This window comes from Anomaloglossus baeobatrachus, chromosome 2, assembly GCF_048569485.1.
Source record: "Anomaloglossus baeobatrachus isolate aAnoBae1 chromosome 2, aAnoBae1.hap1, whole genome shotgun sequence".
Classification (NCBI taxonomy): domain Eukaryota; kingdom Metazoa; phylum Chordata; class Amphibia; order Anura; family Aromobatidae; genus Anomaloglossus; species Anomaloglossus baeobatrachus.
Window position 1 is genome coordinate 462,353,768 of NC_134354.1, and position 139,366 is coordinate 462,493,133.

Here is a 139,366-nt window from a genome sequence, read left to right on the forward strand (position 1 = left end):
TCGACCAGGTAGCCGCCTGACACACCTGCTGAGCCGTAGCCTGGTGCAGCAACGCCCAGGACGCACCCACGGCTCTGGCAGAATGGGCCTTCAGCCCTGAAGGAACCGGAAGCCCAGCAGAACGGTAGGCTTCAAGAATTGAATCCTTGATCCACCGAGCCAAGGTTGACTTGGACGCCTGCGACCCTTTACGCTGGCCAGCGACAGGGCCAAGAGCGCATCCGAGCGGCGCAGGGGCGCCGTAGGAGAAATGTAGGGTGTGAGTGCTCTCACCAGATCTAACAAGTGCAAATCCTTTTCACGTTGGTGAACCGGATGAGGACAAAAGAAGGTAAGAAGATATCCTGATTGAGATGAAAAGGGGATACCACCTTCGGGAGAAATTCCGGAACCGGACGCAGAACCACCTTGTCCTGGCGAAACACCAGGAATGGGGGCTTAGCATGACAGCGCTGCTATGTCAGACACTCTGTGGAGTGACGTGACTGCCACTAGGAAGACCACCTTCTGCGAAAGGCGTGAAAGAGAAATATCCCTCATTGGCTCGAAGAGTGGTTTCTGAAGAGCCGGTATCACCCTGTTCAGATCCCAGGGTTCTAGCTGACGCTTGTAAGGAGGGACTATGTGGCAAACCCCCTGCAGGAACGTGCGTACCTGAGGAAGCCTGGCTAGACGCTTTTGAAGAAACACAGAAAGCGCCGAAACTTGTCCCTTAAGGGAACCGAGAGACAACCCCTTTTCCATTCCGGATTGAAGGAAGGAAAGAAAAGTGGGCAAGGTGAATGGCCAGAGAGTAAAACCCTGATCAGAGCACCAGGATAAGAAGATCTTCCACGCCCTGTGGTAGATCTTGGCGGACGTTGGTTTCCTGGCCTGTCTCATAGTGGCAATGACCTCTTGAGATAACCCTGAAGACGCTAGGATCCAGGACTCAATGGCCACGCAGTCAGGTTGAGGGCCGAATTCAGATGGAAAAATGGCCCTTGAGACAGCAAGTCTGGCCGGTCAGGTGGTGTCCACGGTTGGCCTACCGTGAGATGCCACAGATCCGGGTACCACGACCTCCTCGGCCAGTCTGGAGCGACGAGGATGGCGCGGCGGCAGTCGGATCTGATCTTGCGTAACACTCTGGGCAGCATCGCCAGAGGAGGAAATACATAAGGCAGTTGAAACTGCGACCAATCCTGAACTAATGCGTCTGCCGCCAGAGCTCTGTGATCTTGAGAACGTGCCATGAATGCCGGGACCTTGTTGTTGTGCCGGGACGCCATTAGGTCGACGTCCGGCTTCCCCCAGCGGCAACAAATCTCTTGAAACACGTCCGGGTGAAGAGACCATTCCCCTGCGTCCATGCCCTGGCGACTGAGAAAGACTGCTTCCCGGTTTTCTATGCCCGGGATGTGAACTGCGGAGATGGTGGAGGCTGTGGCTTACACCCACAGCAGAATCCGCCGGACTTCCTGGAAGGCTTGCCGACTGCGTGTGCCGCCTTGGTGGTTGATGTATGCCACCGCCGTGGCGTTGTCCGACTGAATTCGGATCTGCCTGCCTTCCAGCCATGGCTGGAACGCCTTTAGGGCTAGATACACTGCCCTTACCTCCAGAACATTGATCTGGAGGGAGGACTCAGGCTGAGTCCAGATATCGGTGTCAATTTTGACTTTGGGAAATTGATGATCCACCCGAATCTCTGGAGAGTCTCCAGAGTAATGTTCAGGCTGTGTTGGCATGCCACCCGAGAGGGGGCCTTGACCAGCAGATTGTCTAAGTAAGGGATCACCGAGTGTCCCTGAGAGTGTAGGACTGCTACCACCATTGGCATGACCTTGGTGAAGACCCGTGGGGCTGTCGCCAGGCCGAAAGTTAGTGCCACAAACTGAAGGTGTTCGTCCCCTATGGCGAATCGCAGGAAGCGCTGATGCTCTGGTGCAATAGGCACGTGGAGATAGCATCAATCGACATCAGGGATGCCTAGGAAGTCTCCTTGGGCCATCAAGGCGATGGCAAAGCGGAGAGATTCCTTCCGGAACCGTCAGGTTCTCTGTCCGTTGAGCAGAGTGAAGTCCAGAACGGGGCGGAGTGATCCGTCCTATCCGGTACCACGACCAAGCTGGAGTAAAAAGCCGCGACTACGTTCTTGAAGGGGAACGAGGATCGCAACTCCTCCTGCCTCGGGGGACGGAGATGCTCTGAAGAAACGAGTCGGAGGACGAGAACTGAGCTCTATCCTGTGACCGTAAGACAGAATGTCTCTTTCATCGGTCTTGGACATGTGGGGACCACTCCCCTGACCTGGACCGCCATGCAGAAGAGGTTCTCTGGCTCTTCTGTGGCCCGTTGGACGATGAGGAATTGGACCTAGCTGAGGGTGCTGAGGTCCCTTTGGTTTGGGCTGGGTAGGCACGAGTCCTTGCGGACTGCCACCAGAGAGGCGGATGCTACCGCTGTGCGGCTGGCCGAATCCAGGACAGCATGCACGGCGGAGGATGAAAATACCACCGCCTGAGGCGTCAAAGACGCTAATTGCGGAGCAGAGTATGACCGCATTACTCTCAGACAGAGCAGCTGAGATAGCCTGGAGTGCCCACCCCTGCAAAGGCTGGGGCAACGGACGCGCCTATGGCTACATAGATGAATCTCATTAGGAGTTCTATCTGTCTGTCCGTGGCATTCTTGAGCGTGGAACCGTCAGCCACTGCTACTACTGATCTAGCCGCCAGTCAAGGGACTGGAGGGCACCTTGTGACACTGAGGCCAACCCTTAACAACGTCAGAGGGGAAGGGACAACGTGTGTTATTAGGCGTTCAGTAAAACGCTTGTCCGGGAAGGTGTGCTTCTGGACAGCATCTGTGAAGCCTTGAGAGTCACTTCCGGACAGAGTCCTGGGTTGCGACCTCCGCCCCATCCTCTAGAGAGTCCTCAAGCTGAGACCCTTGATGAAGTCGGGGGCAGATTTTAAGCAAGGCTGCTTAGCCGGACTGGGACTGCGGTTCGTGCTGGAGTCCACCTGTAATAACTAGAGGCCACCCCAGGAGCACGCTTCGTCGCAGACCGATAGAGGCCTGGGGTGATCCCGCAGTGCCCGGGGCCTGTGTAAGGGGCCGGTCTGGACTGTAAACTCCTAGTCTCTTAGCAGACCATTTGTCCATAGCCTGAGCCATGGATAGTGAAAATGATTCAGAGAGTTTCCCAGCAAAAAGCTGCAACTCTGTCCCTGCCTGGACAGGGAACACCGGCGGAGCTCAACCAGTGCCCCCGGCTCCGGCTGAGCGAGTGCCACATGGCCCGAGCAATGCTCACAGTGTACAGTCGAACTGTGAAACTGCATACAAACATTATATATCCATATATACAGTTCAGCACTCTAGGGGGCCCAGCACCGAGAAGAAGCCCCCTGGCGTACCGACCCTGAAGCAGTATGTGCTGCTTAAAAACATGGCTGTCGGCGTATACAGTGGAGGGGGGAGCCGTGGGCGTAACCCCGAAAGTGCGGGAATCTGGTGCCCCGAGTGAAACGTGAGGGGGGCGGAGGACAGCCGAGTGTGCTCCAGCCCTCACTGTCAGCCTCCGACTGACCGTCCCGCCCTTCCCCCTGACTGGCAGGGCCGGGGCGGGAGTTTAAGGCGCTAGGCCGCAAAAGCCGGGAGCTAAAGTTAAAAACCGCGGCCGGCCAGCAGGCGCGGTCAGCGCGGTAGTCGCCAAGTCTGAGGCCAAGGTGCTCCCTGCACCGTCCCCAAGGGGACACTGAGTACCTTGCGGGGATCAGCTCCGTAGCGTGATTAGTGAGGGGGGCGGAGGACAGCGAAGTGTGCTCCGGCCCTCACTGTCGGCGTCAGCCCGACTGTCCCGCCCTTCCCCCTGACTGGCAGGTCCGGGGGCGGGAGTTTAAGGCACTAGGCCGCGAAAGCCGGGTGCTAAAGTTAAACACCGCGGCCGGCCGGCAGGCGCGGTAGTACCGTACCAACCCCGCAGTCGCTGCCAAATCTGCCAAGGTGCTCCATGCACCGTCCCCACGGGGACACTGAGTACCTCTGTGCCGTAGAGTGCTTAGTGAGGGGGACGGAGGACAGCAAGTGTGCTCCAGCTCTCACTGTCGGCGTTAGACCGACCGTCCCGCCCTTCCTCCTGACTGGCAGGGCCGGGGGCGGGAGTGAAAAGGCACTAGGCCGCAGAAGCCGGGAACTAAAGTTAAAAACCGTGGCCGGCCGGCAGGCACGGTCGGCGCAGTAGTCCCGGCGTCATACGAATCACCTCAGGCGCTGCAGCGTCTGAGGCCAAGGTGCTCTATGCACCGTCCCCAAGGGGACACAGAGTACCTGTAGATGCAGGGCCCTGTCCCTGATGGTACTCCGTCTCCTGTCCGGCAGAATCCCACAGGGGCTGCGGAGGGAGGCCGGTCCCAGTGGCTGGATGACCGGATAGGATCCCACTTCACCCAGAGCCCATAAAGGATGGGGAAGGAAAACAGCATGTGGCTCCTGCCTGTGTACCCGCAATGGGTACCTCAACCTTAACAGCACCGCCGACTCAGTGGGGTGAGAAGGGAGCATGCTGGGGGCCCTGTTATGGGCCCTCTTTTCTTCCATCCGATATAGTCAGCAGCTGCTGCTGACCAAATTGTGGAGCTTGCGTGGATGTGTGCCTCCTTCGCACAAAGCATAAAAACTGAGGAGCCCGTGATGCACGGGAGGGTGTATAGCAGAGGGGAGGGGTTTACACTTTTAAGTGTAATACTTTGTGTGGCCTCCGGAGGCAGTAGCTATACACCCAATTGTCTGGGTCTCCCAATGGAGCGACAAAGAAATATCTTTTACAAGATACCGTATTTTTTGGATTATAAGACGCACTTTTCCTCCCAAAAATTTGGGAGGAAAATGAGGGGTGCGTCTTAAAATCCGAATATAGCTTACCGGGGCGATGATGGAGAGGGGTCACTGGAGGCAGGACAATATTGTGCTGCTCAGTTCGGCGCGGCTTTGTGCAGCGGCCGACACGCCACTGTGCAGCGGCCAACGCAGATCTGTGGGGTAGCCGGCGCGGCTCTGTGCGGCGGCCAGTGTGGCGGCTCTGTGCCGCGGCCGGCACAGATCTGTGGGGTAGCCGGCACAGATCTGTGCGGCCGTCGGTGCGACTCTGTGCCGCGGCCGGCGCAGATCTGTGGGGTAGCCGGCGCAGCTCTGTGCCGCGGCCGGCGTGGCTCGGCGAGGTTCTGAACGGCCGCTCGGTGCTGCCTGGAAAGGCTCTGTGCCGCGGCCTGCGCTGCTGTGTGCTGGTGCTCAAGATATCAGTGGCAAGTTCTTCAAATAATGGCGCCCATAGTTGGCGCATGCGCAGATTGAGCTCTCGGCTCAAGCTCCCATCTGCGCAAGCGCCGACTGCGGCCGCCATTTCCTTGAAGCCCGCACCGCAGACCTCTTTAGAATGGCCAGTGCCCGCAGCGAGCACTAGCACACAGCAGCGCCAGCCGCCCCAGCACACAACAGCGCCGGACACCCCAGCACGGCTCCGCAGTGAGCATCTGGGCCCCCCTCTGCACTGCCCGTAGCATGGACCTGCTCCACCACTGCTGCTGCCCCCCCCACCGGTAAGACACCGGATTATAAAACAGACGCCAGATTTTTTAATTTTTTTAGCTCTAAATTTGGGGTGCGTCTTATAATCCGGTGCATCTTATAAAACGAAAAATACAATAAATCTATGGAGCCTCGTTCTCACTCTCCATAGATTTACATTCTAAGAGTCTCTTCCAGGTCACGTAGAACACAGCGTGATCCAGAGTCTGCAGAGCGGTGACGTCACTGAGCATGAGAGCACAACGGCGCAAGATACCAGAGAGCGGTGTTAGGGGAGTATATCAATACACACTACTGTACATTACATGCACATATACACAATAAATAAAACACCTTAATGGGAGGGCTTTCTTTTACAAACGTGGACACCAATCACGTAATATAGGCTGACTTTGCAATTTTACATGACATGTAACATTTGGGGTCCACTTCTCTAAAAAATGGAAAACTCCATTAAAAGTGTAAGATAAAAAGGAAATATATGAATTAGGCTATGTTCACACACTGCGTTTTTCACCTGCGTTTTTGGTCCGTTTTTGCTGCAGAAATTTCTTGAGAAATTCTTGTAACCTTTCTGCAGACATTCCCCAGCAAAACCTATGGCAAAAAAAATTAGCTGTGCGCACACTGCGTTTTTTTCTTAAGAAAATTCTTTCAGTAGATTTTCTTAAGAAAAAGAATGAGCATGTCACTTCTTTTCTGCAGCTAACTGCGTTTTTTGCCATATATAATTGGCACAATAACGCAGGGAGCAACCAGCGGAAAAAAACGCACCAAAAACGCACCGAAAACGCACCGAAAACGCGGCAAAAACGCAGGTGCGTTTTTGGTGCGTTTTTTAACACAGGTGCACTCTTAAGAAATTTCTTAAGAAATTTCTTAAGAAAAATCATTTTTCTAGTGTGAACATAGCCTTAATGTGACTAAATAGAATAAAGGTCAGTGCTCTCCACGGTCATACATTCATGTAGGAGGCACAGTCATGGTTGGGCTATGTTCACACACTGCATTTTTTTTGAGTGCATCTTTTTCCTGTGGTCTCAGAAAATGCAGCTTGTGGCCCAAAAACCGCATGACGTTTTGCCGGGTTTTTGTTAATGCGTTTTCTAGAGGAGAAAAAAAAAAAATTTATAGGACAGGATAATTAGCTAGCACATAGCTAATAAGAAAGAACAGATGGAAAGAAATAACAAAAAAGCAATAGCTAGCTTGGCCAGTTTTTTTTAATTTTTTTTTGTTAAAATTAAAGAAAAAAAAATTATGACATGGGGGTCCCCCCCCCACATTTTTCATATCTAGCACAAGAACACCAGCAGCTACAGGCTGCAACCCTCAGCTGTCTGCTGTACCTTGGCTAGTTATGAAAAATAGGAGGGGATCCAACCCTTTTTTTGCATAAAAAAAAATAAAATAATAAAATTATGTGGGGGCCCAGTCAGACAGCTGTCACTCAGCATGGGGGCACATCTGACTGCAACCAATCACAGCCACCGGTGGGCTGGGGAAACTGTGCATATTCAATGAAGGTAATGAGCAGTCCGGCAAGTGAATGACCGGCCACGGGAGCAGTGTGACAGCCGCTCTGGTGATTCGGTAAGTATGAAGTGCTCGCTCCTACCCCTTTGCGCCAGATTCTGGTCCCCATTGACTTTATGGGAACTGGCATCTAGCCAGATACTAGGGATCAATCCCTTACCAACCCCGAGTCAGCGGGGTATTGATCTTCCAGTCCTACGAAACGCAAAGACAAAACGCATAAAGAATTGACATGCTGCATCTTAGCTGAGTCTTCAAAAATGCAGCCAAGATGCAGCAAAAAAAAAAAAAAAAAAAAAAGATGCACTGTGTGGACAGCAAAATAGAAATCCCAGACTTTGCTGGGAGAAGGAAACACATGCATTTAGGTGCATCTTTGTGACGTCACAAATGTAGTAAAAGATGCAGGGTGTGAACATAGCCTTAGTAAGTTAGGACTCTACAGCTGCAGAATCGACCTTGCCGTGCCCAGGTACCTCGGATATGTAGAGATCAGCCTGCTTGAGCAGTTCTCCAATGATCAACACGTTGGAGGTTGTCCCATCTCCTGTAATGTCGTCTTGAGCGGTGGCTACCTTTGCAATCAATGAGGCAGTTGGATGCTGGATTTGCTAAAAGACAAACAAAAACAAAGTTTAATGCTTAATATATATTAACAGTTAATCCAAACTCCCTGATACTGCCCAATGTGCCTTACACCTGACTACAATAAGCCCACCCACCTACGTACGTACCATTTCATGGAGCAGGACATTGCCGTCCTTGGTAAGCTTGATATCTCCAGCTCCAGAGACCAACCTGCCCAAGAGAAATCAGAGTCAAACAATAGTAGTCCTAACTGATCACCTACCCACAGAATGGGTGATAACGGTATAATCCCTGAGAACGGGGCGGTATTGAGTATGTGCTACCACTGTCCCATTCACTCTATAGGAGTGGTGACCACACATGCTCAGGATAATTGAGGTCCCAGCAGTTGTACCCCTTAGTGATTATACATTTATCATCTATGCTGGGTCCATGAGGATAACTGCTCCTTGCACATAACACATTGACCCTGCCACTCCATGCACTGTCTATGGGGCAGAAGCATCGGACATACACATGCTGGCACTCTGACGTGACACATCTGCAAGCAAAACGGTGACCGGTACCTATCTAATCATCCGTGGATTTCGGGAGGTATGAGGTGGCTCCCAGGGCTCGTGGCCAATGGACCAGTTTCTGTGGGGTGATTAGCACCATCTTTACCAAGCAGCCATCTATACTGGTCTATAGCAGGAGTGGGCAATTAATTCTCCTGAGGGGCCACAGACTGTGACCGGTGTAGAAGGCTGAAATTAGTTCTGCTCAATATTAATATGGTAATTGTTATAATAAATCTGCTCAATATTAACTGTTACAATTCTTAAAGGGAACCAGTCACCAGGATTTCCGTATGTAACCTAAAGCCAGTGCTATACTGGCACCATCAGGCTGATTCTATACATACTTTTAATGGTCAGCTAGGATGTGTAGGTTTTGAAATCCAAAAAAAGTTTATAAAATCAGCTTCTTGAGTGACAGCAGCTGAGGATCAGATAATATCTGGGGGGTATTCATAGTTATCCCCTCCCCCTGTTAGAATTAGCATAAGCATTACATGATTTACTTTGGCTTGCAGGACCTGTGGTGAGGTTACACCCATGTGACCAGAAGGGGCGGGGCCTCAGCCACCAAAAAATGTTGCTTCCTGATATCAGCTTTGTTGGCTGAGGCCCCGCCCCTTCTGGTCACATGGGTGTAACCTCACCAGAGATCCTACAAGCCAAATGTTAAATTGATGGTATTCATAGTTATCCCCTCCCCGTTAGAATTAGCAGATGTAGTATTACTTCTGCTACTTCTAACAGGGGGAGGGGTAACTATGAATACTCCCCCGCTATTATCTGATCCTCAGCTGCTGTCACTTGACTATAGCATGGCAGCGGGTAGAGAACGTCATCCTACAGGATTACAACGTGCACAGAATGCCATCCAACGGGACTATAACGTGCCATTGGGTACAGAACGGCATCCTACAGGATTACAGCATGCCAGTGGGTACAGAATGCCATCCAACGGGCCTATAGCGTGCCAGTGGATACAGAACGTCATCCTACAGCATTACAGTGTGGCAATGTGTACAGAATGGCATCCAACGGGCCTATAGCGTGCCAGTGGGTATAGAACGTCATCCTACAGCATTACAGTGTGCCTGTGGGTACAAAATGGCATCCAACGGGACTATAGCGTGCCAGTGGGTATAGAACGTCATCCTACAGCATTACAGTGTGGCAATGTGTACAGAATGGCATCCAACGGGACTATAGCGTGCCAGTGGGTATAGAACGTCATCCTACAGCATTACAGTGTGGCAATGTGTACAGAATGGCATCCAACGGGACTATAGCGTGCCAGTGGGTATAGAACGTCATCCTACAGCATTACAGTGTGGCAATGTGTACAGAATGGCATCCAACGGGACTATAGCGTGCCAGTGGGTATAGAACGTCATCCTACAGGGTTATAGCATGCCATTGTGTACAGAATGGCATCATACAAGCCTGGGTAATGTTATGAGGACATGCCCCTCCCTGCCCACCAGTGACCCTATAATAATGTGGGCTCAGGGAGCAGTGAAAGTAATAATGCTCACAGTAAGGAGGGAAGTGATAGATCCAGGGCAGGATGACTGCAATTACCATATAAGGCAGAGCCGCTCCATTCAGTGCACAGCGGCCCGGATCTCACACGTTATCGCACACGGAGCCGCCCGGCACTAGCACACGCGTATCGCACACGGAGCCGCCCGGCACTAGCACACGCGTATCGCACACGGAGCCGCCCGGCACTAGCGCACACGGAGCCGCCCGGCACTAGCACACGCGTATCGCACACGGAGCCGCCCGGCACTAGCACACGCGTATCGCACACGGAGCCGCCCGGCACTAGCACACGCGTATCGCACACGGAGCCGCCCGGCACTAGCACACGCGTATCGCACACGGAGCCGCCCGGCACTAGCACACGCGTATCGCACACGGAGCCGCCCGGCACTAGCACACGCGTATCACACACGGAGCCGCCCGGCACTAGCACACGCGTATCACACACGGAGCCGCCCGGCACTAGCACACGCGTATCGCACACGGAGCCGCCCGGCACTAGCACACGCGTATCGCACACGGAGCCGCCCGGCACTAGCACACGCGTATCGCACACGGAGCCGCCCGGCACTAGCACACGCGTATCGCACACGGAGCCGCCCGGCACTAGCACACGCGTATCGCACAGTCCGCCCTTACATCTTCATGGTGCCCTTAGGCCCGAGGTTGGTCCGCAGCACATCCTGGAGCCCGCGGGCCGCGCTGATGTTGACGGAGAGAGCCGCATGTGCCCGGGCTACCTCGGCTTTCGGGTTCAGGGCTTTGACGGCCGCCATTGTGGAGGAGCAGGGGCTGAGGAGAGGAGTCCGCGCGGCACACAATGACCAAGCCCCGGCCTCCTGCACGCCGCGATCGCAAGAGAATGGGGCCGGCGCTTCCAGAACAATCTAGCATGCTCGGCCAGCAATCCCCGCCCACAGGCCTAGGTAATTGGCAGAGGGATAGTTCCTGCTCCATGATTGGCTACTGCGCAGCCTAATCTCGCGAGAGTCGTAGTAAACGTTATAACCGTCTGGAAGCAGCGGCCCTCCCAGTGTTCTTACCGGCCGCTCACATTGGGTCCGCTGTACTAAGTTGCTTCTAATGGCGGCTACACCCGCCTGTGTCCATAGTGGCGGGGACACGGCGGGCTCTGGTATCACTTCCTGCACGGCCGCTTCCAGGCTTATAGCGGGTTGGGGCAGTTGCTGCACATGCGGCCTAGCACGTGTCGTGTCAGCCAGACCTGGAATGCTGAAAGTTTCCCATAGCAACTGATCACATACAGCCCAGTGCACAGGGGGTTTAGGTTTCGTACCCGAAACCTGAACAGTCCTGGTAAATGCGGGACTGGACGCCTGTGGGATCACCGCTCCGCTGTGCACATCCGGCTATTGACGTCTATTGCTCTATGCTATGTCCTGCTGTGCATAATATATGAATAGGCTACGTGTGCACTAGAAAAGTGATTTTCTTTGTCGCTCCATTGGGAGACCCAGACAATTGGGGTGTATAGCTTCTGCCTCCGGAGGCCACACAAAGTATTACACTTTAAAAAGTGTAACCCCTCCCCTCTGCTATACACCCTCCCGTGCATCACGGGCCCATCAGTGTTATGCTTTGTGTTGAAGGAGGCACACATTCACGCAAGCTCCACATTTTAGTCAGCAGCAGCTGCTGACTAGGTCGGATGGAAGAAAAGAGGGCCCATACAGGGCCCCCAGCATGCTCCCTTCTCACCCCACTTTGGTCGGCGGTGCTGTTAAGGTTGAGGTACCCATTGCGGGTACAAAGGCTGGAGCCACATACCGTTTTCCTTCCCCATCCCGTAGGGGCTCTGGGAGAAGTGGGATCCTAGCCGGTCACCAGGCACTGGGACCGGGCTCCCTCCGCAGCCCCTGTGGGAACCTGACGGACAGGAGACTGGATGTCATCAGGGACAGGCCCTGCTTCTCTGAGGTACTCTGTGTCCCCTTGGGGACGGCGCATAGAGCGCCTGTGGATCGGACACTGCAGCAGCTGCGCTGTGTTTGGGGCCGCCGGGACTACCGCGCCGACCGTGCCTGTTTGCCGGCCGCGCTTATAACTCGAGTCCCCGGCTTTTGCGGCCTAGTATTATTATTATTATTATTATTATTTATTATTATAGCGCCATTTATTCCATGGCGCTTTACAAGTGAAAGGGTATACGTACAACAATCATTAACAGTACATAACAGACTGGTACAGGAGGAGAGAGGACCCTGCCCGCGAGGGCTAACAGTCTACAGGGAATGGGTGATGGTACGATAGGTGAGGACAGAGCTGGTTGCGCAGTGGTCTACTGGACTGAGGGCTATTGCAGGTTGTAGGCTTGTTGGAAGAGATGGGTCTTGAGGTTCCTCTTGAAGCTTTCCACGGTAGGGGAGAGTCTGATGTGCTGAGGTAATACCGCATATTCCCGCCCCTGGGCCTGCCAGTCAGGGGCAAGGGCGGGACGCTAGACTGAACGTCAGCGGTGAGGGCTGGAGCATACTTTGTATCCTCCTCCCCCCTCACTGAGCACCGTGGGGCACCAGATTCCCGCACTTTCTAAGGCACGCCCACGGCTCCCTCCTCCTCACAGAACGCTGGCAGCCATTATTATCATCGCTGCTGCCGGAGGAGAACTTCAGATAGAGCTCCATAACTCTGGGAGGCCCAGGCAGGGAATCTGGTGGACACACAACCGCTGAGCGCGGTCGGTAAGCCGCACCTGTTACAGGTGCTGGCCCCCCTGGGTGCCGCAGTGTATATATATATATCCATATTGGGTATACATTTGCTCTGCTCAGCTGCAGTATTTGCTTAGCTATATACCCTCACTGTTTGCTAAGAGGAGATAACAGCATGTCGTCTGCAAAAAGCAAGGGTGCCAAGGCACAGGCTTATTTTGCAACTTGTACCTCTTGTGCGGCTATGTTACCTGCAGGTTCCACCTACCCTCATTGTGTGCAATGCTCGGCCTCGGTGACACTCACTCAGCCGAAGCCTCAGGCACTGGTGGGACCCTCGGCTCAGGTAAAACCACCGGCTGTTACTGTCCAGGTGGCAGGGACAGAGTTTGCAGTGTTGGCTGAGAAACTTTCTGTGTCCCTTTCACAATCCATGGCTCAGTCTATGGACAAATGGTCTGCTAAGATACTTGAAGCTTTGCAGTCCAGACCGGTAACACAGGCCCCGGGCACTGTTGAATCATTGACCCCAGGCCCCCCTCGGTTAGAGCAGCAAACTGCTCCTGAGGTGACACATAGGTCCCATGGGGAGGACTCCGACTCGGACTGTAGTCACAGACCGTCTAAGCGGGCTCGCTGGGGACCTTCATCCACTTCATCACGCTGCTCAGGGTCTCAGCATGAGGACTCTCTGGAGGATGAGGCGGACGTTGCAGCTCAGGCCTCTGATCCGGACGGTGCTCTCAATCTTGATACACCTGAAGGAGACGCCATTGTAAATGACCTTATAGCGTCCATTAACCAGGTGCTAGAACTTCCTCCTCCAACTCCACCTGTTGAGGAGTCAGCTTCACAACAGGAGAAACACCAGTTTAGGTTTCCCAAACGTACAAGGAGTGCTTTTTTCGATCACTCTAACTTCAGGGATGCTGTCCGGAAGCACAGAGCATATCCGGACAAGCGCTTTACTAAGCGCCTTAATGACACACGTTACCCCTTCCCACCTGATGTAGTTAAGGGTTGGGCTCAGTGTCCCAAGGTGGATCCTCCAGTCTCTAGGCTGGCGGCTAGATCCGTAGTATCAGTGGCAGGTGGCTCATCGCTCAAAGATGCCACTGACAGGCAAATAGAGCTCCTGATGAAATCCATCTATGAAGCCATAGGTGCGTCTTTTGCTCCAGCATTTGCAGCCGTGTGGGCACTCCAAGCTATCTCAGCTTGTTTGTCTGAGATTAAGGCGGTCACACGCACCGCTACTCCGCAGGTCGTGTCTTTGACTTCTCAGGCGTCGGCTTTTTCGTCCTACGCCATGAACGCGGTCCTCGACTCGGTGAGCCGTACAGCGGTAGCATCCGCCAATTCGGTGGCAGTCCGCAGGGCCATGTGGCTACGCGAATGGAAGGCAGACTCTGCTTCCAAGAAGTTCTTAACCGGTTTGCCATTTTCCGGCGACCGCTTGTTTGGCGAGCAATTGGACGAAATTATCAAGCAATTCAAGGGAAAGGACTCGTCCTTACCCCAATCTAAACCGAACAGACCTCAGCAGCGAAAGATTCAATCGAGGTTTCGGTCCTTTCGGCCCTCAGCCAGGTCCCAATCCTCCACGTCCAACAGGTCACAGAAGGGCCAGAGCAACTCTTCGGCATGGCGGTCTAAGTCACGTCCTAAAAAGACCGCCGGAGGAGCCGCCCCCAAGGCGGCCTCCTCATGACTTTCGGTCTCCCCAAACCGCATCCTCGGTCGGTGGCAGGCTCTTCCGCTTTTGCGACGCCTGGTGGCCACATGTCCAAGACCGATGGGTGAGAGACATTCTGTCTCACGGTTACAGGATAGAGCTCAGTTCTCGTCCTCCGACTCGTTTCTTCAGAACATCTCCGCCCCCCGAGCGAGCCGATGCACTTTTTCAGGCGGTAAACACTCTGAAGGCAGAAGGAGTGGTGATTCCCGTTCCACCTCAGGAACATGGTCACGGATTCTACTCCAACTTGTTCGTGGTGCCAAAAAAGGACGGATCATTCCGTCCCGTTCTAGACCTCAAGCTGCTCAACAAGCATGTGAGCACCAGAAGGTTTCGGATGGAATCTCTCCGCTCAGTCATCGCCTCGATGTCACAAGGAGACTTCCTAGCATCAGTCGACATCAAAGATGCTTATCTCCATGTGCCAATCGCTCCCGAGCATCACCGCTTCCTGCGTTTCGCCATCGGGGACGAACACCTTCAGTTCGTGGCACTGCCTTTCGGCCTGGCGACAGCCCCACGGGTCTTCACCAAGGTCATGGCAGCAGTGGTGGCGGTCCTACACTCTCAGGGCCACTCGGTGATCCCTTACTTAGACGATCTTCTAGTCAAGGCACCCTCCAGGGTGGCATGCCAACACAGCCTGACCGTCACTCTGGAGACTCTCCAGAGGTTCGGGTGGATCATCAATTTCCCAAAGTCAAATTTGACACCGACCCAATCGCTGACTTACCTCGGGATGGAGTTTCATACCCTTTCAGCGATAGTGAAGCTCCCGCTGGACAAACAGCGTTCACTACAGACAGGGGTACAATCTCTTCTTCGGGGTCAGTCACACCCCTTGAGGCGCCTCATGCACTTCCTAGGGAAGATGGTGGCAGCAATGGAGGCAGTTCCTTTTGCGCAGTTTCATCTGCGTCCACTTCAATGGGATATCCTCCGCAAATGGGACAAGAAGCCGACGTCCCTAGACAGGAACGTTTCGCTGTCACGGACAGCCAAGACCTCTCTTCAGTGGTGGCTTCTTCCCACTTCCTTGTCAAAAGGAAAATCCTTCTTGCCCCCATCCTGGGCTGTGGTCACGACGGACGCGAGTCTGTCAGGGTGGGGAGCGGTCTTCCTCCACCACAGGGCTCAGGGAACCTGGACTCCGACAGAGTCCTCCCTTCAGATCAACGTTCTGGAGATAAGGGCAGTGTATCTGGCCCTAAAGGCGTTCCAGCGGTGGCTGGAGGGACTGCAGATCCGAATACAGTCGGACAACGCCACGGCGGTTGCGTACATCAACCACCAGGGCGGCACTCGCAGTCTTCAAGCCTTCCGAGAAGTTCAGCGGATTCTGCTGTGGGCGGAAGCCACAGCCTCCACCATCTCCGCAGTTCACATTCCGGGCGTAGAAAACTGGGAAGCAGATTTTCTCAGTCGCCAGGGCATGGATGCAGGGGAATGGTCTCTTCACCCGGACGTGTTTCGGGAGATCTGTTGCCGCTGGGGAACGCCGGACGTCGATCTAATGGCGTCTCGGCACAACAACAAAGTCCCGGCATTCATGGCTCGGTCCAAGGATCACAGAGCTCTGGCGGCAGACGCGTTAGTTCAGGACTGGTCGCAGTTTCAACTGCCTTATGTATTTCCTCCTCTGGCACTGCTGCCCAGAGTATTACGCAAGATCAGGTCCGACTGCAGTCGCGCCATCCTCGTCGCTCCAGACTGGCCGAGGAGATCGTGGTACCCGGATCTGTGGCACCTCACGGTGAGTCAACCGTGGGCACTCCCAGACCGACCAGACTTGCTGTCTCAAGGGCCATTTTTCCATCTGACTTCCGCGGCCCTCAACCTGACTGTGTGGCCATTGAGTCCTGGCTCCTAGCGTCATCAGGGTTATCTCAAGATGTCATTGCCACCATGAGACAGGCCAGGAAACCAACGTCTGCCAAGATCTACCACAGGACTTGGAGGATCTTCTTATCCTGGTGCTCTGATCAGGGTTTCACTCCCTGGCCGTTTGCCTTGCCCACTTTTCTTTCTTTTCTTCAATCCGGATTGGACAAGGGCTTGTCTCTCGGCTCTCTCAAGGGACAAGTATCGGCGCTTTCCGTGTTTTTTCAAAAGCGTCTAGCCAGGCTTCCGCAGGTCCGTACGTTCCTGCAGGGAGTTTGCCACATAGTCCCACCTTACAAGCGTCCGCTAGAACCCTGGGATCTTAACAGAGTGCTGACGGCTCTCCAGAAGCCACCTTTCGAGCCGATGCGGGATGTCTCTCTATCTCGCCTTTCGCAGAAGGTGGTCTTCCTAGTGGCAGTCACATCACTTCGGAGAGTGTCTGAGCTAGCAGCGCTGTCATGCAAAGCCCCCTTCCTGGTGTTTCACCAGGATAAGGTGGTTCTGCGTCCGGTCCCGGAATTTCTCCCTAAGGTGGTATCCCCGTTTCATCTCAATCAGGATATCGCCTTACCTTCTTTTTGCCCTCATCCAGTTCACCATTGTGAAAAGGATTTGCACTTGTTAGATCTTGTGAGAGCACTCAGGCTCTACATTTCACGCACGGCGCCCTTGCGCCGTTCTGATGCACTCTTTGTCCTTGTCGCTGGACAGCGTAAGGGGTCGCAAGCTTCCAAGTCAACCTTGGCTAGGTGGATCAAGGAACCGATTCTTGAAGCCTACCGTTCGTCTGGGCTTCCGATTCCTTCAGGGCTGAAAGCCCATTCTACCAGAGCTGTAGGTGCGTCCTGGGCATTGCGGCACCAGGCTACGGCTCAGCAGGTGTGTCAGGCAGCTACCTGGTCGAGTCTGCACACTTTTACAAAACACTATCAGGTGCATGCCTATGCTTCGGCAGACGCCAGCCTAGGTAGGCAAGTCCTTCAGGCGGCAGTGGCCCACCTGTAAGAAGGGACCGTTGTTTCGGCTCTTTTTTATCGAGGTATTCTTTTACCCACCCAGGGATTGCTTTTGGACATCCCAATTGTCTGGGTCTCCCAATGGAGCGACAAAGAAGAAGGGAATTTTGTTTACTTACCGTAAATTCCTTTTCTTCTAGCTCCTATTGGGAAACCCAGCTCCCGCCCCTGTTCCCTTCGGGCTGTTGTTCTTTTGTGTACACATGTTGTTCATGTTCAATTGTTCTTTGGTTCATGGTTTCAGTTTTCCGAATATCCTTCGGATTGAATTTACCTTAGACCAATTTATAAGTTTCCTCCTTCCTGCTTTGGCACCAAAACTGATGGGCCCGTGATGCACGGGAGGGTGTATAGCAGAGGGGAGGGGTTACACTTTTTAAAGTGTAATAACTTTGTGTGGCCTCCGGAGGCAGAAGCTATACACCCGATTGTCTGGGTCTCCCAATAGGAGCTAGAAGAAAAGGAATTTACGGTAAGTAAACAAAATTCCCTTCTTTCTCAAGAAAATTTCTTGAGAAACTATTGGGAGTTGAAGATTACCACACCTGCGGTTAAAAAAACCGCGGGAAAAACGCATCCGTTTTTGCCGCGGTATTGCCGCAGGTTGGTCCCTGCGGTTTTATAGATAATCGATAGATGGCCAGACAGATAATGGATAGCGGGAAAGATGGATAGATGAATAGAGAGAGATAGATTAGATAATAGATTAGATGCATAGATAGATATATAGATGAGAAAGACCTATATAATGTCCCACCTCCCTGCATATTCTAAGCTGGCACCCTTTAGTGACTTTCATGTGGCACTAAAGGGTGCTTAGCCTTGTATTTAGCCAAAAAATAAATAATTAAAAAAAAAATAACGACGTGAGGTCCCTCCCCCCCCCCCCCCCTATCTTTTGTAGCCAGCTAGGGTAAAGCAGATGACTGCAGCCCACAGCTGGCAGTTCTACCTTGGCTGGTAATCCAAAACAGGGGACACCCCACACTGTTATTTTACATTAAATAAATAATTTAAAACAAAAAATGTGGGGTCCCCCCCCAAATTTGATCACCAGCCAAGGTAAAGCGGACAGCTGTGGTCTGGTATTCTCAGACTAGGGAGGTCCACTGTTATTGGACACTCCCCAGCCTAAAAATAGCAGGCTACAGCCGCCCCAGAAGTGGTACATCCATTAGATGCGCCAATCCTGGCGCTTCGCCCCAACTCATCCCGTGCCCTGGTGCGGTGGCAAACGGGGTAATATATGGGGTTGATGCCAGATGTGTATTGTCACCTAGCATCAGGCCCTGGGGTTAGTGATGTCACGCGTCTATCAGATACCAAACATCACCAACCCAGTCAGTAAGAAATAAAAAATAGACAGCAAAAAAAGTTTTATTTGAAAAAACACTCCCCAAAACATTCCCTCTTTCACCAATTTATTGACAAGAACAATCAATTCCAGGTCCGGCGTAATCCAATAAGGGGTCCCACAGTGATCCATACCATAGTCACTGTTCCAGTCAATGAAGAACAGAATGTTCCCCATTGGCTGGGAGAGTAATGCAGTGACCTGAGCTAACATCAATAGGTCAGCCCAGGTCACTGCAGGGGATGACGAGCGCTGCTGTCAGGAATTTACATGAGATCATTACAGCAGGTAATGATCTCATCTAACCTGACGGCAGCGCTCGGCATCCCCGCAGCTGCCTGCACTGCAGGGTGAGAAGCTACTGATACTGCGGGCAGACACTGACACACTGCAGTGCTGGCAGCGGCGGGGCTGGAGCAGGACACAGACTGCACGGGCACCTGGAGGTCACACGGAAGTGCTTCTGTGCGGCGTTCAGGGAGTGTGACATCTGTGTTTACTCTGCTCTGCTTCCTGTTCCTGTTATAATGACATCACTTCCCTGCAAACCGCAGGCAGTGATGAGCACTACCGCAGGTAAATCGCAGCTATACCGAGGGTATACCGCACATCATTTGCTACCTGCGGTATACCCGCGGTATTTCGCGATTACATTACAGTGAATGGAGTGAAATACCGCAGGTAAAGAAAAGAAGTGACGTGCACATTTTCTCAAGAAATTTTCTCAAGAAATTCTGCAGAAAGAATTTTTTTGAGAAAAAAATGCAGTGTGCGCACAGCTATTTTTTTATCCCATAGGTTTTGCTGGGAAATGTCTGCAGAAAGATTACAAACATTTCTCAAAAAAATTCCACAGCAAAACCGCGGGTAAAACTGCAGGTAAAAACGTAGTGTGCGCACAGGGCCTAAGGGTTATGTTATACCATAAAATAACAGCAGGGACTAAAACTTAACTTTTACTCTGTAACTTGATAAAATCAGTAATGATAATAATAAAGTGCTTGTGCATAAATAGTGCAAACGACAAAGTGCCACATGGCAGAGCATAGGCTTGATCTCACCCAAACTTCATCCATGGGCTGGACTGCACATCGGTCCCAAGGTGAGAGGTCACAGGCCGGAAGATTAAGGTGGACGGGTATAATACAAAAAACCCTGTCGTGCCCCGTGGATAGACTTCCGCCCTGACAAGGGCAGCACCCAAATAAGATGTCTGCCCCGCAACCACAAAAAACAAACAAATAATGCCTCCCGACTCCCGCCACCATTTGCCCAGCACACATAGGTTCACCTTTTTGGCCTGTGCTGATCCCTACCACTGCAGGTCGATCTCTCCCAATTTTTTCCTCCGTCTCCCCTGAGGAACTCTTATTACTGAGAGGGAAACGCGTCGGGAGGCATTATTTGTTTGTTTTTTGTGGTTGCGGGCCAGACATCTTATTTGGGTGCTGCCCTTGTCAGGGCGGAAGTCTATCCACGGGGCACGACAGGGTTTTTTGTATTATACCCGTCCACCTTAATCTTCCGGCCTGTGACCTCTCACCTTGGGACCGATGTGCAGTCCAGCCCATGGATGAAGTTTGGGTGAGATCAAGCCTATGCGCTGCCATGTGGCATTTTGTCGTTTGCACTATTTATGCACAAGCACTTTATTATTATCATTACTGATTTTATCTAGTTACAGAGTAAAAGTTAAGTTTTAGTCCCTGCTGTTATTTTGTTTATGCTTTTTGGACTATTGGGCATCATTATTCTGCTTGGCAGACCTGCTATTATACTTTTTGTTATACCATGCCTAAAGAGACCTGAGTAGTTTCATTATAAGATATCACCCACTACCATGCTGAAGGTGATTTCTTACTTGGCCGGTTTATTATTCACGGCTGACGTTGGTTTCTTAGGGCGCATTCAGATGCGTGAGAGAAGGAGCCCTCTCCCTCTCACAGCCTTTTAAATGCTGCAATTGATATAGATTACATCATCTAGAAGGTTAATCAGCCAGGCGTGACGTGTGTACCAGCCCTGGCTGTTGCTGCAGGTGATCGGCTGTGAACAAAGTTGAGCTCTTACGGTGAGCATGCTGACCAATCACAGCGATCAGAGAGCGGGGACTGCTGTAATACTTCCGAGCATCTTTGACTATGCCGGTGCACCTAAACGGTGTTTGTTTTGCCAGAAGATGCAGATTTGGTGCTGGAATTTATACACCAAATTCCTGCACCAAATCTGCATCTTCTTGCAAGCAAATGCATCGAAACAGTTTTTGGTGTAGACATTCCAGCGCCAAATCTGCATCTCCTGGCTGAAAGCCGCTCAAAAACGGGTTAGATGCTGTTTTGTTGCGGTTTTCTGCCAGGAGATGTAAATTTGGTGCTGAAATGTGTGCACCAGATTTCTGCAACAAATTTGCATCTCCGGGCAGAAAACCGCATCAAAAACCACATCACAACTGTTTTGTAAGAAGATGCAGATTTGGTGCAGGAATTTGGTGTATAAATTCCAGCACCAAATCTGCATCTCATGGCAGAAAACCACACAAAGATGGGTTTAACACAATATATGGGGACCCTACGTCAATTTTAATTCATTTTTACACACTTATAGGGATGCAGACAGCGTGTATGATTCCAAACAATCACATACGCTGTCACACAGGATGGGGACGTGGTCAGATTGCAACCAATCACAAATACTGGGACTGACAGCGGGTTCAGGAACCGGTGAATATGTGGGAGTTAATGAGCGGACTCAGAAGTAGTGTTACAGCCATGGGAAAGGTCGGTAAGTATAACGATCCTGCTTTATATGCCTTATTTTCTTATATATATATATATATATATAAATATATAATCGAATATATAAAGCTCAGTGTGTGTGTGTCCGTGTCTGCTAAAGGAATCCGCACCGTCGCATGTACAATCACGAAATTTTGCACAGACACTGCATGTGACTCAGGGAACGTCATAGACTATGTTTGGGTGGGTAAATGTAACCCCATGCTTTCCAGTTACTCTACAATAATCCTGCAGCCATTAAACTAAATGGAGCTGGGAGCTGCAGGCTATAAATAGCAACTGTCAGTGGTTGCTATATGAACAAAATAAACTGTTAGTATAGGAAGCTTATGTGTGAGGTAAAAAGATGTCGATGGTGAGACGGATAAAGAGAGATAGAAAAAGACAGACAGACCGCCCTGGAAAGAGACAGCCGGGCAAAGAAACAGACGCCCAAAGAGACAGAGCGGGAAAGAGACAGCCCGGGCAAAGAGACAGACAGATATAGAGATTGAGACAGATAGACTGATGCAAATACAGACAGAGAGATAGAAACAGACAGAGACACAGACACAGACAGACAAGGAAAGAGACAGACAGACAGCGACACACAGAAAGAGACTGGGAGAGACAGAGAAGCAGTTACTATCCCGGGAAACGCCCGGGTACTACAGCTAATATTATATATACTGTATACATGTATATATTTATTTTATTTATTTTTTTTAAATTATCCAGGGGGCTGAACCCAAATAGTAGTATGGACTTCCCTGAGAACTCCATGTTCGGGATCTGTGCACAGACACTAGGTATACGGTACGGACCCCGAACATTACAGTAAGGCTGGCGCCAAACAAGCATTACTGCAAGTGCATCGCATGACACTTGGCTCCCGCTCTGCTAGAATGCAAGCCAAGTGTCATGCCAATATGATGTGATCCTGAGATCGCAGCACAGCAGCAGAGGACAGGGCGGGCGCTGCAGAGGAGAGACTAATCCCCCTATCTCCTCCATTGTCAGCAGATGCGTATATCGCACTGCACTCCACTGTAATGCAAGTACAACGCAATGTTTCTCTCGCAGCCATACACGTGTAAGGGTGCGAGAGAAAACAAATCTGATTCCACCCGCAGCATGCTGCGATTGTTTTCTCGGTCCAATTAAGGTTGAGAGAAAAAAAAAAAAAAATCGCTCATGGGACCGGCCCCATAGAGTAACATTGGTCCAAGTGGAATGCGATTTTTTGTCGCATTCCACTCGCACCTTTTTACTTGCCGTGTGTTCTTTGCCTTAGGGTTCACCTGTCACTAGTCACAACTCCATGTGAGCCTCAGCACCACTGGAAGGGCGCAGGTTTGGGAGGAGAATATAGTCTTTATTATTTACCTGGGGCAAACGGTGAATCAGAAGGGGTTGTCTTACTAATGGACCTCCCTTTTAGTGTAATTGTACTTTTAAGTATTTTTTCAGAATTAGCTGTCCTGTATATGTACATGAGGAATAACACTTTCTGGCTATTTTATGACCCGCATCCTGCATTTTCAGTTTTCCCCTCTGCAGGCTCTAAGACCCCTTTCACTCTGCATTCTTCCCCAATTTCAGAGGTCCTGTTGGGGTTTACATCCAAAACGCTCACAAACTGGGATTTAAATGTATGTACAAATGGGGCCATTGACTATAATGGTGCAGATTGAGTCACGTGCTCTATTGTGTATAATTTTCCCAAATAGGGGCGGACAACAGAAGAAGTGGATCATGAATGGAGAAAGAATCAAATCTCTCCAATAACACATTAAACACTTTCGCTTGTGTAAGGCTAGATTAACACTTAAGGCTGCAGTTCCGATTTTCCTTATAGGAACAGAACTTCACAAAGCAGATTCATCCCAAGGAAAAAGTAAACACCGTCAAACAGATCGCTAACAATGATGAGGTCCTTTAATGTGTCTGTCACTTTAATGGAAAAAACAAAACTGCAGTACACAATAAAGGACGCTCTGACACAAGTATGAACCTGAAAAAAGTGAAAACAGGGAGCGCATGTGAAGAGTCTCAGGACAGGAGTAACGGTGAGACCGGTAATTAAAACTGCTCACCTGGAGTGGTTGTGCAGCCCTCGCACAACCACGGTAATAGATGGGAGTGTAATGTTCCGCTGTCAGGAGGATTATCCGTAAGATCCTTCCAGGGAGACGAATTCCTGTATGCCTGATCCAGCCGCGGGTTAGTGGAGGGAATAGGTGTCCAAAAGGTCCTGGTTTTGATGAAGCCTCCGTTTAAGCAGCTCTTGCCATGAACCCCCGAAGGGGGAAATAGGTATCAATAAAAGTGAATCATGGTCTAATAGAGCGCTATGGAGGCCACAAAATCGTTTAGTAAGTTTTATTTGTTTTATCAAAGCCACAACACGTTTCGATATACACAATATCTTTGTCAAGTGGATCCACCTGACGAAGATAGTGTATATCGAAACGCGTTGTGGCTTTGATAAAACAAATAAAACTTACTAAACGATTTTGTGGCCTCCATAGCGCTCTATTAGACCATGATTCACTTTTATTGACAAGTATGAACCTAGCCTAATCTGAGCTACTTAGTATTCCATTTAAGAACTCGTACTAGAAGTCTGATATTTGCCGCTCCTTTTATTCTGACTGGAAATATATGAATGAATTCACATCACCCTTGTCTATAGGGTGTGTGGGGGGTGTGTGTGTGTGGGTTTATATATAACAGATAGCACTGATTGGACAGCATCAGACAGTTTGGAGACATCATTCATTGATATGGGAAATGGTAACACTTAGAAAGAATAACAGGAGCATCAGCGTGCACTAGTCTCACAAAAAGGAACTCCAGAATTGTTACTTTATGTTCACTAAAAAAACTGTGATTGGAGTTCACAGGTCCAATTTGAAAGGGTTATCCTAAATGGTATAAAGGAACCATAACGGCAAAAAATACCCATCGAACATTTCACCTTATTGTCTCCAATATCCGTCAAAGGGCTCCTTGCTTTTGATGTCCCTTTTTCTGGTGGGGAAAATCAAGTGCCTGCTACAGCCAATTATTAACCACTGATTGAGCGCAGAGGTATTATTCTGACAGTTTTGGCTTGGACAGAATGTTCCTGCTGCTATAGTCATATCAGAAATATGCATACTGCAGCCAGGTTGTATGTTAAAGGGGTTCTTCGAGAATTAGATAAAATGGCGTCCCTGATATTCACACTGCGGTCTGTACTAGTTACGTGTCAGTATGGGCTGCAGACTGAAAATATATAGCTCCAAGACCTATGTTTCAACTGACCAGCTGTATCACATACCTCAGTCAGCTGACAGCTGGGATGTGTGAAGAAATATTTTAACCCATGTTGGGCTTGATGAGATCTCAAGCTGCATCCCCCTGCTCCATCAGTCTGACAGCTTTATAGCACAGCACAAACACTGACAGCTCCCAACTTGACTGACGTTATGTGACACGCAGACTATCACGTGCAGGGATTAGATGCATGGAGTGTATCGGGTTGGGATTAGATGCACGGAGTATATCGCACTGGGATTAGATGATTGGAATGTATAACACTGCTGGGTAAGATGCAGAGTATATCGCATGTTAAAATTAGATAGGCGTGTCTGCATTACATGATGGGATTAGATATGCATCTGTGCATCACAAACTGGGATTAGATACAAGCAGTGTATCACATGTTGAGATTAGAAACGAGTCTGCGGACTATCACCCATGATGGTATTAGATACACAGCTCTGGACTGTATCACATGATGGGGACTATATACACAGCTCTGCGGCTATTAACACATGATGGACATTAGATACATCACTGTGGGCTGTATCACAAGCTGGGATTAGATACAAGCAGTGTATCACATGTTAAGATTAGAAACGAGTCTGCGGACTATCACCCATGATGGTATTAGATACACAGCTCTGGACTGTATCACATGATGGGGACTATATACACAGTTCTACGGGCTATTCACACATGATGGATATTAGATACATCACTGTGGGCTGTATCACACAAGATTGGGATTAGATACAGGGCTCTGCTATGTCAGGTTAAGGCCTCCTTCAGATGTCTGTAATTCAAGAACATCTGAATGGGGCATACAGTGACATAGCAGTGCTGTCAGTGATCAGAGCACACCACCATGATAAGGACACAAACACATCAGCGGTATTCTGCCGCACTGCCGGATCCGGCATAAGGGCAATACAGTACAATACAGTTCACAGACAGTGCGCAAGCTCTGGTCACATGCTGTCACAAGCTCCGGTCACATGACCGCATGTGCACGGAGCTTGCCAGTGAACTTTAATGTACTGCACTGTCCTTGTGCCGGATCTGCGAATGCGGCAGGAAAACGCTGATGTGAAACCAGCGTTACTCTGCTATGCTCTAAACACTGCGGTAACAGCAACACTGTGCTGTTTTCACCACTGGAAGAAGTCTCCGCTATATGCAGCATTTCCACCGCTTAGAGCAGTGCTATGGCGGTGCATTCTCCAGCGGGGAGCGCAGCACGGTAGCCAGACAGTAGTACAATGTCAGGCTGCCGATCAGTCTTCCAGCATCTCATGTCACCATTGAACAATCTGAGCAGTGACAGGAGGAAATTGTATCTCACAGCTCAGCTGTGACCTACACCAAAATTGTGCCAGGATCCCTCCACAGCTATGACCTAGACAACCCTGATCACAGCTGGAGGCAGCCACAATGCAGGAGATGCGACCGGATACCGACCGCAAACTTCTATGCCCATGGTCTGATGTATTTGTGGTGGACAAGTATCTTCAATAAGATGGTGCCGGAGATAGCGCTGTGTGCAGGCGCTGACTCCAACACCATCTTAGTTAAGAGTTCCTGAAATACTTCTAGATGCTACTGCACATATGCCGGACATAAATGTAACAGCATCGAAGGGAAGAGAAAGGCCAGGCAAGCATGCGGAAAAAACGCAAAACCCGACCCACATAGTCCACCCAGATGCACACGCCACTTAAACAATCAGTGTATTTCTGGAACTTTGACTACACATTTTTCTGAAATCAAGCATTCAATCTCTCATCTAAAGGTGTGATTGCATTCAGCATCCTAGCTCCAGGATGGCTTTACTTTACATATGAAAATCCTGCTGGTTGGTTCACCTTAATGATATTATGCACTCAATAGTGCACACTTATTCACATTATACTTGGTCTGACACTTTTTTTTTGTTTATGGAAAAACATTTTGTTCATCTTTACCAAAATTATTAAAGCTTGTAAAAGCCAATTGTAAATTTGTCGTAGACACTAAAAATGGAGCATATTATGCCAAGGTGGGTGTACACTGAATGGTGGAGTCTCCCCCTGGTTGCCGATTGCAGTGAAAGAAAGCTATGAGGGATTTCAACTTGCCCGATTCTTTGGTTCCCAAGGCCACGTGCACACGATGCGTATTTGCTGAGTTATATGCACACGTTGAATATTTGGGGAGTTTTTTTTACCTCAGTACTTGTAAGGTCACGTGCACACGTTCAATATTTGGTGAGTTTTTACCTCAGTATTTGTAAGGCCACATGCACACGTTGAATATTGGTGAGTTTTTACCTCAGTATTTGTAAGGCCACATGCACACGTTGAATATTGGTGAGTTTTTACCTCAGTATTTGTAAGGCCACATGCACACGTTGAATATTGGTGAGTTTTTACCTCAGTATTTGTAATGCCACATGCACACGTTGAATATTGGTGAGTTTTTACCTCAGTATTTGTAATGCCACATGCACACGTTGAATATTGGTGAGTTTTTACCTCAGTATTTGTAAGGCCACATGCACACGTTGAATATTGGTGAGTTTTTACCTCAGTATTTGTAAGGCCACATGCACAGGGTATTTGGTAAGTTTTTTACCTCAGTATTTGTAGCCAAAACCAGTAGTGGAACAATTAGAGGAAAAGTATAATAGAAACACGGGCACAACTCCTGTATTTATCACTCACTCCCGGTTCTGGCTTACAAATATGGAGGTAAAAAAACCTCACCCAATACTGAGTATGCACTTGGCTTAAAAGTGATAAGATGCTTCCATTGGTGTTTAATCAGTCAGATATTCCCCTCTCCCCAATGAGAACACATGTATGCTTGGATTATGTATAGGACTGTTGTGTGAGCGAGCATTCGATAGACTGCCATCTTTCAGTGTATAGACCGCTCTGGATCCAAAACACAAAAATGTCAAATAAAATGATTTATTACCACTGCTTAGCAGAAAACCAGTAACAGATTTATTCACATGATGACCTATATTGTAACAATTTACAGACATTTTATAGAGAATTTCTTGCTCTTTCCATACTGGAGAGGAATCTTGTTTTATGTTTATGTTTTATTTCCACATGATGATAGTATCTAGTGGAATCCTATATTTTCCAAGAGTAATCACCAATATCTGCTTGGGAAACCAATATGTAGTTTAGAAATGAGGGCGATTTGACCGATATTCCTGGCGGCCATATTTATGGAATTCATCGGATGTGTTGTATTATTTCTGTAGCACACACAAAACTGAAAAAACAGCATTCATTGGGAAGAATACAAGACAATCCCCATAAACACAAGCATGACCTGTATACAAATTAAATAATAAAGATTAATTGTAATTTTTCAACAGCACACAAAATAAATTGTTTTTGTTGGTAACAGATGCGCTAGTTATACCAATGTAACAGGGTGTCCATAATAAGGGTTACTTAACCGTCTGGCTGTATTCTGTATGAGAAGAGGCGAAACTTGTGGAGCACCGGTACAGAAAAAGTGGTCAAAAATTATGAAGTGGAAAGTTGCAGGAGGCACCTGTGTTCTTCTTGCTGGGGCTGTCACAATGGGTTAATGGGCCTACATTCCCAGAATACAGGCTACTGCAAACAGCATTGTATTCCTCAAGGTAGAGAAGCCTCGGCTTACAAAGTTGTAGAGGGAAAACTGACAGAAGCAGAATAAATGGGAGGCTTCACATATTATTCCACAAGGGCACTACTTCTAAGGCTATGTGCGCATGTTGCATAGTGTCCATGCTGAAAATGCTGCAGCGATTTGGCAGTGCATGTGCGCTTGAAATCGCTGCAGAAACACTGCATAATGGATGCCGTGTGTCTGCAGAATAGATGCAGATTTCATGTGCTCTGGATGCTGCCTCTCCCATGCGGGAGCAGCATCCAAAGCGCACAAAATAAGTGACGTTACTTTGAGCGCAGCGATTTGGATCAGCATGCAAATTGCTGCGCTCTGAAATGCAATGTGCGGTTGGATTATGCACAATCTTCATAGACTGTGCTGGTGACGCAGGCGTTTACATTGCAGTGCAATATGCAGCGTAAATGCATGAAATTACGCAATGTGCGCACATAGCCCTACTCAAGGCTCAGCAGAATGTTTATTCCCCAATTCTTCCTAATTATGTACGTAATGTGGTTTAGGTGTAATAAAATACTTCCTGATCACCATCTTCCCCGATTTCCAGCACCGATCCGGTTCTCCGAATAGCCAGCTGTCACACAGGGGTTGATGTGTGGACTGGAAGTCGCTTCCCCTATGGATGTCTATGGAGCGGTGGTCTGACACTTGCAAAACCGCTACCGCTCCACACAGCAGACGTTGTGTGAGCCGGCAAAGTGGTGGTGCTGTAAATTGGGGAAAAATGACGACTTTATCAATTATAATGACTCTAAACTGGAAGTTCACTTCGGACTGATATGTTTTCTGCATGATGTTTAATGGGAAACAACGTAAAGAGAATTTTCACCTTTGAATAAGATGGTGTCTTATTTTTATGTATGGTTTGAATTCTGTGCTGAATACAGTTATACCCTCATAGTGGATGGATCTATAGTACAATATAAAGGCTGTTATCGATGATCCAGTCTGATGGGTAGTCCGATGGCAGAGCGGCTGTGGTCAGTGATTGGCTGCAGCTTGGATGTTAAGACATCATCGCTGCATACAATCAGCATTGGACCTGAGGAGGGCAAGTATCATTGTGTTTTTTATTTTTAATATACATTCCCAGCCAGCACCATTAAGCTGACCATGCACACTAGATTAATGCCTGCCAAATATTGTCTGACCATCTAATGTGGTCTACACCAACATCTGATGTCAGGTGAAAAAAAAATAATTGGCCAGTTAAGAGTTCAACATGACTGATTATCTTTTTTTCACTCAGAGATGAGCCAGTACCAGAGGTTTCTGACATCGGCTTACGTCCGTAGGGTCGAGCGTGCCTGTAGATGGCTGGGATTAGGAGGGATAGCTGTCAACCACACAAGCGTTCAGCAAACAGCTATGTAACGTGTATAGGAGAATTCAGAATAGCTACGAGCTAACTTTAATGGATGCAAAGCCAAAAATGAAGCACCATATTATAGTGCTAGTAACATGGCATAAGGTAGTAGGCCAATGTTGACCTAGCACATAAAGAGGGCCTCAGATACACACTATGGGCGCACCTATGTGGTCAACCATTACGCTGTTGTGGGATCAAGCTCTGTAGCCCTTTGTACTGCACACATAGGGACAGTACCCAAGGGCCACTAGTTGCCCACCGCTGTATGAAGTGCGTATAAGGTCATTATCACAGGAGTGGTCGTATTCCTAATTGATATTCTTAGGGGGATAGAACGATCAGTGTATTGCCAGAGTAACCATGTGAAGGGCTAAGTTCTACATAAACGTGAGTCATTTGTCTTAGGAGCCTGAATGTGATCAAGCAATGGATAGAAAGACCGTTTCAGATGAGAGACGAGACACCATAGGCATTACTGGAGAGGAGAACTCTTCAAGGGGATCATAATTCTGGATTCCATTTCCTGTATAAGAGGGACTGAAACAAGAAAGATGGTGTTACACTTTATTGTGTCACTAAGTTTGATAAAAAATACACTCTCAGGTTGTACCCAAACATTGTGACAAATAGAAATATAATCTAACGAGACTGAAAATATCCCAGTGATCTGGTAACTGTCACACCTTCGAGACGGTTCACAGATTCAGGCATCGGATATGTGATATTCTGCATCACAATCTTTGGTGCTGTGTGTTTGTTGTAAACTAAAAAGTCCATTCACACAAAATCCGTATATAATTACGGTCTTTATGTCCTCATCTCCACACAAAGTTAAAACTACTTCTTTTTGCTATGTCCTGGAACTGTCCTGTCACTATAGGTGCTGGAACTTCCTTTCACAGTCCCAGTTTGCCATTGTCCAATAGACTATCCTTCCTAAATGGCCTGCATGAAGTCTGATATACAGAAGAGTTAGGCTATGTGCCCACGCTGCGGAAAATTTGCCGCAATTTTTTTGCGGAAATTCCGCGGATTCTTTAAAAATCCGCAGTACAGCAAGTCCCCAGCCATTTCTATGGCATTTGGGTACTGCTGTGCCCATGCTGCGTTTTTTTCCGCAGCGGAAATAATGCGGCATTTCCCTGCAGAAAAATCTGCAGCATGTCAATTATTCCTGCGGATTTCTCTGCAGGGTCCTATACTTACCTACCTTGATAGAAGACACCAAAGTCACTTTCTCCGTCCGGTGCACAGGAGCGCGGTGGAGCCAGGTAGAGGAAAAAAGAGGTGGGCGGGCCTGCACGAGCTCCGGTCATGTGACAGCCAGAGCTAGTTCAGGCCCGCCCACCTTCTCCTGCAGTGTAGACACGGCCAGAGACGGAGAGTGACGTGCTGCGTGACGGAGGTTAAGTATGAACTCCTCGATCACTGCAGCACTTGTTCTGCATTGAGGATGCAGTGCTGAAGCCATGATACTATATCCTCAATGCAGAATGACCGCAGCATATCCGCAGGACATTCCGCTGTGCATCCGCAGCATGGAAACAGACAAAAGTTGTGCTGCGGATCTCTGGGAGCTCCTGCAGAATGTTCTGCTGATATAACCGCAGGACACTGTCCCCTTGGGCACATAGCCTTAAAGCCAAGAGGGAAGTAAAAAAAAAAAGAAAAAAAGTACAGCGACCAATGAATAATATCTTAGCTGAGTGGAGCTCCCTCATAGATTTCCAAATTCGGTACGAGCAGTCTAGCAGCAATCCAGCCATAAAATGGTCTAGATCCACAAAAAGAAATACAGACCTTTCTCTACACCCTCCACCCAAAAATAAAATTTTATACAGTCCTGATGAAGTACTACACGATGCAAAAATGCTGATGCCTTGCTGTAACTCCTGCCCTGCATGGTTTTGTATAAATAAAATAATGGAAGCTTGGTAAGTGCCATGCCTCCTTCTTGATAGAGAGATATATTACTGACATCTCGTGGTCCGTTACCTGTATAGTAGACACATTCATCCCAGCCATCTTTCTGCCAGGCTGAATTCCTGATGTCATCCCGGGTCTGGAGATCAGTGTAAGCTGGAATGAGATTAACAATGCCATACTGTAGTACCCAATTATGCATTAATAACTGTATAACTAGGCTCTACTCCCAGGAATACATGTGATTTCATGGATTCTGACAGAATATACGTCATTCATTCATATAACAGCCATCTAATGGAACTGAACCCCACTGATTATGAAAATAAAGAGGTTTGTATAGGGGACTGCTTTCTATTATGTCCAGAGATAAGTGATGCTCTAAAGGCCACGTCACACTAAGCAACATCGCTAGCAACATAGCTGCTAAGGAACAACTTTTGTGATGTTGCTAGCGATGTTGCTGTGTGTGACATCCAGCCACAACCTGGCTCCTGCTGTGAGGTCGTTGGTTGTTGTTGAATGTCCTGGGCCATTTTTTAGTTGTTGCTCTCCCGCTGTGAAGCACAGATCGCTGTGTGTGACAGCAACAACTAAATGTGCAGGCAGCAGGAGCCGGCTTCTGCGGACGCTGGTAACCACAGTAAACATCGGGTAACCAAGAAGCCCTTACCTTGGTTGCCCGATGTTTACCTTCGTTACCAGCGTCCGCCGCTCTCAGCTGTCAGTGCCGGCTCCTGCTCTGTGCACATGTAGCTGGAGTACACATCGGGCAATTAACCCGATGTATACTGTGGCTAGATGTGTACTGTGGCTAGGAGTGCAGAGAACAGGAGCCGGCACCGACAGCTGAGAGCGGCGGACGCTGGTAACGAAGGTAAACATCGGGTAACCAAGGTAAAGGCTTCTTGGTTACCCGATATTTACTGTGGTTACCAGCGTCTACAGAAGCCGGCTCCTGCTGCCTGCACACGTAGCAGAGTACACATCGGGTAATTACCCCGATGTGTACTGTGGCTAGGTGTGCAGGGAGCCAGCGCTAAGCAGTGTGCGCTGGTAACCAAGGTAAATATCGGGTTGGTTACCCGATATTTACCTTAGTTACCAAGCGCAGCATCGCTTCCACGCGGTGCTGGGGGCTGGTCACTGGTGAGATCTGCCTGTGTGACAGCTGCCCAGCAACCCGTGTAGCGACGCTCCAGCGATCCCTGCCAGGTCAGGTTGCTGGTGGGATCGCTGGAGCGTCGCTTAGTGTGACATCTCACCAGCGACCTCCTAGCAACTTACCAGCGATCCCTATCAGGTTGTATCGTTGTTGGGATCGCTGGTAAGTTGTTTAGTGTGACTGGGCCTTAAGCATTACCTCTAATTAAAATTGTTGACTTGTACTAAAGGGGATTAGAATTTTTACAAACACATGGGTGGGTGGCCATTTGTTCAGACGATCACCGTTCCAAGCTCAGAGACCACACACCAATGTTGTATTTGAACATGTCTAATTAACGTGTCATGTAATAAGGCAAGCCGATCATGCCATGGGAATTTCAATACCCAATCCTTCATTTTCCTCCCAACATCATCAATCTCCATACATATTGATTAGATGTATGGTAAGCCACATCTGAGTAAGCATATGTTCTTAATGGGGAGAGGGAAGTGAGTTGCTGCCAGACACTTCTGTCAGTAGTTTATCTTTGCAAGGAACAAAATGGTCAGATGTTAAAGGGAACCGGTCACATTGAAAAATGCTATTAACCCGCAGATATGGGGTTAATCTGCAGGTTAATAGCATTATGAACCTGCCCGGCACATGCACATTAAACCTCACTGCTGGGAGGAAATTAACTTTAATCCTCGCTGCGTTCAGTCTTGGAGGTGGTGCCAGTGCGAGTCTAGTTACAGCTTTGTGTATGGAGAGCGGCTGCTGTACCTACACCTCCCGAACCGACTGACAGCTAGATCTAATCTAGAGCGGCTGTCAGTCAGTGCGGGGGGCGAGGCTATGGCTTCCGCTCTCCATACAAAGAGTGGTGACTGAATTCACGCTGGTGCCACCTCTATGACTGAAATCGGAACGCTGCCGGGGAATTAACGTTTCTCTCCTCCTGGCAGCAGGGCTTAATGTGCAGGCACCAGGCAGGTTCAGAATGCTATTAACCTGTAGATTAATCCCATATCAGCAGGTTAATAGCAGTTTTCCACGTGACAGTTTCCCTTGAAAGTTCAATACTTTCTTCTGGCATCCGCCATGGGAGGGGGGGTGGGGGTTGGAGGGGGGGACAGGTGGTCTCCATACACATCAATGATCAGCATATTCAGACCATATTAAAGGAAGTCTGTTAGCACAAAATGACTCCAACCCACTTCTCATCTTTGACAGCTCTAGCTTTACTGGGGCCAGAGTAGATAGATAGGAAACATTTAGGTGGGAAAGTGCATTAAACTAGTCACCCAAGCCCAGGGTGCATCAAGTGCCTGTGCTTGCCTTCTACAGTAATTTATGCTGACAGATTCCCTTTTAAGGATTTGTTCCATGTTTTAGCGTTATCGCTCATCTACAGAATTTGTAATAACTTGCTGACCACTGTGGATCTCACTGCTGGGACCTCCAACCATCCTGAGATCAGAGCTCTATAGTGCCCATCTGAAAGGAGTCTCAGACCGCTCCATTACTTATATATGGGACTACTCAAGATGGCTCGGCTTTTTCCAGTGACTTAAAGGGGTTGGCCCACGAACAGTGTTGATTTTAATCAATAGATCTTGGAATAATAATAATTTCCACAATTGGATGTGTTTAAAAACAATGTTGCTGTGCTGAAATAATCTTATATGTGAGTCCATGCTATGTACTGTGTAATGGCCATGTCTGATCGTACAGGGACATGGTCTGAGCATACCGCATCTCCTGGGCGGGGGAGGAAGTAATAAAGTATACAGACATTACAGCATGAGATCGGAAATAATTCATCCTTTGAGGTAAAACATTTTTTAAAAAGAAGCACGGAAATGTTTTACCTCACAAAAAGAATCAGCTGTATTCCCATGCTGTATACTCTTTTGCGTCTTCCCTGCCTAGGAGATATGGTATGATCAGACCATGTCCCTGTATGGTCAGACACAGCCATACACAGTACACAACCGTTACACAGTACACAGCAGGGACACCTTTTTAAGATGATCTCAGCACAGGAACATTTTTTTCTTTAAACACATCTAATTGTGGAAATTATTATTATTCCAAGATCTACAGATTAAAATCAACTTTGAAATTAACTTTGTGGGAAAACCCCTTACACTGACAATTCAGATAGGGCTCCGTATGGTGGTGGAGGTCCCAGTGATCTGTAAGTTATCACCTATCCAAAAAAGAGAATTTTGTTTACTTACCGTAAATTCTTTTTCTTATAGTTCCGACATGGGAGACCCAAACCATGGGTGTATAGCTTCTGCCTCCGGAGGACACACAAAGTACTACACTAAAAGTGTAGCTCCTCCCTCCGAGCATATACACTCCCCGGATGACAAATCCAACCAGTTTAGTGCCAAAGCTGAAGGAGGACATCCACCCATAAGTAGAGATAGAGTAAAACCCGGAATAACCGGAACTTCTGTCTACAACAACAGCCGGTGAAAACACACGGAACAAGAAAGCTGCCAACAGGCAACAGGGAGGGTGCTGGGTCTCCCATGTCGGAACTATAAGAAAAAGAATTTACGGTAAGTAAACAAAATTCTCTTTTTCTTTATCGTTCCTTATGGGAGACCCAAACCATGGGACATCTCAAAGCAGTCCATGGGTGGGAAATAAACAGAAACTGAGAAGTAGGCGAAACCTAACTTCACAAATGGGCGACAGCCGTCCGAAGGATGCGTCTGCCCAAGCTCGCATCTGCCGAAGCATGAGCATGCACTTGGTAGTGCTTCGAAAGGGTGTGCAGACTAGACCAAGTGGCAGCCTGACAGACCTGCTGAGCCGTAGCCCAAGAGGCACCGACAGCTCTGGTCGAGTGCGCCTTAATCCCTGGCGGGGGAGGCATCTGAGAACATAGGTAGGCATCGGATATGGCCGACCTAATCCAATGAGCTAGGGTCGGTTTAGAAGCCGAGAGACCCTTGCGCTGACCTGTGGTCAGCACAAAAAGATAGGTGCACCGCCTAAAAAAAAACAGCGGTGCGTGACACATAGATCCGGAGCGTCCGCACCAAATCTAAAGCATGCAACGCTTTCTCAAAGCGATGCACAGGGGCCGAACAAAGGGAAGACAATGAAATGTCCTGGTTAAGGTGGAACGGAGACACCACCTTAGGGAGAAGGCCCGGAGTTGGATGGAGAACCACCTTGTCTTGGTGAAAAAAACCAAAAAGGGTGACTCCGAAGAGAGCACAGTCAAATAAGAGACTCTCCTAAGAGAAATTATGGCCACCAGAAAAACCACTTTCTGTGAAAGACTAAACAACGAAACCTCCCTAAGAGGCTCAAAGGGGGGTTTCTGTAAGGCCATGAGGACCAAGAAAGGTCTCAGGGATCCAGAGACCGCCGGTAAGGCGGAATGATGTAAGATGCGCCCTGCATGAAGGTGCGCACCTGGGCCAGTCGGGCGATACGCCGCTGACAGAGCCGAGACCTGTCCCTTGAGGGAATGAGGGACAGACCTAGCTGCAGGCCGGACTGTAGAAAGGACAGAATGGTCGTCAAGGAAAAAACGGCCAAGGAGCATGGCCGGAAGAACGACACCAGGACAGGAAAATTCTCCAAGTCCTGAGGTAAAACCTGGCCGAGGAAGACTTCCGAGCCTGAGTCATAGTGAAGATGACCTCGGAAGGAATGCCTGAAGCCGTAAGGATTCAGGGCTCAAGAGCCACGCCGTCAATCTGAGAGCCGCAGAATTGTTGTGGAAAACGGACCCTCTGAGAGAACGTCTGGCCGGTCCGGGAGATGCCACAGCACCTCTACGAACAGACGGAGCAGGTCTGAGAACCAAGCTCGCCTGGGCCTGGGGCGATGAGTACGACCCGACGGCCCTCCATTTTCATCTTGCGCAGGACTCTGGGCAAGAGAGCTAGAGGGGGAAACACGTAGGCCAGACGGAGCTGGGACCAGTCTGGAACCAGCGCGTCCGCTGCCAAGGCCTGAGGATCGTGGGAGCGAGCCACGTAAACCGGGACCTTGTTGTTGTGCCGGGATGCCATTAGATCCACTCCCGGAGTGCCCTGCCTGCTAAATTGACCGGAACACTGCCGGATGCAGGGCTCACTCGCCGCTGTCCACGGTTTGACGGCTGAGATAATCTGCCTCTCAGTTCTCTGCGCCTGGGATGTGGACTGCGGATATGGTGGACTTGGAGTCCTCCGTCCACTGAAGGATATGTTGAACTTCCAACATTGCTAGGCGGCTGCGAGTCCTAGGACTACAGCCCTGATTTCCAGCACATTGATCGAGAGGGCTGATTCGGACGGAGTCCAAGTGCCCTGTGCTCGGTGGTGGAGAAACACTGCTCCCCAGCCGGATAGACTGGCATCCGTGGTGAGAATCACCCATGACGGGGCCAGAAAGGAGCGTCCCTGGTACAGAGAGAGGGGCCGAAGCCACCACTTAAAGAGAGCTCCTGGTCTGTGGCGACAGAGTCACCAGCCTGTGCAAGGAAGAAGTCCCTTGTCCCAACAGCGGAAAATGTCCAGCTGCAGGGGACGCAGATGGAACTGGCAAGGGGAACCGCTTCTATTGACGCCACCATCTGACCCAGCACCTGCATGAGGTGCCTGATGGAATGACGGCGGAGCCTCAGCAGAGAGCGAACCGCCAGATGAAGAGACTGCTGTTTGACTAAGGGCAGCTTCACAAGTGCCAGCCGAGTCTCGAATTGCATCCCTAGGTACGTAAGTTCCTGGGTCGGGGTCAGAGTGGACTTGCAAGCGTGGCGAGAGTGAGCGAGACACTCCGCTGACAGTCTGCACTGGATGAAGCCCTGACTAGAAGGGCGTCCAGGTAAGGAATCACTACCAACCCCTGGAGGAGCAGAACCGCAACTGGTGAATACACGAGGGGCCGTGGCTAACCCAAAGGGGAGAGCCACGAATTGGAAATGTTCCTCTCCGATTACAAAACGTAGCCAACGCTGGTGTGAAACTGCAATTGGTACATGCAGATAGGCATCTCTGATGTCGATGGATGCCAGGAAATCTCCTTGGGTCATTGACTGATCGCAGAGATTCCATGCAAAATTGCCGCACCTGAACATGCTTGTTGAGAAGCTTGAGATCCAGGTCGGAAAGCACCGTCCTTTTCGGGGACTAGGAAGAGATTTGAGTAGAAATCTCAGAACCGTTCCCAGTCGGGAACTGGTACAATTACTCCATTGGCCTGCAAGAATGCCACGGCCTGTGAGAAGGCGGCGGCCTTGGAGCAGGGGGGAGTTGTCAGAAAAGAAGGGAATTTTGTTTACTTACCGTAAATTCCTTTTCTTCTAGCTCCAATTGGGAGACCCAGACAATTGGGTGTATAGCTTATGCCTCCGGAGGTCACACAAAGCATTACACTTAAAAGTGTAAACCCCTCCCCTCTGCCTATACACCCGCCCGTGCATCACGGGCTCCTCAGTTTTGGTGCAAAAGCAGGAAGGAGGAAACTTATAAATTGGTCTAAGGTAAATTCAATCCGAAGGATGTTCGGAGAACTTAAACCATGAACCAAGAACAATTCAACATGAACAACCTGTGTACACAAAAGAACAACAGCCCGAAGGGAACAGGGGCGGGTGCTGGGTCTCCCAATTGGAGCTAGAAGAAAAGGAATTTACGGTAAGTAAACAAAATTCCCTTCTTCTTTGTCGCTCCATTGGGAGACCCAGACAATTGGGACGTCCAAAAGCAGTCCCTGGGTGGGTAAAGAATACCCCGGTAATAGAGCCGAAAGACGGCCCCTTCCTACAGGTGGGCAACCGCTGCCTGGAGGACTCGCCTACCTAAGCTGGCATCTGCCGAAGCGTAGGTATGCACCTGATAGTGCTTCGTGAAAGTGTGCAGACTCGACCAGGTAGCCGCCTGACACCTGCTGAGCCGTAGCCTGGTGCCGCAATGCCCAGGACGCACCCACGGCTCTGGTAGAATGGGCTTTCAGTCCTGAAGGAACCGGAAGGCCAGAAGAACGGTAGGCTTCAAGAATTGGTTCCTTGATCCACCGAGCCAAGGTTGACTTGGAAGCCTGCGACCCTTTACGCTGGCCAGCGACAAGGACAAAGAGCGCATCCGAGCGGCGCAGGGGCGCCGTACGAGAAATGTAGAGCCGGAGTGCTCTCACAAGATCTAACAAGTGCAAATCCTTTTCACATTGATGAACTGGATGAGGACAAAAAGAAGGTAAGGAGATATCCTGATTGAGATGAAAAGGGGATACCACCTTCGGGAGAAATTCCGGAACCGGACGCAGAACCACCTTGTCCTGGTGAAACACCAGGAAGGGAGCTTTGTATGACAGTGCAGCTAGCTCAGACACTCTGCGAAGTGATGTGACTGCCACTAGGAAGACCACCTTCTGCGAGAGGCGAGAAAGAGAAATATCTCTCATTGGCTCGAAAGGTGGTTTCTGAAGAGCCATTAGCACCCTGTTCAGATCCCAGGGTTCTAGCGGGCGCTTGTAAGGGGGGACTATGTGGCAAACCCCCTGCAGGAACGTGCGTACTTGCGGAAGCCTTGCTAGACGCTTTTGAAAAAATACAGAGAGCGCCGAGACTTGTCCCTTAAGAGAGCCGAGAGACAGCCCCTTTTCCATTCCGGATTGAAGGAAAGACAGAAAAGTGGGCAAGGCAAATGGCCATGGAATAACACCCTGATCAGAGCACCAGGATAAGAAGATCCTCCACGTCCTGTGGTAGATCTTGGCTGACGTTGGTTTCCTGGCCTGTCTCATAGTGGCAATGACCTCTTGAGATAACCCTGAGGACGCTAGGATCCAGGACTCAATGGCCACACAGTCAGGTTGAGGGCCGCAGAATTCAGATGGAAAAATGGCCCTTGAGACAGCAAGTCTGGTCGGTCTGGTAGTGCCCACGGTTGACCTACCGTGAGATGCCACAGATCCGGGTACCACGACCTCCTTGGCCAGTCTGGGGCGACGAGGAGGGCGCGGCGGCAGTCGGACCTGATCTTGCGTAACACTCTGGGCAGCAGTGCCAGAGGAGGAAAGACATAAGGCAGTTGAAACTGCGACCAATCCTGAACTAAGGCGTCTGCCGCCAGAGCTCTGTGATCTTGAGACCGTGCCATGAATGCCGGGACCTTGTTGTTGTGCCGGGACGCCATTAGGTCGACGTCCGGCTTCCCCCAGCGGCAACAGATCTCTTGAAACACGTCCGGGTGAAGAGACCATTCCCCTGCGTCCATGCCCTGGCGACTGAGAAAGTCCGCTTCCCAGTTTTCCACGCCCGGGATGTGTACTGCGGAGATGGTGGAGGCTGTGGCTTCCACCCACAGCAGAATCCGCCGAACTTCCTGGAAGGCTTGCCGACTGCGCGTGCCGCCTTGGTGGTTGATGTATGCCACCGCCGTGGCGTTGTCCGACTGAATTCGGATCTGCCTGCCTTCCAGCCACGGCTGGAACGCCTTCAGGGCTAGATACACTGCCCTTATCTCCAGAACATTGATCTGAAGGGAGGACTCTGGCTGAGTCCAGGTACCCTGAGCCCTGTGGTGGAGGAAGACCGCTCCCCACCCTGACAGACTCGCGTCCGTCGTGACCACAGCCCAGGATGGGGGCAGGAAGGATTTCCCCTTCGACAAAGAAGTGGGAAGAAGCCACCACTGAAGGGATGCCTTGGCTGCCCGAGAAAGGGAGACGTTCCTGTCGAGGGACGTCGATTTCCTGTCCCATTTGCGGAGAATGTCCCATTGAAGAGGACGCAGATGAAACTGTGCAAATGGAACTGCCTCCATTGCTGCCACCATCTTCCCTAGGAAGTGCATGAGGCGTCTCAAGGGGTGCGACTGGGCTCGGAGGAGAGATCGCACCCCTGTCTGTAGTGATCGTTGTTTGTCCAGCGGAAGTTTCACTATCGCTGGGAGAGTGTGAAACTCCATCCCGAGATATGTCAGCGATTGTGTCGGTGTCAGTTTTGACTTTGGGAAATTGATGATCCACCCGAACTTCTGGAGTGTCTCCAGAGCAATGTTCAGGCTGTGTTGGCATGCCACCCGAGAGGGGGCCTTGACAAGAAGATCGTCCAAGTAAGGGATCACTGAGTGTCCCTGAGAGTATAGGACTGCAACCACTGTTGCCATGACCTTGGTGAAGACCCGTGGGGCTGTTGCCAGGCCGAAAGGCAATGCCACGAACTGAAGGTGTTCGTCCCCGATGGCGAAACGCAGGAAGCGCTGATGCTCTGGTGCAATCAGCACGTGGAGATAAGCATCCTTGATGTCGATTGAGGCTAGGAAGTCTCCTTGGGACATCGAGGCGATGACGGAGCGGAGAGATTCCATCCGGAATCGTCTGGTTTTCACGTGTTTGTTGAGCAGTTTGAGGTCCAGGACGGGACGGAAAGATCCGTCCTTTTTTGGTACGACAAACAAGTTGGAGGAAAAACCGTGACCCCATTGCTGAAGGGGAACGGGGATAACTACTCCTTCTGCCTTCAGAGAGTTCACCGCCTGCAGAAGAGCATCGGCTCGCTCGGGGGGCGGAGATGTTCTGAAGAAACGAATCGGAGGACGAGAATTGAACTCTATCCTGTAACCGTGAGACAGAATGTCTCTCACCCATCGGTCTTGGACATGTGGGAACCAGGCGTCGCAAAAGCGGGAGAGCCTGCCACCGACCGAGGATGCGGTTTGGGGAGTCCGCAAGTCATGAGGAGGCCGCTTTGGGAGCGGTTCCTCCGGCGGTCTTTTTAGGACGTGCCTTAGACCGCCATGAATCAGAGTTCCTCTGATCCTTTTGAGGCCTGTTGGGCGAGGAGAATTGAGACCTGCCTGAGGGCCGAAAGGACCGAAACCTCGATTGTACCTTCCGTTGTTGAGGTCTGTTAGGTTTGGACTGGGGTAAGGACGAGTCCTTACCCTTGGATTGTTTAATGATTTCATCCAATTGCTCGCCAAACAGGCGGTCGCCAGAAAACGGCAAACCGGTTAAAAACTTCTTGGAAGCAGAGTCTGCCTTCCATTCACGTAGCCACATGGCCCTGCGGACTGCCACTGAATTGGCGGATGCTACCGCTGTACGGCTCGCAGAGTCTAGTACCGCATTCATGGCGTAGGACGCAAACGCCGACGCCTGAGAGGTTAATGACACAACCTGCGGAGTCGCGGCTCGTGTGAGTGCATTAATCTCAGACTGACAAGCTGAGATAGCTTGTAGTGCCCATACGGCAGCAAATGCCGGAGCAAAGGACGCGCCGATAGCCTCATAGATGGATTTCATCAGGAGCTCTATCTGCCTGTCAGTGGCATCCTTTAGTGATGCACCATCTGCCACCGCAACTATGGATCTGGCCGCCAGTCTAGAGACTGGAGGATCCACCTTGGGACACTGGGCCCAACCCTTGACTACGTCAGGGGGGAAGGGATAACGTGTGTCATGAAGTCGCTTAGTAAAGCGCTTATCCGGAAAAGCTCGGTGCTTCTGGACTGCGTCTTTGAAGTCGGAGTGATCAAGAAACGCACTTCGTGTACGTTTGGGAAACCTAAAATGAAATTTCTCCTGCTGAGAAGCTGACTCCTCAATCGGAAGGGGTGGAGGAGAAAGATCTAACACCTGATTGATTGACGCTATAAGGTCGTTTACTATGGCGTCCCCTTCAGGCGTATCAAGGTTGAGCGCGGCGTCAGGATCAGAGTCCTGATCTGCCGCATCTGCTTCATCCTCCAGAGAGTCCTCATGCTGAGACCCTGAACAGTGTGATGAAGTCGAGGGACGCTCCCAGCGAGCCCGCTTCGTCGGTCTGGGACTGCGGTCCGTGTCGGAGTCCTCCCCTTGGGACCTATGAGTTGACCCAGGAGCTCTTTGCTGCTCCGACCGAGGGGGGCATGGGGGCAATGAATCAACAGTGCCCGGGGCCTGTGTTACAGGTCTGGACTGCAAAGCTTCCAGTATCTTAGCAGACCATCTATCCATAGACTCAGAAAGTTTGTCAGCAAATACTGCAAACTCTGTCCCTGTCACCTGGACAGTGGGGGCCGGAGGTTCCACCTGGGCCGGGGGTCCCACCAGTGGCTGAGACTCCGGCTGAGTGAGTGTCACAGGGGCTGAGCATTGCACACAATGAGGGTAGGTGGAACCTGCAGGAAGCATTGCCGCACATGAGGTACAGGTTGCAAAGTAAGCCTGTGCTTTGGTACCCTTGCTTTTTGCAGACGACATGCTGTTTCTCCTCTTAGAATAATCAGTGAGGGTATATAGCCAAACGCTAACAGTGAGGCCGTACAGAGTAAATGTATACACTATAAGCATATAAATATACAATTCGGCACCCAGGGGGACCAGCACCTAGTAACAGGTGCGGCTTACCGACCGCTCCCAGCGGTTGTGTGACCACCAGATCCCTGCCTGGGCCTCCCAGAGCTGTTGGAGCTCAGTTGTCTCCCCTCTGAAGTTCTCCAGCGTCTTGTAGCAATGGCTGCCGGCGTTCAGAGAGGAGGAGGGGGCCGTGGGCGTGCCTGTAAAAGTGCGGGAATCTGGTGCCCCACGGTGCTCAGTGAGGGGGGAGGAGGATACAAAGTATGCTCCTGCCCTCAGCGCTGACGTCCAGTGCAGCGTCCCGCCCTTACCCCTGACTGGCAGGCCCGGGGGCGGGAATATGCGGCACTAGGCCGCAAAAGCCGGGGACTAAAGTTATAAGCGCGGCCGGCAAACAAGCGCGGCCAGCGCGGTAGTCCCGGCGCACTAACACACCCAGCAGCTGCTGCAGTGTCCATTACCCAGGCGCACTATGCGCCGTCCCCAAGGGGACACAGAGTACCTCAGAGTCGCAGGGCCTTGTCCCTGATGATACCCAGCTCCTGTCCAGCAGATTCCCCCAGGGGCTGCGGAGGGAGCGCGGTCCCAGCGCCTGGTGACCGGTCAGGATCCCACTTCACCCAGAGCCCCTAAGGGATGGGGAAGGAAAACAGCATGTGGCTCCTGCCTATGTACCCACAATGGGTACCTCAACCTTAACAGCACCGCCGACCCGAGTGGGGTGAGAAGGGAGCATGCTGGGGGCCCTGTATGGGCCCACTTTTCTTCCATCCGATATAGTCAGCAGCTGCTGCTGACTAAAATGTGGAGCTTGCGTGGATGTGTGCCTCCTTCCACAAAGCAATAAAACTGAGGAGCCCGTGATGCACGGGCGGGTGTATAGGCAGAGGGGAGGGGTTTACACTTTTAAGTGTAATGCTTTGTGTGACCTCCGGAGGCATAAGCTATACACCCAATTGTCTGGGTCTCCCAATGGAGCGACAAAGAAAATCTGTTTGGCGGCTGAATAGAATTCTATTCTGTAGCCGTGGGAGATGGTAACCCACACCCACTGATCGAAGACGTGTTGAAACCACACGTCGCCCAAGAGGGAGAGCCTGCCACCGACCAAGGACGTTACTGGCGCGGCCCGATAATCAAGAGGAGGCTGCCTTGGTGGCAGCAGCTCCTGCCGACTTAGGACGCGGCTTCATGCGCCAGTTGGTTTACGGACCTTGGCTGAGTTAGTGGACGAGGCCGAGGGCTTAGAGGACGACCAGTTAGAGGAAACGAAAGGAACGAAACCTCGACTGGTTCCTGCCCTGGAAGGTTTCCTGGGTTGTGGCATGGAAGTACTCTTCCTGCCAAAAGCTTCCTTAATAATTTCATCCAGTTGTTCACCGAATAGACTGGTCCCAGCAAAAGGGAGTCCAGCAAGGAACTTCTTAAGAAGCATCTGCCTTCCACTCTCGAAGCCACAGGAACCTGCGGATAGCGAGGGAAGTAGCCGAGGCCACCGCAGTGCGGTGACAGTCTCCAGCTATAGGATGAAAAGACTGAAGCCTGGAAGTTAAGGCAACCAATTTCGGGCATAAAGGCCCTGGTGAGGGAATGCATCTCCTCCCGAGAAGCAGAGATGGCTTTGAGAGCCCGCACTGCTGCAAAAGATGGGGAGAACGAGGCCCCTGCCGCCTCATATATAGATTTGGCCAGAAGGACAACCTGGCGGACAGTGGGATCCTCAGAGAGGTGCCGTCAGCCACTGATACAACTGTCCGGGCTGAAAGTCTAGACACCGGAGGGTCCACCTTTGGTGAATGAGCCCACTCCTTGACCACCACTGGTGGAAGGGGGAAACAGTCATCAGAACCACGCTCTGGGAAGCGTCTGTCAGGACAGGCTCTGGGCTTGGTCACAGTGACCTGAATGCTGGAGTGGATAAGGAACACACTCCTTGTTCTCTTAGGCAAGGTATACTGATGCTTTTCTGCCAAAGAGGGGTGCTCCCCTGATACAGGCGGATTGAGGTCCAGTACAAATATAATGGACGCAATCAAATCATTAGCATCTGCATCACTTTCGGACAGATCAATGGGGTACATGGAGAGCGTCCGAGCCCCCAGTAAGGCATCCTCCTTGTCCTGCGAGTCAGCTCGTGAACCAGAGCCGCGGGGCGAGGAGGGAAAGGGGACCCTGCGTCTCCATTTTAGGAGGACGGCCTCCCAGATGAAGAATCCTCTGTGAGCTTTGCTGAGCGAGCCATAGCAGCAGAAGCGCCCTGAGAAGGGGGCTGATGCATGCTCAGCAGTGTCCGGGACAGCTGTCTCCTGGAGAGAGGGATTCTACCCCGGAGCCGGAGCAGCCGGAGGGACCACTGGGGATAAGCCTCCAGGCTGAGGCACCACTATGTCAGAGCAGGCATCACAATGTGGTTATGTGCTCGGTACAGACAGTACGAGTCAACATGCGGTGCATAATAAAAAACAGCCTTGCAGCCCTGCACTGATATGAGACATGCTGCAGAAGTGGGGGCTCTGTCCAGAAAGACCCCCAGCAGAGTATATAAACAGAGTATAGAAGCAGCAGCACAACCAGAGGTTGTGGCTTGCCAGACTGTTTAACATAGGGGCATCTCTGTGCCCTCCAGATCCCCCAGAACTGGGGGCTCTGTCCCAGGCCCCCATTTGTCACAATGTGTTTGCAGACATTGATCTCTGTGCCCTAGAACGCTGTGCAGCAAGGAGAGGGGGCGGGGCCTACTCTGAGAGCAGGACGGAGGGCAAATGAGGCATACAGGGGAGGGAATCTTTCCTCAGTGAGGAGTGTCCCTTCCCTGTGCTGAGCAGCCGGTGGGCGGAGCCACCCTGTCTCACTGCACTGACTGACACAGAATCGAAACTAGGCCTCAGGCGAAGCCGGGGCCTAGATTTAAACATGCGGCCAGCATGCAGGCACCATCGGCGCGGTTCTCCAGTGAAAACTGGAGAACCGGCCGGAAATGTTAAAACATACATATAACACATTCTCCCCCACAAATAAAGTACAAGGGACCCCTAGAAAGACCACTTTCTGTGGTAATAACGTCTCAGTACTTAGCTTGAGACGCAGGTGCCAGGTCCCTGGGGGGTCATCGCTCCGTCCGGCAGGATCCTGAACAGGGCTGCGGATGGAGACCGGTCTCCTGCAAAGCAGTGAGAACCGTGATGGCTCCCACTTCAAACCAGAGCCCCAAGGGATGGCGAAGGAGCGCGGCATGTGAAGGCTCCAGCCCTGAAATCAACCTTAACAGCACCGCCGACACAGTGGGGTGAGAAGGGACATGCCGGGAGTCCAGATTGGACCCGCTTTTCTTCCAAATCTTTGAAATCAAAAATCAGAGGATGCATGTATGTGTGTGACCTCCTGAACACAAAGCATTGAACTGGGTGGATTTGTCATCCGGGGAGTGTATATGCTCGGAGGGAGGAGCTACACTTTTAGTGTAGTACTTTGTGTGTCCTCCGGAGGCAGAAGCTATACACCCATGGTTTGGGTCTCCCATAAGGAACGATAAAGAAAAGGAGTCTCTATAGACCCCAGTTCTTGAACTGGTGGAGGTCGGAGTGATCTGTAAGTCATCTATCCCAGATTAAGCTCTCTAGACCCCAGTTCTTGAATTGGTGGGGTCCAAGTGATCTGTAAGTTATCACCTATCCCAGATGAGGCTCTGTAGAGCCCAGTTCTTGAATTGGTGGGGTCCAAGTGATCTGTAAGTTATCACCTATCCCAGATGAGGCTCTGTAGAGCCCAGTTCTTGAATTGGTGGGGTCCAAGTGATCTGTAAGTTATTACCTATCCCAGATGAGGTTCTGTAGAGCCCAGTTCTTGAATTGGTGGGGATCCAAGTGATCTGTAAGTTATCACCTATCCCAGATGAGGCTCTGGAGACCCCAATTCTTGAATTGGTGGGGTCCAAGTGATCTGTAAGTTATTACCTATCCCAGATGAGGCTCTGTAGAGCTCAGTTCTTGAATTGGTGGGGTCCAAGTGATCTGTAAGTTATCACCTATCTCAGAGGAGGCTCTGCAGACCCCAGCTCTTGAATTGGTGGGGGTCCAAGTGATCTGTAAGTGATCACCTATCCCAGATGAGGCTCTGTAGAGCCCAGTTCTTGAATTGGTGGGGTCTGAATGATAAGCAATTTACACCTATCCCATAGATTAGCAATGTCGATAAAACTTGGTACAACTTATGTATGGCCAGTTTAAATTACAAAGGTTACAAATACAACATAGGCCTAAATAAGAAATGAGTTAATGTTTTCCCATAGAGTCAAGGTAGGACCTCATTACTAGGTATGTAAGTAGCTCTGCCATGAACTTGGATATAGCTTAGTACAGAGTCACTGTGCTGCATTAGGTAAAATAATGGAGATTTTGGTACCAGTAAAAATATATATATACACATCATTACCCCATAAATGATGGACCATGTACAGCTGTCCAATCTGTGAGAAAAATCCAGCTACAGCTTCACTGCTGTCTTGCCGATACCGAATTGCACGAGCCCTGAGACACAGAAATAAACAGCAAAGGTCATACTAAAAGAAGTATGTAGAATACCACTTAACATATCGTATTTAAGAGTAAATTGCCAAAAAGTGAAAGCACAAAATCCTTTTACTCAGTATAATAAAGGCTAAAATAATTACAATTTAATGTCTCTATTTTATTGTTTTGGCTGGAATTATAAAGATGGCACTTAGGCTACAAGAAAATTAACTGCAGCTTTAAAGTGGTATTCTCGCCCCTTACATTTATAGCTTGTACATAGGATATGCCATTGTACAGTAAATATGGGGGTCCCACCCATGAGCTCTGCACCTATCTAGATACAAGGGTCCTGACAAATGCTGCTGTCTGTAGAGAGGTAGTCAGAACACCTAATAGTTTGTATGGTCATCGCAGCGACCTCTGTACTGACCGCAGCACATGTAAGGGCCCACCGTTCTTGAGATCGATGCAGGTCCCACTGGTTGACCTGCATCAACTATACATTTATCAAATATCTAAAGGATATGCCATGAGTGTAAGATCTGGGAATACCTTTCTAACATCAAATTTATTATTTAGTTTTTGTTGTAAATCCTTTCTACAGGGATTCTGTCAGCAGGTTTTTGCCACCAAATCTGAGAGCAGCATAACAGAGACAAAGGGAATTTTGTTTACTTACCGTAAATTCCTTTTCTTCTAGCTCCTATTGGGAGACCCAGACAATTGTGTGTATAGCTTCTGCCTCCGGAGGCCACACAAAGTATTACACTTTTAAAAAAGTGTAACCCCTCCCCTCTGCCTATACACCCTCCCGTGGATCACGGGCTCCTCAGTTTTGGTGCAAAAGCAGGAAGGAGAAAAGTTATAAATTGGTCTAGGGTAAATTCAATCCGAAGGATGTTCGGAGAACTGAAGACCATGAACCATAAGAACAAAACAACATCAACAACATGTGTACACAAAAGAACAACCAGCCCGAAGGGCACAGGGGCGGGTGCTGGGTCTCCCAATAGGAGCTAGAAGAAAAGGAATTTACGGTAAGTAAACAAAATTCCCTTTTTCTTTGTCGCTCCATTGGGAGACCCAGACAATTGGGACGTCCAAGAGCAGTCCCTGGATGGGTAAAAGAATACCTCAATAAAAGGAGCCGAAAACGACCCCCTCTTACAGGTGGGCAACCGCCGCCTGGAGGACTCGCCTACCTAGACTGGCGTCTGCCGAAGCATAGGCATGCACTTGATAGTGCTTCGTGAAAGTGTGCAGACTAGAAAACTGAGGAGCCCGTGATCCACGGGAGGGTGTATAGGCAGAGGGGAGGGGTTACACTTTTTTAAAAGTGTAATACTTTGTGTGGCCTCCGGAGGCAGAAGCTATACACCCAATTGTCTGGGTCTCCCAATGGAGCGACAAAGAAAGAGACCTTTATTAGAGTAATGTGTTACTTAATGGGCTGCTTGATGTAAGCGGGCTTTACACTCTACGATATCGTTAATGAATTATTGCCAGGGTCACATTGTTTGTGACGCACATCCGGATTAATTAACGATATCGCAGTGTGTGACACTTATGAGCGACCTTAAACAATCGAAAAAGCGGTCAAAATAGTTTGCCGTGGAGAGGTAGTCCTGAAATAAAAAATTGTTTTCTGCTTATTAGCGATGTTCCTCGTTCCTGCGGCAGCACACATCGCTGTGTTTGACACCGCAGGAGCGACGAACATCTCCTTACCTGCCTCCACCGGCAATGCGGAAGAAAGGAGGTGGGCGGGATGTTATGTCCCACTCATCTCCGCCCCTCCGCTTCTATTGGACGCCTGCCGTGTGACGTCGCTATGACGCCGAACGATTTGCCCCCCCTTAGAAAGGAGGCGGTTCGCCGGCCAGAGCGACGTTGCAGAGCAGGTATGTGCGTGTGACACTGCCATAGCGATAATGTTCGCTACGGCAGCGATTACCACATAATCGGCCGTACGACGGGGGCAGGTGCTATCGCGCTCAACATCGCCAGCAAATGCTAGCGATGTCGCAGCGTGTAAAGCCCGCCTGTAGTTTTGATAAAATCAGTGTTTTATCAGGAGATTATCACTAAAGGACTAGTAAAGCTGCTACATGATCCCACACCTAATTGGCAGCTTATTGTGTATAGGTAAAAAGTTGCCAATCAGTGCTGTGGGTGGGGTTATAAAGAGCTCAGCCCTCAAACAAATGGTAGATCTGCAGCACATAAAACTGTGATTTTATTAAAACTACAGCAAGCAGCTCAGTATGCGATACATCTCTAGAATCAGGGTTTCTTGCCCTACATCAGGCTGCTCTCAGATTTGGTAGCAAAAACCTGGTGCCAGATTCTCTTTATAGGGAATCTATCAGGTCCCTTATGCTCTCCAACCCAGCAACATTGATATCTGTATGCCCAAATTCCCTCCCTAGCCAGCCCTGTATAATGCTATTTACTAATATATAGAAAAACAAAAAGGAACCGCTCACCATTCAGAAGGCTAGCCTGTATACACCCTTGTGTTGAAGTCCTCAGGATCCAAGCAGGAAAAAAGGCAGCCAACCGCACAGTATATCAATCCACAAAAAGAATATCCGCTGAGAATCCATCGGAAGAATAAAAATGAGCTTTTAATGATTCATTAGAAAATCCACAGCACTGGCATCTTCAACATTAAATGTGTGGATTTTTTTAATGAATCATTACAAGCTAATTTTTATTCTTCCAATGGATTCTCAGTGGATATTCTATTTACTAATAAAACGACTTTTCCCTATGCCAATTAGGCCTGTGACTAGTCGCTTCACTATTATTTCCCTAGACTAGTCAGCCCTCTCCATTTCATCAGCTCCTGGAAATCGCATGCATGTGTGCGGCTCATTTGGTTGTGCAGGTGCCCTTCAGAACCAGGGTGTACACTTCCCGGCTTCATTAGGCGCAGTACGCATCACTAAGTTAAGAAGACGGCTCACGCACACATGTTCTGAACTTTCTGGTCATGCACAATGCGCCTAATGAATCCGGGAAGCGTCAACCTGGCTTCTGAGGCACACTGATGAGGCTGAAATGAGCCGCGCATGCGTGAGATTTCCAGGAGCTGGCGGGGACACCGGCTTGTGGAAATCATGTCATCACGCCCACAGAGGTATGATAACATGGAAAGAAGGCAGACTAGTCTGGGGAAGCAATGCCCTTGCGACTAGTAGTCACAGCCCTAATTAGCATAGGGAAAGTGAGGTTTATAAGTATTTTTTTTTAAGCATTCATATTAGTGAATAGCGCTATACAAGGATGATGGTTAGGCAGGGAATTTGGGCACACAGCCATGTATACGGCTGGGTTGGAGGGCATAGGGGACCTGGTAGGCTTTCTTTAAGTGAAATATTTTACAAGGTCTTGAATAGGAATTATTAGTCTAATGTGTTGTGTCCTTACCAGTGGTTCCCCCATTCAATCATGGTTCCGGGCTGGAAAAGAAAAAAAGCATGTCCCATGTAGCAATATGGAAAGTTTTAGGAGGGCAGCACTAATAATAATAATAAATTCTACAAAAAGTGGAGGTATTAAAAACACAAAAATCAGTTATATCTGGAATCACAGCAGGATTTTAGGGGACATTAATCACAGTATAATGTATTCTGTGACAGCCTCACAGCACAGAAGCTCCATTGTGCACCGCTGTAATCTACAGACTCCGAACGGTCAATGTGACTACCTGAAACTCATAGTATAAACCTGTGAGCTGCACATATATCACACACAGCCTTAATAACATCTCATGTCCATGAGACCAAAAGTACACTGTATGTATAGTCTGTGAAGTACACACGGCACACGTGGTATTAGCCACGTTATACCAGATCTGTGGGGGGCAAAATAAAGTCTGCAAATCATGAGACTAGGGCACAGATACACCTACAAAATACCCAGGAGCTGGCAAGCTAGTGGGCAGTAAGAGCCCATGCAATAATATGGGAGGTACTCTGCATCCACGCAGCCTATTGCAAAGGTGTAGAGGAAGCCCTGTGTCTGCAGCTCTTAGGGTTCCCAATTAATAAGAGATGAATTGTGCAGTGCTTCAATGCCACCACTGCACCACTCCTCAAACTATATTATACCTTTAGAAATAGTTTAGAGATGTGGCAAGGAAAGTGGGGGATTCTAGAATCCCTCAACCAGAAAGATCAAAGTGTGCATGCGCAGGAGCGCAACGGAGGCCTCTCTGTGAATGTCGCAGGACGCATCATGCACACAGGGCTGGGCAGGAAGACGGCGACTGCACAAGATGGAGAAGGCGCCGGACCAAGAGCAAGGACACCCATCGTACCAGATCGCCCCCTAGGGGAGTATAATAAAACCAATTTTTACATTCTACACAGCAGCCTGGGCACTTATATACAGTACAGCATTCTGTAATGCTGTATATAAGGGGCACTGGTGGAGGCCGCAGGTCATAAGGAAAAAACCTGGTGACAGGTTCCTCTTAATTGTGTTAGATATTAGTGCTCATTGCTTGGAATTAATAGGGAGAAATTCTGTATTTGTGCTTCAGAAATCACAAGTATCGGCTTCATTTAGGAAAATTATTCCAACTATTCCTTATGAAAAAGCAAACTCTAATACCAAATAAGACCTTATATTGCTGGAGTCTGGAAGATAGCAAAATCAAGGAGCAAAAACTAGCGCAATGCATGTGATATCCTGACATTGTTAGTACTGTCCTCCATGCCACCACGATACAGCTCAGTAACACACAAGACATGTACTATTGTGCTAAAGCAAAACTCACCCTAAGTTGGTAAGATCTCAGCTCATATATGTTTGGCCCTGGTCTAGGGACGGGTTCATTCCAGAAGCTGAATTCAAGTAGTAGCTGATTTTTACGAGACAGCAACATATTGCCTCGTTCTTTGCGAAACTCCGTGAATTCCTATACATAAAAATAAAATAATAAAAAACAAAAAAACAAAAACAGATTTACATATAAGTATTTTTTTTCTATAAGTGGAAAGGTCTTCAACATAGATACACTTTCAGTGATACTAGCAATGTCTAATAGTGGCAGAAATATGTGTGTCATTGCCTCTATCATTATTGGATGGATGCAGATGGTGTCCGAAGTTCAACAGATCTACCATTGTGTCGGGATTTCAATTATAAATGGAAATTATGATGCACGTGTGAGATTACATGATAACCACTGTCCCTATGCCATGTTGAGACCTTGTATCCAAATTATTTTTTGCAGTGCACTGTAAATGCAGACTTATAACATACCGTTCCCTCCTTGTTCCTTTTTTCATATGTCCGCCCACTCTGAATCCAGCTTCACAAAGCTAAATGAGCAGTCTTATTCCAACAGTGCTATAACTACATTTCCCAGCAGCACTTTGCCTGTCCTCATTGCTGGAGGCCTCTCCCTCTATTGTGAGTTAGTGACGAGCCCCATTTCTTTGATTACTCCGCTGTTTAAACCACAGATATTTGGCATATTAGCAAGATAAGTGTAAAATTCACTATATTCTTCTGTGCTCCTGTACACAACTCCATCTATACCACAACTTCTTCCATTTACATCAGTATATCTTCCTGTGTATTTTTTCATCACTGTTCTGTTAATTGGTTGTTAGAAGTAAACTGTTCTGCACTCCTTGTCATAATTGGACAGTGCACAAATGAGATACAAGCAAATGCTGCTCTGTTGATACATATAGCAAAGAATTATCTTCTGCTATATGTGTTAATACATGGCAGATGTTACGTACAGGAGCATACAGTGTACGGAAACATGTTATTCTACCTTTAGAATACTGTATGTCAGATGTTGAGGCAGAGTAGAGGTATACTAGCAGAAATCCAGCTGTGAGAGATACACTGAACATGATCAACCAAGAAGCAGTGGAACTACAGCAGAACAAATACTAGGAGGCTAAGTAGAGCTTCATGGGGACGGTGATATGTTCAAAATGGGAAGGGTTTAAAAAAAAGTTCTAATAGCACAATAAATAATGTACATGGTACATGTGTACATTACTATAAAACAACATTGCTATTATGGGAATAACCAACTAAAAGGGAGTAGAGTGTTCTGTTAAAACCCAAGACCACTTAGAAGCTGGATGACAGGCCATTTAAATGAAAGTCTTGGCATGTTATATTGTAGCGTAACATGGGGTCAAACAACCTCCCCTGGCCATAAAAGCTGATCACTGATGGTGTAACAGGGGAATGCATGATTCCCCCGGATAAAGTCAGGATGACAACATTAATTGTATGCAGGGAACTGGTCAAAAGATCACTACATAGTCTTTTTCCTGTGCTATGATTGTAAGTGCACTGTTGTAACACTTTAAATAAACAGCATTGGAAAGCGTTTGTTTGAGGTCTTATTTTATATGTTTTGAGAAAATGACAAGAGGAGCTAAAAATGCTACTTGATGAGACAACATTATGAAAGTGCTGCAAAAATAAAGAAAACAGACAGGAGCTCATCTCCCCAGAGATATAACCTGTACTACATAACAGACTATAGGACCTTCACAGACTCTAAACTATTATCCTAAAGGGTTATTCCCATAATCGGATTATTTTTCACAAAGTATAGTAAATCCATTCTTATTAATAAATACAGAGTAAGCTGAACAGAACATTTATTCTTGTACTGTTGTGTCTTTTGCATCTCCATCTGCTCCTCAGTGCATCCAGCTTCACATAGCTAAATGGGTGGTCCTATTCCTATGTTGCCAAATCTACATTTTCCATGACCACCTTGCTTCTCCTTCAATCTCCTGTGTGTTCCTGACAAGCCCCACCTCTCTTAATAATCACCTTTTTTTCTGTGCACTCTCTGCTCCTATACAGTACTATGACAGATTTTATCTTTTGTCTTCTATTTCAGTAGAGCTGCTGTGTGGTTTTACATCATTGTTAGCTAATTTCTCACAAAGCTCAACTTTCCTTCATGATGGAAATTGTAATAACTATGCAGTGCAAAGCTTAGTGGCGTTAGCCGCCTGCTGCTGAGAGATCAGTGATGTGAAACGGCAAATTCAGCTCCTCTGATACATATGGCAGAGGATTATCTACTGCTGTATGCATCAACATATGGCAAAAGTTGTATATAGGACCATACAGTGTACAGAAAGAGTATATTCTAAAGGTAGAATATACTATATGGAAAGTTGGAGGCAGAGCAAAGCTATTTCAGAAATTTCAGTAATATCTCAGCTGCAGGCAACAAAACACAATTCACCTAGCAATTACAAGAGACTTGAGCTCTGCTAGAAACCAGCAAACAATAATGTACAAACACATAGGCAGCTATACTGATATAGATGGGAGAAGATAAAATTGGCCAGGCAAGGTATTCTAAATGAGCAGAAAGTTTATAGCAGCATAGAGCATGTTCTATATGTAGAGATGGAGGCAGAGCAGTAGTAGCATGTTCTATATGTAGAGATGGAGGCAGAGCAGTAGTAGCATGTTCTATATGTAGAGATGGAGGCAGAGCAGTAGTAGCATGTTCTATATGTAGAGATGGAGGCAGAGCAGTAGTAGCATGTTCTATATGTAGAGATGGAGGCAGAGCAGTAGTAGCATGTTCTATATGTAGACATGGAGGCAGAGCAGTAGTAGACTGGACTGCGCATGATGGACCAGAAGCATTGGAACTACACCAGGATGATTTCAAAGGCAGCCGAAAGGTAAACAGTCTGGTGGGGCATCTTTATGGAGAGTGTGCAAAACAGGGCAGATTTAAAAATATTGGTACAATTTAAAAAATTGGTACAATAATATAAGACCTCATAGTGATTTTGGGACTAACCCTTTGACATTCTTTGCCTATTGACTACTGGTATTTCTTAGTGAGGCCTGTTCCAGTATTAGTTCTGTTAGTTAGTTTTTCTTTCCCCATTTGATTCTTCTTATTTGTTATCATTCCGTGTTTTGGGAGCTGGGTAATACATATGCCCACATACATATGCCCACATACATATGCGTGCGTGCCCACGATCAGTGTTTGCAGTATCCAAAGCGCTGCGTTGTACAGAATAAGCATAGTGGATGGGATTTCTAGAAATCCCATGCCCACTGTGCTTGTTTTTTCTGCAGCAAACACTGACCTGCGGTGCAGCATTCCAAGCCGCAGCATGTCAATTGTTTGCTGAGGATTCGAATGCGTCCTCCGTAGGGAGAACACAAGCAAAAGACCGCAGCGCACTGAACCCTGATCGTGGGTATGAGCAGCTGCGGTCTCCTGCGTTCTCCTGCAGAGGAGACTCGCGGCCCCGCAGGTCAGGACCCGCTGTGTCCAAGATGCAGCGAGTCCTGATCGTGGGTACATACCCTTAGGCAACTAATTTTTGAACTTTCACTGACTGTTGAACCCCAGGCTGCTCTTTTTTACATTTTTGGCATTTCAACTAACTCAAATACTTTTTAATTTATTGGAATCTAAGTGAACAGCTGAAATATACACTACTCACAAAACGTTAGTGATATATGGCTTTCAGGAAAACTTTCGTGAAAGTTATGCAAAACAGAAAAGCTTTACACTACAATGATATTTTATCATGCAAGTAGGGCATTTAAGTAGAAACATGCAATGGTGATTTCATCTTAAACAATAAAATGAAGCAAAAGCCTACAGCAGTGGTGGGTCCACCCCCTCCAAAATGTCAATGTCTCAATAACTTGTTATGTTGCATTGAACATCAATTACAGCTTGACATAGACTTCTCATGCTGTTCACACAAGTCGAGTTTTTGTCTGCCAAGGCATGGCATCCCACACTTCCTGAAGGCGGCTCTCAGGTTGTTGAGGTTCTGGGGTACAGAGTTACGAGCCTCTACACGGTGACTCAGCTGATCCCATAGGTTTTCTATGGGATTCCGGTCTGGAGAAAGTGCAGGCCACTCCATTTGAGGTACCTCAGTCTCCTGCAGTCATTGTCTAATGATGTGACCTCCATGAGTGGAGAATTGTTGTTCATGAAGATTAAATTAGGCCTATGTTGTTCATATATAGAGGCACAAGGACTAGATTAATGATATATTTAAGTAGTAGAGGCTTGTCACTGTGCCATTCACACAGTGTAGGTCAGTTCTGTATTGACTAGACACACCTGCCCACACTAACACCACCACCAAAGGCTCATCTGGTACTAACAGTGGGTGACACATAGCGCTCTCCTTGATGTCTTCACCATCGTTGGTGGCCATCATTTCTGCTCAGCATGAAAAGACTCATCAGTGAATCGCATCAAGGCTTACTGATCCCTCGTCCAGCGAAGATGCTCCCTAGTCCATGCAAAGCGATGATGCCTGTGGCTGGTGGTGTGGTTAGGTACCCTTGACGATTGTCTAGCACCAAGACCATGCTGATGTAAAGTTTTTAGATGGTCTGGCGTGACACTTGGGTGCCTCTCGCATCCTTTAAATGTGCCAGGAGTTGTGCGATATTCATCATTCCTTTCCGAAGGGTATTTGGTCATACTGAAGCAATCATCAGTGTGGGATGTGGCTAAAGGATGTCCACTTCTATGCCTTTGTGTGACTCTTCCAGTCTCTCTGTTGCAATCTGCTGATGACACTCTAATACGGGCGTCACACGAGACGATCTGTCGTGTGATATGTCGTTGGGGTCACTGTTTTCGTGACACACATCTGGCATCGTTTGCGACGTCAGGGAGTGGACGTTCACCGCCCACAGCGAGGTCATGCGGGAGGTAAGTACTGTGACAAGGGGTTTAATGACTTTGTGCGCCACGGGCAACTAATTGCCCGTGACGCACAAACGATGGGGGCGGGTACGATCACTCGTGCCTTTAAACTCCTTGATAGAGAACAGCAAGTTGTGCCAAAAGTAATGAAACATTGAACAATTGGACATGTGCTTTCAAAAGATTAGAGAAGGTCAGATTAAGGTCACCTGAAAAAGGTCAGAAGACAATTTAGGACCATCCTTAAATTTCACCAGAAAGCGAAATATCGCTAACATTTTGGAGGAGTATATGATTTTTTTTTACGGAAATTGGAATCTGTTGTGGGGACCTACCTTGTTTTTCCTAAGTTTACTCATCACCTCTGTCAGTGCTGGATATCCTCCTTCATATCGCCACAAGTGAACTGCAACAAAATTGAAATCAGCACATGAGCTTTAAAAATATGTTTGCTTGCTGAGTTGTTGAGATGAAAATGCACACACCTGCCTGATCCTGTTCTCCATACCATGTATTCCAAGTGCCCACCAAAGTACATGGGTATTCCTCTCCTGCATGGACCTTTGGCAGTACCTCCTCACTTTAAAACAGGAATGTAGTAAAACATTTAGAACTTTGCACATAGTCAAGTACCAAGCGAACTCTGAATCCACATGAAAAAAAGTGGAATTTGATAATATATCCTTTTATGACTCCAGATAAACAAATGAGAATGTGTTTGGATCAACACCTCATCGACAATAATCTAGTTAATAGACTTAGAATTCAGGTTGCCTTTTTTCTGTACAACTTTAAAAAGAAAAATCATAGACATCTATAATATTTATGGACAAATTAGAAAAACATAAAATGCTAAAAATTGTAAAAAAAAAGTCCATACTTTAAAATACATAATCATGGACTATTAGCATTTACTGTGAGCTGTAAAACAATTACAATGATGCAGATTTACTATTGCGCTAGAATTCCAGCGTTCGTTGTGCTAAAAGCCAGAGGCAAATAGTTTTGGTCACATTTATAATTTAGTAGCGCTAAAAACAGCAGATGTTGGCTCCTTGCTAGACACTTTAGAAGAGAATCTAGAAAATAAAGCCTATAACTTTGTTAAAGGGATTGCCAGAGAACATTGTAATTGGATATCAAGGTGCCCCCCACCTGCAGGAAACCTATGGATAAAAAGCTTCAGAAAAAAGAAAAAAAAAACAAAAATACAGAATTTATGCTGTAAACATGGCTTTAAAGGGACTTTTTTTTATTATTATTATTATATATATATATATATATATATATATATATATATATATATATATATATATATATATATATATATATATATATATATATATATATATATATATATATATATATATATATATATATATATATATATATATATATATATATATATATACACACACACACATACATACACACACATATAAATATATATCTATATATACATATATATATATACATATAAATATATATCTATATATATATATACACATATACATATATACACATACATAAACATACACACCATATTTTTCGGACCATAAGACGCACTTTTTTTCCCTCCAAATGTTGGGGGAAAGTGGGGGGTGCGTCTTATGGTCTGAATGTGGCTGCGGGGAATGGGGGTGCTGCGGTGGAGCGGGTCACGAGCAGGCTGTAGCAGCCTGCGGTGACCACGTGGACCCGCTCATTTAATATGCACGCCCATCCCCTGCCCATCATCCCTCAGCGCTGAAGCAGGCACTGACAGGTGGGCGGGGGATAAACAGCCGGCCCGCATGATCACCCCTGGCAACTACGGCCTGGAGTGATCATGTGCAGCTGTATTTACTGCCCCCCCGCGCAGCAGCAGCAGCAGCAGCAGCAGCAGCAGCAGCAGCAGCAGCAGCAGCAGCAGCAGCAGCAACAGCAGCAACAGCAGCAGCAGCAACAGCAGCAGCAGCATCATCCACGCAGGAAGCAGTGAATCAGTGTACAGTACTCACCGTTCCCCTGCAGCATCGCTCGTCCTCCCGTCTGTGTCAGCGGCAGCGCCGCTGAGTGGAGCCTTCCCCGTTACCCTGCTGCATCGCGATCATCTCCCGTGTCTGTGCCGGCAGCTGGGTGGAGACTAGCGGCGCGCACAGCGATGACGTCATCGCTGTGCGCACGTGTCCACACGCAGCCGCCGGCACAGACACAGGAGATGATCGCAATGCTGCAAGGGAACGGGGACGGCTCCACTCAGCAGCGCTGCCGCTGACACAGACGGGAGGACGAGCGATGCTGCAGGGAGTGAGGTAAGGTGAGGTGAGTATGAACGTTTATTTTTTTTTATGTGCCACAGGATGCGGCCATACACCAGGATGGGGGTCCTACGAGCAGGATGGGGGTCCTACGAGCAGGATGGGGGTCCTACGAGCAGGATGGGGGTCCTACGAGCAGGATGGGGGTCCTACGAGCAGGATGGGGGTCCTACGAGCAGGATGGGGGTCGTACGAGCAGGATGGGGGACGTACGAGCAGGATGGGGGTCGTACGAGCAGGATGGGGGTCGTACGAGCAGGATGGGGGTCGTACGAGCAGGATGGGGGTCGTACGAGCAGCAATTTCTACAGAAATTTTGGCCAGTGTTACAGGCAGATCCGGTACTGGCCAAGATTATCCCTGACAGACCTATGATGAGCATCCGTAGATCCAAAAATCTACGGGACTATTTGGTTGATAGCCACTATGAGTGTGAAACTCAACCTTCTCCTTTTGGTCCGGTGCTCCCCCGCACTGGTTGTGTACCTTGCGGTCACTGCGTTGCCTGTCAAAATATTGATAGAGCTGACTCATTTAGTTATTCTTTGGGAACCCGTAATTTCAAAATCAAAAAATTTATTACATGCACTACCACCGCAGTAATTTATTATGCCCTGTGTCCCTGCCCTAAAATTTATGTGGGACTTACGACTAGGCAACTCAAGATTAGGGTTAGAGAACACGTTAATGGGATAACCGCAGCAACAGAATGCCATGATGCTTCCCTCCTAAAAACTATTCCTCGCCACTTTTTTCTACACCACCAATCAGATTCTAAATTACTTAGAGTTATTTACCGGCCATGCCTTGGCTCGTAAGCTTTTTCCCGACTCCTTTGAGATCTCACCCCACTATTGGCGCTACTCTGGAATGCTGTTCGAGGGGCGAGGTTCGGCGCCTCCTCCTGCCGTTGCCTTCCCCCATGTCTCCAATTATAGGAGATCCGGATTTCCGTCCTGGCCTCTCGGACCCAGTTTTTCGGAGCGGGGTACAGGGGGGCAGATTCAGAGCTTACCAGCTGGGAGGGGAGGGTGACTGGCTCTCTCTTTCGGATATTTGTGGTCTCTTGCCTCCGGACCCCCTGGGGAGATGGAGGGCCATGCAGTTGAGGCATTTCATGAGCTCCCTTCCCTGCTTCGCCCGGTACGCTGGGCCTCCCACAAGATTCGAAAAATTGTGCTTGGGAGAGGGGGCCCTGCGGCACTCACTTTCCCTGGCATACAATTTGCTATCAGACCCGGGAGATTTGCCCACCCCGGTCTATTTGCGGCAGTGGGAAAGGGACCTAGGGACGGCTCTATCGGACACGCAACAACGTCCTAATGATGGCACATAAAACCTCGGTCAGTTCCAGTCTGTTGGAGGCCAACTTCAAACTGCTGACTAGGTGGTATAGAGTCCCGACTAGACTTCATAGGATATTCCCCTCAGTCGACCCCGTTTGCTGGAGGTGTGGCTCGGGGGAGGGTGATTACGTGCACATCTTTTGGTCCTGCCCTTCCTTGCAACGGTTTTGGTCAGAAGTGAGGGAGGTAATTAGACTGGTGACCGGCACGGTTGAGACATTGGGTCCGGAACTGTTTATCTTACAGGTTTCGGAACTCCCAGCTTCTAGTTACAAGCGCTCTTTGCTTAGATTTCTGGTAATGGCTGCCAGGTCTTGCATCCCGCTTGGCTGGAAGTCTTCTACCCCCCCACACTGGCACAGTGGGTTTCAAGGGTTAACGACCTAAGGCACATGGAGGACCTGACATCCTCTCTCAATGACAGACAGGAAGATTTTCATAGGACTTGGTTTCCATGGTTGGAGTTCACTTACTCGGCGGAATACGCCAGACTACTCTCTGTTCCACGGCTGCTGTGAGGCTCTGGGGAAACACTCTCCCCCCCCTTTTTTTTTTTCTCTCCTCTCCCCCTTTCCTCTTTTTTCTTCTCTCGCTCTCCCTTCTTCTCACTTCTTTGTCCCCTATCTTCCCCTATTCTCCCCTCCCCCCTATTCCCCTTTCTACCTCTATTAACCTGTTCTAAACTCTTTTCGGGCTTTGCTCTCTCTTTCTATGTTCTGTATTCTACCCTTGTTGGGTTGGTTCATAAAAGGATTAAATTGGGCCTGACTCGAGCAGTTGCGGTGACTAGATATGTGCAGGGGTGCGGAAGGTTGGGCTACATGTCAATGTTAAATATTTGAAATCTGTTATTCTGCTCTTTGTGGAGCAGGTGTTACTTTGTATGTTCTCGAGTCGGTCTTTAAAATAAAGAATTTAAAAAAAAAAAAATTACTTAGCGTTAGAGGCATTGATTGCCTGGAGTCCAATATACGTGGTGGAAAAATCAGTCAAAGGTTGGCGAGGATGGAGACAAAGTGGATTTGGACCCTAAAAACCCTCTGCCCCATGGGCCTCAATGAACATTTCTCATATTCCTCATTTTTGTGATTTTGTGGTCTTGGAGGTCTTCCTCCTTTTTAGTTGGTGCTTTTTGTGTTTTAATTGAGTGTTTTTATTCCCTTTATTAGATATCGTCCGATCTGTGATTTTCCATAATTCATGTCAAGCTGGACTTTTGCAGGATATGCCATTGGCATTTTGATGATCGAATATAACTCAGTGACCGAATGCTGTGGATCTTTTTTACCATTTTTTTACCATCCTTGTGGAGCCTGTTTATAACATCTGCATTTCGATACTGTAATTCTTAATATCCATTTGGCCCTTTGCTGTTGGGAATTCTTTATGATTTGAATGTGTTGGTATATGTGTATGTGTATGCGCATAATTATGTGCGTGCACATATACGTACGGGTGGTTTTATCTAGGTTTGTTTCTTCCTTACGCATTGGAAATTCTTTATTGTATATGGATGTGTTTATATTGCAACTATTGCAATAGTTGTGATTTTTTCTGAATTTTGATATATTACACCATTAAGCTTTCAACTGATTTCCAGTGTGACTATGTATTAATAAACCGGCCACATGTATGGGATGCCTTTGATATGGTCCCTTTTTTGATGCACGTCTGCTGTTTATATGATATGTTTTATATATTTAGCAGTATCGTGGTTTACAGGCCCATGCTTGTTTTTGGCCGGTTTGTTAATTAATTTTCTATGCTTTGAATATATTACTTGTATGTACTGTACTTTGTATGTATACAGCGCAGTATACTAACACTTAATAATTAATGCTGAATTTCTTTATCGTTCCTATGGGAGACCCAGACCATGGGTGTATAGCTACTGCCCCCGGAGGACACACAAAGTTACTACACTCAAAAACGTGTAGCTCCTCCCTCCTAGCATATACACCCCCTGCTAGCCAGATCTAGCCAGTTTCTTGCTTTGTGTCAGGAGGATCCACACACACACATGCATCCTTTTTTGATTTTTCATTTTTTCCAAAGATTTGGAAGAAAAGCGGGTCCACTGGACTCCCGGCATGTCCCTTCACACTCCCCTGGCGGCAGTGCTGTTAAGGTTGACTTCAGGGCAGGAGCCCTTCATGCCGCGCTCCTTCAACATCCCTTAGGGGCTCTGATTTGAAGTGGGAGCCAACTCGGTTCTCACTGCCTTGCAGGAGACCGGCCTCCATCCGCAGCCCTTGTGCAGGACCCTGCTGGACGGAGCACTGACCCCCACCCCACAGGGAATGGACCCTGCGTCTCAAAGCTAAGTATAGAGACGCTTATTCAGAGGGTCTTTCTGCAATGTGGGGCACTTTTATTGGGGGGGACAGTGATTGCTGGATAATGCTGCCTTGTTTACTGTGTTTCCGGCCGGTTCCACAGTTTTTACTGAGAACCGCGCCGACGGTGCCCGATTTTCGGCCGCATGCATAACTCTAGGCCCCGGCTTCAGCCGCGGCCTAGTTTCGTTTCGTTCCCCTGCATGTCAGGCATGCAGGGGGACGCTGCAGAGCCGCCCGCCGGCCGCTCTGCACAGGGGAGGACGCTCCTCTTTGAGGAGATGATTCCCTCCCCTGTACATCTCCTTCGCCCTCCGATTCCCGCTCCTGGGTTAACCCCCGCCTCCCCCCCTCACTCTGGCGCCATTTTCTCAGCGTCTTAGACACTGGTCGGCGCTGGCTGCTCTGCAGCAGAGGGAGGGAATACCAGCTGAGGGTCCAGGCTTGGAATCTGGAGGGCACTCATAATATGGCCTGATAAGTCACAACCTCTGGTTGTGCACTTTTTATACACTCTCAGGCATTCTGAAGGAGTTAATTCTTTATCATAGAATCTCCTCCTCAGCAGCATGTCTCACACTAGCAGCAAAGCTCCAAGGCTGTACACTACATGTTCTGCATGTAACCTCAGATTGCCTGAACCGGCACACTGTAATGGTTCTTAGGTGGGAGTCTCCCCAGGCTGAACCCCTGTCTTGGGTATTCTAGGCATTCTAGACAGAGCCCCCACCTCTGCAGCATGTCTCACAGAGCGAGCCTGCAGGCTGTTTTTTATTATCCACTGCAGGTAGTCTCGTACGGCTATATCGAGCTCCTAACCACTGTGGCCCCTCAGCATGGGGGCTCATTCATGGTCCCTCCAGCTGCTCCGGTTTCGGTGGCTGACCCCCATGGGAATCCTATTTCCAGGGGTCGGCTGTCCCGGCATCTGCTGAGCATGCCAGCCCCCTTCTCAGGGCGTTCTCTGCTCGCTCGACTAAGCTCACAAGGGACTCTCCTTCTGGGCTCAGACTCCGTTCTCCTGACAGGGAGACGCAGGGTCCCCTGTCCTCCCCGTCCCGCAGCTCCGATTACGAGCTGATTCACCGGACGAGGAAGATGTCTCTACCACGGACACGGACGCTACTTTATGTACATTGATCCGTCCGTAGGTGACGCAGATGCGAATGATGGCTTGCGTCCATTATTCTTGTGTCCGCCTGATCAGGGGAGTATTCCCCGCTGGCAGAAAGGCACAGTTTACCTTTAGCAGGTCAAGGAGTGTGTTACTTAACCACTCCAGTTTTCAGCTGCGTCCAAGCCCACAGCCTATCCTGCAGACCCCACAGCGGGGTTCTGCTGCCTGTCTCCCCCTCCCATCAGAGAGGGTAGCCACTCCGGTCTAGACTGCCCGGTTAGTTGTTTCGTGGCTGACGGCACCTCTATAGGATTCTACCGTACATTAATTTTGTACTGGACCTCAATCCGCTCTGAGCTTCCCCGAAGCGTGTTTCTGAGGACTGTGTTTCCCCTGTCCACCAATGGTGGTCAAGAAGTGGGCTCATTCACTTCAGGTGGCTCAGCCCGGACCGTTATGTCAGTGGCTGATGGCTCCTCACTTAAGGTTCTGCGGTCCGCCCGGTTGTCCTTTGGGCCAAGTCGGTATGGGGACGGCAGGAGCTTCTTCTCAGCTTACAGCAGTGCGGTTTTTGTACCTTCTCTGCTTCTCTGGAGGAGATGCATTCTCTCACATGCCCAAAACGGTTCCCTGAACTTCCAGACTTCAGTCTTTTCATCCTCTGCCAGGTCTGCCATGCTGGACGCCGCACGGCGGTGGTCTAGGCTACCTTCCTCGCTATCCGCAGGCTCCTGTGGCTTCGGAATGGAAGGCAGATGCCTCTATGGAGGTTCCTGGCTGGGCTCCCCCTTGGTGGGACCAGTTTCCCCGGAACCAAGCTAAGTGAAATTAAGGAGCTCTTGGCGGGGAATGTTCTTCCTCGCCACAAACTTAAACCAGGGAACCTGTCCAGGGCAGGAATCAGTTGAGGTTTCGATGGTTTCCGTTCCTCCATCTGATCGTCCTCTAGCTCAGCCTAGGTTCATGGAACCAAATGGCTCGAAGCTGCGTCTTCAGAAGACCGCAGGAGATGCTGTCACTGAGTCAGCTTCCTCCGAGCTATTTAGCCACGCCAACAACCTCCTTGGTCGGTGGCAGGCTCTCTCCACTTGGCGACGTAGGGTTCTAACACGTCTCCGTTAAGTGGGGGCGAGATTATATCTCCCTTGGCTACAGGATGGACTTCTGTCCACCCGCCAAACAGATTTTTTCTGTCAACTCCTCCCGGCTCCAAGGCAGCCGCCTTCTCACAGGCTGTGGCTTTTCTTGCTGGCCCATGGAGTAATTGTACCGCTTCCCGACTGGGAACGGTTCTGAGATTTTTGCTTAAATCTATTCCTAGTCCCCGAAGAGGGCGGTGCCTTCCGACCTGGATCCTTAGCTTTTCAAGCATAGCCAGGTGGGGCGTTTTCACAGGAGTCTCGGTTTTGTTCCGTGTGTTTTTTTCACCGGATCAATCAAGAGCCCAAGGAGATTCCTTAGCAGCCATCGGCATCAGAGCTGCCTATCGGCAGGAGTCAATCGCAGTTTCTCACCAGCGTTGACTACGTTTTGACAATCGGAGTGGTCCAATTCGTGGCTCTTCCCTTGGGATTAGCCAAGGCGCCTCAAGTATTATCATCCAGGCAGCTGTGATTACGGTCCTGCCCCCCTAGGGTTTGGCAGTGATCTTTTGCCCTGGTCAGCCTTCTTGTTGGGGCTTCATCCAGTGCTCACCCTTACCAGAGTGCTCGCTCACTCTCGCCACTCTGACCTATGCGGGTGGCTTGTCTTTCTGTCAAAGTCCACTCTGACTTCGAACCAGGGACGTCAATGGAAGCGGTTCCTTGCCCAGTTTCCCCTGAGACTGGATGTTTTCCGCTGTACAAGCGAACTCAATCCTCCCACGGGGTGGTGGCTTCGCCACTGACCAGAGGCTCGTTTCAGTGGTGGCTTCGGCCACTCTGTCTCAGGGGCGCTCCTCTCTGGCCCGTCCCGGGTGATCCTAACCAGGATACTAGCCTATCCGCCTGGGGAGCAGGATATCTCCACCGTGGAGCGCAGGGCGCTTGGACTCTGTCCGAATCAGCCCTCTGGATCAATGTGCTGGAAATCACTGCTGTATTTCTGGCTCTCCAAGCCTTCACCATCTGTGGGCGGCTAGGCACATTCGAGTCCAGTCGGACAACGAGACAGCGTTTTCCTTTTTCAGCCTCCAGGGCGGGACGCTCAGCCGCCTGGCAATCTTGGCGGCTCAACATTCTTCAGTGGACAAGGGACTCCTAGTCCACTGTATCCGCAGTCCACATCCTAGATGTGAAAACTACGAGGCAGGCTATTTCAGCTGTCCAACCGCGGTCCACAATCCTCAGGTTTTGCGGTAGACACACTGGTTCATGTTTGATCCCAGCTTGTCTCTTTTCGACTTTCACCCTCTACCCCTTGTCCAGAGTCCTGCGCAGGATCGGTAAAGGGGGCGTCGAGTCATTCTTCCAGACTGACTCAAGCGGGCTTGGTCCTCTGACCTGCTCCTTCTGTCCGTTGGGTTGCCATGGCATCTTCCGGACCGTTCAGACCTTTTCCCAAAAGGTCAGTTTTTCCCGTCAGAATTCTGGATCTCAGAATAACGGCATAGCTCTTGAGTCCTGGATCTTAGTGACTTCTGATATCCTTCCCGAAGTCATCTCTGCCTTGACTCGAGCTCCAAAGTGTCCTTTGACCTTTTTGGCCTAGCCGACCCTCCTGTCCCTTCCACAGTCCGGTCTACAGCTAGGACTATCCCTCATTAAGGGACAGGTCTCGGCCCTGTCAGTATGTGCCAGCGGCGTATCGTCCGGCTGGCTCCGGTGCGCTCCTTTAAGGGCGCATCTCACATCATCCGCTTTTCCGGCGGCCTATGGAGACCTGGGATCTTAATCCGGTCCTCCCGGTTCCCGGAAACCCCCCTTTGCGCCTCTTGGGGAGGTTTCGTTGTTTCATCTTTCACAAGAAAGGTACACCTTCTAGTGGCTATAATTTGCCGCCTGAGAGTTCTGGCTGCACTCTCTCGGAGTCGTCCCCCTTTTTTGGTCTTTTGCATCAAGACAAGGTGGTCTTCGTCCGACTCCGGACTTTTTTCCCAAGGTGGTTTCTGCCTCCACCTTATCCGGGGCAATTTTCCTGCCTTCCTTTTGTCCGGCTCCTGTTCATCGCTTGAGGAAGCGTTGCATATCCTGGATCTGGTGCGGGCGCTCCGGATCTATGTGTCTCGCACCGCCGTTATTAGGCGGTGCACCTCTCTAGTGCTGACTGGTCGTCAGCGTAATGGTCTCTCGGCATCTAAGCTGACCCTGATGTTGGCCTAGCTCGGCCATTTCCGAGACCTATGAGTGTACTCAGGTGCCTTCCCCGCTGGGGATCGGGGCACATTTGGTCAGACCTGTCGGCGTTTTTATTTTTGGGCTTTCAGGCACCAGGTTGCGGCTCAGTAGGTCTGTCAGACTGCAGCTCAAATTAGTCTGCATGCTTTTTCGAAGCACTCCCAAGGCATGCCCATGCCTTGGCAGACGTGGGCTTGGACAGACGCATTTTTCCGGCGTCTGTCGCCCATTTGTGAAGTTAGGTTTGCCTGCTTCTCAGTTGTCTGTTTATTCCCACCCATGGACTGCTTTGGAACGTCCCATGGTCTGGGTCTCCCATAGGAACGATAAAGAAAAAGAGAATTTTGTTTACTTACCGTAAATTCTTTTTCTTATAGTTCCGTCATGGGAGACCCAGCACCCTCCCTATGCCTGTTGGCAGGTTTCTTGTTCCGAGTGTCTTCACCGGCTGTTATTGTTGTAGACAGAGGTTCCGGTTCTGCCGGGTTTTACTCTGTCTCTTCTTGTGGGTGGATGTCCTCCTTCAGCTTTTGCACTAAACTGGCTAGATCTGGCTAGCAGGGGGTGTATATGCTAGGAGGGAGGAGCTACACGTTTTTGAGTGTAGTAACTTTGTGTGTCCTCCGGGGGCAGTAGCTATACACCCATGGTCTGGGTCTCCCATGACGGAACTATAAGAAAAAGAATTTACGGTAAGTAAACAAAATTCTCTTTTTATCCAGGATGGCCGCTCCAATTGTTTTATATAAGTTTATAATATCGCAGCATTGACACCAGCCTGCTTTGGCTTCCTGCATAGATAATCCATCTGGGCGTGTACGCATGCGTGTCTACCGCTCTGGGGCGTTCTCGCATCACTGTATCTACGTGCCTCGCGCGGCGTCCGCTCATGTGACTTGTCACGTGGTTGCCGCGTGACCGTGACGTCGGGCGACGCATGACGCGGTGGGCGAGTGGCGTCCTGGATACTGTAGCAACGCATGCGTCACAAAACCGCCCACAGTCTGATTGGACGATGCCTTCCTTTTAGTTGCGCACTTCCCTCACTTACACCACTCGCCCTGACGAAGGCATTTCCGCCGAAACGGCCGTCGGGTGAACGCCGGTTCAGGCCTCCCGGTCCTCAAACAGGTACATCTATTTCCTTGGACATTGTTCCCTTCGAGCCTCTCCTGTGGTCATTATGGCCTTTATACTTTATGCATTATAAGTCCACGGTGTGGTTAGTGTTATACGAGATCTACAGTTGGCTCTTATATATACATATATGTACATCTGTTTTCTATGGCAAGTTTGCCTCTTATACTATGTATAAAATTATTTTTCATCTATACTGTGTATATGGCGAACAATTATATGCTGTTTGAATGACTTTCTATTCTTGCACCGGGAGGTTCTGATATCTGTGTCTCTTGTGCTGCTCACCATTTACCTCAATAAAGGTTTTTCACTTTGCAATTCGGCTCTTCTGGTCGTTTTTCCTCTCCTTTCTGGCTCATATGTTTACCACGACTTGCCCTAGTCCTTTCCAAATCTGCTATCAATGATTTTTTCTATTACATTATGTATTTAATACTGTCAACATGGATTGGTTGAGAGCTATTCTTATATATTATATATATATATATATATATATATATATATATATATATATATATATATATATATATATATATATATATATATATATATATATATATACACATATATACATACATACACACACATATACACACACACACACACACACACACACACACACAGTGCCTACAAGTAGTATTCAACCCCCTGCAGATTTAGCAGGTTTACACATTCGGAATTAACTTGGCATTGTGACATTTGGACTGTAGATCAGCCTGGAAGTGTGAACTGCACTGCAGCAAAAAAGAATGTTATTTCTTTTTTTATTTTTTTATTTTTTTTAAATTGTGAAAAGTTTATTCAGAGGGTCATTTATTATTCAACCCCTCAAACCACCAGATTTCTGTTTGGTTCCCCTAAAGTATTAAGAAGTATTTCAGGCACAAAGAACAATGAGCTTCACATGTTTGGATTAATTATCTCTTTTTCCAGCCTTTTCTGACTAATTAAGACCCTCCCCAAACTTGTGAACAGCACTCATACATGGTCAACATGGGAAAGACAAAGGAGCATTCCAAGGCCATCAGAGACAAGATCGTGGAGGGTCACAAGGCTGGCAAGGGGTACAAAACCCTTTCCAAGGAGTTGGGCCTACCTGTCTCCACTGTTGGGAGCATCATCCGGAAGTGGAAGGCTTATGAAACTACTGTTAGCCTTCCACGGCCTGGACAGCCTTTGAAAGTTTCCACCCGTGCCGAGGCCAGGCTTGTCCGAAGAGTCAAGGCTAACCCAAGGACAACAAGGAAGGAGCTCCAGGAAGATCTCATGGCAGTGGGGACATTGGTTTCAGTCAATACCATAAGTAACGTACTCCACCGCAATGGTCTCCGTTCCAGATGAGCCCGTAAGGTACCTTTACTTTCAAAGCGTCATGTCAAGGCTCGTCTACAGTTTGCTCATGATCACTTGGAGGACTCTGAGACAGACTGGTTCAAGGTTCTCTGGTCTGATGAGACCAAGATCGAGATCTTTGGTGCCAACCACACACGTGACGTTTGGAGACTGGATGGCACTGCATACGACCCCAAGAATACCATCCCTACAGTCAAGCATGGTGGTGGCAGCATCATGCTGTGGGGCTGTTTCTCAGCCAAGGGGCCTGGCCATCTGGTCCGCATCCATGGGAAGATGGATAGCACGGCCTACCTGGAGATTTTGGCCAAGAACCTCCGCTCCTCCATCAAGGATCTTAAGATGGGTCGTGATTTCATCTTCCAACAAGACAACGACCCAAAGCACACAGCCAAGAAAACCAAGGCCTGGTTCAAGAGGGAAAAAATCAAGGTGTTGCAGTGGCCTAGTCAGTCTCCTGACCTTAACCCAATTGAAAACTTGTGGAAGGAGCTCAAGATTAAAGTCCACATGAGACACCCAAAGAACCTAGATAACTTGGAGAAGATCTGCATGGAGGAGTGGGCCAAAATAACTCCAGAGACCTGTGCCAGCCTGATCAGGTCTTATAAAAGACGATTATTAGCTGTAATTGCAAACAAGGGTTATTCCACAAAATATTAAACCTAGGGGTTGAATAATAATTGACCCACATTTTTATGTTGAAAATTTATTAAAATTTAACTGAGCAACATAACTTGTTGGTTTGTAAGATTTATGCATCTGTTAATAAATCCTGCTCTTGTTTGAAGTTTGCAGGCTCTAACTTATTTGCATCTTATCAAACCTGCTAAATCTGCAGGGGGTTGAATACTACTTGTAGGCACTGTATATAATATATATATATACACATACATACATACATACATACATACATACATACACCGGATTGTAGTCCAAAGTATATCAAAGAAAAGAGTCTAATTGGCATCAAATCGATCAGTAAGCTCCACTGTAACAGATATGACGCCTCCTGACAGTCTTTTCTATATTAATGCTGTATACATTTTGACAACAATAGTAAATCAATTTTTTTTTTTTTGACAAAAAAGTCCCCTATTTTTAAGAACCATCAAAACATTAAAGGGAACCTGTCAGGTCCCATATGCATTCTGAGCTATAAGCAGGGTGATGTGTGGCCTAATACCTCCTTCCTACCCAGCCCTGTGTTGTAATATTGTGGAATATGAAAGTAATAAAAAACGTTTTATTACTTACATTTTCCCTATGTTTTCAGCTTCTTCAGATCCCAAGCGTGCGTACTTACCATTCCTGCAGCTGTCATCAGGGTGCTCGTTTCTCTGCTTCACATGTGCTCTGTGCATGTGCAGAAGACTCCTGCACAGAGCACATTGACGCACAGAAGCAAGCACCCTGATGACGACTACAGGAATGGTAAGTACGCACGCGTGGGATCTGAAGACGCTGATGGTGACGTTGCACATGTAAATCCATGGTATCGCACCCACAGGGGCGTGATACCACGGAATACATGCAAACGCCCACAGGGCGATGTGACGTCCATGGGGCTAGAGCCCCTGCTCATTTACATAGGGAAAATGTAAGTAATAAAAAGTTTTTTATTACTTTCATATTCCACAATATTACAACACAGGGCTGGGTAGGTAGAAGGTATTAGGCCATACATCACCCTGCTTATAGCTCAGAATGCATATGGGACCTGACAGGTTCCCTTTAAATGGCTCCTTTGGCTTTGCGCAAGTCCTGGAACCAAAAAATCATTATAGAGCTCTCTGACTTAACCTTTGATATGTACATAGTAATTAGGTCACCCCCTAAGCTGCCTTTTTCCATGTGGTGTTATCTACAGTACAGCAGTTTACATTAAAGGGAAAATGTCAGGTCCCCTATGCCCTCCAAATCAGCAGCATTCATATCTGTATGTCAAGATTCCCTGCCTAACCAGCCCTGTATAATGTGATTCTCTAAAATCAATGTTTAAAAAAAAGGATTTATAAAGTGTGCTGATCCCATTCTAATTAGGGCCCTGACGAGTCAACGTGGCGTTGTTTTCCCAGACTAGTCGGCCCTCTTTCCACGTTATCACGCCTCTATGGGCATGCTAACATGATTTCCATGAGTTGGCGTCACTGCCAGGTCCTGTAAACTTCGTGCATGGCTTTGTTCACTCACAATGAGCCGCTTCTGAAGTCGGGTGCATTGCGCATGATCAGAAGAGCAGAAGCTGTTCTTCCGATCATGCGCAGTACGCCTCGCTGAAGCCGGGGCGAGAGAACCCAGCTTCAGAAGATGTTCAATGTCACTGAATAAAGTTGCGTGCACACGCAAGATTCCTAGGAGCAGGCAGTGACACTGGATAGTGGATCTCATGTTATCATGCCCACAGGGGCATGATAATACGGAAAAAGAGCAGACTAGTCTGGGGAACTAAAGCCCCATCGACTAGTCAAGGTCCTAAATAGCATAGGTCGAGCGCGATTTGTAAGTCCTTTTTTTAAACATTGATTTTAGTGAATAACATTATACAAGCTAGTAGGGCAGGGAATTTTGGCATACACACCCTTTAAATGTAGGGTAAACTTACCAGAGCTTGTTGTAGGCATCAAGACATTCAGGCTTTACATTGTGAACTGGAGTAACAAAAGGAAATAGCATTAGAAGAAAAAGCAGACGGTGCAAACAAAATCACATTCAATGTATTACGTTAGAAAAGTATGATCATACACTCAGCCTTAGGCTATCCTCGCATGAGCGATTATTCTCTCTTCCAAGAAAATCGGGTCGATTATGGTAATAACACTTGGCTCAACTTCTGATCAGAGTGTAAGCTGAGTGTCAAGTTCACGCTGATCCGATTCTCACGAGTAAAAATCATATCGCATGTGCAGAGAAGACAGAAATACATTTCTCCATTGTCTGGGACGGCGTATACCAGACTGCACTCAGATGTCATCAGTGTAGTCTGATGATTGCCATAAACCCATAGACATGAACAGGTGCACGCTGTCCGATTTGCGGAGACACTTGCCCCATGCTGCAATTTTTCTCTCGGAATGAGAAAATAAACCCCACAGATATGCTCTGTTCTATAGTACAATATTGGCGTGAGTGCCATCCAATAACACATCAGGTATACAGTGGTGTGAAGGAACCCTTACAAATGATCTAGTTAACAAAAAGACAGAAGACATATTTCCTGACATATTAGTTATTTACATGTACACTCCGCAAACACTGAACTTGCAGATGTGGAGGGAAAGAAGTCATGATGTTAGTAAGGATTCTGGTATTGGGAGCCTTATACATTCACAACTGTTCCTTTCTACAATTGAATAAAACTAGTGATGCTCTGTAAAAGGGTGGGATTAGACAGTCTGAATGGCAAGATAATGGTTCCGCTAAGGTAATCTAAAGCTGAGGTCACACTAAACGACAGCGATGTCGCTGTTACGTCACCATTTTCTGTGACGTAGCAGCGACCTTGTAAGTCGCTGTTATGATCGCTGCTTAGCTGTCAAACACAGCAGCCGAAGCAGCGATCATAACGACACGCGTCGCTGTGCTGCAACATGTGCAGAGAGCAGGGAGCCGCGCACACTGCTTAGCGCTGGCTCGTTGCTCTCCTAGCTACAGTACACATCGGGTTAATTACACGATGTGTCCTGCAGCTACATGTGCAGAGAGCAGGGAGCCGGCGCTGGCAGCGTGAGAGCGGCGGAGGCTGGTAACGAAGGTAAATATCGGGTAACCACCTTGGTTACCCGATGTTTACCTTGGTTACAGCTTACCGCAGCTGCCAGATGCCGGCTCCTGCTCCCTGCTTGCTTCATTTCGTCGCTCTCTCGCTGTAACACACAGCGATGTGTGTGTCACAGCGGGAGAGCGACGACCAAAAAATGAAGCTGGACATTCAGCAACGAGCGGCGACCTCACAGCAGGGGCCAGCTCGTTGCTGGATGTCACACACAGCGACAGCGACGTCGCTGCAACGTCACAGAAAATGGTGACGTAGCAGCGACGTCGTTGTCGCTGTGTGTGACACCACCTTAACTACTGATACACTATGGTCAACCGTGCTATATTGACTACACACAGTGGCCACCAAATAGTTTAATTGGCTCGTTTATTGTCTGTCCAGTTTAGGTGATTTTAGGAAGATATGAGCGTACAGAAAGGCCTGTGTGGCCCGTATGACTGCATATCTTGGAAAGTTTGATACATAACATAATACACTTTCTCCTCTGTGATAAACGGTCCAATGTGCTAGAAGTATTTTGGTTTATTATGTCTATTTTAACAAATCATGTTGCATCCGTTTCTCATAAGAAGAAAATAAATTGATATTTCTGCACTATTTATATTTTTTCACACAGCCATTGACTTTCATTGGGATGTTTGACCGGCAATACAGGTCAAAGTAGGAAATGTGATTGTAATGGGTCTGTGATATGCAGCCAAGAGAATAAATTATGTTGCATTTTTTTTATCAAGCAAAATGGCACCATGAGACAAGATTGTATAAAGATGATGTGGTTATAAAGTGCCAAGTAGCATTTTGACAATGTGACAGGTGTCCACGTTCAGAAAATCTAGGAGCATGGGGATTTAATTAAAGAAACGCCAAAAAGGAGCCAAGACAAATGATATGTGCACACACAGAATGTGGTGAGCCTTCCTCATAAAGATGGCTGCAGCCAAGGTGCAAGATGCTGATGTCACAGCCACTCAACCTCCACATTAGAGGGGAGGGGCGGCTGCTTAGCATAAGACATGCACACTAATAAGGCTTGCACTGGGAGCCCATCATATAATGAGTGAAATGCACAGTGTCTGAACTGTAACCTATAAATGACGCCAGAAACCCAGGCCAGGCGGGCTAAACAGCACTATATATAGGTGCATCTCGCACGGATACACTAGACGCACAGTGTCTGAATTAAGGCCTATAAATGACGCACAACATAACAGCAGTAACCTGCTAAGCAGGTGAATATTGCCCAATAGTCCAATATATACAAAGTAATAGCAGGGACTAAAACTTAACTTTTAATATTCCAGATAAAATATATCAACATTACAAAAGTGCAGTAAAATTGCCAAATGGCTATAAACTGAAGTGGTCTCACCCAGATGTTCTCCAGGGATAAAAGGACACACCGATCCAGGGTTGATCAGAGGCGGAATAAATCAGGGTAAAGCATTGGGAGATGGTAAGATATAAACCCTGTCGTGCCCAGTGCCAATGCTTCCGCCCTGACAAGGGCAGCGCCCAAGTGAGCTGTCTGCCCCACAACCAAAGAAAAAGAAGCGTTCTCCCAACGCGTTTCCCTCTAAGTGAGAAGAGTTCTTCAGGGGAGATTAAAGAACAATTTGAACAACCTGCAGTGGCAGGGTCCAAGAAAGCTGATCAACCTAAATGACGCACAACACCAGGTCCAGACGTGACCAGGGCTGTGGAGTCGGAGTCGGAGTCGTGGAGTCGGAGTCGGAGCTCATTTTGGTGGAGTCGGAGTCGGAGTCGGTATAAAATGCACCGACTCCGACTCCTAAAATATATAATAAATTGGGGACAGGAGTGCAATGCAGAATGTGCTGAATATTTTACTAAATAACAACATTTAGTATAATGCTTATATTTAAGTGAAAAATTTATTGTAGTACAATGTGAACATCAGACATTTAATTGTTTTTATGATACAATAATCAAGATATTTGGATAGAACATAAAATATTTATTGGAATACAACTTTAGAACACAAAAAAACTAATAAATTGTAAATATGTAATATATATAATATATATATATATATACAGTGTATATACACACACACAAGATATATATGTAATCTACTGTATATTACATAGTGTATTACATATTTACAATTTATTACAGTTTTTTGTGTTCTAAAGTTGTATTCCAATAAAAAGAGAATTTTGTTTACTTACCGTAAATTCTTTTTCTTATAGTTCCGTCATGGGAGACCCAGACCATGGGTGTATAGCTACTGCCCCCGGAGGACACACAAAGTTACTACACTCAAAACGTGTAGCTCCTCCCTCCTAGCATATACACCCCCTGCTAGCCAGTCCTAGCCAGTTTAGTGCAAAAGCTGAAGGAGGACATCCACCCACAAGAAGAGAGAGTAAAATCCGGAAGAGCCGGAACCTCTGTCTACAACAATAACAGCCGGTGAAGACACACGGAACAAGAAACCTGCTAACAGGCAATAGGGAGGGTGCTGGGTCTCCCATGACGGAACTATAAGAAAAAGAATTTACGGTAAGTAAACAAAATTCTCTTTTTCTTTATCGTTCCTATGGGAGACCCAGACCATGGGACGTTCAAAAGCAGTCCATGGGTGGGAATAAACAGACAACTGAGAAGCAGGCAAACCTAACTTCACAAATGGGCGACAGACGCCGGAAAGATGCGTCTGCCCAAGCCCGCGTCTGCCAAAGCATGAGCATGCCTTGGGTAGTGCTTCGAAAAAGTATGCAGACTAATTCGAGCTGCAGTCTGACAGACCTACTGAGCCGTAACCTGGTGCCTGAAAGCCCAAAAAGGCGCCGACAGGTCTGATCAAATGTGCTCTGATCCCCGGCGGGGAAGGCACTTGAGTACACTTGTAGGTCTCCGAAATGGCCGACCTAAGCCAACGAACCAGGGTCGGCTTAGATGCCGAGAGACCGCTACGCTGACTAGCAGTCAGCACCAGAGAGAGGTGCACCGCCTAATAACGGCGGTGCGAGACACATAGATCCGGAGCGCCCGCACCAGATCCAGGATATGCAACGCTTCCTCAAGCGATGAACAGGAGCCGGACAAAAGGAAGGCAGGAAAATTGCCCCGGATAAGGTGGAAGCAGTAACCACCTTAGGGAAAAAAGTCCGGAGTCGGACGGAGACCACCTTGTCTTGATGCAAAAGACCAAAAAAAGGGGGTGACTCCGAGAGAGTGCAGCCAGAACTCTCTGGCGGGAAAATATAGCCACTAGAAAGACTACTTTCTGTGAAAGATGAAACAAAGAAACCTCCCCAAGAGGCGCAAAGGGGGGTTTCCGGGAACCGGGAGGACCGGATTAAGGTCCCAGGGCTCCATAGGCCGCCGGAAAGGCGGAATGATGTGAGATGCGCCCTTAAAAGGAGCGCACCGGAGCCAGCCGGACGATACGCCGCTGGCACATACTGACAGAGCCGAGACCTGTCCCTTAATGAGGGATAGTCCTAGCTGTAGACCGGACTGTGGAAGGGACAGGAGGGTCGGCAAGGCCAAAAAGGTCAAAGGACACTTTGGAGCTCGAGTCATAGCAGAGATGACTTCAGGAAGGATACCAGAAGTCGCCAAGATCCGGGACTCAAGAGCTACGCCGTCAATCTGAGAATCCAGAATTCTGATGGAAAAAAACGGACCTTTTGAGAAAAGGTCTGGACGGTCCGGAAGATGCCATGGCAACCCAACGGACAGAAGGAGCAGGTCAGAGAACCAAGCCTGCCTGGGTCAGTCTGGAGTATGAGAATGACCCGACGGCCCTCTTTACTGATCTTGCGCAGGACTCTGGACAAGAGGTAGAGGGTAAAATACGTAAAGAGACGAAGCTGGGGTCAAACATGAACCAGTGTGTCTACCGCAAAACCTGAGGATTGTGGACCACGGTTGGACAGCTGAAATAGTCTGCCTCGCAGTTTTCACATCTAGGATGTGGGCTGCGGATACGGTGGACTAGGAGTCCCTTGTCCACTGAAGAATGTTGAGCCGCCAAGATTGCCAGGCGGCTGAGTGTCCCGCCCTGGAAGCTGATGTAGGAAAAACGCTGTCACGTTGTCCGACTGGACTCGAATGTGCCTAGCCGCCAACAGATGGTGAAGGCTTAGAGAGCTAGAAATACAGCTCTGATTTCCAGCACATTGATCCAGAGGGCTGATTCGGACAGAGTCCAAGCGCCCTGCGCTCCACGGTGGAGATATACTGCTCCCAAGGCGGATAGACTAGCATCCTGGTGAGGCTCACCCGGGACGGGGCCAGGAAGGAGCGCTCCTGAGACAGAGTGGCCGAAGCCACCACTGAAACGAGCCTCTGGTCAGTGGCGAAGCCACCACCCCGTGGGAGGAGGGAGTTCGCTTGTACAGCGGAAAACATCCAGTCTCAGAGGACGCAGGAGAAACTGGGCAAGGAATCGCTTCCATTGATGCCACCGTCTGACCAGCACCTGTATATGGTGTCTGATAGAACGACGCCGACCGCCAGCGGAGGGACTACTGATCGACTAAGAGCAGCTTCACAAGTGCCGATAGAGTCTCGAATTGCGTCCCTGAGAACCTCTGGTTCGAAGTCAGAGTGGACTTGGGCAGAAAGACAAGCCACCCGAATAGGTTAGAGTGGCGAGAGTGAGCGAAGCACTCTGCTAAGAGTCAGCACTGGATGAAGCCCCGACAAGAAGGCCGTCCAGGGCAAAAGATCACTGCCAATCCCTAGGGGTGCAGGACCCTAATCACAGCTGCCCCAATGAGAATACTCGAGGGGCCGTGGCTAACCCCAAGGGAAGAGCCACGAATTGGACCACTCCGATTGTCAAAACGTAGTCAACGCTGGTGTGAAACTGCGATTGACCCCTGCAGATAGGCATCTCTGATGCCGATGGCTGCTAGGGAATCTCCTTGGGTTCTTGATTGATCCGGTGAAAAACACACGGAACAAGACCGAGACTCCATGTGAAAACGCCACACCTGACTATGCTTGAAAAGCTAAAGATCCAGGTCGGAAGGCACCGCCCTCTTCGGGGACTAGGAATAGATTTAAGCAAAAATCTCAGAACCGTTCCCAGTCGGGAACCGGTACAATTACTCCATTGGTCTGCAAGAAATGCCACGGTCTGTGAGAAGGCGGCGGCCTTGGAGCCGGGAGGAGTTGACAGAAAAAATCTGTTTGGCGGGTGGACAGAATTCCATCCTGTAGCCATGGGAGATATAATCCCGCCCCCACTGAACGGAGACGTGTTAGAACCATACGTCGCCAAGTGGAGAGAGCCTGCCACCGACCAAGGAGGTTGTTGGCGTGGCTAGATAGCTCGGAGGAAGCTGGCTCAGTGGCAGCATCTCCTGCGGTCTTCTGAAGACGCAGCTTCGAGCCATTTGGTTCTATGAACCTAGGCCGAGCTAGAGGACGATCAGATGGAGGAACGGAAACCACCGAAACCTCAACTGATTCCTGCCCTGGACAGGTTCCCTGGTTTAGGATTGTGGCGAGGAAGCACACTCCCCGCCAAGAGCTTCCTTAATTTCACCCAGCTTGGTTCCGGGGAAACTGGGCCCACCAAGGGGGAGCCCAGCCAGGAACCTCCATAGAGGTATCTGCCTTCCAATTTCGAAGCCACAGGAGCCTGCGGATAGCGAGGAAGGTAGCCCAGACCACCGCCGTGCGGCGTCTAGCATGGCAGACCTGGCAGAGGATGAAAAGACTGAAGTCTGGAGTTCAGGCAACCGTTTTGGGCATAGAGTCCCTGTGAGAGAATGCATCTCCTCCAGAGAAGCAGAGAAGTTACAAAAAACCGCACTGCTGAAAGCTGAGGAGAACAAGCTCCTGCCGTTCCCATACCGACTTGGCCCAAAGGACAACCGGGCGGACCGCAGAACCTTAAGTGAGGAGCCATCAGCCACTGACATAACGGTCCGGGCTGAGCCACCTGAAGTGAATGAGCCCACTTCTTGACCACCATGGGTGGACAGGGGAAACACAGTCCTCAGAAACACGCTTCATCTCAGAGCGGAGTGAGGTCCAGTACAAAATTAATGTACGGTAGAATCCTCTGAATAAACGTCTCTATACTTAGCTTTGAGACGCAGGGTCCAGATGTGTGTGTGTGGATCCTCCTGACACAAAGCAAGAAACTAGCTAGGACTGGCTAGCAGGGGGTGTATATGCTAGGAGGGAGGAGCTACACGTTTTGAGTGTAGTAACTTTGTGTGTCCTCCGGGGGCAGTAGCTATACACCCATGGTCTGGGTCTCCCATAGGAACGATAAAGAAATATATTTTATGTTCTATCCAAATATCTTGATTATTGTATCATAAAAATTATTAAATGTCTGATGTTCACATACACATATTCATGTACTACAATAAATTTTTCACCTAACTATAAGCAATATATGTAGGAGTCGGAGTCGGAGCCGGAGTCGGAGTCGGAGCCGGAGTCGGAGTCGGTGCAAGAGAATTTGAGGAGTCGGAGTCGGAGTCGAAGGTTTGGCTTACCGACTCCACAGCCCTGGACGTGACAGCATTATATGAGTACATAACACATGACAGGCTCACCATTTAACCACCTGAATTCAAAAGGTCCACACACATCCTGCAAAAATGGGCCTTAATTCAGACACTGTGCGTCTCGTGTATCCGTGCGAGATGCACCTATATAGTGCTGTTTAGCCCGCCTGACCTGGGTTTCTGTAGTCATTTATAGGTTACAGTTCAGACACTGTGCATTCCACTCAGTATATGATGGGCTCCCAGTGCAAGCCTTATTAGTGTGCATGTCTTATGCTAAGCAGCCGCCCCTCCCCTCTAGTGTGGAGGTTGAGTGGCTGTGACATCAGCATCTTGCACCTTGGCTGCAGCCATCTTTATGAGGAAGGCTCACCACATTCTGGATTTAATTAAAGATTATCTTTTCAGAAGTAGAATGAATGACATCGGGCAGCACTAGTCAAGATAAAAGGGGGGCGGTGGAGAAAGTGATGGGACAATGACTACCTAGTGAAAAGGACCCTTTTACCTGTACTAATGTTTATTTCTAATTTACTGACCAAAAACATGGCTCTAAAGCGGGCTTTACACGCTGCGACATTGCTAGCCGATGCTAGCGATGGCGAGCGTGATGGCACCCGCCCCTATCGTTATGCCGATATTTGGTGATCGCTGCCGCAGCGAACATTATCGCTACGGCATTGTCACACGCACTTACCTGGTCGGCGTCGTCGCTGTGACTGCCGAACAATCCCTCCCTCAAGGGAAAGGGACGTTCGGCATCACAACGACATCACCGCGACGTCACTAAGCGGCCGGCCAATCAAAGGGGAGGGTCGGAGATGAGCGGGACGAACATCCCGCCCACCTCCTTCCTTCCTCATTGCTGGCGGGAAGCAGGTAAAGTGAGATTCCTCGTTTCTGCGGCGTCACACGTAGCTATGTGTGCTGCCGCAGGGACGAGGATCAACTTCGCCCACGCGACAGCAGCGATATTTGAGAATAGACCCCCATGTCAACGAGGAGCGATTTTGGACGTTTTTGCAACGATTCAAAATTGCTCATAGGTGTCACACACAACGAGATCGCTACAGCGGCCGGATGTGCGTCACAAAATCCGTGACCCCAACGAGATTGCTATAGCGATGTCGTAGCGTGTAAAGCCCGCTTTAGACAACCATTACTTGGCTTAGAGCCTTGCGCTATGAATGATTTTTTATCTCCTTTGTTTTTGCCTCCAAATTCCATCTTCAGTGTTTCTCTCATGCTGCTCCTAAACTTTATGCTATCGCTATCACTACTTTCTCTCAAGGCCAATTAGAATTTATCACCACATCGGAGATGCATTTGTACTATCGTGCGGCATCATTATGGCTGGGTCTACATTTTCTGTCATTTGCCTCTTTCCTCTGATATTGTAAGGTTTGACAAGTACTTTCTACTCTATTTTTTTGCAATATGTATCCAAAATGTTTCTATATTTTTCATCTTTTGTAAAATATTCCCTTAAACGATTTTGTGGAATATACAAAATAAGAACATTTAGAAAAGACAATTTAGACTATAAAAAGCACACAAAGCAGTAAGAGTTACATTGGATTTTGTAGAGGTTGCTGGTCTCTCTCTTGGCCAGTAGATTAGAATGAGCATCTTTACGGGGATCAACCTTGCGAACAAACAGTGATCTCAACCAACTGTCTTCTCTGGCTTTAGAACTGGAGGCAGAGAGGCCCCTGTGAAGAGAAAAACAACATTCGTTGTAAATTTAACACACGGCACACCTATTTGTGACTGTGCTGAAAAATGGGCTTAATAGGCACATGCAGGTCTCTAATCGACAATCAGTTCCTGTAGTCTCCAAAGGCTTCCTTAAAGGGGATCTCCAGACTAGGTTTATAAAAAAAAAAAATAAAGTGCCTACACGTCAACAGTTGCTTACTACCGGCCTACTGTACCTGGTGCCGTATTACCCTGGCGCACAGCGGTGACTTACCGCTCCTGCCGGTGGTTAAGTTGTTTCTGCTGACCCCACGTCAACAGAACAGCGGCTTCTTTTCCGCTCTGCTCTGGTGTCTAGACTGCCGACGTTATGCTGATTGACAGCTGGCTGCCTTCACTGCCTAAATGGGGAAGCCGACTGTCAATCAGCATTATGTCAGACGATCTGTTGACAGGAAATCAGCAAAAGTAGCTGAACAGCCGCAGTCGGCAGGAGCGGGTTATGCCATTTTGCAATATATGACATCACCAAAAGCTCTGTCATCAGGCATGTCAATCAAGTCATATGGAGTTGGAATGAAGCATGGACAGCTTGACTATACCTCTCCACCCTCTTGAGTGGATACATTTAATTAACCTATATCATCAGCAACCGCTAATTTTTTCTTTCTGGAAAAATGACACAAAGTTGGGCTATCGAGGACACTGTAGACTGCAGGAAAAAAACTATTAGGTACTGATGGTAGTTGGAGGAGGGGTGGAAACCTGACCAGTTCTTTTTAAAAGGTTGCCCTCTATCTTTTGTGGCTTTTACCCATCACTCAATATGACTAGATGCTTTGTTCTCCAATCGTGTGCTTCATCTGGGCTTAAAACAGACTGGATGGATTGAAAAGAAACCAAGCGTTGTTGTTACTACAAGCATGTCCCCTTTGAAAATAATATACCCATCAAATGGGAAGAATTACTTTCAATGAAATGAGCTTTCAAATACATCAGAAAACTTTAGGAGACTATTTAGCCGGGTTAATACGAATTATGAAAAATTGTCCGATTTTAATCCAGAAAAATTGGATAATTGTTATCTCTATGCCATTCATGTCAGTTTTTTTTACATCTTTATGGCAGTGGAAATGCACTAGAACTGCGTTATTTAAAAGCAGATTTTCTACATCTAATGCAAGTCTACAAGGAAAATCCACACAGAAAACTCAGCATACCGCAAGAGAAATTGACAAGATGCGGATTTGAAACACGCAGGTCAGGTTACGCTGAGAAGAAAAGAAGCAGAAAGCAGGAAATTTGTATAAATCCCTCCACTTTGCTGGAAATGTAAGATGCTGCTTCTGAGGCAGTGAAAATCCTTAGTGTCTAAAACTCACCAAAATCCCATTGTGGTCTGTGGTCACACACAGGGCTGTGGAGTCGGAGTCGGAGTCGTGGAGTCGGAGTCGGAGCTCATTTTGGTGGAGTCGGAGTCGGAGTCGGTATAAAATGCACCGACTCCGACTCCTAAAATATATAATAAATTGGGGACAGGAGTGCAATGCAGAATGTGCTGAATATTTTACTAAATAACAACATTTAGTATAATGCTTATATTTAAGTGAAAAATTTATTGTAGTACAATGTGAACATCAGACATTTAATTGTTTTTATGATACAATAATCAAGATATTTGGATAGAACATAAAATATTTATTGGAATACAACTTTAGAACACAAAAAAACTAATAAATTGTAAATATGTAATATATATAATATATATATATATACAGTGTATATACACACACACAAGATATATATGTAATCTACTGTATATTACATAGTGTATTACATATTTACAATTTATTACAGTTTTTTGTGTTCTAAAGTTGTATTCCAATAAATATATTTTATGTTCTATCCAAATATCTTGATTATTGTATCATAAAAATTATTAAATGTCTGATGTTCACATACACATATTCATGTACTACAAAAAATTTTTCACCTAACTATAAGCAATATATGTAGGAGTCGGAGTCGGAGCCGGAGTCGGAGCCGGAGTCGGAGCCGGTGCAAGAGAATTTGAGGAGTCGGAGTCGAAGGTTTGGCTTACCGACTCCACAGCCCTGGTCACACAGCCTAATGGTCGTCACCATTTTCTGTGACGTAGCAGCGACGTCGTCGTCGTTGTGTGTGACATCCAGCAACAACCTGGCCCCTGCTGTGAGGTCGCTGGTTGTTGCTGAATGTCCTGGACCATTTTTTGGTCGTTGCTCTCCCGCTGTGAAGCACACATCGCTGTGTGTGACAGCGAGAGAGCGACAAACTGAAGCGAGCAGGGAGCCAGCTTCTGGCAGCCTGCGGTAAGCTGTAACCACGGTAAACATCGGGTAACCAAGCGAAGTGCTTTGCTTGGTTACCCGATATTTACCTTAGTTACTAGCGTCCGCCGCTCTCAGGCTGCCAGTGCCAGCTCCCTGCTCTCTGCACGCGTAGCCAGAGTACACATCGGGTAAATAAGCAATGGTTTGCTTATTAACCCGATGTGTACTCTGGCTACGAGTGCAGGGAGCCAGCGCTAAGCGGTGTGCGCTGGTAACCAAGGTAAATATCGGGTAACCAGGGAAGCATTTTGCTTGGTTACCCGATATTTACCTTAGTTACCAAGCGCAGCATCGCTTCCACGCGTCGCTGCTGGCTGGGGGCTGGTCACTGGTGAGATCTACCTGTTTGACAGCTCACCAGCGACCATGTAACGACGCAGCAGCGATCCTGATAAGGTCAGATCGTCGTTGTGATTGCTGCTGCGTCGCTACGTGTGACCCTAGCTTAAGGATTGGGCTATATATCAATTTACAGCCATTTACACTGTTGTCCTGCTAAAATTGTGCATTATTAATGTGGTCAAATTTCAACCACATTATGCATTCTTACGAAAACACTGAACATTTTGCAATAAATTTCTTTTTCCGCAACCAGATGTTCACTGTATATTAGTGGCCAAATACTGTAGAAACCATGCTTACTTTCAGAGCAAGGGTGAGGGATTAATCCCCTTTGATGTGTTTTTTTTTCTGCAAACAAAACAAACTCATCGTGGGAACTGAAAGGGGTGCTTTGGCACTTAAAATGTCCTTTTAAATATATAATTTTACACTTTAATCACTTTTGTAACTGTAGTTACTTACTACAGTTTCTTGTATTGCCGCCTTCCGAAAATAGGCTGGATTTATAGTACTGACAGAAGCTGTGGGAGAGGTGAGTGCAGTGCTGGCACACTGACTGTCTCTGCTGGCCGCAGCTTCAAGTGAAATAAGACATCATCGGGGAGAAGATAGAAGCAGTGAGTGACACCAGCGCCACCCCATAGCTTCTAGCACCTTCCTCAAATCAATTCAGATGTTTCTATAAGCAATGTGAATGACACCAGTGACACTCCATAATAATAAGGGTGGTGCTAGAAGCTGTGAGGCAGCACTGGTGGCACTCAATTGTTTTATCTCCATCAGGATGAAGTTTTGTTTCACAGGTAGAGGGTAGAAGCTATGGAAGCATCAAAGACAGAAGCAAAGTGCCATTGCTACCCTCACCACTCTGTAGTAAGTATCTGCAGTGGTGCCCCCTGGTGACATCTTGTTCCAAGAAGGGCGACATATGTTTCAGGAGGTGAGTTCAGCCCCGACCTCCTCTGAAGTCCCATTAGAGACTCCAAACGAAATGTCGCAGGAAATGAAGTTAAAAAAAAATAAACAAAAAAACATAAGTGATTAGGATGTAAGGATAGATATTTAGAAAGGACATTTTAGGCGTTGGACTTATCTCTTTTACCTTAGGATGAGCAATTTTATTCCACAACAGCTAATAAGTATTCAAATCATAGGTGCAAAAATAATAATTTTACAGGTAAGAAATACCATAAATATTTGGTTAATTTGGGAATCCTGATGTGAAAATATTAGGTTTGATTGTTTCTGTGTGGTCAATAATTACCATGAGAGAGGACTTTGAACGATCTTATGATCATTATAGTAAACTGATACTGGACAGTCAACCTTTAATGACCCCGATACAACCAAGCTAAAAACTATTGCTAAATGTGGGGGAAAAAAAAACCACAGATCACTGATATTGTGGTAGCCTTAGGATATTTGCACACAAAGCTTTTATTTTTTAAAGGGAACCAATCACCAGGATTTTCGTATATAAGGTAAAGCCAGTGCTATACTGGCACCATCAGGCTGATTCTCTACATACCGTGTTTTTCCAAAAATAAGACTGTCTTATAATTTTTTTTGCCCCCCAAAAAAGCACTAGGGCTTATTTTTGGAGGAGGTCTTATTCTTGGAGAAACACGGTTGGGGGTAGGTTTACCCCCCAAAAAAGCAGACCTCCCTACTTCTCAGGAGACTCACCAGACCAGGACATCTGCGTGGCTCCCAGGTCCTCCTGTGATCTCCGGTCGGTGCTGCACGCCGTCCTACCCTGCTGCTAGCTGACATACACAGCAGATCCCAGACACACACAGCAGATCCCAGACACACACAGCAGATCCCAGACACACACAGCAAATCCCAGACACACACAGCAAATCCCAGACACACACAGCAGATCCCAGACACACACAGCAGATCCCAGACACACACAGCAGATCCCAGACACACACAGCAGATCCCAGACACACACAGCAGATCCCAGACACACACAGCAGATCCCAGACACACACAGCAGATCCCAGACACACACAGCAGATCCCAGACACACACAGCAGATCCCAGACACACACAGCAGATCCCAGACACACACAGCAGATCCCAGACACACACAGCAGATCCCAGACACACACAGCAGATCCCAGACACACACAGCAGATCCCAGACACACACAGCAGATCCCAGACACACACAGCAGATCCCAGACACACACAGCAGATCCCAGACACACACAGCAGATCCCAGACACACACAGCAGATCCCAGACACACACAGCAGATCCCAGACACACACAGCAGATCCCAGACACACACAGCAGATCCCAGACACACACAGCAGATCCCAGACACACACAGCAGATCCCAGACACACACAGCAGATCCCAGACACACACAGCAGATCCCAGACACACACAGCAGATCCCAGACACACACAGCAGATCCCAGACACACACAGCAGATCCCAGACACACACAGCAGATCCCAGACACACACAGCAGATCCCAGACACACACAGCAGATCCCAGACACACACAGCAGATCCCAGACACACACAGCAGATCCCAGACACACACAGCAGATCCCAGACACACACAGCAGATCCCAGACACACACAGCAGATCCCAGACACACACAGCAGATCCCAGACACACACAGCAGATCCCAGACACACACAGCAGATCCCAGACACACACAGCAGATCCCAGACACACACAGCAGATCCCAGACACACACAGCAGATCCCAGACACACACAGCAGATCCCAGACACACACAGCAGATCCCAGACACACACAGCAGATCCCAGACACACACAGCAGATCCCAGACACACACAGCAGATCCCAGACACACACAGCAGATCACACACACACAGCAGATCACACACACACAGCAGATCACACACACACACACAGCAGATCACACACACACACACAGCAGATCACACACACACACAGCAGATCACACACACACACAGCCAAACGCAGACACACACACAGCCAAACGCAGACACACACACAGCCAAACGCAGACACACACACAGCCAAACGCAGACACACACACAGCCAAACGCAGACACACACACAGCCAAACGCAGACACACACACAGCCAAACGCAGACACACACACAGCCAAACGCAGATACACACACAGCCAAACGCAGACACACACACAGCCAAACGCAGACACACACACAGCCAAACGCAGACACACACACAGCCAAACGCAGACACACACACAGCCAAACGCAGACACACACACAGCCAAACGCAGACACACACACAGCCAAACGCAGACACACACACAGCCAAACGCAGACACACACACAGCCAAACGCAGACACACACACAGCCAAACGCAGACACACACACAGCCAAACGCAGACACACACACAGCCAAACGCAGACACACACACAGCCAAACGCAGACACACACACAGCCAAACGCAGACACACACACAGCCAAACGCAGACACACACACAGCCAAACGCAGACACACACACAGCCAAACGCAGACACACACACAGCCAAACGCAGACACACACACAGCCAAACGCAGACACACACACAGCCAAACGCAGACACACACACAGCCAAACGCAGACACACACACAGCCAAACGCAGACACACACACAGCCAAACGCAGACACACACACAGCCAAACGCAGACACACACACAGCCAAACGCAGACACACACACACAGCCAAACGCAGACACACACACACAGCCAAACGCAGACACACACACACAGCCAAACGCAGACACACACACACAGCCAAACGCAGACACACACACAGCCAAACGCAGACACACACACAGCCAAACGCAGACACACACACAGCCAAACGCAGACACACACACAGCCAAACGCAGACACACACACAGCCAAACGCAGACACACACACAGCCAAACGCAGACACACACACAGCCAAACGCAGACACACACACAGCCAAACGCAGACACACACACAGCCAAACGCAGACACACACACAGCCAAACGCAGACACACACACAGCCAAACGCAGACACACACACAGCCAAACGCAGACACACACACAGCCGAACGCAGACACACACACAGCCGAACGCAGACACACACACAGCCGAACGCAGACACACACACAGCCGAACGCAGACACACACAGCCGAACGCAGACACACACACAGCCGAACGCAGACACACACACAGCCGAACGCAGACACACACACAGCCGAACGCAGACACACACACAGCCGAACGCAGACACACACACAGCCGAACGCAGACACACACACAGCCGAACGCAGACACACACACAGCCGAACGCAGACACACACACAGCCGAACGCAGACACACACACAGCCGAACGCAGACACACACACAGCCGAACGCAGACACACACACAGCCGAACGCAGACACACACACAGCCGAACGCAGACACACACAGCCGAACGCAGACACACACACAGCCGAACGCAGACACACACACAGCCGAACGCAGACACACACACAGCCGAACGCAGACACACACACAGCCGATCACACACACACACACAGCCGATCACACACACACACACATACATACATACATCACATCCAGCACTTACGGCAGCAGGGAATGAAGCAAGTCACGTGTCCGGCCGCAGGTCCTGTTCGTCGTGCTGCACCGCACTGCCTCTCAGGATTCTCCCGGCAAGAAGAGATCGGTGTCGCTGGATGAGGTGAGTGTGTATGCGATCCGATGTTTGTGTGTGTGTGATTTGATGTTTGTGTGTGCGATCTGATTATGTGTGCGATCCAATGTTTGTGTGTGAGATCTGGTGTGTGTGTGTGTGTGTGTGTGTGTGTGTGTGAGCTGATGTGTGCGGGTGTGTGATCACTGCAGGTCCTGCTGCTCGGTGTCTGGTGAGTGTGATTGCCGGGTGTCGCTGTCAATAATGAAGTGTCCTGTAGTATCTGTAACTTTTTTAGCTGCAGGGACACTTCATTATTGATCCGCGACTAGGTCTTATTTTTGGAAAAACACGGTACCTGCAGTGGTCAGCTCAGATGTTTAGGTTTTGAAATCCAATAAAGTAAAGTTTATAAAATAAAGTTCTTGAGTGACAGCAGCTGAGGATCAGATAAGATCTGGGGGGGTATTCATAGTTATGCCCTCCCCTGTTAGAATTAGCATAAGTAGTATACCATCAATTTAATGTTTGACTTACAGGACCTGTGGTGAGGTCATACCCATGTGACCAGAAGGGGCGGGGCCTCAGCCAACAAAGCTGATACCAGGAAGCAACAATTCTTTTGGCTGAGGCCCCACCCCTTCTGGTCACATGGGTATGACCTCAGCACAGGTCCTGCAAGCCAAACATTAAATTGATGGTATACTACTTATGCTAATTCTAACGGGGGGAGGGGATAACTATGATTTCCTCCCAGATATTATCTGATCCTCAGCTGCTGTCTCTCAAGAAGCTGATGATTTTATAAACTTTAATTTCTTGGATTTCAAAACCTAAACATCCAAGTTGACCACTAATGGTATGTAGATAATCAGCCTGATAGTGCCAGTATAGCACTGGCTTTAGGTTACATCCGGAAATCCTGGTGACTGGTTCCCTTTAAGGAACCAAAAAATGACTTTTGTAGTGGGAACCTCTTCATGAGAGTTTTTTTATGGAACTTTTTGATTTCTTGAACGGTTTTGGAAGAGTATTTTGCAGCGTTCTGATTAGAAATCATCTAGTTTGGAGATACTTAAGGCAAGCGGGAGTCTAATATATAAACTTTGGACACGGTTTCTCCTCTTCTGCATTGCTGTCCATATTGTTTTGTAAGCACCAGTGAAAAGGCGATCAAGGAAAGTCCAAAGCTGTATTTTAGACTCAGTTTGTCTCAATTAAGTTGTTGGCTGTTGGATGCAAGTCTGAAAACTGTTTTTAGGATATTCACACAGAAGACCACAACGCAGTGCCAAGTGAGAAAGAAAATGTTGTGTAAATCTACACTCAATATTTACGGTCTCTAGAAATGAATCTAGGCTGGAAGTGGTTTGTCATTGTATAAATTAAGGAAGAAGGGCCATAAGGGTATGTGCACACGTTGAGTATTTGGTTGCAAAAATTTCTGCATAGCTTGGCAAAAAAACATGTTTTTTTTTATTTGATTTTCAATTAAATTCAATGGGTGAGGAACAATGGAAAAAATGGTTAAAGAATTGACAAGCTGCAGATTATTTTCTGCCCCAAATCTGCAAGGAGAAAATACTCAACATGTGCACAACACTTCAGGATTCTCATGACTTTGCTGGCATCAGGATTTACATGCAGTTCTGTGACAAATCTGTACTAAAAAAATGCATAAAAAACGCACTGTGTGCACATAGCCTAATAATAATGCATGTACAGTTATGTGCAAAATAATAGTGTGTTTAACACAACTGAGAAACAGCCCAATCCTCATAATAGCATTTATGTCCATACACACAAAGGCCCCGGGAGCTGCACATTCACTTCCAAATGAAAACATCAACAAATATTCATTATTAAACTGAAAAAACAAAAAAGGAATAACTGGCTGTTCAAAAAAAGTGTGTACATTTTCATTTACAAACTCAAATATTTACAGCATAAACCGAAATTTGTTTAGACGGAGCTTTTCCGTTAACCCCTTCACTACCTTGCGATTCTCCGATTTTGAGCTTTTGTTTTTTCCTCCCCTTCATCCAAGAGCCATGGCGTGTTTTTTATCTGTCTCTATAGCCATGTGAGGCCTTGTTTTTTGTAGGACGAGTTGTACTTTTGAACAACCCAATTATTTTATCATGTGATGTACTAGAAAGCTTTATTTACCATGTTCACGATGCGGTAAAACTGACCCACCCAGCAATATGATTCTACAGGACAGTATGTTCATGCAGACCCTTGTTTCTTCACAGAATGGATGACCTCATCAATTGAACTCCACATCGCTATTAATTAGAACACCCCACTTTTTAAAGGGAACCTGTCACCACTTTTTTTGCCAATAAGCTGCGGCCACCACCACCGGGCTCTTATATACAGTACTAGAAGGTGGCCCGATTCTACGCATCGGGTATTCTAGAATTTACGTATTGTGTAGTTCATGTATGATTTTTGTTATATATATAGATGTTGTTGTGTGTAGTTACCAAGTGTTTGTGTAGGGCGCTGTACATGTTCTGAGTGTCGCGGGGGGTGAGAGCGGTGTTGTATGTGTGTTGCGTGTGTTGCGTTGTTTGTGGAGCGCTGTGTGTCTGTAGCGTTGTGTGTGTGTGTGTGTTGTGCGGTTTGTGTGGGTGTGGTGTGTTTTGGGGGGAGGTATGTTTTGAGCAATGTGTGTGTTGTGCAGTATGTGCGTATATTTGTGTGTGCAGCGTTGTCTGTGTGTGTGGGTGTCTGTGTAGGGCGTTGTTTGTGATTCCTAGTGTGTGTGTGTTGTGCAGTGCGCGTGTGTGTGTGTGTTGGGGGGAGGTGTGCACCTCCCATCGTGCTCCATCCCCCATGCTGCGCACCCCCCATCGTGCTGCATCCCCTATGCTGCGCACTCCCAAACGTGCTCCATCCGCCATGCTGCGCACTCCCAAACGTGGTCCATCCGCCATGCTGCGCACTCCCAAACGTGCTCCATCCGCCATACTGCGCACTCCCCATCGTGCTGCATCCCCCATGCTGCGCACTCCCAAACGTGCTCCATCCGCCATGCTGCGCACTCCCCATCGTGCTGTATCCGCCATGCTGCACACTCCCAAACGTGCTCCATCCGCCATGCTGCGCACTCCCAAACGTGCTCCATCCGCCATGCTGCGCACCCCCTATCATGCTCCATCCGCCATGCTGCGCACTCCCAAACGTGCTCCACCCGCCATGCTGCGCACTCCCAAACGTGCTCCATCCGCCATGCTGCGCACTCCCAAACGTGCTCCATCCGCCATGCTGCGCACTCCCAAACGTGCTCCATCCGCCATGCTGCGCACTCCCAAACGTGCTCCATCCGCCATGCTGCGCACTCCCAAACGTGCTCCATCCGCCATACTGCGCACTCCCCATCGTGCACCATCCGGCATGCTGCGCACTCCCAAACGTGCTCCATCCGCCATGCTGCGCACTCCCAAACGTGCTCCATCCGCCATGCTGCGCACTCCCAAACGTGCTCCATCCGCCATGCTGCGCACTCCCAAACGTGCTCCATCCGCCATGCTGCGCGCTCCGAAACGTGGTCCATCCGCCATGCTGCGCACTCCCAAACGTGCTCCATCCGCCATACTGCGCACTCCCAAACGTGCTCCATCCGCCATACTGCGCACTCCCAAACGTGCTCCATCCGCCATACTGCGCACTCCCCATCGTGCACCATCCGGCATGCTGCGCACTCCCAAACATGCTCCATCCGTCATGCTGCGCACTCCCAAACGTGCTCCATCCGTCATGCTGCGCACTCCCAAACGTGCTCCATCCGCCATGCTGCGCACTCCGAAACGTGCTCCATCCGCCATGCTGCGCACCCCCCATCATGCTCCATCCGCTTAGGAGTGCGCAGCATGCCGGATGGTGCACGATGGGGAGTGCGCAGCATGGCGGATGGAGCACGTTTGGGAGTGCGCAGCATGGCGGATGGACCACGTTTGGGAGTGCGCAGCATGGCGGATGGACCACGTTTGGGAGTGCGCAGCATGGCGGATGGACCACGTTTGGGAGTGCGCAGCATGGGGGATGCAGCACGATGGGGAGTGCGCAGTATGGCGGATGGAGCACGTTTGCTCAGCCGCTCTCCTTCCAGCCTCCCTCAGCATCAGCCCCCCCCTCCCAGCCTTCCCCAAGATCAGCCTCTCTGCTCCCAGCCTCCTCCAGCACGCCGTGCTCCTCTGCCGACACTCACCCACACCCGATCGCATCCACTCACCCACACAACCGATCGCATCCACTCACCCACACAACCGATCGCATCCACTCACACACACAACCGATCGCATCCACTCACACACACACCCGATCGCATCCACTCACACACACACCCGATCGCATCCACTCACACACACCCGATGCATACACTCACACACACAGACACTGACGATATTGCACATACGCGCTGATACTCACAACATCCGGGGATATCACATGCTTCTGGCCATGTGATCCTCCGTCAGGTCCTGGAAGCTCACAGCACAATATCGCCGCCGAGAAGCAAGCGATATCCCAGGATGTTGTGAGTATGTGGATGCGATGTGATGTGTGTATGTGAGTGAGTGTGATCTGATTTGTGTGTGTGTGTGTGTGTGTGTGTGCTGTTATGTTATGTATGTTCTGCAGCTGCAGGACCTTGATGTGTGGATGCGATGTGATGTGTGTGTGAGAGTGAGTGTGAGCCGGTGTACACTGGTAACTATGATACACATCGGGTAACTAAGGGACCTTAGTTACCCGATGTGTATAATGGTTACCAGCTTTCACGGCCTCCGTTAAGATCCCAGCATCGCAAGGTTATGTGTGGCGCTGCCGGGATCCTGACGGAGCTGGTGTAGAAGCAAGCGATATCCCAGCATGTTGTGATGTGTGAGGTGTGTGTGAGAGTGAGTGTGATCTGATGTGTGTGTGTGTGTGTACTCACCTGGGAGTTGCGGCTCCGTGTCAGTTGGGCCACAGCGAGCGTGCATTGCGTGAGGGGGGCGGGGCCTGCAGAGAGCCGGGGCGAGAGGCCAATCCGTGTGGGGGGGCGGGGCCATGGCGAGCCCAGCGGCCAATCAGCTTTGTGTCACCGTAAGGACACAATTTCGGAGCATGACAGACAGACAGATAGACAGATAGACAGACAGACAGACAGACAGAATAAGGCAATTATATATATAGATTCTAACATGCTGTATATAAGAGCCCGGGCCGGGGGTATAACATAAGCACTTTATAATACTTACCTAACAAACGCACGATGGGCCTTATGGGCGTCTCCGTTGTCCGGTGCCTCCTCTTTCGTCAATCTTCGTCCTCTTTCTGAAGCCTGGGTGCATGACGCGTCTACGTCATTCACACTCGCCGGTCCTGCGTAGGCGCACTACAATACTTTGATCTGCCCTGCTCAGGACCTGAATGCCGGTGAGTGTGGATGACGTTGGACTCGTCATGCATCGCAGCTAGAGGAGAAGAAGGAGCACAGATGGCCAAAAGAGGCGGCGCCGGCACAGGACAACGGAGACGCCCATAAGGCCAACCGCGTGACCGTTAGGTAAATACTATAAAGTGTTTTTTATGTTATACCCCCGGCCTGGGCTCTTATATACAACATGTTAGAATGCTGTATATAAGAGCCCGGTGGTGGTGGCCGCAGCTTATAGGCAAAAAAAAGTGGTGACAGGTTCCCTTTAAATGAGTCAATTACACCCAATTAACAGTGTGCATCATCACTGTTGATTCTGTTGGGTGCCCATTACTCACCAACACTTAGTCATTAATTTTTTCCCATGTTGTATGATTTTTTTTCTGCCAAAAAACAGCAATTAAACACATTAGTGATGATTAGACAGCAATTATTTTGCACATAACTATATATAATTGGGATAAACTTTTGATATAATGTTCTACCTGTGATAGCTTTGGGTAGGTTAAAAACGGCCTTAATTTATTTTATTTACCTTTATTACTTGCATCTCAACACTTTCATCTTGTGTTAAAGTCAACTGTATAAAGGGTCATAGTCTTTAAATAGATAGAAAGGTCATATATACATAGTAACAGGGTCGCATAAGATAAATGTGACACACGGTGACCTTTCTCTTTGGGAACATAGGATATCCAAGTACAATGAGTTAGAACAGGAAAATGGGGAAGTTCTAAGTATAATAGAACTATTTTCTTGAATTTTTATGTATTACCATAAGTACAGTAGTATCGAGGGATGTTTTTCTTTATATTCTAGACCAGGAGTGGGCAATTAATGTCCCTGAGGGGCCTCATGATAGACCAGAACAGTTGTGGGTGGCCAAACTAATAGGCTGAAACTAATTCTGTTCAATATTTATATTAACATATTTTATATTATTAATTCTATCACTTAATATTGAGCAAAATTAAGTACACTGACCCCCCCCTCTATACAGTGTGATCCACCACACAGCCCCCCTTTATATAGTACTAGCTGTACTACCCGGCTTCACCCGGGTTAATAACTACTGTTAACAAAATAGAATGTATTAACATTCCCGGGATAGAATGTATAAATAGAATATATTAACGCCCGGGATAGTGTCTGCCTCTTTCCCCGTCTGCGTCTGCCTCTTTCCCCGTCTGCGTCTGCCTCTTTCCCCGTCTGCGTCTGCCTCTTTCCCCGTCTGCGTCTGCCTCTTTCCCCGTCTGCGTCTGCCTCTTTCCCCGTCTGCGTCTGCCTCTTTCCCCGTCTGCGTCTGCCTCTTTCCCCGTCTGCGTCTGCCTCTTTCCCCGTCTGCGTCTGCCTCTTTCCCCGTCTGCGTCTGCCTCTTTCCCCGTCTGCGTCTGCCTCTTTCCCCGTCTGCGTCTGCCTCTTTCCCCGTCTGCGTCTGCCTCTTTCCCCGTCTGCGTCTGCCTCTTTCCCCGTCTGCGTCTGCCTCTTTCCCCGTCTGCGTCTGCCTCTTTCCCCGTCTGCGTCTGCCTCTTTCCCCGTCTGCGTCTGCCTCTTTCCCCGTCTGCGTCTGCCTCTTTCCCCGTCTGCGTCTGCCTCTTTCCCCGTCTGCGTCTGCCTCTTTCCCCGTCTGCGTCTGCCTCTTTCCCCGTCTGCGTCTGCCTCTTTCCCCGTCTGCGTCTGCCTCTTTCCCTGTCTCTGTCTCTTTCCCTGGCTGCATTGTGACACGCCAACATTCCATATAAGGGCGTGGCTGCGCATTCTTCTGAAGTTCTGGCTGCACTGTGGCTCCCAGCTCCATTCGCTTTAAATGGAGGCAGGTTTTTTGGTGAATAACTAAAGAGCGGGGTTAAAATTTCCCCTCAAAACATAGCCTATGACGCTCTCGGGGTCCAGAAGTGTGAGTGTGCAAAATTTTGTGGCTGTAGCTGCGACGGTGCGGATGCCAATCCCGGACAGACAGACACACACACACACACACACACACACACACACACACATTCAGCTTTATATATTAGATGAGTGACCAAATAACCCTCTATATACAGTTTGAGCCCTCACAAAGTCTTCCTATAAACAGAATGAGCCAGCACATCCGATACACACAGATTAAAAAAAAATATCCCTCGCTCCCATTCTCTTAGTGCCCTGCTCCAGTCCCCGATGCTCCACTTGTTGCCAGCATGTACAGTACATGCTCCCTAGATACAATATGAGCCACCAGACAATACATAAGTATACAGTATAAGCCGAAATATAGCCTCAAGTAGCCTCCCTATATACAGCAAGAGCTGCCCACATGACCTTACTATATACAGTATGAGCCCCCACATAGGCCCTATACAGTGGGTACGGAAAGTATTCAGACCCCTTTAAAGTTTTCAATCTTTGTTTCTTTGCAGCCATTTGGTAAATTTAAAAAAAAACAAAACATTTTTTTTCTCATTAATGTACACTCTGCTCAACATCTTGACAGAAAAAAACAGAACTGTAGAAATGTTTGCAAATATATTAAAGAAAAACTGAAATATCACATGGGCATAAGTATTAAGACCCTTTGCTCAGACACTCATATTTAAATCACATGCTGTCCATTTCCTTGTGATCCTCCTTGAGATGGTTCTACTCCTTCATTGGAGTCCAGCTGTGTTTAATTAAACTGATAGGACTTGATTTGGAAAGGCACACATCTGTATATATAAGACCTCACAGCTCACCATATGAGAATCATGAGGTCAAAGGAACTGCTCAAGGAGCTCAGACAGAATTGTGGCAAGGCACAGGTCTGGCCAAGGTTACAAAAGAATTTCTGCAGTAGTCAAGGTTCCTAAGAGCACAGTGGCCTCCATAATCCTTAAATGGAAATTGTTTGGGACCACCAGAACTCTTTCTATACCTGGCCATCCAGCCAAACTGAGTAATCGTGGGAGAAGAGGTTTGGTGAGAGAGGTAAAGAAGAACCCCAAGATCACTGTTGCTGAGCTCCAGAGATGCAGTAGGGAGATGAGAGAAAGTTCCAGAAAGTCAACTATCACCGCAGCCCTCCACCAGTCAGGACTTTATGGCAAAGTGGCCCGACGGAAGCCTCTCCTCAGTACAAGACATATGAAAGCCTGTATAGAGTTTGCAAAAAACACATGAAGGACTCCCAGACTATGAGAAATAACATTCTCTGGTCTGATGAGACAAAGATAGAACTTTTTGGTGATAATTCTAAGCGGTATGTGTGGAGACAAACAGGCACTGCTCATCACCTGCCCAATACAATCCCTACAATGAAACATGGTGGTAGCAGCGTCATGCTCTGGGGGTGTTTTTCAGCTGCAGGGAGAAGACAACTGGTTGCAATTGAAAGAAAGATGAATGCGGCCAAATACAGAGATATCCTGGAAGAAAACCTCTTCCAGAGTGCTCTGGACCTCAGTCTGGACCTCAGACTTGATCGAAGGTTCACCTTCCAAAAAGACAATGACACTAAGCACACAGCTAAAATAAAGGAGTGGCTTCAGCACAACTCTGTGACCATTCTTAACTGGCAGAGACAGAGCCCTGACCTAAACCCAATTGAGATTCTCTGGAGAGACCTGAAAACGGCAGAACTGGAAAGGATCTGCAAGGAAGAATGGCAGAGGATCCCCAAATCCAGGTGTGAAAAACTTGTTGCAATATTCCCAATAAGACTCATGGCTGTACTAGCTCAAAAGAGTGCTTCTACTCAAAACTGAGCAAAGGGTCTGAATACTTATGACCATGTGATATTTCAGTTTTGCTTGTTTAATAAATTTGCAAAAAATTACACATTTGTGTTTTGGTTTTTTTCTAAGATAGGGAGCAGAGTGTACATTACTGAGAAAAAAAATAACTTTTTTGAATTTACCAAATATCTGCAATGAAACAGAGTGAAAAATTTAAAGGGGTCTGAATACTTTCTGTACCCACTGTATATACAGTATGAGCTCCATCTAACCCCTTATATACAATGTGAACCACCACATAGCCTCCTATATTAAAGGGGTTATCCGGCTTCTTTTGACTTTTTTTCATTATTACACTATTGGGCTACATTGGGGCAGGTAAGTAGATAGAGACCACTTACCTGCCCCGCTGTCAGCCCCTCTCCCCCGGCTCAGAGCGGTCATGTGACCCCTCCTGCCGCGATTTTGCTGCTTCCGGCCTTTGCACGTCTACATGGGCAGAGCCATGTTGACATGCAAATCTGGAACAGCATGTCACCTCCCTGCTGGGCTGTACAGTGTGTGGAGTAAACGCCCCCGTTCCCTGCCCCCTCCCACACATTCCCCCGCACCCCGTACTCTGCCCACAACCTCCCACACACTCCGTAGTCTCCCTCCTCCGCCTCCTGTGCCCAGCTACGTGCGCCCTGAATTGCAGCCGAGTCAGTGTCCAGTTCAATAAGGCAAGGAACACTTGTTGTCCGATACACTGCCAGCGCTGTGTCCCCAGCGCTTTATTATGTTTACTGCCTGACGCCCTGGGAACTGTTCCCCCCCCCATTTCACCCCCCCCACCCCCCACCCCTGTCAGTGTTTGCCCCCCTCTGCAGTATAAGCTGCCTCTCATTCTCAGCCTGCAGTGCGTGCATCCGCGGGGATGACGAGCGCTGCTTCACTGCCCGTGCAGTCTGTGTCCCGCTCCCTGCCAGCCCCGCAGCTGCCCGCACTGCAATGTCAGTGTCTGCCCGCAGTATCTGCAGCTTCTCACGCCGCGGGGCTGGCAGGGAGCGGGACACTGACGCTCTCCCGCTGTGACGCACAGATCGCTGTGTGTGACAGCGAGGAGAGCGACGAAATGAAGCCAGCAGGAGCCGGCATCAGGCAGCTGCGGAAAGCTGTAACCAAGGTAAACATCGGGTAACCAAGGTGGTTACCCGATATTTACCTTAGTTACCAGCCTCCGCCGGCTCCTGCTCTGTGCACATGTAGCTGCAGTACACATCGGGTTAATTAACCCGATGTGTACTGTAGCTAGGAGAGCAGGGAGCCAGCGCCCAGTGTGCGCGGCTCCCTGCTCTCTGCACATGTAGCTGCAGGTTAGATTAGATGACATAATTACCTGCAGTAACGATCTCCTTCCTCCTGACGTCACCGCGGTCACTGCCTTCTCTGCCCGTCTCGCGGGCGGCCCGAGACTGTCACTAGCAGTGACGTCACGGGCTCTCGCGATACTGCGTAGAACGCGGCGGGCATAGAAGTCAGTGACAGCGCTGACGTCAGGAGAGCAGGAGATCGTTACTGCAGGTAATGATCTCATCTAACCTCCTGACGGCAGCGCTCGGCATCCCCTGCAGTGACCTGGGCTGACCTATTGATGTTAGCTCAGGTCACTGCACGGCTCTCCCAGCCAATGGGGAACATTTTGTTCTTCATTGACTGGGAGTCTCATTGACTATGGTATGGATCGCCGTGCGACACCCTTATTGGATTACGCCGGACCCGGATTTGATTGTTCTTGTCAATAAATTGTTGAAAGAGGGAATGTGGGGAGTGTTTTTTCAAATAAAAATTTTTTGGTTGTCTATTTTTTATTTCTTACTGACTGGGTTGGTGATGTCGGGTATCTGATAGACGCCTGACCTCACCAACCCCAGGGCTTGATGCCAGGTGACATTACACATCTGGCATCAACCCCATATATTACCCCGTTTGCCAACGCACCAGGGCGCGGGATGAGCTGGGGCAAAGCGCCAGGATTGGCACGTCCAATGGATGCGCCACTTCTGGGGCAGCTGTAGCCTGCTATTTTTAGGCTGGGGAGTGTCCAATAACGGTGGACCTCCCTAGTCTGAGAATAACAGACCACAGCTGTCCGCTTTACCTTGGCTGGTGATCCAATTTGGGGGGGGACCCCACGTTTTTTGTTTTTAATTATTTATTTAATTTTAAATAACAGCGTGGGGTGCCCTCAGTTTTGGATTACCAGCCAAGGTGAAGCTGCCAGCTGTGGTCTGCAGGCTGCAGCCGTCTGCTTTACCCTAGCTGGCTACAAAAGATAAGGTGGACCTCACGTCGTTTTTTTTTTTTTAATAATTCTTTATTTATTGGCTAAATACAAGGCTAAGCACCCCTTAGTGCCACGTGAAAGGCACTAAAGGTGGCTTTACACACTGCAACATCGCAAACGACATCGCTGTAACGTCACCGGTTTTGTGACGTTACAGCGACCTCCCCAGCGACATTGCAGTGTGTGAAACACATCAGCGACCTGGCCTCTGCTGTGAAGTTGTGATCGCTAGAAATCGTTCAGGACCATTCTTTGTTCCTTTTGTTTCCCGCTGTGCAGCAAAGTCTCAGTGTGTAAAGGGGACTTTACAGCGACCACGCGGCTCTGTCTGTGTAGCGTCATGATTAGCGGTCACCTGTGAAGGATTCACCGGTGACCGCTAATCCCCCGAGTGACTGAAGTTTCCCCCCCTCTCTCATACTCAACGATCCCCGGCTCTGCACGGCATTCACACAGCTCCAGCGGCTTTTCCTTTTTTGAAAAAGCCGGCCGCTCATTAAACAATCTCGTATTCCCAGCTTTTCCCCGCCCACAGGCGCCTATGATTGGTTGCAGTGAGACACGCCCCCACGCTGAGTGACAGGTGTCTCACTGCACCCAATCACAGCAGCCGGTGGGCGTGTCTATACTGTGCAGTAAAATAAATAAATAAATAATTAAAAAATCCGGCGTGAGGTCCCCCCTATTTTAATACCAGCCAGATAAAGCCATAAGGCTGAAGGCTGGTATTCTCAGGATGGGTAGCCCGTTATGGGGAGCCCCCCACCCTAACAATATCAGTCAGCAGCCGCCCAGAATTGCCGCATACATTAGATGCGACAGTTCTGGGACTGTACCCGGCTATTCCCGATTTGCCCTGTTGCGTTGGCAAATCGGGGTAATAAGGACTTATTGGCAGCCCATAGCTGCCAATAAGTCCTAGATTAATCATGTCAGGCGTCTCCCCGAGATTCCTTCCATGATTAATCTGTAAATTACAGTTAAAAAACACACACACCCGAAAAATCCTTTATTAGAAATAAAAAACACTAACAAATACCCTCATTACCAATTTATTACCCACAACAAAGCCCTCCTTGTCCGGCGTAATCCACGTTCCTCCAGCGTCTGTTAGGACCTGTTACCATTGTGGATGTGAGCTGATTGCTGTGTCACAGATGAGAGAAGCTGGATCTCTGCTCTGTCACATGCTGAGAGGTCAGGTGCTGGGCAGAATACTGACAGCCACTGAATGTGCAGAGGGAGGGCAGGGGGCGTTCCTGTACACTGAGGCCGGGCAGGGGGCGTTCCTGTACACTGAGGCCGGGCAGGGAGCGTTCCTGTACACTGAGGCCGGGCAGGGAGCGTTCCTGTACACTGAGGCCGGGCAGGGAGCGTTCCTGTACACTGAGGCCGGGCAGGGAGCGTTCCTGTACACTGAGGCCGGGCAGGGAGCGTTCCTGTACACTGAGGCCGGGCAGGGAGCGTTCCTGTACACTGAGGCCGGGCAGGGAGCGTTCCTGTACACTGAGGCCGGGCAGGGAGCGTTCCTGTACACTGAGGCCGGGCAGGGGGCGTTCCTGTACACTGAGGCCGGGCAGGGAGCGTTCCTGTACACTGAGGCCGGGCAGGGAGCGTTCCTGTACACTGAGGCCGGGCAGGGGGCGTTCCTGTACACTGAGGCTGGGCGGTGACAGCTCTGACTGAGGTTTGGCAACCAAGAATACAGGAAAATTGTCATGTTTGTTGGAGCTAAATGTAAACAAGGTGCTGCAGAGAATAAAGTGTGAATTCAAGAGAAACAAAAGTTAGAAAACAGAAAATAACAATGTAGGGGTGATTTATATGACAATACAGCACAGATTAGCTTACAATTTTTTTTGGAGTGTATGTCGGATAACTCCTTTAAGTCACACATCCTATACATGTATACAAACCTCCCCTCACACACATCAATCCCGTTCCCCCGCTACACTGTTCCGGTTTCCGATACACTGACACTCCACACAGCAGACGCAATGTAGTAACGTCATTGCCTTTGATGTCTCAGTAACACACGCTGAATGGTGGAAGAAGAAGACCGCAGCTCCATCCTCCACTAATTTATTCACCACTATATACATCCCTAGGATGGCGATATCGAGATATGGGCAGCTTGCAGGCATGTTGCCGCCCATGGGCTACAGTTTCCAGCCCTGTCTTGGTCTGCAGGCGGGACTGGAATAGCCAAAAGGCTGGACGTGGCCCGCGAGCTATACTCTGCCCAGGTCTGTTCATCTCGCCTTTATCTGTTTACTAGAAATAGGCCCGATGCTATCGCATCGGGAGTGCGGTGAAATGAACATCTGTATATGCTTGTTGCTATTGCACCGCTATTCGTACGCATACACGTCACCGCAGCTTCCGGGCACGAACTGCGCATGCGCAAGTAGCATTGACATCAAAGCTCTTCACACGCAGGAGCATTACCAGCCGAGAGGCATGGCTAGTACTGCAAGTGCGTGGGAAGAGCAGTGACGTCACCGCTACTTGCGCACGCGCAGTTTGTGCCCGGAAGCTGCAGTGAAGTTACCGCTCTTCCCACGCAGGCGCAGTACCAGCTGCGGCTGCTATGGCGCGTGTGTGGAAAAAGCGGTGACGTCACCGCTACTTGCGCATGCGCAGTTTGTGGCCGGAAGCTGCGGTGACGTGTATGTCACTTGCACAGGAGCAGTTTGAACTGCGCCTGCGCAACTTGAACTGTGCCTGCGCAACTGACAGTGCCGCGGTGCATGCTGGAATAAGGTTACAGAAACTGGCGATTATGTATGTAGATGTAGTATGGGTAGCACAACGTTAGGCTGGTTTCAGATGTCCATATTTCAGATATGTGTGACATCAGTTTTTAACACTGATGTCACACGTACCCATGTTATTCTCTGGAGTTAATGACACAGCCATGTTTTCACACGTACTGTGTGACCTCGCGTGGCCCCGCATGCACACACGCAGACATGTCTTTTTTTTTTTTTCTCCAGCAGCACAGGTGTCACACGGATCGCACACTGATGTGATCTGTGTGACATATACCGGAGAAAACACGTGCCTTTTAACAAAAAAAAAAAAAAATCTATATTCACCTGTATCGAGTGCTGCTGTCTTCTTCTCTGCTGCCTTCCGCTGCTGACCGCCGCTCATTATAATCACTGAATATTCACTGCAGCAGCCGGAGGCAGAATCGCTGGGGACAGGTGAGTATCCAGCAGAGAGCGTGTGAGATAGAGTGTGTGTGTGTGTGTGTGTGTGTGTGTGTGTGTGTGTGTGTGTGTGTGTGTGTGTGTGTGTGTGTGTGTGTGTGTGTGTGTGTGTGTGTGTGTGTGTTGCTGTTCCTGTGCTGAATATGAAAAATGGGGGGACCTCACGTCATTTTTTTTTTACCCCCCAAAAATTAAAAAACAAAAAAAAAACCACGGCTAGCCAAGCTATCCCTCTATCAAGCTATTCTATAATATCGATGTATTGTGTTCTCTTATTATCTTATTATAATCTTATTCTATTTTTTTTTCTATCTATATCTAGCTATATTTTGTTTCTCCTTTAAAAAACTAAATAACAAAAACAATTTTTTTTTAATTTTTTTTTTTACATTTCCAGGCGCTCTCTGACAAGGTGCAGTTTTGGTTGCAGTTTGTGTGCATGTAGACTTTGGCTGGGATGCCAAATGCGGCCATTACAAAAAGTACTAAAACGTCCACTCTCAAAAGCAACATAGTGGTAAGATTGGTCCAAATAAACATAATTACCCCCAAAAAGCTGTATATTCTAAGTGGTATCTAAGCATTGGATTGTAGACTGAGGCACGGACGTGATTAATGTGAACGTGGGGTCCAATAAGCCCCACCTGAAATCCACAGCCATGGCCACGGAATGAGGCTGATTACTTTCCACCTGCCTACACATCCAAGTGCATACTGTGGTTCAGTATCAGAAAGCAAATATTCCACCATCTGCTGGTTCTAGGGCGTCTGGGACAAGAATTATTCACACTGCGATTAACCTGAATACACGCATGGACCATGCACTGTAGATTTTATAACCAGTTCACATTTTTAATATCCAGGTAAAAATGACAATAAGGATATCAACAGGAAGTTATTAAAAGGAGTGGTCTTATTAGAGACACCCCCTGTCAGAATGCAGTCCCACTCGGCCCCCTGGCAAACAGCTGATTTATAAGGAAGAAGAAACCAGAGGGTCATTTTACTGGCAGCAGAAATATAGCAGTACTACATACCATACAGATTATTACTAGTGATGAGCAAGCACTACCATGCTCGGGTGCTCAGTGCTAGGGATGGGCGAGCACTACCATGCTCGGGTGCTCAGTGCTAGGGATGAGCGAGCACTACCATGCTCGGGTGCTCAGTACTAGGGATGAGCAAGCACTACCATGCTCGGGTGCTCAGTGCTAGGGATGAGCGAGCACTACCATGCTCGGGTGCTCAGTGCTAGGGATGAGCGAGCACTACCATGCTCGGGTGCTCAGTGCTAGGGATGAGCGAGCACTACCATGCTCGGGTGCTCAGTGCTAGTGATGAGCGAGCACTACCATGCTCGGGTGCTCAGTGCTAGTGATGAGCGAGCACTACCATGCTCGGGTGCTCAGGACTAGTGATGAGCGAGCACTACCATGCTCAGGTGCTCAGGACTAGTGATGAGCGAGCACTACCATGCTCGGGTGCTCAGGACTAGTGATGAGCGAGCACTACCATGCTCGGGTGCTCAGGACTAGTGATGAGCGAGCACTACCATGCTCGGGTGCTCAGGACTAGTGATGAGCGAGCACTACCATGCTCGGGTGCTCAGGACTAGTGATGAGCGAGCACTACCATGCTCGGGTGCTCAGGACTAGTGATGAGCGAGCACTACCATGCTCGGGTGCTCAGGACTAGTGATGAGCGAGCACTACCATGCTCGGGTGCTCAGGACTAGTGATGAGCGAGCACTACCATGCTCGGGTGCTCAGGACTAGTGATGAGCGAGCACTACCATGCTCGGGTGCTCAGGACTAGTGATGAGCGAGCACTACCATGCTCGGGTGCTCAGGACTAGTGATGAGCGAGCACTACCATGCTCGGGTGCTCAGGACTAGTGATGAGCGAGCACTACCATGCTCGGGTGCTCAGGACTAGTGATGAGCGAGCACTACCATGCTCGGGTGCTCAGGACTAGTGATGAGCGAGCACTACCATGCTCGGGTGCTCAGTACTAGTGATGAGCGAGCACTACCATGCTCGGGTGCTCAGGACTAGTGATGAGCGAGCACTACCATGCTCGGGTGCTCAGTACTAGTGATGAGCGAGCACTACCATGCTCGAGTGCTCAGGACTAGTGATGAGCGAGCACTACCATGCTCGGGTGCTCAGGACTAGTGATGAGCGAGCACTACCATGCTCGGGTGCTCAGTACTAGTGATGAGCGAGCACTACCATGCTCGGGTGCTCAGTACTAGTGATGAGCGAGCACTACCATGCTCGGGTGCTCAGTACTAGTGATGAGCGAGCACTACCATGCTCGGGTGCTCAGGACTAGTGATGAGCGAGCACTACCATGCTCGGGTGCTCAGTACTAGTGATGAGCGAGCACTACCATGCTCGGGTGCTCAGTACTAGTGATGAGCGAGCACTACCATGCTCGGGTGCTCAGTACTAGTGATGAGCGAGCACTACCATGCTCGGGTGCTCAGGACTAGTGATGAGCGAGCACTACCATGCTCGGGTGCTCAGGACTAGTGATGAGCGAGAACTACCATGCTCAGGTGCTCAGTACTAGTGATGAGCGAGCACTACCATGCTCAGGTGCTCAGTACTAGTGATGAGCGAGCACTACCATGCTCGGGTGCTCAGTGCTAGGGATGAGTGAGCACTACCATGCTCAGGTGCTCAGGACTAGTGATGAGCGAGCACTACCATGCTCGGGTGCTCAGGACTAGTGATGAGCGAGCACTACCATGCTCAGGTGCTCAGGACTAGTGATGAGCGAGCACTACCATGCTCGGGTGCTCAGGACTAGTGATGAGCGAGCACTACCATGCTCGGGTGCTCAGGACTAGTGATGAGCGAGCACTACCATGCTCGGGTGCTCAGGACTAGTGATGAGCGAGCACTACCATGCTCGGGTGCTCAGGACTAGTGATGAGCGAGCACTACCATGCTCGGGTGCTCAGGACTAGTGATGAGCGAGCACTACCATGCTCAGGTGCTCAGGACTAGTGATGAGCGAGCACTACCATGCTTGGTACTTGTAATGAACAGGTGGGCGCTCAGAGGAGGACGACTGGAGTACCCGAGTATAATAGAAGTCAATGGAAAACCCAAGAATTTTTCCAGAAAATTTTTCCAATGCCTTCCAGTATACTCAGTACTCAAGTTACGCTCATCCGAACATCCAGCTGCTCGTTTCGAGTACCAAGCACCCAAGCCATTTCTAGTCCTGAGCAGGAGGCCGCCCTCTATAATAACCATGTGCCAAATAGGTACATTTAGTAGAAATGTATTAAAGGGGTTGTACAGGACTAGAAAAACTAGGCTAAAAAATAAAGCCACAAATTGTAAGTGCAGATCAGTCCTATTTACAGAACATAATCAGAATGGCGCTGTTTCTGAAATCAGCCTTTTTTTAAAAAAAAAAAAAAAAAAACTTTGTGTGAATATGAGCTTAAAAGTTAGATTTACAATTGGATTTCAATAAAAATGTTGCACAATTCGTCCCTGTGTTGAACTGTCTACAGATGACTGCAAAACGAGTGCCCGTCTATCCTGAGCTCCTCTCAGCCGATCTATGATTACAGAACACATTAAAAGCTAAACGTGAAGAGAAATAAAGTCTGTAAAAAACAAAATGGGCAGAATTCGTAATGGAACTGAATTGCAAAAATTACTTCTGGTGACAAATACGTACACGTGAGAAAATGTCCCCAAAGTTGCACAACTCTGGAATAAATCCTATGGGTTTATCAATCCTCAATCCTAAAATTGAGTAATTTTCCATTTAATACAAGTGTTCTGAAACCTAGAGACCCTCTGCACTTCAGACACTTGAAAGACCCTTTCTATTCATTTCTATGGTTTACCTTTTTTTTTTACATTTCCTGAGCGCTTTTATGACTATTTTGACCTCTAACGTCGCTTCTTTTTTACTCTTCGTTTCGGAATGTTTTTCTTTTTTTTAAGTAACTGGTTGTGGTTTTTGAAGCAAAAACTTCACTGAGAAAAAGGTTCAAAAATCCCAATGTCTTCTAGGAATCTTTTGAGTCTTGTTATAGACGTGAAATATAAAGTCAATTGCGTTGTTACCTAGAACATGCCTGAAGATCTCCCTGGCTCCGGAGCGCCCGACTGCGGCCCGACTCCCTGGCTCCGGAGCGTCCGACTGCGGCCCGACTCCCTGGCTCCGGAGCGCCCGACTGCGGCCCCGACTCCCTGGCTCCGGAGCGGCCGACTGCGGCCCGACTCCCTGGCTCCGGAGCGGCCGACTGCGGCCCGACTCCCTGGCTCCGGAGCGGCCGACTGCGGCCCGACTCCCTGGCTCCGGAGCGGCCGACTGCGGCCCGACTGCCTGGCTCCGGAGCGGCCGACTGCGGCCCGACTGCCTGGCTCCGGAGCGCCCGACTGCGGCCCGACTGCCTGGCTCCGGAGCGCCCGACTGCGGCCCGACTGCCTGGCTCCGGAGCGCCCGACTGCGGCTCGACTCCCTGGCTCCGGAGCGCCCGACTGCGGCACGACTCCCTGGCTCCGGAGCGCCCGACTGCGGCCCGACTGCCTGGCTCCGGAGCGCCCGACTGCGGCACGACTCCCTGGCTCCGGAGCGCCCGACTGCGGCACGACTCCCTGGCTCCGGAGCGCCCGACTGCGGCACGACTCCCTGGCTCCGGAGCGCCCGACTCCGCATACAGACCGGCGTAAACACCAGTCTTAAGGAATCTTGTCCAATGTGAACATGGCCTAAGATGTGTACACAGATGACTGGAGACTGCACACGAGCCACTATGAATGGGACACGATGTCTCAGAGCAGCACAAGCCGTAATGTAAGTTGTGTGCGGCATGTTTCTCTACAGCCAAATCGAAGGGCTAAAAGTGTCACAAGTATTGTCACCATGTTGACTTCTATGGGTGATGTGATGGTTCAGATAACGAGTGTCTCCCCTCCTGAAGAGGGAAGGGGTCTCCAGAATTTGGTTTTACAACCGCTCCATTCATTTTACTGTAGTATCTCCATCAGCAAGGAGTTTGTATGTTCTCCCTGTGTGTGGGTTCCTCCAGGTTCTCCGATTTTCTCGCACTCTCCAAAGACATACTGATAGGGAACTTAGATTATGAGTCCCAATGGGGACAGTGCTAATCACGTCTATAAAGCGCTGTGGAATTAATAGTGCTATATAAGGAAAATAAAGAAGTCTATGTATCAATACCGAGAACTGAGTAAGGTAATGGTTTACAAAACATCTCCTCCTAGTCAGAACATACCTCACCATAAGAGAGAACGCTCATGTAAACACAGACCGAAAACATGGGGGCTCATCACTGATGACTGTGGCCACCCCTCAGTGGGAGAAGGGTGGTCTGCCTGCGGCTCTGCCAGGCACAGGGCAATGACCTTGAGCTGTATATGCTGGCAGCTGGCCAGTCACTGGCACACACATGGCACGGGCACCCTACATGGGCCACAGGGCAGCAGAGGAGGTGACACCCCCGCATCCACAGGGGCAGCAGCCCATCCACCTTCATAAAGTGGCCGGGGTCTCCTCCTGCCACCAGTACACCTTGTGCCCTGCTCCTTCTACATAGCACACACTGCACAGGACCCGAGGGCGGGAGGCTGCAAGCCAAGCACAGCGTGCGAGCTCACCTGACCAGCAGCACGCTGGGCCCGCAGGCCTGGGTCTTCAGTGCCCTACTCAATGCCACGGACATGGCTCTGCTCGCCATCTTGCACAACCTACTGCGCTGCCAATGGACGTCAGTGAGTGTAGGAGGAGCTGAGCTGTAATGCCGGCAGTCACCACCAGGTGGAGCACGGCTCTCTGTGAAGAGACGTGTGATACTGGAAATGGCCACTAGAGGGACGTCCCGCGCTTGTGCTGTCGCCGTGTTACGGGATCTGTGCAGTGGAGTGATCTCTATGATCTATATTTACCAATTATCTATAGTCACTGTGTAAAGTACAAGTGGCTGTCACAGTCTCTAGGAGGAAACACTGGTTGATTTTTGTCTTTTTATTGCCTTATGAAATCTATTACCCTTTTATTTTTCTTCTGGGGTTTTTTTTTTTTACATAATGTGTTTTCAAAAGGATGGGGACAGATAAAAACATGGCATTTTGACATATTTGGGCTTTGTTTTTTTGGGGGGCTTCGTTTGCATAACATTTTATTCTAAGGGTCAGTACGATTATGGCCATCCTAAAGTTAGTTTTATGTTTTACTGTCGTTATATTTTGGAAAATGAATACAAAATGTTAGAACACTGTATTTTTGTGTTGCCAGATTCTGAAAGACGTCTTTAACATTAAGTTTCCACACTGCGTCTATGACACTGGAAGTGTAGCGCCCCCTGAAGCCTTCAGGGAGCTACAAGGTACTGCATCCCCACCTGGGCAGAGCCTACCCCCAGGGACCCAGAAGACCAGTGCCAGTAACAACAAAAACATTCCTGTTAATCCCTGTTTTTCCCCAAATTCCCCATAGACTGGTACCGGACTAGGGTTGGACCCAGGCCCGGACTGACCATAGGGCAATTCTGGCAAATGCCAGATGAGTCGGTCCCTATAGTGGGCCGCTGTATCTGCAGTCACCGTTGCTCTCCTCAACAGTGTGGAGGCCGGACAGCATTATCTGCCGTGTGCACACTAGCTACAGCAGGACCAGTTGGCAATGCGCCTCTGCTGTGTGATAGTGCGCCCGGCATCAGGGCCGGCGTCAGCACCCGGCATACCCGGGCAAATGCCGGGGCCCTGGAGAGCTGGGGGGGCCCACTCGGCCTCGTCACTTCAGCTGCCCCCGGGCCAGGCCCACTCTCCGTAAGTTCTGCTGCCCCTGAGCCGAGTTCCGGGGACCGCAGTCCTCAGCAGGAAACTGTGGCTGCCATCCCCTAGCTAGTTTCACACTTGCGTTGCAAAAAGTGTGATAATAAAGGCCACGGATTCCAGTGAAATAAGTTTTCTTTAGCCGAGAGAGAGAGCTCTCATCATCACCGCACACCTCCCGATATCACCGCACACCTCCGGACATCACCGCACACCTCCCGACATCACCGCACACCTCCCGACATCACCGCACACATCCCGACATCACCGCACACATCCCGACATCACCGCACACATCCCGACATCACCGCACACCTCCCGACATCACCGCACACCTCCCGACATCACCGCACACCTCCCGACATCACCGCACACCTCTCGACATCACCGCACACCTCCCGACATCACCGCACACCTCCCGACATCACCGCACACCTCCCGACATCACCGCACACATCCCGACATCACCGCACACATCCCGACATCACCGCACACCTCCCGACATCACCGCACACCTGCCGACATCACCGCACACCTCCCGACATCACCGCACACCTCCCGACATCACCGCACACCTCCCGACATTACTGCACACATCCTGACATCACCGCACACATCCCGACATCACCGCACACATCCCGACATCACCGCACACATCCCGACATCACCGCACACATCCCGACATCACCGCACACATCCCGACATTCCCGCACACATCCCGACATCACCGCACACATCCCGACATCACCGCACACATCCCGACATCACCGCACACCTCCCGACATCACCGCACACCTCCCGACATCACCGCACACCTCCTGACATCACCGCACACCTCCCGACATCACAGCACACCTCCCGACATCACCGCACACCTCCCGACATTACTGCACACATCCTGACATCACCGCACACATCCCGACATCACCGCACACATCCCGACATCACCGCACACATCCCGACATCACCGCACACATCCCGACATCACCGCACACATCCCGACATTCCCGCACACATCCCGACATCACCGCACACATCCCGACATCACCGCACACCTCCCGACATTATCGCACACCTCCCGACATCACCGCACACCTCCCGACATCACCGCACACCTCCTGACATCACCGCACACATTCCGACATCACCGCACACATCCCGACATTATCGCACACATCCCGACATTACCGCACACATCCTGACATCACCGAACACATCCCGACATCACCGCACACATCCCGACATCACCGCACACATCCCGACATTACCGCACACCTCCCGACATCACCGCACACCTCCCGACATCACCGCACACCTCCCGACATCACCGCACACCTCCCGACATCACCGCACACATCTTCACCGCACACACCCCGACATCATCGCACACATCCCGACATCCCCACATACCTCCCGACACTACAGCCCTCATCATCACCGCACACACCGGCATTACCTCAGTGACGTCCCCGCTGACAGCGCGATTCACTTCAGTTGCTGCGTGGAGCTCACAGGAGCGGCGGTGTTCTACTGCCGCTCCTGTCAGCTTCATGTAGCAGAGCTGGATGCGGGACCTCTTGTGGATTACGCCGGACCTGGAGGGGTATTTAGGGATTTTAATAAAGTGGTGAAAGAGGGTGTTTTTTTTTTACTGGCTCTGCTCTTAGCAACACCGAAGGACAGGGATCCGTAACAAAGGAGGACTTGGATACTGTGCTGAAGGGCAGATTGCACAATACCCTGTAACGACCTGATAGGCCAGGGCGTCACATTATATGGTCGTGTTACACAATCTACAAGTGCACAAAAACATTACACATTCAACACACGAAAAGTGAGCCTGTGCACCCCCCAATTTTAGTCCCAGTCCAGCCCTGGTTGGACCAATGGATGTGTGTTGCCCTGTGCTATTAGGGGGATGCAGTCCCAGAGATCAGGGGCAGTCACTCGGTCCCGGGCTTAACAGGTCACTGGTGGCGGTGCCCAGTTCCGTGCCCTGGGGTGGCTCCCCAATAAAAGGGGGATAGTTTAAGTGGAAAGGTTTGTGACACCACCCACGGTAGAGTGGCCAGGTGGAATGGCCACCGCTGCTGTGTTTCACTCCTGCTGGGGCCGGTGTTATGAGCAGCAGGTTGGTGAGCCCTCCGTGGGTAGGGCTGGCCCCAGTGGAGGATGAGAGTAGTAGTCAGTGTAAGTGTGTGCACAAACGTCACTGGGACAACACAGGGAAGTCTTTTAAAAGTCTTTTTAATCACTGGCAGGTCTAGGTTTCTGCACCTGGCACACACGATTCCAGGAGTCCTGTCTGACTTCCACCGGCAACCGTTCACTTTCCTCCTCACAGTTCACAGAGGTTGCCAGGAGAGCTCCACACTGCTCGACCTCCAACCCTCAACTCCCTGTTTCTACTCTCCTCCCCCAAACTGACTCCTCCCCCTGGGCTTGGACAGGGGTGGGCAATTTGGTCTGGCTTTTGCATACCAGTGCTGATTCCTTGGAGTTCAGGAAGACATTACACCTTAAGTGGGTGCAATGCCCTGTGGCACCTGAGGTCCCAGGGGTGCCATAGATGGCCACTTAGAGGTGGAGCCAATCCAGTCCACTAGACCACCAGGTGGGAGGGCCAGACAATGGACAGTCAGACGGTCAGTCTGCAGAGTCAGTGACAGAGAGAGGAACTGAGCAGATGCACTGACAGGAGTGAAAGAGGGCCTGACCTGAGGGCCCAGGCAGTTGGTTGCCGGTGGAGTACAGTGGAGTACTCCTGGAACCACAGCACTGACGGGGTACAGAATCCTAGGTCAGGCAAACGCTCTAGGCAGACCTGATAAAATCTGCACAGTGAGGGGACCATCAAGGACCTCACTGACCTTGAAGTTCGGGACACAGTCAGAATGGGAGAACCGGGGAACAGGACCAGAAACTCCGACACCACAGGGTTCACGCTACCGTCATACGGACTACCGTTAAGAGAATACCAGGAGGGGACCCCCAGCCACTCCAAGCCACGGGGATCCACCAACCAAAGACAGGTGTAGGGGAAAGAAGCCACCAGGTCACTAAACCGGCACTGGGATTAAGGGGACCTGAGGTCAGCACCAGCCTTCCTCGGGTGACCTGTTTACACCTTCCCGTGAGTAAAGGAACCAGTTACACTGCAACCTCTTTCAACACCCATCTACATCACCTATCCTTTGGGGCCTGGCCCTGCTTGCGGAGGGCCTAACATCCATGCTTCCACCAACACCAGCCCCAGTAGTGAGAACTGTGCAGCGGCGGCTCCATCCACATAGCCGCAACCCGCAAGTGGCGTCATGTGATAAACTTTCATTTAATTCCCCCTTTTCAGAAAGCACCTAGGGCGCAGGACCAGCGAACGTCCACCAAGTGACATTTCCCCAGTTATACACCGCCCGGGACCGAGTACCCCATAATCCTGGGCAAGACACATATTTCCGTTGTTCCAAAACCGCAGCGTGTTACAATTCAGCACCGTGGTGGGATTGATATCTCATGCCCACTCTACCTTTTTTACCATGTGAATTGACCAGCGGTGAGTTTTCAAGTTCAGAACATTAAATTTCTCTGAGGTTTCTGTGAAGATATTCCACATAGATCTGCATCAAATGCGAAAAATCCACAAGAAAAATTTCCAAAATTTTGACAAGTAAGGTTAATAATAAATCTGTCATAACAGAACCTTCAGTTTTTCTCAAATTACAGTAGGTGATGCAGCCTGGATGCTGGATGGAGAGTGATGATCAACTTGACTCTTCTGAATTCCCCATAGGTACTCGGTTGAGTTTAATCAGGATACATACTTGGCCACTGAATCACTATAAGGCCATGTGCGCACGTTGCGTTTTTTTCTGCGTTTTGGCTGCATTTACAACTGCACTGTGTCATTGACAAAATGCATGCGTTGTGCTTCCCCAGCAAAGTGTATGAGAATCATGCAAGCTCTGTGCGCACGATGCTTTTTGAAACGCAGCATTTTGATTGTCAAAAATTTGACAAAATCTCTGAGTTTAGAAAAGCAGCATGTCAATTCTTTTGTCCGTTTTGGCAGCGTTCTACACCCATTGAAATCAATGAGTTGTAGAAAAACACTGCCAAAATGTTAAGCAGTGCGTTTGCACTGCATTATTGTTGCGATCTGCATGGGTTTTTTTACATAATAAATGCAGGTCTTTCGTCTATCTCTCTCTGTCGGTCGGTCGGTCGGTCTGTCGGTCGTTTTTTCTCTCTCTCTGTCCATGTCGGTCTCTCCTTCCCACCCCCTTCTCATACTCACCGATCCATGATCACCAGCGCGGCGCTGCACGGCGTTCACACTGTGGCGGCTTCTCCTCTTTTGAAAATGCCGGCCACTCATTAATCCATCTCGTATTCCCTGCTTCCCCCACCCACCAGCGCCTATGATTGGTTGCAGTCAGACACGCCCCCACGCTGAGTGACAGCTGTCTCACTGCAACCAATCACAGCCGCCGGTGGGCGGGTCTATATCGAGCAGTAAAACAAATAAATAAATAATTAAAAAAAAACCGACGTGCGGTCTCCCCAAATTGGATACCAGCCAGGGTAAAGCCACACGGCTGAAGGCTGGTATTCTCAAGATGGGGAGCTCCACGTTATGGGGAGCCCCTCAGCCTAACAATATCAGCCAGCAGCCGCCCGGAGTTGCCGCATCCATTAGATGCGACAGTCCCGGGACTTTACTCGGCTCATCCCGAATTGCCCTGGTGCGGTGGCAAACGGGGAAATAAGGAGTTAATGGCAGCAGCACTTTTCTCTTTTTCTTTCTCTCTCTCTTTCTCTCTTTTTTATCCCTTTCTCTTGCTCTTTTTCCCTTTTTCTCCCCTCCTTTCCCCTTCTTTCCTTCTCTCTCTTTTCTTTTTACCCTTAGCTACCTTTCCTACTTCCCAAAGTCTAGGATATTAGCTTCATCTTTATGTTTTACCTAACAAGAATTTTCCTATTTTACCTGACAAATATTTGTCATACTTCCCTATGGTACTTAATGTCTGATTATGCCTGTACTAATTATTTTTTCATATTTTTCATGTGATTAAGAGCACAATCTGCAAATGTGAGGAACCTTACCTCTATGTGTACATCCGGTTGTCCTTCGTGACCCGTGCTTCCTTGTTCTGACCATTGATGTACGTTCCATCAGCAGTATACCTCCTATGTATATTTGTATTATTTTGTATATATTCTATGTATCACCTGTACATTATGCACTCACTATTGTTGTTGTTCTCACACCTTTCAGGCAACAACCTTGAAAAAGGCTCTACGCCGAAACGTTGGTGCTGTTGCTTTGGTTAGGTTCTTTTTGCAGTGTGTCTGTAATAAATCCACTTGCATATACATATCCTTTTGTCCTCATTCGAGTGCTGGGGTTTTACATTATACTATTCATAGCTGCCACTAAGTCCTAGGTTAATCATGGCAGGCGTCTCCCCGAGATACCTTCCATGATTAACCTGTAAGTTAAAGAAAATAAACACACATCCAAAAAATCCTTTATTTGGAATGAAAGACAAAAAAATACCCTCTTTTACCACTTTATTAACCCCTCAAAAACACCTCCAGGTCCGACGTAATCCACGCAAGGTCCCACGACGCTTTCAGCTCTGCTACATCGGAAGCTGACAGGAGCGGCAGTAGAACACCACCTCTCCTGTGAGCTCCATGCAGCAACTGAAGTGAGTCGCACGATCAGCTGTGCTGTCACTGAGGTTACTCGCGGCCACCGCTCTCAGGTGGAGGAGTGCAGCTGTGGCCGCAAGTAATCTGAGTGACAGCACAGCTGATCGCGCGGCTTACTGCAGTCACTTAGGGGATTTGCGATCACAGGTGAGTCCTTCACGTGTGACCGCAAATGGGGATGCTGCAGAGCCGAGTGGGACCGCACTGTCAAAAATGTGCGTTCTGGATGCTTTTCCCACTCTGTCTATTGGTAGAGCAAGCATCCAGAACGCATGAATTCTCCAGGAATGTGCGCATGTTGCGTTCTGCCAAATGCATCCCATAATGCAGCTTTTTCAGCTGCGTTCTGAGACGCACAAGCAGTGACACGCTGCGGAATCGAACGCAACATGCGCACATGGCCTAAGACCAGTTTCAGACGTCCGTATTTCAGGTATGTGTGACATCCATTTTTAACACGGATGCCACATGTACCCATGTCATTCTCTGGTGTTACTCACACGGCCGTGTTTACACACGGACCACGTAGTCCGGCACCACACACGGTGACATGTCCGTTTTTCCTTTGGCAGCACAGGTGTAAGACGGATGGCACACTGATGTGATCCATGTGACATCAGTGTGACACATACAGGAGCAAACACGTGTCTTTGGAAAAAAAAAAATATTTTCCCTACTCACTTGTCTCCAGTGCCACAGTCTTCAGGCTGCTGTCACTTGCCTCCCCGCTCATTAGACTCATTGCATATGCACTGCACTGAGGAGCTGGAAGCAGGAGCAATGCCAGGACATCAGTGCGGCAGGTAAGTATCCAGCAGTGTGTGTGTGCAGTGAATTCAGGGGGTCATCGGATTATCCAAGGAACTCTGATGACACCTGACGACACCCCAGTAACACCCACGCTACCGCGGGTGTAGCGGCTGTGACTTCATGGGTTCATCAGAGTTCATTGTGAACTCTGATTAACCCGTGACGTCACCGCCACACGCGCACACACACACACACACACTGATAAGGGCACCCCATTGGTGACCTGTGCTGACCTTATGAGGTCCAGGTCCCCTTAAGGAAGCACACACATTGATGATAAGGGCGCCCCTGTGGTAACATGGGCTGAACTTATGAGGTCCAGGTCATCGCAGGGAAGCATACACAACAGTATGTGTGTGTCTGCAGGGACTGCTCTCGCAAACAATGGGGAATGTTCTGTGCTCCATTGAATGTGCCAGCAGTATAGGATTGACATGGGCCCCCTTACTGGATTACAGCAGACCAGGATTAGGACTTAGACAGGGAAATAAATTGGAAAAGAGGGTGTCTCTTGTCTTTATTTATTGAATAATTTTCTCTGTTTGTCTTTTCAGGTTGTTTTTCGGGAACGTCGTGGGACCTCACCATGGATTACGGCAGACCGTTTGTATTTAAAAAAAAAAAAAAAGCAAATAAATTGGTGAATGAGGGCTGGAGTTGTTTTTTTTTTGTTCAATTAAACTTCTATATTCTCCTTTCAACTACTGGATTAGTAATGAGGGTGTCTGCTAGACGCCACCCATTACTAATACCAGGGTTTGACGCCAGCTGGGGCTAGCATCAACCCCACAAATATTACCCCATTTGCCACTGCACCAGGGCAACAGGAAGAGCCAGGTTCAGCACCAGAATTGGCACATCTAATGGAAGCGCTATTTCTGGGGAGGCTGCGGGCTGCTATTGTTAGGCTGGAAAGGGACAAATAACCATGGCCCTTCCGACGCTAATAATATCAGCCCCCAGCTGTACCTTGGCTGGTTTTAGTAAAATGGAGGGGACCACACATCATTTTTTAAACAAAAAAAATCTAAAAATTAAAAAAATAAGCGTGGGATCCCCTCTATTTTTAATAACCAGCCAAGGTACAGCAGAAAGCTGAGGGTTGCAGCCTGCAGCTGCTGCTGTTCCTGTACTGTATATGATAATTGTTTTTTGTTTTTTTTTCTTTTTATTTTAAATTAAAAAATAAAAATGCTGTAAAACAGGTGGCCAAGATAGCTATCTCTATCTATTGAGTTATTCTATCTGTTCTTTCTTTCTTTCTTTCTTTCTATTTTATATGTTCTTTCTTATTTTCTTTTTTTATATCTCTCTATTTTATCTATTCTATCTATCTATCTATCTTTTTATACCTATCTATAATTTTTTAGGCTTTGCCCATTTTTTACACATTAAAAAAAACATTAATTTCAGTATCATGCATTTTTTACCGGTACTAGTCACACAGATGTCACACGTATGCAAACACGGACGTCACATGGACTACCATACCGGTACGTGTGACTTGCACCTGTTTAAACATGGACGTCTGAAAGGGGCCTAACCCTGTTTGATTTTCTTCAGAAATTAAATGAAATGTAGCCCAACACCAGCAGCACTCATGCAGCCTCACATAAGGACACTGCTACCACCATGTTTATTTTAGGCACCATATATTTTTCTAAATTCACAGTTCCCACAGTGAATCATGGTGGTAGCAGTGTTCTCATGCATATTCATATGAGCTGCGTGACTGCTGCTGGCGTTGGGGAGCTACATTTCATTAATTTCTGAAGAACAGGGTGAACAGGGTGAAAGTGATTCAGTGGCCAACCGTCTCCTGATCTGAACCCAACCAAACACCTATGGGAACTCTGAAGAGACAAGTTGTCATCATTCTCCATCCAGCATCCAGGCTCCAAAAGGGGTCATTCTTGAAGGAGGAAAATAGATAGATATTGCTATGTCACCATCTTGTTCTTTCCATGCCTAGCACACTCGGTGCTGTCCTTAAATATCAAACAAAATTCTACTGAAGATTTTGCAATGAAAATAAGATTATGAACCTTACTTTCATCTTAAGGGTACAAAATAGTCTATGAAACTCAGTCTTGTCAAAATTATGTAAATTGTTCTTGTGTTCAGTGAGATATTGATTGAAATCTTACTTTTTAAAAGGGGTGTACTTATTTATGCTGAGCACTGTAAAACGTACACCGTAACATGGTTGTATGGCTTGTGCACGTTTCGATAAATAGTTGTTAACTAAATACCTTACTTTTTTTTTTACGTATTAAGCAATATTGGCGTTCATATATTCATTCATCATAGTGTGCTGACACACAGTGTATCTATAGGTAACTGTATTTAGTCTTGGAAATTTTCAATAACATCTGCTCTATAAAAACAAATTGCACACACTTAACTTGGGGGGGAAAAAAAATCACCCAAGTTTTCTGAATGCAGCTTATTCGATTTTCTATACTTTTATATGAACTGAGTCAATGTGTGTAAAAAGGGAGAGACCTGACAGTCACGGAGAGCAGGGACAAATAGAAGCCGCCTGGGACCCCATAGGACACATAATACATAAGCCAGTCGCCAGCCAGAGTCCGTGTCTAGATATGAAGTATATAAGTATGCTGGGAATGTTGGGACCAGGGCCGGTTTTAGACAAAGTGGGGCTCTGGGCAAAAGATTAAGGTGGGGCCCTAAATGCGCACATATTGCACCATCAACTCAGACATGAGGCCATTAAACGAGCGTGGTGGACAATATTGAAGCCATTCTGCGCTTGTTTCCCGGCCTCTTTACTTAGGTTAATGAAGAATGATTGGCACAGAATGCTCACCAGTAGATTAATCTGTCCCCTACAGTATCATGTCATCAGCAGCAGTCCTGCAGTTTGCAGCGGGAGATGTGCTGCTCAGAACAGTGATCTTTGTTGCACCATAAGACTATGTCCACATGCTGCATTCTGGTTTGACAACAAATCTGGCAGACTCTTGACAAATGTAAACACTGCGTTTGGTAAAAACGCATGCGTTTTCGATGCGTTTTCACTTTGTTTTCCCAGCGTTTGGTCTGCCTTTTGGACAGTGCGTTTTTAAAGGAGAAAGAAAATATGATAGGATAGGATTTGATAGATAGGTAGAATACATAGATAGATAGAGGGATAGCTAGAAAAAATAGATGGAAAGAATAGCTAGCATGACTGCTTGCTGACAGCAGACAGAGACAGAGCCATGCGGTGAGAATGAACTCGGGTGAACCTTTGAGGTCAGCGCCGCGACACAGGCAGTAGTGCAGGGCCCGCAGGTGTGACGACAGAGTTTCACCCGAGTTCATTGTCATCGCGCAGCTCTGTCTCTGTGTGCTGTTATGAACTCGGGTGAACCTCAGACGTCAGTGCTGCAACACAGACAGTAGTGCGGGGCCCCACAGCTGTGACGTCAAAGTTTCACCCGAGTTCACTGTCATCACGCTGCTGTGTGCTGTCATGAATTCGGGTGAAACTCTGACGTCAGTGGTGCAACACAGGCAGTAGTGCGGGACCTCGCAGCTGTGACGTCAAAGCTTCCGAGTTCATTGTCATTGCGCTGCTCTGTCTCTGTGTGCTGCCATGAACTCGGGTGAACCTCTGACGTCAGTCCTGCAACACAGGCAGTAGTGCGGGGCCCGCAGCTGTGACGCCAGAATTTCACCCAAGTTCATTCTCATCGCACGGCTCTGTCTCTGTGTGGTGGCCTGATATGCGGTCACAGGTGCAGGATTCACCTGTGACCACAAATCACTTGAGTGACGTCCCACTGATCGCGCAGCTCACTTCAGTCACTCGGATAATTTGCTGTCACAGGTGGAGGACTCCATCTGTGGCCGCGGATAACCTGAGTAACATCACTGCTAATAGCGTGACTCACTTCAGTTGCTGAGTGGAGCTCACAGCGAGCGGTCATACTCTATGGCCACTCGCTGTGAGCTTCCGATGTAGCAAAGCTGGAAACATCGTTGGACCTTGTGTGGATTGCGTCGGACTTCGAAGGGTGTTTGGGGGTTAATAAACTGGTGAAATAAGGTGTTTTATTTTAACTTTTAGAAATAATAAAGAATTTTTTGGGTGTGTTTATTTACTTTCACTTACAGATTATTCATGGGGGATGTCTCATAGATGCCTGCCATGATTAACCTAGAACTTAGTGGCAGCTATTAACTCCATATTACCCCGATTGCCACCGCACCAGTGTAATCGGGTTTAGACGGGTAAGTTTCCGGGACTGTCGCATCTAATGGATGCGGCAATTCCCAGAGGCTGCTGGCTGATATTTTTAGGCTGGGGGCAGCCTAAAAATGATAGAGCTCCCCAGTCTGAGAATACCTGCCAGAAGTTGTGAGTTTTTTTCTTGGCTGGGTACCAATTGTGGGGGGACTGCACATCATTTATATTTTTTTTAAATTATTTACTTATTTATTTTACTGCACGATATAGACCCGCCCACCGGCGGCTGTGACTGGGTGCAGTGAGACAGCTGTCACTGAGCGTGGGGGCGCGTCTGACTGCAACCAATCATAGGCGCCGGTGGCGAGGGAAGCAGTGAATATGAGATGAGCCTTATGAGCGGCTGACACTTTCAGAAGCAGGAAAAGTCGCGGGAGCAGTGTGACAGCCGCGCCGCACCGATGAGTATAAAGGAGGGAGAGAGGGGGGGAGAGAGAGAGACCGACAGAGAGAGAGAGGGACCTGCGTTTTTGTTGACAAGAACGGATGCAAAATGCAACCAAAATGCAGTGCAAATGCACAGCTAAACATTTTGGTTGCGTTTTAACACACCTCATTCATTTCAATGGGTGGAAAATGTTCACAAAACGCAATGAAGAAGTGACATGCTGTTTTTTTTTACTCAACGATTTTCACAAATATTTGTCAAACATAACGCTGCATAAAAAAAAAAAAAACATCGTGCGGATAGTAATTTTGACTTCTCATAGACTTTGCTGGGGAAGCAAAACACATGCATTTTGTCATTGACACGGTGCAGTTTAAAACGCAGCTAAAATGCAGGAAAAAATGAAACGTGCGCGCACATAGCACCATCCAATCACCAGATGAATGAGCAGAATTTTGCTCGTTTGTTGGGTGATTACTGACATGTTCACATCTAAGAGCTCTTATCTGGGCATCTGGGATTTATACACTACAGTTCAAAAGTTTGCGGTCACCCAGACAATTTTGTCTTTTCCATGAAAAACCATACTTTTATTTATCAAATGAGTTGCATAATGAATAGAAAATATAGTTCAGACATTGACTAGGTTAGAAATAATGATTTTTACTTGAAATAATAATTTTCTCCTTCACACTTTGCTTTCGTCACAGAATGCTCCTTTGCAGCAATTCCAGCTTTGCAGACCTTTGGCATTCTAGCTGTTAATTTGCGGAGGTAATCTGGAGATATTTCACCCCACGCTTCCAGAAGCCCCTCCCATAAGTTGGAGTGGCTTGATGAGCACTTTTTGCTTACCATACGGTCAAGCTGCTCCCACAAAAGCTCAATAGGGTTGAGATCTGGTGACTGGGCTGGCCATTCCATTACAGATAGAATACCAGCTGCCTGCTTCTTCCCTAGTTCATGCTTAATTTGGAGGTGTGCTTTAGGTCATTGTCCTGTTGTAGTATGAAATTGGCTCCAACCAAGCGCTATCCTCAGGGTATGGCATGGCGTTGCAAAATGGAGTGATAGCCTTCCTTATTCAAAATCCCTTTTACCTTGTACAAATCTCCCACTTTACCAGCAAAGCAACCCCAGACCATCACATTACCTCCACCATGCTTGACAGATGGCGTAAGGCACTCTTCCAGCATCTTTTCAGTTGTTCTGCGTACCTTACATTTTTAATATTTTCTAGAATAATTCAAGTATTCAAGAATCACAGTATGCTGATGCAGTGTTTGCATACTCACGTCACCGCGTATTTGTACAAGTGCACATTAAATACAGATTTTTTTATCCTTTTTTGTTTAAATTCAGTTTCCTGGGTCAAAGACTTACAATATAAGATTAAATATCAGCTGCTGTATGGTGGCTGCGAATGGAATCTGATTTTTTTTTTTTGTACACTCAAATTGTGTCAAATTCATGCTGTGTGTGGTTCAGGCAGCATGAATCTGATGACAAGCCCCTTTAAAATATGGCTGGACCATTGTAGAAAACAAGTCCTTTCACCATTTTTGGTCACCCTATTACCTCATAGACTATAAGTCCTTACAAGCTCACTCTCAGGCCTCATTCAGATGTCATTGATTTTTCATATAAGTAAATAAAATTCCAATTTTTATCAATGTTAGGGGAATTTTATCATCAATTATTTTCTTGTAAAGAAAAAAAATGCTAACTTTCTCTACTACAATGTTAGATCAGGGTTGTGGCTAAATGCCAGTGGCTAGAAGGACCTTGGGCGTGACTGCCTTCGTTAGTGATCATGGCTGGCTTGGTTGGTGGGCGTGGTAATGCTTCCTCCCATCTACTATAATGATGCAAGGGGGGGCTTCGCCCCCTCCATACCCCAATCGTCTGGGGATCTTACACCCAAGTCTCTCGCTTCTATTATAAACAACTCCATGACCACGTGGACTTAAAAAAAATAATGTTGCTTCCTGGTAACAGCTATGTTGGTGGAGGCCCCACCCCTTTTGGTCACATGGGTATGACATCAGCAAAGGTCCCTTAGCCAACTGGGATTTTGCCGTTAACGTTAGAACAGTGTCCCAGGAACCACTTTTCAATATGACAACAACAGGCCCAATATTGCTTGTGCTACTATAAGCCACATGCCTGGTCTAACCTTCCTACCATGGCCTGCACCAACTCCAAACTAGTCTCCATCCTGCATATCTGGGATGTCATTGATTGGCAATTGCATGAGGAGCTGCCAGCAGCAGCTCTAGATGATTTCCGTGCTTTTGTGCGTTCAGCGTGGCAGAACATTCCTCAGGCAACCATTAACCCCTTAACGACCCATGACGTACTAGATACGTCATGGATCGTGTGCCGGTAAGCCCCGCCCCCTGCCGCCGGCGGCGAGACGCGCACATATCAGCTGTTATCAACAGCTGATATGTGTGCCTGCTAGCCGCGGGTGGAATCGCTTCCACCCGTGGCCATTAACCCCTTACATTTCACTGCCAAAGTCTTGGCAGCGATATGTACATGGGCGCCGCCATGACAGTGACTTACCCCGCCCCCACCGGAAGTCACGTGACATGATCACGTGACTTTCGGCGGTTGCCATGGTAGCACAGGGTCATGTGATGACGCCTGTAGCTAACATGAGTCACTTCCTCTCAATGCCGGAATACAGCCGGCATTGAAAGTGAAGCAGCAAATCTGCAGTTCTCAGCTCTGTAGCTGAGATCTGCAGATAGTGCAGAGCGATCGGATTGCTGATCGCAATAGCCCCCTAGGGGGACTAGTAAAATAAAAAAAAAAAGTAAAAAAAAAAGTTTTAAAAAATTAAAAAAAAATAAAAAAACCTAAAAGTTCAAATCACCCCCCTTTCACCCCATTGAAAATTAAAGGGTTAAAAAAATAAAAAATACACACATTTGGTATCGCTGCGTTCAGAAATGCCGATCTATCAAAATATAAAATCAATGAATCTGATCAGTAAACGGCGTAGCGGCAAAAAAATTCCAAACGCCAAAATTACGTTTTTTGGTCGCCGCAAATTTTGCGCAAAATGCAATAACAGGCGATCAAAACGTAGCATCTGCGCAAAAATGGTACCGTTAAGAACGTCAGGTCGAGACGCAAAAAATAAGCTATCACTGAGCCTCAGATCCTGAAAAATGAGAACGCTACAGGTTTTGGAAAATGGCGCAAAACGTGCGCCACGTTTTTTGGACAAGCTTGTGAATTTTTTTTAACCCCTTAGATACAAGTAAACCTATACATGTTTGGTGTCTACAAACTCGCACGGACCTGAGGCATCATACCCACACATCAGTTTTACCATATAGTGAACACGGTGAATAAAATATCCCAAAAACTATTGTACAATCCCACTTTTTTTGCAATTTTTCCGCACTTGGAATTTTTTTGACGTTTTCCAGTACACTATATGGTAAAACTTATGGTTTCATTTAAAAGTACATCTCGTCCCGCAAAAAACAAGCCCTCATATGGCAAGATTGATGGAAAAATAAAAAAGTTACGCCTCTCGGAAGAAGGGGAGCAAAAAACAAAAACGCAAAAACGGAAAGTGCCCGGGGGCTGAAGGGGTTAAAGGGACTCTGTCACTGGGTTTTTACCACCTAATCTGAGAACAACAGGGAGAGAGACCCCATTTCCAGCAGTGTTTCACTTACTCGGCTGCTTCGTGTAGCTTTTATAAAATTACTGTTTAATCAGCAGTAGATTATCATTACATGGCTACTTGGTATGCTGCCCGGTAGCCCCACATATTCAGGAGCTCTGTATAACTGCTAGATCTGCAACAGAGAAAACATTGATTTTATCAAAATTACAGCAAACAGCCCAGTAAGTGACACATCGCTGGAATCAGGATCTCTGTCTCTATATTATGCTGCTCTCAGATGGGGGAGCAAAAACCTGGTGACAGATTCCCTTTAATAACCTCTTTGACAGCATGCCAGGAGGGTAAATGCATGTATCTCGATATGTAATGCTCATACTTGATAATCAATAAATTGAGATCTTTTGAAAATTTTGCTTCCCTTTTCCTTCATCATCTGCATATGATTAACATGTCTTGCGATCCTGTGATTTCAAACATTCTACAACTTTTCCTACTTGGTGTTGCAATTTGAATGTTAAGGAGTGTAGCTTACATAATAATACATATCAAGTCTATATTTGTAGGGGACAGATGTGACAACTTTATATTACCCCATTATACATCAAAGCAGTGGTTGAAGAATTGCGGAAAAGCTACTTAAAGGGAAATTGTCAGCTGAATCATGCTGCTTGAAACAGAAGCGACATGGACCAGAGACCAGCTCCTGTATTAGAAACGGTTGTTTTATGAAGAGCTGTGGAGTTTTAGCATATAGTTGAACATACTGCTGCAGATGAGGTGACTAGTCCAGAAGGCAGGTCTCTGCCAAGTTCTACCCACCTGCGCAGCTCTTTCTGTACACACATACAGAGACCTGTCAGTCAAACCAAGCGAGTGGGGAAAAGTTATCTACATTTCAGGTCTGCCTACCAAGCACTGTCAGCAAGTTTGGAAGATCAATACAGCTGACAGGCTCCCTTTAAATGGACCCTGTCACCAGCTTGATGCAGTAATGATATGAGCTCCGTCTTGAATAGTGTATATTTATTATTAAGTTGTCATTTGGTGAAACTCAATATAACCCTGTGATCAGGAAGAATCTGATATATACATGTGATATGCACATTACATCTCCTACCCCCTCAACCCCCTCATACCCTGCTGCTGATTGCTGCTTTCTCCCTATGTACAGTGATGGGGAGAAAGTTGTCAATCAGCAGCTGTAAAACATAAGAGGCAAGTATATATGAATTATAAGTTAGTAGTTAATAAAGGCCGCTTTACACGCTACGACATCGCTAAAGCAATCTCGTTGGGGTCACGGAATTTGTGACGCATATCCGGTCGTTTTAGCGATGTTGTTGTGTGTGACACCTATGAGCGATTTTGAATCGTCGCAAAAACGTGCAAAATCGCTCATCGGTGACATGGGGGTCCATTCTCGAATATCGTTGCTGCTGGAGTAACGATGTAGTTCGTCGTTCCTGCGGCAGCACACATCGCTCCGTGTGACACCGCAGGAACGAGGAACCTCTCCTTACCTGCGTCCCGCCCGCAATGAGGAAGGAAGGAGGTGGGCGGGATGTTCGTCCCGCTCATCTCCGCCCCTCCGCTTCTATTGGTCGGCCGCTTAGTGACGTCGCTGTGACGCCGCACGGACCGCCCCCTTAGAAAGGAGGCAGTTTGCCGGTCACAGTGACTTCGCTAGGCAGGTAAGTTGTGTGACGTGTCTGGGCGATGTTGTGCGCCATGGGCAGCGATTTGCCCGTGTCGCACAACCGATGGGGGCGGGTACCCACGCTAGCGATATTGATACCAATATCGCAGAGTGTAAAGTGGCCTTAAGTGACCCAGATGTATGGCAATGACCACAATATCAGATGACTACAAAGGGTTTGTTTGTAGTCTGTTACCATGGGGCGACAGATCTGTACAGAAGATGTAGACACAAAAGTAAATTTTTAATGTAGGCCTTTTTTCTAAATAGTTTTATTTTTGTGATTTTTTTTTTAGTATTGGAATCAAATGTAAACATTTTACTGTAAATTCTACCATTCCTTGAAAGATCACCTATTAATTACGAGACCCACCAATTTTATTGGCCTGTCCCTTTATATACTTGAACGAAAAAAGTCTTCAGCTCACCTGCTGCCCGGACTGCTCAGCCTTGCGGGTGCCAGGATCCCACGGTCTATCCTGACCGGTAGCAGAGATGTGGGAAGGAGAGGGAGAGGGAGTGATCCAGCACAATTCCTCCTTGGTTTAAAACATTTAGGATCTTTATTGAAACTTCTTTAAAAACATGGTGAAGACCGAAAATAAACTTGCATAGTAAAGGCGCAATTCATGAGGGCTTTACGCGTTTCGGACTGAAAATAAAACCAACTAGTCCTTAGTCATAAGTGTCTCATGAATCCAAAGAAGCTACTGAAATAGACTTACTCATTAAGTGAGGAAAAGGGAGGGGTGGAAAAATGTGTGGAAAAGTGTGTTAATTACCACAGGAAAAAGAGAAAAAAAAAAAAAAAAAAAAAAAAAAAAGGAGAGAAAAATAAGAAGAAAGTTGGAGAAGGAAAGGCAGATAAATAACAGGAAATTCTTAAGCTCTATACGATTGAAACTGCTGTTCCAGGTTATAATAAACATATAAACGATGAATCACACTATATTCAGTAAATACATATTCAATTATAAACGCAAAAAAACCCTAAAAATCCAGACAACTAATTAGAAAACCGTGCAAATAAATACAATAGTGTATAAACTTATACAGGGAGAATGTATGATATATAGAATGAAAAATGCCAAATCTTTGGCTAGTGTTATGCAGGGAGGTGGGGTGGGAGAAGGAAGGGGGGGGGGGGGGGACGGATGGGATGGGGGAGGGGTGGGGGGGGGGAGGAAGGGGGGGGGGGAGAAGGCGAGGGATAATTCCATGATTACGGAATTATGAATTCGCCAGCTGAGCCCTGGATATCGTTCATTTTATTATTTCTACTTATTTTTTATTCTTTATTTTTTATTTTTTATAATTTATTTGATCATTGGCTGCAAATTAACACATCTCTATGTGGGTAACATTCATAGGGGATGTACAAGGTTGGAGGTTAAAAGCCCGAATTATTTCCCATTTATTATATTAAGGCTGTATTTTGGCATAAGGTTAGTATATTGGGGATCGCGATGATGGATATAATTAAATTATTCTCCTGCCTATTAGATATAGATTAAATATTATAATAATCTTTTCGTGAATATATTTTTTATTTTTTATTGTTGTCCCTCACATCCATAGCACTGATTCTATAACCGTCGATTTTGTAATGGTTACTCCCAAATTAGATATCAAGAGATGGATGAATGAATGAGAGGCTGACGAGAAAAAAAAACAAAAAAAAAACAAACCATTCTTATTAGTGATTGGGATACATGCGCAAGTATTAGAATATAGGCTTAACGGCTTTGCATACCTCCTGTACGATAAAATTGGAGTTAAATTTAAGTGATAAAAGTGGGACCAAGTCTGGAATGTAAGGCGTAACCGTAGGGTGAATCTACCAAAAAGGTGGTCATAAATATCCCCATTTGCCTGGGAAATGCTAATGCTAGGTTTCCCTGTCCCTTCATATAAAATGTATTTATAGAATAATAAGTTTATAATGTAGCATGGAGTTGACGCAAAAAATATATATAAATATACCAGGACATTGATATAGATGTTAATTTCTATTTGGTGGTGAACCCAAAATTGAAATAAGGTGTCCTAGGTGAAGGAAGGGGTGGGGGGAAGGGGGGGGGGGGGAGGGGGAGGTGGGGGGGACCAGGGTGGGAGGGCGACAACTAAACAATGGTACCAAATGGCACTGGAAAGCCTGAATTAATCAAGGGACATATATAATATATAATAATTCGCAAGTTTAATATTTATAATTAACTAGGATCCGAATATGGGGATAAACACAAAAGCGATCTTAAAGAGCAGAAACATTAATATTAATGACTCTATTTATTTGGGGATCAGTATATATATATAAGTCTTGGGACACTGGGTGGGTAAAGACAGGTAGGGGGGGGGTGGGGGGGGAGGGGGGGGGGATCCTGGAGGGGGGGGGGGGGGGGTTGGAGGAGGGCCCCTATGGTGATTGGTGCTGGAAAATAGGGTCCACATAGATTTTAATGTATATGGTTAGAAAATGAAGCGCAAATCTGAACGGTAATTAAAACCGCTCGGATATCGTGAATTTAATTTCAAAATCCATTTTGCTTCAGCCATCAGCAGGGCTTTAAACCAATCGCCTCCTCGTGGGGGTCTGGGAATAAACTCCAAGCCTGTGATTTTCAAGGTGGTGAAATCTGCAGTATGGCATTCTATATAATGCCTAGTTAATCCTGACAAGGAGCGTTTCCTAACCAATGCGGCATAGTTTAGTGAAGTCCTATCCTGGGCGGCAATAGGAATACGGATATGCTCCGAAATCCTGGTTCTCAAGGCTCGAGAGGTGCACCCTACATAAAACTTATTACAGGAACCACACGTAGCGACATAGACTACATGCGTGGAGGCACAATTTATAAAGGATTTAATCGCAAAATTCACCCCATTGTTGTCTATGAAAGATTTATTGTTCTGCATAAATTTGCAGAGACCGCATCTGCTAGATCCACATTTAAAGGATCCTTGCATACTGAGCCAATTTTTATTCGATTTTCCAGTTTTATTGGGAGCATATCCGCTTGGGGCCACTAAATTCCCCACTGTACAAGCCCTCCTAGCCACTATGTTAACTCCAGATTGAAGGATGTTACTCAGAGTATTATCTTGACATAACAGGGGAATAAAACGTAGAATGGCATGTTTAATTTGAAAAAAATCCGAACTAAAGGGTGTGGAGAATGTTATACGGTTGGTGTTTTTAGGGGGTGACGGGTGATCAGCCAACAAAATGGACCTAGTTCGATTGTCAGCAATCGCACTAGCCCTTTTTATGATTGAATCTGAATAACCCCTTTTACTAAGTCTCCCTTTAATGCAGGTGGCCTCTTTCAGGTAAGTTTCATTCGTAGAGCATAAACGTTTGGCCCTTAAAAATTCACCGACTGGTAAATTTTTTAAAGTCTGAGGAGTATGGCAGCTAGTGGCATAAAGGGAGGAGTTGCCACTAGTGGGTTTTCTATAAAGGGCAGATTTAATAGAGCCTGATGTAGTATCCCCTGATAGCATGACGTCCAGAAGTTTCAATAAAGATCCTAAATGTTTTAAACCAAGGAGGAATTGTGCTGGATCACTCCCTCTCCCTCTCCTTCCCACATCCCTTTATATACTTGACCTTGTAACCAAACAAATAAACAATGTATATTACAGTAAAATGAGACAGTTTGGACAATGCACGATTTCGCAAACATTGGAACATTTAGACATCCTACCCTGATTTGACCTTCTATTTATAGACTGATTTCAACAAAGTTATCAGATCAAAACAAAAATTAAAGATTGATCATATATGTGTCTGCTTGTCTGCTGCAAACACTCCCTGGCCTGCGGTAACACGTCATTTACCTTAATGCTGAACTAAGCAAAAACGACAGCAGAAACTAAGCGAATATTGTGCCATTTAGCAAGGAGCCAGCGGATATTTCTCCATACTATGCAAAGAATACCCCAAAATCATCCTTACATGTAAGTACATAGAATCGATTTCTTCTATGTATTTTAAATGCATGGTGTGCATTAAAGCAGCAGCAATAAATGGAAGTTAACGAGAACACATATAGGCATGCAGGTCTTTGAAATACAAATCCATAGACACTTTTTAATCTTCTATCTGTTGCTGCATTCCTGAATAGTTAGCATTTTCTATTCATTTGCATCTGAGCAGTTGTGTTCTCATTGTGACACAGCACACAACAAGCCACTGCCTCCAGACACTGTTGCCCGCCTAAAGCTGGGTTCACACTAAGCGACAGCGACAACGACGTCGCTGTTACGTCACCATTTTCGGTGACGTAACAGCGACCTTGTAAGTCGCTGTTATGATCACTGCTTAGCTGTCAAACACAGCAAAAGCAGCGATCATAACGTCGCTGTGCTACATGTGCAGAGAGCAGGGAGCCGCGCTTAGCGCTGGCTCCTTGCTCTCCTAGGTACAGTACACATCGGGTTAATTAACCCGATGTGTGCTGCAGCTACATGTCACAGTGCAGAGAGCAGGGAGCCGCGCGCACTGCTTAGCGCTGGCTCCTTGCTCTCCTAGCTACAGTACACATCGGGTTAATTACCTGATGTGTACTGCAGCCACATGTGCACAGAGCAGAAGCCGGCGCTGGCAGCAAGAGCGGAGGCTGGTAACGAAGGTAAATATCGGGTAACCAGGGAAAGGTCTCCCCTTGGTTACCCGATGTTTACAGTGGTTACAGCTTACCGCAGCTGCCAGACGCCGGCTCCTGCTCCCTGCTCGCTTCATTTCGTCGCTCTCTCGCTGTCACACACAGCGATGTGTGTGTCACAGCGGGAGAGTGACGACCAAAAAATGAAGCTGGACATTCAGCAACGACCGGCGACCTCACAGCAGGGGCCAGGTCGTTGCTGGATGTCACACACAGCGACGGGACGTCGCTGCAACGTCACAGAAAATGGTGACGTAGCACCGACGTCGTTGTCATTGTCGCTGTGTGTGACACCAGCTTAACACCAGCCTCTTTAGCGTAATCAATAGCTCACTATCTGATTTCCTTGCCTGACACCTAAAGGTAAGCAGTCAAGCTGAAGAGGCTGGTTCTGGCAGAGGTTTGGGCAGTGCTCTGTCTAGGAGCACATAACACATCACTTGCGTTTGAATGGAAACACTAATTATTCAGAAATGCAGCAACATATAGATGATATAAAAGGCATCAATGGATTTATCTTCCAAAGATCTGCATCGCCATATATGAAATTTGGGAAATTTGATCTTAAGCCTGCTTTACAAGCTGCAATTAATCGTGGGATCGCACCCGCCCCGATTGTTTGTGCGGCACGGGCAATTTGTTGCCCGTGTCGCACAATGCTGTAACCCCCGGTCATACGTACTTACCTTCCAAACGACCTCGCTGTGGGCAGTGAACATCCTCTTCCTGAAGGGGGAGGGATGTTCGGCATCACAGTGACGTCACACAGCGGCCGGCCAATAGAAGCGTAGGGGCGGAGATGAGCGGGACGTAACATCCCGCCCACCTTCTTCCTTCCCCATTGACGGCGGGACGCAGGTAAGCTGCAGTTCATCGTTCCCGGGGAGTCACACGGAGCGATGTGTGCTGTCTCGGGAACGATGAACAACCGGAGCACAGAAGGACGTTCGATATTTTGAAAATGAGTGACGTGTCAACGAGCAACGATAAGGTAAGTATTTTTGCTCGTTCACACTCTACGATATGGCAAACGATGCCGGATGTGCGTCAATAACGACGTGACCCCGACGACATATCGTATGATATATCGTAGCTTGTAAAGCCCGCTTTATTGACAGATTCCCTTTAATGGTCAGAAAATTGTCCATATACAAACAGTTTGCACGAAGAGATGGTGTGAAATCCCTTTTGCAATATGTAGGCTTAGCAGCAAAATAGAACCGTTTTGTATCATATAAAAAATGTATAAAAATCCAAAACATGTGTCATAAAACAAACTCTTCTTACCTCTGCAGTCCCCTGGTGTTTGCTTGCACATGGCCAGCACATGACCTCTGCAGCCAATGAGTGGCGCCAACCATATTGCTGGCATAATAGCTCCTATCGCTGAGTGGTGCTACCAGTAATACGGCACTCGATAGCGCATGGCTTAATTTTTCCTGGATCCATAAAGGATATCAATGATTCCATTTATAGGGCTGTGTTCAAAACGTAGAAGGATTTGGACAATGGGACATTTCCGCTGTGGAGTTTCTGCAGTGTGAAATCAGCAGTGTTTTTTGTTGCTGCAGATTGGGGACATGCACTTATCGAATCTTCAATGAATATGATTCCCATGTGCATCCATGTGCTGTAATGTGTTTAATATGACAAAGTACAGGACAAGCTTTGTCATTCGTTTATTTATCCATCCGTGAAAAACACTGATTGTAAAAATGGATAAACTGATCCAAAACACCAATGACACCTTTTTTTCACGTACATGGTTAAACACGTGTGAATGAGGCCTAAAGCTGTTGCTCAGCTGAAGCCTGTAAAAGGGACAATGCTCCCAAATGCAACCTCAGCCCATAATGTTCAGATGATATTACAATTTAAAACTGAAGATGTGTGAGAGATGGGGCTGGTGACATACAGCTGATCAATACAATGCAATGTCAATGCAGTCCGTTATCATGCTAAAGGGGATGTCTGGTATCTACACAATGATTGCCTATCCAAAGGAAAGCTCATCAACATCAGATTCATGGGGTGTAATATCCAGCACTCCCACAAATCAGCTGTTATTGCAGATGAAAATATTTTGGATGAAGCTATAAAGCGAAGCTCTAATTAATGTGTGCCAATGCTGGGTAGTGCAGATCAGCTCGTATTCTCCGGAATAGATGCTGTTCTGCTGTACCCATCAGGGGCCACTATACAATAAATGGAGAAGCACTTTGCAGCTCTATTAAAAATGTTGGGGTTTTGGGTGTTAGCCCCCCACCGATCTGATACTGATCACATAAATCAAAAATATGTCACAACTGGACAACCTGTTTAAGGGGTACTTTGCACGTTGCGACATCGCTACTGCGATCTCGTCGGGGTCAAATCGAAAGTGACACACATCCGGCGCCGGTAACGACGTCGCAACGTGTAAAGCCTAGATGCACCGATAAACGATCGCAGATGCGTCGAAAATCGGTGATCTGTGTAGTGTCGGTCATTTCCATAATTTCGCTGTAGTGACAGGTATGATGTTGTTCCTCGTTCCTGTGGCAGCACACATCGCTGTGTGTGAAGCTGCAGGAGCGAGGAATACCTCCTACCTGCGTCCCGCCTGCAATGAGGAAGGAAGGAGGTGGGCGGGATGTTTATGTCCCGCTCATCTCCACCCCTCCGCTTCTATTGGCTGCCTGCCGTGTGACGTCGCTGTGATGCCGAATGAACCGTCCCCTTAGGAAGGAGGCGGGTCACCGGCCAGAGCAACGTCGCAGGGCAGGTAAGTGCATGTGAAGCTGCCGTAGCAATAATGTTCACTACGACAGCTATCAGAAGATATCGCATCTGCAACGGGGGCGGGGACTATCGCGCTCGACATAGCTACAATCGGCTAGCGATGTCGCAGCGTGCAAAGTCATCAGCCTGAGAGAAAGTAATGAACTTAACATCAAAACAATTATCTCAGTAGAAAATAAAACAATGAAATGTAGAAAAAGGTCAAATTTAATGCCGCCTGTGCGAGGTAACATTTCTAATACACCAAGGTTCTGTAGGGGATAAGTAGAGATCTTCATGAGTCTGCAGTGTTCTCTTCACTTATTCCAGCTGAGATTTTCAGATCTTGGAGATGTTTATCCAGATCATCTACCTTAATGTCCTCTAAACTCTCAAGAAATTTGCTGCCCGCACAGAGCTTCCCAGTTAAAGGGTCGACCACTCTGCCAACCTTAAAAACGATTTCAGACAGTTCGTGAGTGACGTGCTTGCTTCTTCTTTCGGGTAAAGCTTTCAGCAGCACAACATCGCCGACTGTGCACTTCTGCTCTGCATCGTGCGCAAAGTAAGTCTTCCTCTTGTTGTAATACTAAAATGAAAAACAACATTTAGTCTTCCTTGCTGCTGTATGTGCACTAATAAAATTCACATGACTAAGCATAAAAAAGTGTTGTAGACTACATTAGGTCTCCTTCACACATCTGTGCAAAAGACGAATGTTTTGCACGTTCCGTGGTGAAGGTGCATGTGTCCGTTTTCCGTGTGCTGTCCCTGTGCTATCTGTGTGACATCAAGATAGCACATGGACAGAATTAACTTGTATACTTACCTGTCCCTGGTGCTGCTGTTACTTCCAGGTCAGTGCAGTGAATATGCATGAGCATAATGAGCGGGAGGAAAAACAGCAAAGGCAGAGACAGCACCGCCAGAGATGGGTAAGTATTAAAGTTTTTTCTTTTTATGTGACTTGTGTTTTCTCTGGAACGTGTCACATGGATCACATCAGTGAGTGGTCTGTGTCACACCCGTGTCGCAGGCAGAAAATAGACATGTCGCCATGTGGAGCACATGGACACAGGGGAAGTGTGAAAACATGGATGTGTGACCAAACCCATTGATTTTAATGGGTCTACGTGAGTTCGTGTCTCCAGTATGTGTGAAAATGGACATCACACAACACAGATGTGTGAAGGAGGCCTTAATGTGTTTTGAAGAATGTACTGACTTCAAATGGAGTCAAGCTTTCCATTTTTTGACTGTTTGTTTCTCTTAAGTGAATAGCCACATCAGGGAAACGTCAGACGACTGGTTTCAAGTATGAAGGCGAAACCCCTAACTCAGGGGTCGGGAACCTTTTTGGCTGAGAGAGCCATGAACGCCACATACTTTAAAATGTAATTCCGTGAGAGCCATACTCACCAGGGTGGAGTGACGGTGGTGGAGCGGCTCAGAAGGTCCCAGGAGGCAGGGTAGGCAATGCTCCAGGTACGGAGGAAGGGGTGTCGCAGCTCAAGAGGGTCAGTGTGCAGAGGGTCGGTGATACTGCTGTGGGCTCATGGGGTGTCACAGCGTCGGGTGCCACTGATCTGCTGGCGGGCTGCTTTGAATCTCCCGCAGTTGACGAGATTGACTTAAAAAAAATGGCCATGGCACATGCGCAGATCGACGCAATGAACTTCAAGAAAATGTCCGCGGAGTCCTATCTGTGCACGCGCTGCCTCTGCGCAAATTTTCTTGAAGTCAATCTCATCAACTGCAGGAGATTCAAAGCAGCCCGCCGGCTACTGTGGGCTCGCCGCTGTGAAATCCCACGAGCCTGCAGTATCGCCAACCCTGCCACCCCGGGTAAGCCATATGCAGTTTGTAAGACACCCCCCCATTTTTGGAAGAAAAATATGTGCATCATTTCAAACTGGAAAATATGGTGTTTTTTTATTAAAGATTTGTCAGCGAGCCAGATGCAGCCATCAGAAGAGCCACATCTGGCTCGCGAGCCTTAGCTTCCCGACCCCTGCCATTACTGAAAGTTCAGCATAATGCATTTCTATAATATGAACGTAGCCTACAAAGAGAGAATACAAAAGCTGCACGCACCTTTAGTAAGTAGGAGTCCAGCACCATCCTTGTCACTCGTACTTTAGCGGTTTTTCTCATCTTTGTCCCAATTACTTTTCCTACAATCCATTTGGCATGAACAGTGGTGCGTACGACTGACATAGTGCCAACTGAGAACACCTGAACCAACAGATATTGCACAGTGAATAACACATTTCTAGTTCAATATTAATTCATCGCTGACAGGGCCGCTATGGCATTTACATTAAGACATTAGAAGAGGTTCCTTGTAAGGCTAGGTTCATACTAACACAGTGCTCGCCCCTGAGCACTATGTTGGGATTTCTGTAGGAATCCCGAAAAAATGTGTATTCTGACTGGTACACTAAAGGCCACGTCACATTAAGCAACATCGCTAGCAACATCGCTGCTAAGGAACAACTTTTGTGACGTAGCAGCAATGTCGCTGTGTGTGACATCCAGCAACAACCTGGCCCCTGCTGTGAGGTCGTTGGTTGTTGCTGAATGTCCTGGGCCATTTTTTAGTTGTTGCTCTCCCGCTGTGAAGCACACATCGCTGTGTGTGACAGCGACAGAGCAACAACTGAATGTGCAGGCAGCAGGAGCCGGCTTCTGCAGATGCTGGTAACCAATGTAAACATCGGGTAACCAAGAAGCCCTTACCTTGGTTACCCGATATTTACCTTCGTTACCAGCGTCCCCGCTCTCGCGCTGCCAGTGCCGGCTCCTGCTCTGTGCACATGTAGCCACAGTACACATCGGGTTAATTACCCGATGTGTAGTCTGGCTATGTGTGCAGGGAGCAGGAGCCGGCACTGGCAGCGTGAGAGCGGGGACGTTGGTAACAAAGGTAAATATTGGGTAACTAAGGTAAGGGCTTCTTGGTTACCCGATGTTTACCGTGGTTACCAGCCTCCGCAGAAGCCGGCTCCTGCTGCCTGCACACGTAGCAGAGTACACATCGGGTAATTAACCCGATGTGTACTGTGGCTAGGAGTGCAGGGAGCCAGCGCTAAGCGGTGTGCGCTGGTAACCAAGGTAAATATCGGGTTGGTTACCTGATATTTACCTTAGTTACCAAGCGCAGCATCGCTTCCACGCGTCGCTGCTGGCAGGGGGCTGGTCACTGGTGAGATCTGCCTGTGTGACAGCTCACCAGCAACTCGTGTAGCGACGCTCCAGCGATCCCTGCCAGGGCAGGTTGCTGGTGGGATCGCTGGAGTGTCACTAGTGTGACATCTCCCCAGCGACCTCCTAGCAACTTACCAGCGATCCCTATGAGGTTGGATCGTTGTTGGGATCGCTGGTAAGTTGTTTAGTGTGACTGGGCCTTAACAGAGACATTCACTTGGATACTGACTAATTACTTATGCCCCCTTGCCATTGGGACTTCTTAGGGGATTTTACAGATCTCCTACTTATTACCCCATTCTTCACACTGTCCCTTTTGACTTTTTACGGGCCATTTTACACCTTGTACAATCCTCCATTATATTGCTGCCTGTCAGCAGGTTTTGCCATCTGGTGGTGTGTCCTGGTATTGCTGTGGGTTGTTTCCATCTAGCCTGCCTCCACTGTGTGTCCTGTATCACCTTTATGTACAATTAATAAATCTTGTATTTCACTTTGATTATCCGTGGTCCTCTCTCTTTTGTATCCCCACCTCTATCTTTGGTAAATTGGGGCTACATTATTTTAGGTTTTATATTCACTTGGATGAGGCTGATGGAGTCACTGTGGACCCTGTCTGGCCGCCATCCTGGCAGTATTCACTACTAATCACTTTTGTGTAAGTCTAAAAAAAAAAATACTGCAACAAAGACAGGCCAGAGAGATTCTGCCGGTTTCATTCAAGTGAACGGCTCCAACGGGGCTCTGTCGAGGTTTGCGGTGAAATACAGTTTTGGGGGACTCCGACAGAACTAAGTGTCAACTGATAAACAAAAAGTCATATTAGTGGTTCCAGTATATATATATATATATATATATATATATATATATATATATATATATATATATATATATACATACATACATACAGTTAGGTCCAGAAATCTTTGGACAGTGACACAATTTTCGCGAGTTGGGCTCTGCATGCCACCACATTGGATTTGAAATGAAACCTCTACAACAGAATTCAAGTGCAGATTGTAACGTTTAATTTGAAGGTTTGAACAAAAATATCTGATAGAAATTGTAGGAATTGTACACATTTCTTTACAAACACTCCACATTTTAGGAGGTCAAAAGTAATTGGACAAATAAACCAAACCCAAACAAAATATTTTTATTTTCAATATTTTGTTGCGAATCCTTTGGAGGCAATCACTGCCTTAAGTCTGGAACCCATGGACATCACCAAACGCTGGGTTTCCTCCTTCTTAATGCTTTGCCAGGCCTTTACAGCCGCAGCCTTCAGGTCTTGCTTGTTT

General features: G+C 48.1%; 3 protein-coding genes across 4 annotated transcripts in view; all 3 read right to left on the reverse strand.

Annotated features, from left to right (window-relative positions):
- The window catches only part of CCT6A (chaperonin containing TCP1 subunit 6A), a 134,243-nt gene extending 123,561 nt beyond the window's left edge, over window positions 1–10,682 (reverse strand). Inside the window, exons 1-3 of the mRNA XM_075336329.1 lie at window positions 10,437–10,682; window positions 7,845–7,908; window positions 7,587–7,721 (exon numbers count right to left, since the gene is read on the reverse strand). Of these exons, the coding sequence (XP_075192444.1) occupies window positions 7,587–7,721; window positions 7,845–7,908; window positions 10,437–10,573 (336 nt within the window). The 5' untranslated portion in view covers window positions 10,574–10,682. The remainder of the gene's footprint in view (window positions 1–7,586; window positions 7,722–7,844; window positions 7,909–10,436) is intronic.
- A 16,796-nt stretch (window positions 10,683–27,478) lies between these two features.
- NIPSNAP2 (nipsnap homolog 2) lies at window positions 27,479–109,860 on the reverse strand. Its single transcript, XM_075336330.1, has 10 exons — window positions 109,743–109,860; window positions 81,949–82,088; window positions 72,701–72,746; window positions 57,672–57,766; window positions 57,522–57,592; window positions 52,255–52,395; window positions 50,901–50,932; window positions 47,389–47,483; window positions 31,581–31,664; window positions 27,479–30,122 (listed from the first exon to the last, which is right to left on the reverse strand). Exons 1-10 carry the CDS (start codon window positions 109,820–109,822, stop codon window positions 30,058–30,060), a joined length of 849 nt encoding a protein of 282 aa, XP_075192445.1. The 5' UTR covers window positions 109,823–109,860; the 3' UTR covers window positions 27,479–30,057.
- Window positions 109,861–133,763: 23,903 nt separating this feature from the next.
- Window positions 133,764–139,366, reverse strand: part of MRPS17 (mitochondrial ribosomal protein S17) — a 13,096-nt gene continuing 7,493 nt past the window's right edge. For both annotated transcript variants that reach the window (XM_075334229.1, XM_075334228.1), the window contains exons 2-3: window positions 136,953–137,093; window positions 133,764–135,447 (exon numbers count right to left, since the gene is read on the reverse strand). In XM_075334229.1, coding sequence (XP_075190344.1) covers window positions 135,154–135,447; window positions 136,953–137,075 — 417 coding nt within the window. In that variant the 5' untranslated portion in view covers window positions 137,076–137,093 and the 3' untranslated portion in view covers window positions 133,764–135,153. The remainder of the gene's footprint in view (window positions 135,448–136,952; window positions 137,094–139,366) is intronic.

Excerpts from the sequence above, each read along its gene's own strand:
- NIPSNAP2 (XM_075336330.1), bottom strand. The coding sequence starts at position 109,822 with ATGGCGAGCAGAGCCATGTCCGTGGCATTGAGTAGGGCACTGAAGACC. Across the intron at positions 82,089-109,742 it reads CCCAGCGTGCTGCTGGTCAG|GGGCCTCTCTGCCTCCAGTT; the intron begins GTGAGCTCGCAC and ends TTCTCTTCACAG. Across the intron at positions 72,747-81,948 it reads CAACCTCTACAAAATCCAAT|TTCACAATGTAAAGCCTGAA; the intron begins GTAACTCTTACT and ends TTGTTACTCCAG.